At 48.8% G+C, this 123201-nt stretch overlaps 5 protein-coding genes and 3 long non-coding RNA genes across 12 annotated transcripts; 3 read left to right on the plus strand and 5 right to left on the minus strand.

Annotated features, from left to right (window-relative positions):
• Positions 1-4360: 4360 nt before the first annotated feature.
• On the minus strand, positions 4361-9123 carry LOC138424366 (cathelicidin-3-like). Its single transcript, XM_069561125.1, has 5 exons — positions 8986-9123; positions 6573-6821; positions 5837-5944; positions 5612-5683; positions 4361-5019 (listed from the first exon to the last, which is right to left on the minus strand). Exons 1-5 carry the CDS (start codon positions 9121-9123, stop codon positions 4597-4599), a joined length of 990 nt encoding a protein of 329 aa, XP_069417226.1. The 3' UTR covers positions 4361-4596.
• A 3848-nt stretch (positions 9124-12971) lies between these two features.
• LOC138424739 (cathelicidin-3) lies at positions 12972-15344 on the minus strand. The gene is made up of 4 exons (XM_069562104.1): positions 14962-15344; positions 14226-14333; positions 14000-14071; positions 12972-13408 (listed from the first exon to the last, which is right to left on the minus strand). Exons 1-4 carry the CDS (start codon positions 15157-15159, stop codon positions 13208-13210), a joined length of 579 nt encoding a protein of 192 aa, XP_069418205.1. The 5' UTR covers positions 15160-15344; the 3' UTR covers positions 12972-13207.
• Positions 15345-25773: 10429 nt separating this feature from the next.
• On the minus strand, positions 25774-30432 carry LOC138424844 (cathelicidin-2). The gene is made up of 4 exons (XM_069562280.1): positions 27046-30432; positions 26825-26932; positions 26611-26682; positions 25774-26024 (listed from the first exon to the last, which is right to left on the minus strand). The coding sequence occupies exons 1-4, from the start codon at positions 27256-27258 to the stop codon at positions 25872-25874; spliced, it is 546 nt and encodes a 181-aa protein (XP_069418381.1). The 5' UTR covers positions 27259-30432; the 3' UTR covers positions 25774-25871.
• Positions 30433-35967: 5535 nt separating this feature from the next.
• On the plus strand, positions 35968-37732 carry LOC138424899 (uncharacterized). The gene is made up of 3 exons (XR_011251002.1): positions 35968-36319; positions 36791-36967; positions 37468-37732. It is a non-coding gene; the product is annotated as an uncharacterized lncRNA (long non-coding RNA).
• On the minus strand, positions 37441-39988 carry LOC138424898 (uncharacterized). Of its 2 annotated transcripts, none has more exons than XR_011251001.1 (4): positions 39712-39988; positions 38702-38809; positions 38478-38548; positions 37441-37698 (listed from the first exon to the last, which is right to left on the minus strand). It is a non-coding gene; the product is annotated as an uncharacterized lncRNA (long non-coding RNA). The 2 variants fall into 2 exon arrangements; XR_011251000.1 differs by lacking the exon at positions 39712-39988 and adding an exon at positions 39325-39670.
• Positions 39989-45240: 5252 nt separating this feature from the next.
• LOC138424740 (cathelin-related peptide SC5) lies at positions 45241-47350 on the minus strand. Its single transcript, XM_069562106.1, has 4 exons — positions 46998-47350; positions 46261-46368; positions 46027-46098; positions 45241-45429 (listed from the first exon to the last, which is right to left on the minus strand). Exons 1-4 carry the CDS (start codon positions 47196-47198, stop codon positions 45328-45330), a joined length of 483 nt encoding a protein of 160 aa, XP_069418207.1. The 5' UTR covers positions 47199-47350; the 3' UTR covers positions 45241-45327.
• Positions 47351-69552: 22202 nt separating this feature from the next.
• Positions 69553-93067, plus strand: CDC25A (cell division cycle 25A). 4 transcript variants are annotated; one of them, XM_069562107.1, is made up of 15 exons: positions 69553-70212; positions 71202-71275; positions 73467-73509; positions 74131-74167; positions 74603-74704; positions 77162-77281; positions 79566-79697; positions 80557-80631; positions 82601-82777; positions 86634-86735; positions 88554-88616; positions 88712-88810; positions 89727-89857; positions 90786-90897; positions 91121-93067. In XM_069562107.1, the coding sequence occupies exons 1-15, from the start codon at positions 70043-70045 to the stop codon at positions 91259-91261; spliced, it is 1578 nt and encodes a 525-aa protein (XP_069418208.1). In that variant the 5' UTR covers positions 69553-70042; the 3' UTR covers positions 91262-93067. The 4 variants fall into 4 exon arrangements, with proteins under 4 accessions (XP_069418208.1, XP_069418209.1, XP_069418210.1 ...); XM_069562108.1 differs by having other exon boundaries at positions 69577-70212; positions 74606-74704; XM_069562109.1 differs by lacking the exon at positions 73467-73509 and having other exon boundaries at positions 69622-70212.
• Positions 93068-98743: 5676 nt separating this feature from the next.
• On the plus strand, positions 98744-101810 carry LOC138424742 (uncharacterized). The gene is made up of 2 exons (XR_011250955.1): positions 98744-99177; positions 99551-101810. It is a non-coding gene; the product is annotated as an uncharacterized lncRNA (long non-coding RNA).
• The last annotated feature ends 21391 nt before the right edge of the window (positions 101811-123201 follow it).

The raw sequence follows: 123201 nt of genomic DNA on the forward strand, positions 1-123201 counted from the left end.
CTCCTCCTTCCCACTGACCACTTCAGGTGAAGCAAGGAGATGCGGAGGCTAAGTCCTCCTGGAAACTCCTCAGCTAGCCTGGGGTTTCCCAGGCACGGGTTTGATGAATCAGATTAGCTTGCAGGAGGGCAGCACCAACCCACCCCCAGGTACTGAAGAGGGGGATATAAAACCAGCAGAGGCTGCACCACCCACACCGTAGCCAGAGTACTTGCAGGGCATCAGGGTGAATGCTCAGAGTCAACCTTGAGCCCAGTGACTCCAAGGGCCTCAGCTGAGCCAAGCTCAGGCTGCAAATCTCACCATCACCAAGCACAGCAAACATCCTACCAGCTCCTCTCCACAGGATCTGGGACTGTGTGACAAGGTGACCTCGGCCCGGGTGGGGGCTGAGCGGGAAGGTGCCTGAGCTTTGCAGAAGAGAACCAGGCTCAGGGCCAGCCCCAGGCAGTGAAAAGACCATGGGGCATGGGTACCACTTTTGTGAGTGGGTTTTTACTGGGGACATGGGTGTAGACAAGGCAGCTGGGGGCCCAGGCCAGACCTGTCAGCAGAGAGACTGAGGGGCTGTTCTCTCCCCAGACAGGACCCTGGATGCCTTGGGTGCATCAGGAAAGCAAATCCTCTTTCATTCTTCTACCAGCACAAAGACTGCAAACCCTCAGGACCTCAGGGTCAGCCTCCTGGAGTCCACGACCTTCAAGCAGGAAGTGAGCTGAGCCCATCCAGACAAAATGACCTTCTAGCAGGAAGTGAGCTGAGCCCATGCAGACATCAACTTCTGTGAGGATGGAGAAAGACAGGGCCCTTCACATGAAGCCCACACACTCCTACTCCTTTCCTGGGTGCCTCTGTGTTCCCTCCCAAATGACTGGCATGCCCTAGTGGAGGTCTTCCATCTGTCCATGGGTGCCCTGGGAAGGTAGAAACAGCCCTTCCAGGAACAAAAGATCTGTATATAGAAAACTATAAAACACTGGTGAAAAAAATCAAAGATGACACTAATAGGTGGAGAAATATACCATGTTCATGGATCAGAAGAATCAATATAGTGAAGATTAGTATACTACCCGAAGCAATCTATAGGTTCAATGGAATCCCTATCAAGATACCAGCGGTACTTTTCAGAGAACTAGAACAAATAATTTCACAATTTGTATGGAAATACAAAAAACCTTGAATAGCCAAAGCAATCTTGAGAAAGAAGAATGGAACTGGAGGAATCAACCGGCCTGACTTCAGGCTATACGACAAAGCTACAATCATCAAACAGTATAGTACTGGCACAAAGACAGAAACATAGATCAATGGAACAGAATAGAAAGCCCAGAGATAAATCCACGCACCTATGGATACCTTATCTTTGACAAAAGAGGCAAGAATATACAATGGGCAAAAGACAATCTCTTTAACAAGTGGTGCTGGGAAAACTGGTCAACCACATGTAAAAGAACGAAACTAGAACACTTTCTAACACCATAAACAAAAATAAACTCAAAATGGATTAAAGATATAAATGTAAGACCAGAAACTATAAAACTCCTAGAGGGAAACATAGGCAAAACACTCTCTGACATAAATCATTGCAGGATCCTCTATGACCCACATCTCAGAGTAATGGAAATAAAAGCAAAAATAAACAAATGGGACCTAGTTAAACTTAAATGCTTTTGCACAACGAAGGAAACTATAAGCAAGGTGAAAAGACAGCCTTCAGAATGGGATAAAATAATAGCAAATGGAGCAACTGACAAAGAATTAATCTCAAAAATATGCAAGCAACTCCTGCAGCTCAATTCCAGAAAAATATGTGACCCAAGCAAAAACTGGGCCAAAGAACTAAACAGATATTTCTCCAGAAAAGACATACAGATGACTAAAAAACACATGAAAAAAATGCTCAATATCACTCATTATCAGAGAAATGCAAATCAAAATCACAGTGAGGTACCATCTCACACCAGTCAGAATGGCTGCTATCAAAAAGTCTACAAACAGTAAATGCTGGAGAGGGTGCGGAGAAAAAGAAACCCTCTTACACTGCTGGTGGGAATGCAAACTAGGACAGCCACTATGGAGAATGATGTGGAGAGTCCTTAAAAAACTGGAAACAGAACTGCCACATAACCCAGCAGTCCCACTGCTGGGCATATACACCGAGGAAACCAGAATTGAAAGAGACACGTATACTCCAATGTTCATCGCAGCACTGTTTACAATAGCCAGGACATGGAAGCAACCTAGATGTCCATCGGCAGACGGATGGATAAGAAAGCTGTGGTACATATGCACAAAGGAATATCACTCAGCTATTAAAAAGAATGCATTTGAATCAGTTCTAATGAGGTGGATGAAACTGGAGCCTATTATACAGAACGAAGGAAGTCAGAAAGAAAAACACCAATACAGCATATTAAGGTATATGTATGGAATTTAGAAAGATGGTAATGATGACCCTATATAAGACACAGTGAAATCAGAGACACAGATGTAAAGAACAGACTTTTGGACTCTGTGGGAGAGGGAGAGGGTGGGTTGATTTGAGAGAATAGCATTGAAATATGTGTATTATCATATGTGAAAGAGACCACCAGTCCAGGTTCGATGCATGAGAAAGGGTGCTCGGGGCTGGTGCACTGGGATGACCCTGAGGGATGGGATGGGGAGCGAGGTGGGAGGGAGGTTCAGCATGGGGAACACCTGTATACCCATGGCTGATTCATGTGGATGTGTGGCAAAAACCACCACAATATTGTAAAGTAATTAGGCTCCAATAAAAATTAATAAATAAAAGGAAAGAAACAAACAAACAGCCCTTCCAGTGGCTCTTCCCAGGTTTTGACATCTAGTGTGCGCTTTGGAAAATAAAGACATTGCTACTCAGTTTCATCAACAACGGCGGACTCCAAGTTGTGTGTTCTGGTACCAACTCTCTTCCCTGCAGTTCTCATTGCCTCAGCAGCACGGACAGGACCGGGTGGCACGGAGCTTGGGAGGCATCAACACACTGGCAGGAACATCCGCCGTTTCAAAGCTACCAGGAGCTTAACAAGCAGCTAAAAAAAATCCTGACCATTTTACAGTTGGCTCGGGCAAGCCTGTATCACCGGCACAGACACAACAGAGCCCTGCGTTTCCCTTTAGGGTTTCCTCCCACAGTGAGAAGTGATGTCGAGTGAGACGCATGAACTTTCCTGATATCAGCCCCGCCTACTCACCTAGAGGAGACAAACCTGACAGGTAACAAAGCACACCCTCTGTGAGATCCTGCCCTCTGTACCTCTGAGACAAAGGAATCTGTGTCTTGACCTGGAAACAGACCTAAGACAAGTATTAGTGGAAGTAGTTTATTTGGGAGGCAATTCCAGAAAGATCCAGCAGGGATGTAGAGACGGGAGACAGGGCAGGACCTGAGTCAGAAGAGTACGTTCAATGAAGTGCACGGAACCTCAGACAGAGGTGTGATATGTCCGGGAGTGGGCTACTCCAAGGACCAAGGAAGAGGGGGTGTTTTTCTATCAAGTCCTCTCAATGGTTAGTTGAAGCTGCTCCCTGGATTCAGACTCCCCAGTGCTTCCAGTCTGCCCCAGAACAAAGGTCAGCTAGAGAAGGGGGAGTGGGCAGGACAGGAACAGTGTCTGAAACACCGGGGCAAACACATGTGACCTGTGTGTCATTCTGAGTCTCTCACCCTCATGCAGAGCTCTTCACCCCAATGAGCAGGATGCTTCTATTTAATGGTGCAAATTTTTATACCAAGTGATCCTTAAGCACAAACCCACCACTGAAATCTGGGACCAGGTAAGGAAACAGAGATGTGTCTCGATGCCACAGGAAAAGGCAAAAGGAGTGGGCTTTTCCAGAGTTAAATTTGTCAAGGGCAGGTGGGACATTCTGGACATTGAACTTTCCAGCTTAGCCCTGAGACTGAACTGTGACTCTGTGAGTGTTTAACAAGGTGAGAAGCCTGGCCCCTCGTGGACTGTCAGCTCCATGAGAGCTGGAGCAGCATTCCCACCAGCACTGCACACACAGCAGGTCTCCGTACATCCCACTGGGTGTTGGAGGAGGAGGGCAGGGGTGGGTGAAGGGCTCGGGGGGGACCTGAGAGTGTAGACACTGTCCTGGAGCTCCTGAGGCTGCTGCCTCCCCCGTGCCCTCCTGGAAGGAACAGGGGCCTCACGCTTCTCTGTGTTCACAGGAGTGATCTCACACACACACAGAGACATACATGTGCATAGATACACACCCATGCACAGGCACACACACACACACACTCAAAGGAGGCCTCTCAGACTTAAGGACTCGGTCTCAGTAAGTGTCAAGATGTGAGAAAATTGAAACTGAAGGTGGGGGAAAGTTGTCTTCACCAGAATTTATTCTTCACCATCCAGAAGTCTAGGCAAACAAGTCAAACCCTTAGGACCCTTCTGTGGACTCAGGATTCATCAAAATTCTTTAATGGTTGTGATGTCACCCAATCCTTCGCTGTTTTCCAGGAAACCTTGGAATGGGAGATGTCAGCAGGAATGGATGTGGGCTTGGCACTGGTCTTGGCCGCAGTGCTAACCTTGATGTTGGCCTTCCCAATGATTATCACAGTGGCCTTGAAATTGGACTTGGCTGTGGCTGTGGTAACGGCAATGGCCTTGGAATTGGCCTTGGCCGTGGCCGTGGTAATGGCAATGGCCTTGGAATTCGCCTTGGCCGTGGCCGTGGTAATGGCAATGGCCTTGGAATTGGCCTTGGCTGTGGATGAGGTAATGGCAATGGCCTTGGAATTGGCCTTGGCTGTGGCCGAGGTAATGGCAATGGCCTTGGAATTGGCCTTGGCTGTGGCCGAGGTATTGGCAATGGCCTTGGAATTGGCTTTGGCCAAGGTCGTGGTAATGGCAATGGCCTTGGAATTGGCCTTGGCTGTGGCCGTGGTAATGGCAATGACCTTGGCCTTGGCCTTGGCCTTGGCCTTGGCCTTGGCAAACGTGGGCGCCGGGGGCGAAGTCTCCTCACACTCTGAAGCTGTAAACCATGACAAAACAGATTTGTTGTGGGATTGTGCAAGGGTCAGGACAAGATCCCTCACTTCACACCTGAACAGCCCTCTAACAGGGACACCATGAGTGTTGGACCCTGTTCAACCTCTGGCTGTTATCTTTGAAGCATATGACTGAATCCCTATATACAGACACCTAGGGAGAAACAGGTCCACAGCCAACATAGGGCTTCCAAGGTTCACAAGCCCATCCTAGCAAAGCCGGATAAGAGCAGGGGATTAGAAATCATTACTGAGTCAATTCCTCTCCACTTCAGCCTAGTCAGAATTCCCTGCAGGCCTTGTGAAAACACAAATGGCTGGTCCCACCCCAGAGTCTGATTCAGGAGCTCTCAGACACGACAATCTGTCTCATGTCAGTTCTCGGGTGGGGACCGCATCAGAGAACCACTACTCTAAGGGATGTAGAGCCAGGGCTGGAGACCTGGGACCTAGGGGAGAGAGGGGTGCAGGTAGGAGGGCTTTTCTCCACCCTGGATGGGGCAGCGGGTCATCGGTCCAAAGCATGCTCCATACTCTACCCCCTAGAATCCTCCAAAACCAGAAGGGGCCACTCACCTCATTACAGTTTAGGTCAAACTGGTCATTGGATGGGTCCAGGCTGACTGTCCCCACACACTGTTTCACCAGCTGCAAGGGGAGCTCAAGGTCAAACTGGAACCCCCGGGCCATAACCTCCCAGGTTCACCTCATCCCATAGATGCTGGAAACCTTCCCGAAGTTCCCTGTTCAACTCGCTGAGAAGCACTGATCCCAGCCCTCACTCCCCGCCCCCAGGCTCACCCCATTCTCCTTGAAGTCACATTGTTCCGGGGGCTGCTGGGTCATCCTGGGGCACACAGTCTCCTTCACCCTGAAGCTTGCAGGCTTTCGAGCTCCCCAGTCCTCCACCTGGCCAACGATCAAAGTGGAGAGACTGGCCTCAGGCTCATGTTTCCTTCTCTCATCTGTCTCCCTGCCCCCAACCCGGACGGCAGCCACTCCAGCCCCCTGTGTGTCCGGCCCTGGGCTTGGTGCTAGAGGCACAGGGGAGGGCGCACAGCCCGTGCCCGGCCTCATGGGCACACAGAGAGCAGGAGCGGCCCTCACAGCAGCACTGCCGGCAGCGCCTCCCCTCAGAGGGGCCCAGGGAGGTCAGGGCCGCCTGCAGGGAGAGCTCCTTTCACTGGAGCCTCCAGGCTGACAGAGGCCCTCCTGGCAGGGAGACACTGAGGTGCAGGGGGACATTAGCAGGGAAGTCACCTCACAGAGCCTGTGACCCCTCCATCCCTGGAGCTCCCAGAAGTCCAGGGAGCCTGAGCCAGGTGTGCAGGGCACCTGATCCCACAGCAGAGAGGCTAAGGCAGGAAGCCTGGTGCTGGGAGGGGCCCCAGGTCTGGGAAGGTTTCCTGGAAGAGATGGGAGCCCACCTAGAGGGAAAAGTGCCTTCCTGACAGGAGGACCAGCCTGAGCGAGGGGGCAACAATGTGGCCAAGGCAGGCGGGAGAAGGGCCCGGTCCCAGCCCCCTCCCCAACTCACATCCTTGGGAGGCGGGTCTAGCTCCAGGAGGCGGTAGAGATTAACTTCTGAGGACTTCTCATTGAGCTGACCCACAGCACGAAGCACGGCCTCCCTGTAGCTGAGGGCCTGGGTGCTGGCCGAGGGCAGCAATAGTCCCAGCAGCAGGAGCCACAGGGAACACCATCCCAGCGAGAGATTGGCCATCTGGGTCTCCACGGTCCCCAGCCGGCCTCCTCCCGCCTGAGGGATGCTTCTTATATGCTCAACCTGGGCCTGATGCAAAGGTTCAGCCAGGAACCTTCCCCATCCCTACCCTCCTCCCAGGGTGTGAGCAGGTCTTGCCACAGTCCTTGCTGTTGCCTCATGGGTTTTCTGGGCAGTGGGCAGGGAGGCCCCTGTGCAAGGTGAGAAAATGGTTTCTCCATCTCTCTTAATACCTTGGCCTCTCTGGGGCACATGGGAAGTGTCACAGTAAGGCTTGCTCAGGTGGGTTGTGCCCTCCAAGAGGGAAGGAGTACACAGTGTCTACATCCCCTCTGACCTCCCTTCACTCCTGCCCAGCTCCTTCCCCGCCTCCTTTCATCTCAGTGAAGCTCAAGGCCCACAGTTTAACTTCTTTGTGTTCCAGGCTCTTCCCTAACTACTGTCCACCCTCCACCCCGTCATCTAGGGCTCCTGCCAGCCACTCATGTGGCCACCGACCAGCTGCCTTGAGGCAGGGGCACCATGGTCTGGATATTGATCCTCATCATTGTCCACAGCCCTGCCCTGAGGTTCTCAGGTGTCACGGTGCCCCATCCACCCCAACCACAAGCCACCTCAAGCCTCCTGCCCTCCTCCCATCTCTGCACCTGATACATCTGTTTGACCCATCTTCCAACTTGAGAAGCCTTCCCTGACCTGCAACCACACAAGGAAACTTCTCTTGGCTCACAGAGATTTCAGGACATCCCTTCTGATTTGACCTCAGTGACTCCCTGCTCAGTGCTCTGGTTGAACACTGGTGGGGACGGGGGAGCGGGGCCCACTGGGAGGACAAGAAAGAACAGCTGGGAAAAAGAATGTGCCCAAGGGACAGAGGAGTCCTGAGACCATGAAGCCCGTTCGAATCCATCACCTGCAGGGAAGGACCATGTGCCCCTGAGGCCCGGAGTGGCTTGTGGACTCAGTTGCCCTGGGGGACCCTTGGGGGCTTGGCCAGACTGCCTTGGAAGGTGGCAGCCTGGATACACAGTTTAGTTGCCCACTCAGTCTTGGAGAAGGAAAGAAAGCTGGGCTTTGTGAAACCTGGTTACACAGCCCAGATATTGCCCCAGAGGCACCTTGGTCAAGCTGTATCCTTCTCTCAAATCAAAGGAGGAAAGGGAGATGATTACAATAGAAACTAACTAGCAATACACGTGGTTACTGGGTGGCTGATAACCCTGACACCCACCCTATGCTTTCCTGCCTCTGAGCCTTTGCCTTTGCTCAGACTTCAGACTGAAGTCCCCTCGTCCATCCTCTCTGGATGCGGTGTCGTATCCTCTGCCAGGTTCAGGCTGTGCCTCCTATGATGCCAAGTGTGAGCCTTCCATGCCTCCAGGATCTTGCTTTAGTCTTCACAGCCTGTCAGAACAGAGCTCTTCTCAGGAAAGACACCACGCCCTTGTCCCTAGCCAGTTTCCCCCCAACTCCACATCTGGTCTTTGGGAAACCCACATACACTTTTCACCCCCAACAAACTCAGGTAGGAGCCTTGATCCTGCATCACCCCCTCCTTTCTCCTCCCAGCCACCCTTCTGGTCCCTGAGGATCTGGGGCAATCGGAATGGAAACCCAGTTCTAAACAGGGCCCCAGATCTCTGGGAACACACACCAGCTCTCTGTGTACATCAGTTTTCAAGGAAAATGAGACCCACAGGCATATCTTTCAATGAAGGACACCTCCCCCCTCACTAGGAAACGGCAGACCCAGTGGGGAACCCAATCCTTCCACTGACCCGGCATGCTATCCACCTCTCAGGGACCAGTGATGGGCAATTTGGCCATCCCTCCTGCCCTCTGCAGGAAACAGGGAAGGAAGGTTGAGCATCAGGACCCTCTCTCTGCTAACGTCTACTTCCTTCTTCCCACTGACCACTTCAGGTGAAGCGAGGAGATGGGGAGGCTAAGTCCTCCTGGAAACTCCTCAGCTAGCCTGGGCTTCCCAGGCACGGGGTTTGATGAAGCAGGTCAGCTTGCAGGAGGGCAGCACCATCCCACCCCCAGGTACTGGAGGGGGGGACATAAAACCAACAGAGGCTGCACCATCCACACTGTAGCCAGAGTACTTGCAGGGCATCGGGGTGACTGCTCAGAGTCAGCCTTGAGCCCAGTGATCCCAAGGGCCTCAGTTGAGCTAAGCTCAGGCTCCAAATCTCACCATCACCAAGCACAGCAAACATCCTACCAGCTCCTCTCCACAGGATCTGGGACTGTGTGACAAGGTGACCTCGGCCCGGGTGAGGGCTGAGCGGGAAGGTGCCTGAGCTTTGCAGAAGAGAACCAGGCTCAGGGCCAGCCCCAGGCAGTGAAGACCATGGGGCATGGGTACCACTTTTGTGAGTGGGTTTTTACTGGGGACATGGGTGTAGACAAGGCAGCTGGGGGCCCAGGCCAGACCTGTCAGCAGAGAGACTGAGGGGCTGTTCTCTCCCCAAACAGGACCATGGGTGCCTTGGGTACATCAGGAAAGCAAATCCTCTTTCATTCTTCTACCAGCACAAAGACTGCAAACCCTCAGGACCTCAGGGTCAGCCTCCTGGAGTCCACGACCTTCAAGCAGGAAGTGAGCTGAGCCCATGCAGACATCAACTTCTGTGAGGATGGAGAAAGACAGGGCCCTTCACATGAAGCCCACACACTCCTACTCCTTTCCTGGGTGCCTCTGTGTTCCCTCCCAAATGACTGGCATGCCCTAGTGGAGGTCTTCCATCTGTCCATGGGTGCCCTGGGAAGGTAGAAACAGCCCTTCCAGGAACAAAAGATCTGTATATAGAAAACTATAAAACACTGGTGAAAAAAATCAAAGATGACACTAATAGGTGGAGAAATATACCATGTTCATGGATCAGAAGAATCAATATAGTGAAGATTAGTATACTACCCGAAGCAATCTATAGGTTCAATGGAATCCCTATCAAGATACCAGCGGTACTTTTCAGAGAACTAGAACAAATAATTTCACAATTTGTATGGAAATACAAAAAACCTTGAATAGCCAAAGCAATCTTGAGAAAGAAGAATGGAACTGGAGGAATCAACCGGCCTGACTTCAGGCTATACGACAAAGCTACAATCATCAAACAGTATAGTACTGGCACAAAGACAGAAACATAGATCAATGGAACAGAATAGAAAGCCCAGAGATAAATCCACGCACCTATGGATACCTTATCTTTGACAAAAGAGGCAAGAATATACAATGGGCAAAAGACAATCTCTTTAACAAGTGGTGCTGGGAAAACTGGTCAACCACATGTAAAAGAACGAAACTAGAACACTTTCTAACACCATAAACAAAAATAAACTCAAAATGGATTAAAGATATAAATGTAAGACCAGAAACTATAAAACTCCTAGAGGGAAACATAGGCAAAACACTCTCTGACATAAATCATTGCAGGATCCTCTATGACCCACATCTCAGAGTAATGGAAATAAAAGCAAAAATAAACAAATGGGACCTAGTTAAACTTAAATGCTTTTGCACAACGAAGGAAACTATAAGCAAGGTGAAAAGACAGCCTTCAGAATGGGATAAAATAATAGCAAATGGAGCAACTGACAAAGAATTAATCTCAAAAATATGCAAGCAACTCCTGCAGCTCAATTCCAGAAAAATATGTGACCCAAGCAAAAACTGGGCCAAAGAACTAAACAGATATTTCTCCAGAAAAGACATACAGATGACTAAAAAACACATGAAAAAAATGCTCAATATCACTCATTATCAGAGAAATGCAAATCAAAATCACAGTGAGGTACCATCTCACACCAGTCAGAATGGCTGCTATCAAAAAGTCTACAAACAGTAAATGCTGGAGAGGGTGCGGAGAAAAAGAAACCCTCTTACACTGCTGGTGGGAATGCAAACTAGGACAGCCACTATGGAGAATGATGTGGAGAGTCCTTAAAAAACTGGAAACAGAACTGCCACATAACCCAGCAGTCCCACTGCTGGGCATATACACCGAGGAAACCAGAATTGAAAGAGACACGTATACTCCAATGTTCATCGCAGCACTGTTTACAATAGCCAGGACATGGAAGCAACCTAGATGTCCATCGGCAGACGGATGGATAAGAAAGCTGTGGTACATATGCACAAAGGAATATCACTCAGCTATTAAAAAGAATGCATTTGAATCAGTTCTAATGAGGTGGATGAAACTGGAGCCTATTATACAGAATGAAGGAAGTCAGAAAGAAAAACACCAATACAGCATATTAAGGTATATGTATGGAATTTAGAAAGATGGTAATGATGACCCTATATAAGACACAGTGAAATCAGAGACACAGATGTAAAGAACAGACTTTTGGACTCTGTGGGAGAGGGAGAGGGTGGGTTGATTTGAGAGAATAGCATTGAAATATGTGTATTATCATATGTGAAAGAGACCACCAGTCCAGGTTCGATGCATGAGAAAGGGTGCTCGGGGCTGGTGCACTGGGATGACCCTGAGGGATGGGATGGGGAGCGAGGTGGGAGGGAGGTTCAGCATGGGGAACACCTGTATACCCATGGCTGATTCATGTGGATGTGTGGCAAAAACCACCACAATATTGTAAAGTAATTAGGCTCCAATAAAAATTAATAAATAAAAGGAAAGAAACAAACAAACAGCCCTTCCAGTGGCTCTTCCCAGGTTTTGACATCTAGTGTGCGCTTTGGAAAATAAAGACATTGCTACTCAGTTTCATCAACAACGGCGGACTCCAAGTTGTGTGTTCTGGTACCAACTCTCTTCCCTGCAGTTCTCATTGCCTCAGCAGCACGGACAGGACCGGGTGGCACGGAGCTTGGGAGGCATCAACACACTGGCAGGAACATCCGCCGTTTCAAAGCTACCAGGAGCTTAACAAGCAGCTAAAAAAAATCCTGACCATTTTACAGTTGGCTCGGGCAAGCCTGTATCACCGGCACAGACACAACAGAGCCCTGCGTTTCCCTTTAGGGTTTCCTCCCACAGTGAGAAGTGATGTCGAGTGAGACGCATGAACTTTCCTGATATCAGCCCCGCCTACTCACCTAGAGGAGACAAACCTGACAGGTAACAAAGCACACCCTCTGTGAGATCCTGCCCTCTGTACCTCTGAGACAAAGGAATCTGTGTCTTGACCTGGAAACAGACCTAAGACAAGTATTAGTGGAAGTAGTTTATTTGGGAGGCAATTCCAGAAAGATCCAGCAGGGATGTAGAGACGGGAGACAGGGCAGGACCTGAGTCAGAAGAGTACGTTCAATGAAGTGCACGGAACCTCAGACAGAGGTGTGATATGTCCGGGAGTGGGCTACTCCAAGGACCAAGGAAGAGGGGGTGTTTTTCTATCAAGTCCTCTCAATGGTTAGTTGAAGCTGCTCCCTGGATTCAGACTCCCCAGTGCTTCCAGTCTGCCCCAGAACAAAGGTCAGCTAGAGAAGGGGGAGTGGGCAGGACAGGAACAGTGTCTGAAACACCGGGGCAAACACATGTGACCTGTGTGTCATTCTGAGTCTCTCACCCTCATGCAGAGCTCTTCACCCCAATGAGCAGGATGCTTCTATTTAATGGTGCAAATTTTTATACCAAGTGATCCTTAAGCACAAACCCACCACTGAAATCTGGGACCAGGTAAGGAAACAGAGATGTGTCTCGATGCCACAGGAAAAGGCAAAAGGAGTGGGCTTTTCCAGAGTTAAATTTGTCAAGGGCAGGTGGGACATTCTGGACATTGAACTTTCCAGCTTAGCCCTGAGACTGAACTGTGACTCTGTGAGTGTTTAACAAGGTGAGAAGCCTGGCCCCTCGTGGACTGTCAGCTCCATGAGAGCTGGAGCAGCATTCCCACCAGCACTGCACACACAGCAGGTCTCCGTACATCCCACTGGGTGTTGGAGGAGGAGGGCAGGGGTGGGTGAAGGGCTCGGGGGGGACCTGAGAGTGTAGACACTGTCCTGGAGCTCCTGAGGCTGCTGCCTCCCCCGTGCCCTCCTGGAAGGAACAGGGGCCTCACGCTTCTCTGTGTTCACAGGAGTGATCTCACACACACACAGAGACATACATGTGCATAGATACACACCCATGCACAGGCACACACACACACACACTCAAAGGAGGCCTCTCAGACTTAAGGACTTGGTCTCAGTAAGTGTTAAGAGGTGAGAAAATTGAAATTGAAGGTGGGGGAAAGTTGTCTTCACCAGAATTTATTTTTCACCGTCCAGAAGTCTAGGCAAACAAGTCAAACCCTTAGGACCCTTCTGTGGACTCAGGATTCATCAAAATTCTTTAATGGTTGTGATGTCACCCAATCCTTCGCTGTTTTCCAGGAAACCTTGGAATGGGAGATGTCAGCAGGAATGGATGTGGGCTCGGCGCTGGTCTTGGCCGCAGTGCTAACCTTGATGTTGGCCTTCCCAATGATTATCACAACCACCTTGGAATTGGCTGTGGCTGTGGCCTTGGAATTGGCCTTGGAGGTCGCCAAGGTAATAGTATTGGCCTTGGAATTCGCCTTGGCTGTGGCCGTGGTAATGGCAATGACCTTGGCCTTGGCCTTGGCCTTGGCCTTGGCCTTGGCCTTGGCAAACGTGGGCGCCGGGGGCGAAGTCTCCTCACACTCTGAAGCTGTAAGCCATGACAAAACAGATTTGTTGTGGGATTGTGCAAGGGTCAGGACAAGATCCCTCACTTCACACCTGAACAGCCCTCTAACTGGGAACCACGAGTGTTGGACCCTGTTCACCCTCTGGCTGTTATCTTTGAAGCGTATGATTGAATCCCTATATACAGACACCTAGGGAGAAACAGGTCCACAGCCAACATAGGGCTTCCAAGGGTCACAAGCCCATCCTAGCAAAGCCAGATTAGAGCAGGGGATTAGAGATCATTACTGAGTTTATTCCTCTCTACTTCAACCCAGTCAGAATCCCCTGCAGGCCTTGTGAAAATACGAATGGCTGGACCCCATCCCAGAGTCTGATTCAGGAGCTCTCAGACACGACAGTCTGTCTCATGTCAGTTCCCGGGTGGGGACTGCATCAGAGAACCACTACTCTAAGGGATGTAGAGCCAGGGCTGGAGACCTGGGACCTAGGGGAGAGAGGGGTGCAGGTAGGAGGGCTTTTCTCTACCATGGATGGGGCAGTGGGTCATCGGTCCAAAGCATGCTCCACACTCTACCCACTAGATCCTCCAAAACCAGAAGGGGCCACTCACCTCATTACAGTTTAGGTCAAACTCATCATTGGACGTGTCCAGGCTGACTGTCCCCACACACTGTTTCACCAGCTGCAAGGGGAGCTCAAGGTCAAACTGGAACCCCCCGGGCCGTAACCTCCCAGGCTCACCTTACCCCATAGATGCTGGAAACCTTCCCGAACTTCCCTGTTCAGCTCGCTGAGAAGCATTGATCCCAGCCCTCACTCCCCGCCCTCAGGCTCACCCCATTCTCCTTGAAGTCACACTGCTCCGGGGGCTGCTGGCTCGTCCTGGGGCACACAGTCTCCTTCACCCTGAAGCTCACAGGCTTTCGAGCTCCCTGGTCCTCCGCCTGGTCAAAGATCAAAGTGGGGAGACTGACCTCAGGCTCATGTTTCCTTCTCTGACCTGTGTCTCTGCCCCGGACCCGGACAGCAGCCTCTCCAGCCCTCTGTGTGTCCGGCTCTGGGCTTGGTGCTGGGAGCACAGGGCAGGGCACAGAGCCCTTGCCCAGCCTCACGGGCACACAGAGAGCAGGAGTGGCCCTCACAGCAGCGCTGCTGGCAGCGCCTCCCCTCAGAGGGGCCCAGGGAGGTCAGGGCCGCCTGCAGGGAGAGCTCCTTTCACTGGAGCCTCCAGGCTGACAGAGGCCCTCCTGGCAGGGAGACACTGAGGTGCAGGGGGACATTAGCAGGGAAGTCACCTCACAGAGCCTGTGACCCCTCCATCCCTGGAGCTCCCAGAAGTCCAGAGAGCCTGAGCCAGGTGTGCAGGGCACCTGATCCCACAGCAGAGAGGCTAAGGCAGGAAGCCTGGTGCTGGGAGGGGCCCCAGGTCTGGGAAGGTTTCCTGGAAGAGATGGGAGCCCACCTAGAGGGAAAAGTGCCTTCCTGACAGGAGGACCAGCCTGAGCGAGGGGGCAACAGTGTGGCCAAGGCAGGCGGGAGAAGGGCCCGTCCCCAGCCCCCTCCCCAACTCACATCCTTGGGAGGCGGGTCTAGCTCCAGGAGGCGGTAGAGATTAACTTCTGAGGACTTCTCATTGAGCTGACCCACAGCACGAAGCACGGCCTCCCTGTAGCTGAGGGTCTGGGCGCTGGCCGAGGGCAGCAATAGTCCCAGCAGCAGGAGCCACAGCGAACACCGTCCCAGCGAGGGGCTGGCCATCTGGGTCTCCATGGTCCCCGGTCAGCCTCCTCCCGCCTGAGGGATGCTTCTTATATGCTCAACCTGGGCCTGATGCAAAGGTTCAACCAGGAACCTTCCCCATCCCTACCCTCCTCCCAGGGTGTGAGCAGGTCTTGCCACAGTCCTTGCTGTTGCCTCATGGGTTTTCTGGGCAGTGGGCAGGGAGGCCCCTGTGCAAGGTGAAGAAATGGTTTCTCCATCTCTCTTAATACCTTGGCCTCTCTGGGGCACATGGGAAGTGTCACAGTAAGGCTTGCTCAGGTGGGTTGTGCCCTCCAAGAGGGAAGGAGTACATAGTGTCTACATCCCCTCTGACCTCCCTTCACTCCTGCCCAGCTCCTCCCCCTGTCTCCTTTCATGTCAGTGAAGCTCAAGGCCCACAGTTTAACTTCTTTGTGTTCCAGGCTCTTCCCTAACTACTGTCCACCCTCCACCCCGTCATCTAGGGCTCTTGCCAGCCACTCATGTGGCCACTGACCAGCTTCCTTGAGGCAGGGGCACCATGGTCTGGATATTGATCCTCATCATTGTCCACACCCCCGCCCTGAGGTTCTCAGGTGTCACGGTGCCCCATCCACCCCAACCACAAGCCACCTCAAGCCTCCTGCCCTCCTACCATCTTTGCACCTGATACCTCTGTTTGACCCGTCTTCCAACTTGAGAAGCCTTCCCTGACCTGCAACCACACAAGGAAACTTCTCTTGGCTCACAGAGATTTCAGGACATCCCTTCTGATTTGACCTCAGTGACTCCCTGCTCAGTGCTCTGGTTGAACACTGGTGGGGATGGGGGAGCGGGGCCCACTGGGAGGACAAGAAAGAACAGCTGGGAAAAAGAATGTGCCCAAGGGACAGAGGAGTCCTGAGACCATGAAGCCCGTTCGAATCCATCACCTGCAGGGAAGGACCATGTGCCCCTGAGGCCCGGAGTGGCTCGTGGACTCAGTTGCCCTGGGGGACCCTTGGGGGCTTGGCCAGACTGCCTTGGAAGGAGGCAGCCTGGATACACAGTTTAGTTGCCCACTCAGTCTTGGAGAAGGAAAGAAAGCTGGGCTTTGTGAAACCTAGTTACACAGCCCAGATATTGCCCCAGAGGCACCTTGGTCAAGCTGTATCCTTCTCTCAAATCAAAGGAGGAAAGGGAGATGATTACAATAGAAACTAACTAGCAATACACGTGGTTACTGGGTGGCTGATAACCCTGACACCCACCCTATGCTTTCCTGCCTCTGAGCCTTTGCCTTTGCTCAGACTTCAGACTGAAGTCCATCCTCTCTGGATGCGGTGTCGTGTCCTCTGCCAGGTTCAGGCTGTGCCTCCTATGATGCCAAGTGTGAGCCTTCCATGCCTCCAGGATCTTGCTTTAGTCTTCACAGCCTGTCAGAACAGAGCTCTTCTCAGGAAAGACACCACGCCCTTGTCCCCAGCCAGGTTCCCCCCAACTCCACATCCGGTCTTTGGGAAATCCACATACACTTTTCACCCCCAACAAACTCAGGTAGGAGCCTTGATCCTGCATCACCCCTTCCTTTCTCCTCCCAGCCACCCTTTTGGTCCCTGAGGATCTGCAGCAATCGGAATGGAAACCCAGTTCTAAACAGGGCCCCAGATCTCTGGGAACACACACCAGCTCTCTGTATAGATCAGTTGTCATGGAAAATGAGACCCACGGGCAAATCTTTCAATCAAGGACACCTCCCCCCTCACTAGGAAATGGCAGACCTAGTGGGGGACCCAATCCCTCCACTGACCCAGCATGCTATCCACCTCTCAGGGACCAGTGGAGGGCAATTTGGCCATCCCTCCTGCCCTCTGCAGGAAACAGGGAAGGAAGGTTGAGCATCAGGACCCTCTCTCTGCTAGCGTCTACTTCCTTCTTCCCACTGACCACTTCAGGTGAAGCGAGGAGATGGGGAGGCTAAGTCCTCCTGGAAACTCCTCAGCTAGCCTGGGCTTCCCAGGCACGGGGTTTGATGAAGCAGATCAGCTTGCAGGAGGGCAGCACCATCCCACCCCCAGGTACTGGAGGGGGGGACATAAAACCAACAGAGGCTGCACCACCCACACTGTAGCCAGAGTACTTGCAGGGCATCGGGGTGACTGCTCAGAGTCAGCCTTGAGCCCAGTGACTCCAAGGGCCTCAGCTGAGCCAAGCTTGGGCTCCAAATCTCACCACCACCAAGCACAGTAAACATCCTACCAGCTCCTCTCCACAGGATCTGGGACTGTGTGACAAGGTGACCTCGGCCCGGGTGGGGGCTGAGCAGGAAGGCGCCTGAGCTTTGCAGAAGAGAACCAGGCTCAGGGCCAGCCCCAGGCAGTGAACCGACTGTGGGGCATGGGTACCATTTTTGTGAGTGGGTTTTTACTGGGGACATGGGTGTAGACAGGGCAGCTGGGGGTCCAGGCCAGACCTGTCAGCAGAGAGACTGAGGGACTGTTCTCTCCCCAGACAGGACCCTGGATGCCTTGGGTGCATCAGGAAAGCAAATGCTCTTTCATTCTTCTACCAGGACAAAGACTGCAAACCCTCAGGACCTCAGGGTCAGCCTCCTGGAGACCACGAACTTCAAGCAGGAAGTGGGCTGAGCCCATGCAGACATCAACTTCTGGGAGGATGGAGGAAGACAAGGCCCTTCTCACGAAGCCCACACATTCTTCCCTGTGTGCCTCTGTGTTCCCTTCCCACTGACTGGCTTCTCCTAGTATATGTCTTTCATCTGTCCATGAGTGCCCTGGGGAGGTAGGAACACTCTTCCAGCAGCTCCTCTGAGGTTTTGCCATCTACTATGCACTTTGGAACTCCAGTACTTTGTCCACCTCATGTGAAGAGTTGACTCATTGGAAAAGACTCCGATGCTGGGAGGGATTAGGGGCAGGAGGAGAAGGGAACGACAGAGGATGCGATGGCTGGATGGCATCACCGACTCGATGGACATGAGTTTGAGTAAACTCCAGGAGTTGGTGATGGACAGGGAGGTCTGGCGTGCTGCGATCCATGGGTTCGGAAAGAGTCAGACACGACTGAGCAACTGAACTGAACTGATCCACTTTGGAAAGACAGAGGGACCAACTCCTGGGGAGAATGAGGGACTGGAAATCAGAATGTAATCTCCTCTGATTCTATTTCTCATGAATCCACCTCTCTCCTGATCCCCGGTTCAACCTCAATAGATCCGGGCGGCACTTGCTTTTCTGATTTCCAAAAAACAATTTGGAAGCCAGCAAAAATTAAACCAGAAAGAAAGAAAGAAAAAGAAAGGACTTCCCTAGTGATACAATGGTAAAGAATCCTTCCATCAAAGCAGGAGACACAGGTTCGATCCCTGGTCCAGGGAGATCCCACATGCCGTAGGACAACTAAGCCTGTGGGCCCCAACTCCTGATCCTGTGCTCTAGAGTCACAACCCACAGCTACTGAGCCCACGTGCTGCAACTAGTGAAGCCTGCATGCCTAGAGCCCATGCTCTGCGACAAGAGAAGCCACCGCACTGAGGAGTCTGCATACCACAACCAGAGTTCAGCCCCTGTTCGGTGCAACTGGACAAAGCTGTAGCCCTTCACTGCAAAGTAGTGAGAGACCTGGCACAGTCAAAATAAATAAACAGTCAAATTTTTTAAAAGGAAAGAAAAAGAAGAAACAGAACAAAGTAATTTGGAGATTTTAAAAGCGCTTTTCAGACTGCTCACCACAAGCAAAGAACCACTGTTCATGTCTCCAACAGCAAACTGCCTCCCGAGGGGGAAACTCTTTTCAGATACTGACCTTGATTAAAAACAACACACAACAGGCCAATATCACTGATGAACATAGATGCACAAATCCTCAACAAAATTCTAGCAATCAGAATCCAACAACACATTAAAAAGATCATACACCATGACCAAGTGGGCTTTATCCCAGGGATGCAAGGATTCTTCAATATCCGCAAATCAATCAATGTAATTCACCACATTAACAAATTGAAAAATAAAAACCATATGATTATCTCAATAGATGCAGAGAAGGCCTTTGACAAAATTCAACATCCATTTATGATAAAAACTCTCCAGAAAGCAGGAATAGAAGGAACATACCTCAACATAATAAAAGCTATCTATGACAAACCCACAGCAAACATTATCCTCAATGGTGAAAAATTGAAAGCATTTCCCCTAAAGTCAGGAACAAGACAAGGGTGTCCACTTTCACCGCTACTATTCAACATAGTTCTGGAAGTTTTGGCCACAGCAATCAAAGCAGAAAAAGAAATAAAAGGAATCCAAATTGGAAAAGAAGTAAAACTCTCACTGTTTGCAGATGACATGATCCTCTACATAGAAAACCCTAAAGACTCCACCAGAAAATTACTAGAGCTAATCAACGAATATAGTAAAGTTGCAGGATATAAAATCAACACACAGAAATCCCTTGCATTCCTATACACGAATAATGAGAAAGTAGAAAAAGAAATTAAGGAATCAATTCCATTCACCATTGCAACAAAAAGAATAAAATACTTAGGAATATATCTACCTAAAGAAACTAAAGACCTATATATAGAAAACTATAAAACACTGATGAAAGAAATCAAAGAGGACACTAATAGATGGAGAAATATACCATGTTCATGGATCGGAAGAATCAATATAGTGAAAATGAGTATACTACCCAAAGCAATTTACAAATTCAATGCAATCCCTATCAAGCTACCAGCCACATTTTTCACAGAACTAGAACAAATAATTTCAAGATTTGTATGGAAATACAAAAAACCTCGAATAGCCAAAGCAATCTTGAGAAAGAAGAATGGAACTGGAGGAATCAACTTGCCTGACTTCAGGCTCTACTACAAAGCCACAGTCATCAAGACAGTATGGTACTGGCACAAAGACAGACATATAGATCAATGGAACAAAACAGAAAGCCCAGAGATAAATCCACACACATATGGACACCTTATCTTTGACAAAGGAGGCAAGAATATACAATGGAGTAAAGACAATCTCTTTAACAAGTGGTGCTAGGAAAACTGGTCAACCACTTGTAAAAGAATGCAACTAGATCACTTTCTAACACCGCACACAAAAATAAACTCAAAATGGATTAAAGATCTAAATGTAAGATCAGAAACTATAAAACTCCTAGAGGAGAACATAGGCAAAACACTCTCAGACATAAATCACAGCAGGATCCTCTATGATCCACCTCCCAGAATGCTGGAAATAAAAGCAAAAATAAACAAATGGGATCTAATTAAAATTAAAAGCTTCTGCACAACAAAGGAAAATATAAGCAAGGTGAAAAGACAGCCTTCTGAATGGGAGAAAATAATAGCAAATGAAGCAACTGACAAACAACTAATCTCAAAAATATACAAGCAACTTATGCAGCTCAATTCCAGAAAAATAAATGACCCAATCAAAAAATGGGCCAAAGAACTAAATAGACATTTCTCGAAAGAAGACATACAGATGGCTAACAAACACATGAAAAGATGCTCAACATCACTCATTATTAGAGAAATGCAAATCAAAACCACAATGAGGTACCACTTCACACCAGTCAGAATGGCTGCGATCCAAAAATCTGCAAGCAATAAATGCTGGAGAGGGTGTGGAGAAAAGGGAACCCTCCTACACTGTTGGTGGGAATGCAAACTAGTACAGCCACTATGGAGAACAGTGTGGAGATTCCTTAAAAAATTGCAAATAGAACTACCTTATGACCCAGCAATCCCACTGCTGGGCATACACACCGAGGAAACCAGAATTGAAAGAGACACATGTACCCCAATGTTCATCGAAGCACTGTTTATAATAGCCAGGACATGGAAACAACCTAGATGTCCATCAGCAGATGAATGGATAAGAAAGCTGTGGTACATATACACAATGGAGTATTACTCAGCCGTAAAAAAGAATTCATTTGAATCAGTTCTGATGAGATGGATAAAACTGGAGCCGATTATACAGAGTGAAGTAAGCCAGAAAGAAAAACACCAATACAGTATACTAACACATATATATGGAATTTAGGAAGATGGCAATGACGACCCTGTATGCAAGACAGGGAAAGAGACACAGATGTGTATAACGGACTTTTGGACTCAGAGGGAGAGGGAGAGGGTGGGATGATTTGGGAGAATGACATTCTAACATGTATACTATCATGTAAGAATTGAATCACCAGTCTATGTCTGATGCAGGATGCAGCATGCTTGGGGCTGGTGCATGGGGATGACCCAGAGAGATGTTATGGGGAGGGAGGTGGGAGGGGGGTTCATGTTTGGGAACGCATGTAAGAATTAAAGATATTAAAATTTAAAAAATAAAAAAATTAAAAATTAAAAAAAAATAAAAATTAAAACAACACACAAGGGAGGAGCTGGGCAGGAGGGATTGTGGGTTGGATGGGGATGGAGACTGGGAGGACTGATGAGTGGCAGGGACGGGGTGGGCTAGAACTGTGTTTTGTGAAAGCCATGCTGTGCTGGTGTGAAACCCAAGCTCTGCAGTGGGCACAGAGCAGGTCCCCCCGACTGCCCCTGAAGCTGCTGAAGCTGGGGGCTCCCTCCACGGCTCCTTGCCACCATGGCCACCTGTTTGCCCATGGGTGAGCTCATTGAAGTGAGTTTTCCTCCAGTGGCGCCAGTTTCCTTCCAGTGAGTGAGGTGCCTGCGGTCCATCCAGTGCAATAACCCGAACATGAATCTCTGGGATGGTCATGATGAAAACTCTGTGAGGGGAGAGTGGGGCCCCTTGTGTCCTGCCCTCCAACTAGTCTCCCACAGCCATGTCATCTATGGAACCTGGAGACCTGAGTCCAAGAAAGGGACCTCTGTGTGTGGTCCTTCAGGATACAAAGGGCTCCTGTGAATCCACCTCCTCTAAGCTGACAGCACTCTTTTGTAAAATATATAATACTGCTGTGTGTGATATACGGGCTTTCCAGGTGGCTCAGTAGTAAAGAATCCACCTGACAAGCAGAAGATTCGGGTTTGATCCCTGGGTCAGGAAGATCCCCTGGAGGAGGAAGTGGCAACCAACTCCAGTATCCCTACCTGGAGAATCCCATGGACAGAGGAACCTAGGGGACTACAGTCCATGGGGTCCTGAAAGAGTCGGACATGACATAGCGACTAAACAGCAGCAGCGCTGGCTACCTAAGAGTTTTTTTAATTTTTTTTCGGGTCTTCATTGCTGAGCACGGGCTTTCTCTAGTTGTGGCGAGTGGGGGCCACTCTCTAGTTGCGGTGTGCAGGCTTCGGATCTCAGCGGCTTTTCCTGTGGCAGACCACAGGCTTTAGGGCAGGCGGCTCAGTGGTTGTGGTACACGGACTTCGCTGCCCTGCGGCACGTGGAATCTTCCCGGACCAGAAATCGAACCAGTGTCCCCTGCATTGGCAAGCACATTATTAACCACTGGACCACCAGGGAAATCCTCACAGCACTCATGTCAGGAGGCAGGGCAGGGCTTACCACCATCAGACCAGGGAGGAAATGGAGGCCCTGGGTGGGGTGGCGGTGTGGCCTCGGGAGGGAGGTCTAGGCCGGTGCTGATGGCAGCACTCGGCTCCGGCTCTTGAGTAAACTTTTCCCGGTCCGATATGAGGCCTCCTACTTCTGTCTCAGATGACCCCCCAGGCCGCCTCTGCCTGGCCCCCATCACCACCCTGGTCAGCCCTGCATCGCTCCTGCAGCCCACTGCTTCAAGCGGCCTGGAGATTCAGCTTTTTGACTTGCAGCACAATGAGCATTGACAGGCTGCTCTGGGGGTCCCTTTCTGTGCTGTGCCAACTCCCACTCTCTTTCTTCCCTTCCTGAGCTGTCCCCTGTCCTCTGGTGCTCAAGACTATGGGTGAAGACAGCACATGAAAGCTGGGTAAGTATGTGCTGTGGCCAGCACAGCGGGTAGGGATCAAAAGTGGGTCAACATACAGTTTGGAAAAAAGAAACTACAGACAGAATTACAGTTTTAAAGATGGGACTGGGAGACTCAAGATCTCGAGGATCAAGAATCCCGCTGACAAATTCGATATCGCTTTTATTGAGCTCTTGGTATGCAGAAAGTGTCTGGGTTTTTTAGATAACATAAGTTTCCCATGTTCCCAGTCACGTCCCCAGCGAATGATTTTCTTTGGAACTTCTATGTTATTTTCTGTACAAAGGGCTCCAGATGACTGGAAGCAAAGATCCCCGCAGGAACATCAGAGAACCCATCAGTGCGTTCGCAAGCAGCGTTCTAACTTGTGGTGACCCGATATTCCTGAGTCCTCACCTTTCACTTTCCCACTGCTCATGCAGGACTCACTGACCTCAGCTAATCAGCCCGGGTACTCTGGTTATTTTTAACTATATTTCTTGTTGTGTTCTCAAGGCTTCAAAAAGACATCTGGATGTTTTCCCCACAAGGATGGAGTGAAATCAGTTGCTCTGAGAATGACTTCCAGGGTCTCCTTTAAGTGATGTGGGAAGTGTGGAGACACCACTGGCCAGGGCCAGCTACATAACTTGTAAGATGAAAATACATGTCCCTTGAATCAAAAATTATTAGGAAATTCAAGCTCTCAGAAGTCAGAGAGATTAGGAGAAAAGGGAAGGCCTCCACTGGCCATTGCTGCCTTTGAAGATGGAGATGAGCAAAGGCCTGGTTACAGCCTCTAGGAACTGAGACCAACCCCAGCCAGCAGCACGCAAGAGAGTCACTATCTCGATCCTACAAGCACAAAGGACCAAATTCTGCCATCAACCTGAACGAGCTTGAAAGCAGTTCTCCCCTAGAGGTTATTGAAAGGCATTCAGCCGAATCAGCATCATGACTGGCCCTGTGAACAGAAAGCAGAGACACCCATCATAGCTCCTAGCATCTGACCTACAGAGCTGAGCCACCAGGGTGAAATTTATCTTCACATGCCTAAAAGGAAATGCATGTTGGCTCAAGGAAACTTCTCAGAGCAATGATGGCATCATAGAATGGAGTGAGGTCGGGAAGAGGAGCAGTCACCAAACTCAGCCATAAAGACAGCGGGGAAGGACTGCTCCTGTCGCAGGCTGCTGCTCAGTTTCGTTGGCAACAGCGGACTCCAGCCGTGTGTTCTAGTACCACTTGTCTTCCCTGCAGTCTTCACTGCCTCAGCGGCACAGGCAGGAGTGGGGTGGCCCGGAGCTTGGGAGGCATCAACCTGTCAGCAGGAACAGCCACCAACTTCAAGCTACCCAGAGTTTAACAACTAGCTCAAGAAAAGAAATCCTGACCATTTAACCTGTAGCTCTGGAAAGCCTGAATCCTCAGGCACAGACACAACACAGCCCCGCGTCTCCCTGTGGCATTCATCCCCGAATGCTGGATGAAGTAGAGCAATGTAGAGTGAGAAGCATGAGGTTCCTCTAACCTGCCTGAAATCAGCCCCACCTGCTCACCAAGAGGAGCCAAGCCTGACAGGTAGCAGAGTAAATGCTCCGTGAGTTCCTACCCTCTGGCCCTCTCAGAGAAGGGAACCTGTGTCTTGGTTCAGGTCGGCTCCGAGGCAGACCTGAGACAAGCGTTTCGTGGAAGTATTGTGTTGGCCAAAAAGTTGTTCAGGATTTCGGGTAAGATATTACTTTTTGGCTAATTCAGTGTTTTATTTGGGAGATGATTCCAGAAAGCACCAGCAGGAGTGTAGAAAGGGGAGACAGGGCAGGACCTGAGTCAAACAGGATGTGTTTCAATGAAGAGGTTACAAAAATGGGAGACAGGGGCTCAACCCAGCTGTGGACATCAGGGAGCGGTGTGACATGTCTGAAAACGGGCCACCCAAGGCTTGAGGAAGAGGAGGTGTTTTTCCACCAAGTCTCTGCAATGGTTGAATGAAGTTGCTTCCTGGATCAAACAGCCCTCCAGCCCAAAACCAGTGCTTCCAGTCTGCCCCAGAGCAAAGACTGGCTAGAGGATAAGGAGTGGGTGGGGCGTGGACAGTGTCTGAAACACCCAGGCAAACAGTGATGTGACCTGTGTGTCACTCTCTGTGTGTCTCTCACCCTCATGCAGAACTCTTCACCCCAAAGAGCAGGATGCTTGTATTTAATGGCGCAAATTTTTGTGTCATGTGATCCCTAAACACAAGCCCACTGCTTCAATCTGGGACCCAGCTGAAGAAATGGTAGTGTGTCTCAAAACCACAGGAAAAGCCAGGAGGGGCAGGCTATTCCAGAATTAAGATTGTCCAGGGCAAGAGGAACATTTTGGGCATTGTACTCGCATGCTCAACCCTGAGACCGAACTGTGACTCTGTGAGTGTTTAACAAGGTGAGAAGCCTGGCCCCTCGTGGAGTGTCAGCTCCACGTGAGCAGGAGCAGCGTTCCCACCAGCACTGCACACACAGCAGGTCTCCGTACGTCCTACTGGGTGTTGGAGGAGGAGGGCAGGGGCAGGTGAAGGGCTCGGGAGGGATCCGGGGGTGGGGACGCTGTCCTGGAGCTCCTGGGGCTGCTGCCTCTCCCCGTGCCCTCCTGGAAGGAACAGGGGCCTCACGCTTCTCTGTGTTCACAGGAGTGATCACAGACACACACATACAAAGACACTCCTAACGGTCATGGTAATTTGGAAGAGGGGAGACAGTTGAAATTGAAAGCTGGAGGAAGTTGTTTCCACAAGATTTTATTTTTTGGATGCTGACTCAGGCCAAATGAGATCCCAAGAGGTCTTCCCTGGGCTTATCAGGGAGTTATCTGCCTATTGTTCACCGTCTACCAGGAAATGGTCCTATGGGTGGACGGAAAGGTGGCCTGAATGGTGGCCGGATCGGTGGCCGGACCGGTGGGCGGAACGGTGGACGGAATGGCGGACGGATTGGTGGACGAAGGATTGGTGGACGAAATCTGACACTCTGAAGCTGTGAACCAATAAAAACAGGTTTCTTGTGAGACCCGGGGGAAGGTCAAGACAAGATGCAACCCTTCACGTCTGCCAGCCCATTCCTAGTAGACTCCAGGAACCTTGTACACCCAGATCACCCTCTGGCTGTGACCCTTGGAGCATATGGTTAAATCTCCACACCACAGACAGAGATGAAACTGAGGCCCACAGATGATAAGGGACTTCCCAGGGTCACAAAGCCATCCCAAGAAAGCAGGGCACGAAAGATCATTACTGAGTCAGTGCCTCTCAAGCTTCTGCACAGTCAGAATCCCCCGCAGGCCTTGTGAAAATACAAACGGCTGGACCTCACCCCAGAGTCGGATTCAGTTGGTTTGAGTGGTGCTGAGAATCTGCCTTCCTGTCCCCGGGTGGGGACCCCATTAGAGAACCACTGCTTTAAGGGATGCACAGCCAGGGCTGGAGACCTGGGGCTCAGGGAAGCTGGGCCTGGTGGGAGGGTCTTTCTCTGCCCTCGATGGGGCAGTGGGGTCATTGGTCCAAAGGATCGTTCACATACTTACCCCGCCCAGTACCCCCTCAGTCCAGAAGGGGCCACTCACCTCATTACAGTTTATGTCAAACTGGTCATTGGATAGATCCAAGGTGACTGTCCCCACACACTGTTTCACCAGCTGCAAGGGGAGGCTCAAGGTCAAAGGAACCCCCTGGGCCATAACCTCCCGGCCTCCTCCCAGGAGTTGGAAATCATTCCCAAGCCCGCTGTCCAACCCCGGGGAAGCATCTGACATTCCCTTCCCCCCACCCCAGCCTCACCCCATTCTCCTTGAAGTCACACTCCTCCGGGGGCTGCTGGGTGGTCCTGGGGCACACGGTCTCTTTCACCGTGAAGCTCACGGGCTTTCTGGTGCCTGGGTCGACCTCCTGGTCATGGGTCAAAGTAGGGGAAACCGGGTTTGGGCTCTTTCTTCTTCCTCTGATCTGTCTCCCTGCCCCCCAACTAGCTGGCCCCCTCCCCAGATCCCTTCGTAACTCACATCATTGGGTGCAGGGTCTAGCTCCAAGAGGCGGTAGAGATTAGCTTCTGAGGACCGCTCGTTGAGCTGACCCACGGCACGAAGCACGGCCTCCCTGTAGCTGAGGGCCTGGGCGCTGGCCGAGGGCAGCACTAGTCCCAGCAGCAGGAGCCACAGTGACCAGCGCCCCAGCGAGAGGCTGGCTCCCTGGGTCTCCATGGTCCCGGTCCTCATCCTCCCAGCCTGAGGAACCCTCCTTTTATGCTCAGCCTGGGCCTGGTGCAATCGATCAACCAGGAGTCTTCCTCACCCGCCCCATCCCTGCCCTCCTCCCAGCATGTGAGAAGGACTTGCCTCAGTCCCTGCTGTGGCCTCACAGGACTGCTGGGCAGTGGGCAGGGAGGACCCTATGCAAGGTGAAGAAATGGTTTCTCCATCTCCTGAGTGTTTTGGCCTGTCCATAGGAAGTGTCACAGGCAGGCTTGCTCAAGAGGGTTGTGTCCTCCAGGAGAGGAGGTGCCAGGCACTGTCCACATCCCCTCTGACTCTACACCATGGGCCCCTCAGGATCCAGAGTAAAGGAGTGTATTCACGTCTCAATCGCCAGCTCTTGGCCCTGTCTGGCACCTAATAGGCACTCAGTTACCATTTGAAGATGGTAAGACCATCAACTCCTGCTATAGACTTACATTTCCAGCCCATCCCTAGGCAGACATCAATCCTACACCATCCTGTCCTCTGGGCTGAGACCTCAGCCAGTCAGGGCTTGGCTCCCTTGGTGCCCTCTCCTAGATTCATCTCCACTATTTTCTCACTGAAAAAGTTCTCCTTCACAGCAACCCTCCCCCTGTCCCTGCAAGACATGGCTCATTCCATTGATCCCTCTTGAACCAAGCATGGGAAGGGTCATCTGCACTGTGACCCCAATTCAGTGCCCTCTCTACACTCAAGGCCACTGCAGGCTGCCCAGTTCTCACTGGATCCATATTCACATTTAAGCCATGTCTTCATCTCCATAGACTCCAGGGACCCTCTGTCCTCCTGAACTTGCCCCTGACCAATTCTCCCCATCCCTGCATTTCTGGGGCCCCTCCTCCTCCCTGGGGGCTCCTGCTGACTCTCCTCCAAGGAGTCTCCTCTTAGGAGGCAGGGCTGGCTCAGGAGCATCCGGGCTGCTTCTCCTCCCTATCCTCACACGTTCCTGGGGACGGCCCTTCTCAAGACACCAGTTCTCCTGAACATGCATCACTGATCTGTCTCTGGGTGCAAGACTCTCATGAAGGCCCTGGTGGTCCGCACTGGGCTGTTGGCTGGGTGCTGCCGCAGGAGCCCGGAGCTGGAAGCCTGGGAGCCTCCTTCTCCTTCTTCCTCCTGAGGACACTCCCCTGACCTCCCTCCACCCCTGCCCTGGGCCTACCCCCGTCTTCTCTCCTCTCAGTGCAGCCACAACCTCCACACTCCACCTCCCCTGATTTCCTGGCTCTCCTCTGACCACTGTCCACTCTCCACACCATTTTCTGGAAGTCCCAACACACCACCAGTTTGACCTTTTCAAGTCCTGTCTTCAGCCGCCCACACTCCCCGCACCAGGCATCAGGGCCAAGGCTGCTATTTTCCGTTTTCCTCACTCCCAGCCCTGCGGGCCTCAGGTGTCAGGCTGCCGCTTACATCTCAACCACCCAGGCCCCTCTGAGCCTCCTGCTCTCCTCCCATCTCTGCCTCTGATCTCTCTGTGTGCCCTCACCTCCACCTTGGGAAGCCTTCCCTGACCTCCAGCTAGACTCATCATCTCCTCCTCTTCACCCACACAGCCTGCAGGACTTCCCTTCTGTTTGGACCTCAGTATCTCCCTGTCCAGTGCTCTGGCTGAGAAAGCAGCCTGAGGAGGCCAGTGCTGGGAGAGCACAGCTGGGAAAGATAATGAACCAAAATGATGAAGATGTCTGAAAGTGATGAAGCAAATTTTCCTCCATCTTCCCTTTCACCTGGTCCTGTGACTTGAGGCCTGTAATATTTCTTGGATTCAGTTGCCTTATGGGACTCTTGGGGACTGGGCCAAAGCCCCTCAGCTGGGTCTTATGGTGCTGGTTACACGTCAGCCTTGGAGAAGGAAGGAGAGGTGGGCCTCTGTGCAACCTGGTTTCACAGTCCAGGTATTGCCCCAGCGACCTCTTGGTCAAACTGTATCCTTTTTCCAACTCAACCGAGGAAAAGGAATGTCCACAGTGGAAACAACTGGTAGTACACATGGTTGCTGGCCATTAGGTAAGCCTGAAACCCGCCCTGTGCTTATCTGCCTCTGGGTTTGGGCATTTGCTCAAACGTTAAACTGAAGTTCCCTCCCCCATCCTCCCTGGATCCCTTGGAGGCTCCGCGTCTGGTCCTCAGGCTGCCCCTCCTGTGTTGGTGGTGAACCTTCCCTTCCTCCAGCAACCAGCTTTCCTGTTTAGTGCTCACAGCCTGTCAGAGCTGAGGTCTTCTCAGGAAAGACACCACATCCTCGTCCCCAGGCACGTGGTCCCTGACTCCATATCTGGTCCTTGAGAAACCCACATGCACCCTTCCCCCCAGCTCACTCAGGAATGAGCCGGAATCCTGCACGGCCCCCTCCTTTGCTCCTTTCACCCTTCCTTCCTGTCCAGACCCTCCACGGGAAAGAGAACTGAACCCCAGGCTGCCATGCCCCCGACTGTGAGGACACCCACCAGCTCTCTGACCAGCTGAAGAGTCAATGAGACCCACATGTGGTATCATTCCAAGAAGGACCCCCATGTGCTGCAAACAGGAGGCAGGTCAAGCCATCTGGAGCCCAACTGCCAGGAGGATGGAGTAAGAGAGGGCACTTCACACAGGCACACACACCCTTCCACTTCCAGGTCCCTGGTACTTGGGTGATCCTGTCCTACATCCTGGATTTTCCTTGTTCAATCCATTTGCACAGAGATGTCCTGGGAAGGCAGAAACTGCCCCTTCAGATGCTCTAGTCAGGTCCACTTTGTAAAGTGACCAGAGCAGGCACCAACCCCTGAGCAGAAGGACAGATTGCTGATCAGAACACACTTTCCCCAGCCCTACCACTCACGTAAGCCCAACAGACTCGGGTGGCGATGTCTACATCACCAGGGAAGACCTACGTTTCTTATTTCCAAAAAGAATTTAGTAGATTTTAAAGACACCTTTCTGGCCTCTGATTACCAGCTGAGAACCACTGATCATGTCTCCAGCAAAAAAACTGCCTCTCTAGGTGTTTCTTCCCTATCTGAAATGACCTTCTCGATCAAAGTGAAGTGAAAGTAACTAAGCCGTGTGCAACTCTTTGCGATCCCATGGACTGTAGCCCACCAGGCTCCTCTGTCCATGGAATTCTCCAGGCAAGAATACTGGAGTGGTTTGCCATTCCCTTCTCCAGGGGATCTTCCCAACCCACAGATCAAACCCAGGTCTCCCACATTTCAGGCAGATTCTTTACCATCTAAGCCACCAGGGAAGCCCCATCTTGTTTAAACCAACAGACAAAAGAAAAGCCTAGGAAGCTAGGATTAAAGGTAGGTGATCGGGGTGGAGACTGGGAGGGCTGATGGGTGGCGGAATCCATAGCGGGTGGAGCTGAGCCGGTGGGAGCCATGCTGTGATGGTGTGAAACCCAAGCTATGAGGACATCAGTGAGATCCCCCTGGCTACCCCTGAAACAGGTGACCCTCTCCATTCTCCTGGGAGATCCTGCCCTGAAGGTCACCTGTGCACCCTTGGGGAACCTCGTTGAAAGAGTTTTCTTCCAAGTAATTTGCCAGTGGCAGCAGCAGTGACTGAGGACCCCAGGTCCATCCTGTCACCAAAGCAACAACCCTAACACTAATCCTTAGGATGGTCATGGTGACAACGCTGGAGCCTGGGGCCTCTTGTGTCCTGCCCCCACCTCACAGCCTCTCATGGCTGTGTTGTCTACGGAGTCTGGAGACATAAGTCCAAGGATGTGACCTGGGTGTATGGTCCTTCAGGGTACAACGGTCTCCCACGCATCCACCCACTCTGAGCTCACAGCACTCTTGTCAGGAGGCAGGGCATGACACCACCAGTCTCACAAGACCAGAGAGGAAATTGAGGCCCAGGGTCGGGTGGGGTGTGGCCTTGGGAGGGAGCTCTTGGCCAAGTCAGGGTGGCACCCAGAGCTCTGGTTCCTGTGTGAGTTTCCTGGGGCCCACTGGGGCCTCCCTGTCTCTCAGACTAGCTCCCTGGTTCCCTGTACGACCCCAGCAACCATCATCCTGACCTGCCCTGCCTCTCTCCTGCAGCCCAGTGCTTTTGAAGACAGTTCAAAAGCTGAGCATCAGTTCAAAAGCACTCTGTGCAGGGAAGGGCTGGTGGGGGTCCCCTTCTGACTCGTGTTGCCACTCTCTTCCTTCCCTTCCTGGGCTCTCCCCTGCCCTCTGACTGCTCAAGGCTGGGGGCAAGGACTCGGGGATTTTCTGGGCAAGTTCACAGGGAAATAAGTTTTCTCAGAACGACTTCCATAGACTCCTTCATGTGTTGTGGGAGGTGTGGAGTCACCACTGCCCAGAACCAGCTATACCACTAGCAAATTGAAATTGCAGCCTCCCAGCTCCAAAAGGTATATAGAATTTCAAGACCTCAGGGATATATAGAGCATTAAACCAGGTACCCAGCTCTCCTGAGCACAGGGGCCTGTGTGACCTCCCTGGTGACACACCCATGATGCTGGCCCTGTCCCCAACCCCCAAAACACAGTGATGGCAAGAAGGACACCAAGTACCTGCTTCTGGAGTTCCTCGGATAGTAGAGGTTTTAATTCCCTGGGAAATACAACAGGCACGTGTCGTTTAGATTTACTGGTTCTCTAAAGTCTTCTCTAAGAAGTAAAGAAGGGGACGTTCCCCGGAGCCAGCTAGTTAGGAATCTGCTTGCCAGTGCAGGAGACACAAGTTCAGTGCCTGGTCAGGGAAGATCCCAAATGCCGAGACGCAACTAAGCCCATGCGACGCAACTACTGCAGCCCCGGTGCCCTGGAGCCTGTGATCCGCAGCAAGAGAAACGACGCCACGCACTGCAACTAGACCATAGCCCCCAGTCGCCGCACCTAGACAGAGCCAGCACACAGCAACTAAGACCCAGTGCAGCCAAAAGCGAAAAGAAAAACCTCTTCCTGTGTAAAGAACATAAAGTGATTTCTGTTTAAAAAAAAAAAAAGACAGAGAGAGAGGGAGTGAGAAAGAAAAAAAGTAGGGCTCTGAACACACCAATACAGAAGCACAGTGCCTTTGCAGCTCCCATTGTCCAGAAGGGCAACCAGGCCCCAGGAGAGCAAGAGAGAGGGGAGCTTAGCAAGGCCAGGGGGTGGCCGTGGCAAGCCTAGGGCTGGACTTCCAGGTCAGTGCTCTTTCCACTCCCCTCAGCATCTCCAGCCGTCCACCCCTGGGGGCATCTGGAGCTCGTAACTAGGCCCCTGTCTTCCTGTCCAGCCCAGCACCCTCCACCCCACCTGCCTGCACAAGCCCAGGAGGTCCCGCATCGCAAGCTGCTTCCTGGGCTGGGACAGCCTCCCCTCCTGCCCAGCGGCACAGCCCACACATCCACATTTAACTTAGCTGATCCATCCATGAAGGGCTAGGCATTTTCAGGACGGTGGTGGACCAAACCACCCCCACCCCCACCCCGGGAGCGCTGACACAGACCCCACGTCTGAGAGAGCTGCTTCTAGAATGTGACCAGCCACCTTTTCCTCTAGATGTTTCCCTCCAAATGCCCCATTTTCCTGTTTTCGGGGAAAGGACCGTTTTGTTGAGATTTTCATTTTTCACCCTTCCCGTGATAGGCGTGTTGCTCTTTGAGGCTCTGAACATCCACTGATGCCCAGTAACAAGCCAGTGACGCCTCTTGAATGGGCTGCAGCGTCAGGCTTGTGCTGTGTCCGTGTCTGCAGGAGGACCGTCGCCTGCTATCGGCTTCCTTCTGCCCCGGGCCCCAGGCTGTGTGGTTCTCAGTCCCCCCACACGTGTCACTGGAAAGGCTCCTAGGGCAGATCGGCCTGAGTGGGCGGCAGTCTGCGCAACCCGCGAGCTGCTTTCTTGAAGCTCTTCTGCATCCCCAGCTCTCCCGCTGATGTGAGTGCCTTCCTAAACGTCCACTCTTGTCTCCTAAACTGCTTTACTGCCACCCTGTGGCCGAGCGGGGGAAGATCCCCCGGAGAAGGAAATGGCAACCCACTCCGGTATTCTGGCCTGGAGAAACCCGTGGACAGAGGAGCCTGGCGGGCTACAGTCCATGGGGTCGCAAAGAGGCGGACACGACTGAAGCAACCTGACACGCGTGTGGCCAAGCCGAGCAGGAGAGCCTGGAGGGCTCCCACTGGGCATTTGTACCAATGTCACTGTCCTAACTGGGTTTTCCCCAATGTCAGCACCCCTCACAGTAAGGGTTATACAATATATTCACTGGAGGATAATTGCTTTACAATATTGTGATGGTTTTTGCTATACATCAATATGAAGCAGCCATAGGTATACATGGGTTCCCTCTATCTGAACCTCCCCTCCCACCTCCATTCCCACCCTATCCCTCCAGGTTGTCACAGAGCACTGACTTTGGGCGCCCTGCATCATACATTTTATTAATTGCATTCTAGTTGGATTCAGTCACTATTTCCTTTTTTTTGGCCACACGGAATGGCTACGGAGCTTCCCCAACCTAGGATCAAACCAGTGCCCACTGCATTCGAAGGGCAGAGTGTTAATCATTGTACCATCCGGGAAATCCTGAAAGGGAACATTTGTGACCTAAAAAAGACATCCTATAGTACCATCTCAGCCTAAAGAGGAGTCGTCAGGGATGTCATCAGGACCACGTGGGGCCGCAGCCCCAGGGAGTGTGGCTTTGTTTACTACGAAGAGAAAAAGGGACCAGCTTTTAAAAGGGCATTTCATGTTCAGCACAGAGGAAGTCCTAGTACCAGGAGCATCAAGGTCTTTACTTCATCAGTTCAGTTCAGTCACTCAGTTGCATCTGACTCTTTGCAACCCCATGGACTGCAGCAGACCAGGCTTCCCTGTCCATCACCGATTTCCGGAGCCTGCTCAAACTCATATCCATCAAGTAGGTGATGCCATCCAACCATCTCATCCTCTGTCGCCCCCTTTTCCTTCTGCCTTCAATCCCCTTCTCCTCCTGCCTTTACTTTATAAAAGGGAGCAATTTCACATTGATGCTTGATGGATTCCGTTTTGTGGAATGCACTCATGGTTTCAAGAAACTTCACTCAGCGAAAAAGCCTCTGAGTATTGCTGTTATTGTTCAGTCACGCCTGCACTATTGATAACACAGAAGGCAGAGCAATTAGATGGAAACTTTTGGCTTCCCAAACAACAAGCATCATCTACACATTAAATCACTAGACAATGTTGTCAGTATATTGTGGCAAGTCCCTTCCACTGTATGTTGATATATTATTGAATACAGATGCGTTGATGACAGATGAATTCTGTCTGTAAACCCTACCACAATCACATAAAAGTATTTTAAACAGAAGTAAAAATAGTCAGCCGAAAGTGGACATATAACAGAATCATAAAAAAAAAAAATTCAAAGGGGAACTCTGTGGCCGACCAGTGGTTAGGACTTGGTGCTCTCAATGCCAGAGTCTCGGGTTCAATCCTTGTTTGGAGAACTAACATCTTGCAAGCTAGGATCCTAAAACAAGATCTAAAGAAGGCAGAAAAGTAAGAGAGAATAAGGTACTATCTGAAGGAAGAAAAGAATTTTCAGATATGAGATTAAACTCCAAATGCATCAATGAGTATGTAATACAAGTGGTCCTGTGTTACCCAGCGGTTCTAGTTTCTGTATCTGATGTTTTCACATCTCACTGCTCCATCCAGGGTTAGTAGATGCCTGGAGACCACACACTCTCTCCCTCAGTCCGCCTGTCACATGCAAACTGACCAGCACCCCCATCCCACCCTTTCTATTGCTGAGACTCTAAATCTCTGTCCTAGTAACCCCAGGGCCAGGTACCAACAAATTGGGGAGCCCCACACCCACACCAGCCCACTGAAATTACTCAAGCTAATCCATCCTCAACCTGGTCTCACCCTCCCGCCTTGCCCATTCCTTCCCCGAGAACATCACACGGGCTGTGACTGTCCTCTCCTACAGGCCAGCACGACCTGCTCCTCCTCCCCCGGGGACTGTGAGTAACAGACTCACTCTGCACCAGCGATGGGCTCCCCACCTAGTGACTGGACCACAGGTGAATAAAGCCAAACTCTGGGGACATAGAAAACGCTGGGAGACAGAGACACAGGGAGAGTGGGAGAGAGGAGGGAAAGAGAAAGAGAGAAACACTTTAGGCAAAATGTAGGTGATCCTAGAAATAGAGAATTTGAGAGTTCATGCACTATTTTTGCATGCCTGCCTTGAGCACTGAACTGAGTGTTACTTCTAATCCTACCACTCCAGTCACTGAGCTTTTTCCTAAGTAATTTTCTCCCCAGAACGCCTTCTTTCCCTCCTGCTGGGCTTAGGCCCCGTCCATTGCAGGAGAACTGACGACTCAAGCTTGTCACGGAGAGATGCTCTGTGCCATTCATGAAATAATCTGTCACTTGTCTTCTCAGGGGTAAGAGGTCAAAAGGTCAAGCAGCAGACTCTCTCCCCAATCACTGTAGAAGGCATTGACAAGGCCTGCACGCCTCCCTGCCTGGGAGCAGTTCTGTCTCCTTCTCAAGGGCTGAGACGGACACACTGTTGGCATCATTTCCTGTCTGCTATCAGAGGTCACATATGCAGGCTGAGTGCTTCCTCCATGCCAAGGGACATCTGGTCAACACTGATATAAAACATGAAAGGGCAAGATAGGCCTGAGGCTACAGGTGGGTTGCCATGGAAGCAGGATGGGCAATCATGGGAAGGAGTTGAAAACATGTGACCTGCACAGACGCCGTGTCATCCTGATGAGTGGTCCCCCTCTCCGTTTGGGCGGGAACATGCCAACTGTGACAGGCCTGATATGGAGTGTTTGCCAATTTCCATGATGTAAATATTCCTACCAAGGCTGATTTCAAGCTACCAAGAATATAACGACCAGCTCAAAAATACCCAGACCATTTAGCAGTTGGCTCTGGCAAGTCTGTATCTTCGGGCACAGGCCCACCAAAGCCCCCTCGGTTTCCTCTGTAGAGTTTCTTCCCTCAGCTTGGGGTGATGTAGAGTGAGAAGCATGAGGTTCCTCTAAACTGCCTGAAACCAGCCCCTCCAGCTCACCAAGAGAAGACAAGCCCAACAGGTAACAAAGTAAATGCTCTGTGAGATCCTGCCCTCTGTCCTTCTCAGGAACAAGTTGGCCAGAAGCAGACCTAAGAAAAGCATTGAGTAGAAGTCGTTTGTTTGGGAGGCGATTCCAGAAAGCACCGGCTGGAATGTAGAGAGGGGAGACAGGGCAGGACCTGAATCAGAAAAGGAGGTGTTGATGAACACATCAGTGAGGAAGCAGACATGGGCTCAACCCAGCTGGGGACCTCAGGCAGAGGGGTGAAACGTCTGCAAGCGGGCCACCCAAGGAGGAAGAAGAGGTGTTTTTCCATCAAGTCCCCTCAGTGGTTAGTTGAAGCTGCTCCCTGGATTCAAACTCCCCAGTGCTTCCAGTCTGCCGCAGAGCAAAGGTCAGCTAGAGAATGGGGAGTGGGCAGGACATGGGCAGTGTCTGAAACACACAGGCAAATTGACATGTGATTCTGTGCCTCTCACCCTCATGCAGAGCTCTTCACCCTGATGGACAAGATGCTTGTATTTAATGGTGCAAATTTTGTACCATGTGATCCCTAAACACAAGCCCACCACTTCAGTCTGGGACCCAGCTGAAGAAACAGTGCTGTGTCACAATGCCACAGGAAAAACCAGGCGGGGCAGGCAATTTCAGAATTAAAGGCCAGAGGTACGTTCTGGGCATTGCACCTGCAGGCTCAGCCCTGAGACTGAACTGCGTCTCTGTGAGTGTTTTACAAGGTGAGAAGCCTGGCCCCTCGTGGACTGTCAGCTCCACGTGAGCAGGAGCAGCATTCCCACCAGCACTGCACACACAGCAGGTCTCCGTACGTCCTACTGGGTGTTGGAGGAGGAGGGCAGGGGCGAGTGAAGGGCTCGGGAGGGACCCGGGGGTGGGGACACTGTCCTGGAGCTCCTGGGGCTACTGCCTCCTCCATGCCCTCCTGGAAGGAACAGGGGCCTCACGCTTCTCTGTGTTCACAGGAGTGATCTCACACACAGACATAGATACACACATGCACATAGACACACACCCATACACAGACACACACACACGCACACGCACACACACATACACACACCCCTAACAGGTCCCGGTAAGTTAGAAGAGGGGAGACAATTGAAACTGAAGGCTGAAGGAAGTTGTTTTCACAAGATTTTATTTTTCAGATGCTGACACAGGGCAAAACTGATCCCAAGAGGTCTTCCCTGAGCTTCTGATTCACCAAAAACCCCTGTGAGGGAGTCATCTTCATATCGTTCAACTGTGGCCTGGGGAATGGAGATGGAGGTACTGTTTCTGGAGCCAACCATGGAGCACGGAGGTGGGTGGAGGGAACCACTGCCAGGGGCTCTCGTGGGGTTGAACGGCGATGAGCCAAATTTCCTGAAACTCTTAAGCTGTGCACCAATAAAAACAGGTTTCTGGTAAAAACTGGGTGACAGTCAAGACATGGCCCATCCCTTCCCATCTGACATTCCATTTGTGGTGGACTCCAGGAATCTTGGGGTCCCAGTTCACCTCTGGCTGTGACCCTTGGCACGTGCAATTGAATCCCTACACCCATAAAGAGATGAGGAAACTGAGGCCCACAGGAAGCCTGGGCCTTTCCAGTGTCCAAGCCCATCCCAGCAAAGCTGGATGGAACAGAGGCTGAAAGCCCATGAGTCCAGTCGGTGCCTGGCATATTCACAACCCCCTGGAGGCTTTGTGAAAATCCAAATGCCTGGTCTCCACCCCAGAGTCTGATTCAGGAGGTTGGAAAAGACTGTGATGCTGGGAGGGATTGGGGGCAGGAGGAGAAGGGGACGTCCGAGGATGAGATGGCTAGATGGCATCACGGACTCGATGGATGTGAGTCTGAGTGAACTCTGGGAGACAGTGATGAACAGGGAGGCCTGGCGTGCTGTGATTCATGGGGTCGTAAAGAGTCGGACACAACTGAGCAACTGAACTGAACTGAACTGAGTGGAGCCAAGAACCTGCCTCTCTGTTTGTTTCTTCTTGGGGGCCCCATCAGACCATACTGCTCTAAGGTATGCAGAGCCAGGACTGGAGACCTAGGGCTCGGGAAGGCAGGGGCAAGGTCTGCCCTGGATTGAGGTGGGAGTAATTGATCCAAAGCATGTTCCAAACACCACAGCATTGTCAGCTGCACACCACAGAAGCAGCCACTCACCTCATAACGGCTTATGCGAATACATCGTCCCAGTGGTCCCCGGTGACTGTCAACCCATATTCTTTCACCGCCTGGAGAAGGAGGCTTGACGTCAAACTGGAACTCCTGGGCTATAACCTGCCAGCCACACCCCACCTCACCGCAGGGACGAGAAAGTGTCCCCTGAAGTCCCTGGATTAGCTCCTTGGAAAGCATCCTCCTTCACTGCCCGCCCCCAGGCTCACCCCATTCTCCTTGAAGTCACACTGCTCCGAGGGCTGCAGGCTCGGCCTGGGGCACACAGTCTCCTTCACCATGAAGCTCACAGGCTTTCGAGCTCCCCGGTCCTCCGCCTGGTCAACGATCAAAGTGGGGAGACTGGGCTTGGCTCATGTTTCCTTCTCTGATCTGTCTCCCTGCCCCCGACCCGGACAGCAGCCTCTCCAGCCGACTGTGTCCGGCCCTGGGCTTGGTGCTAGGAGCACAGGGGAGGGCACAGAGCCCGTGCCCGGCCTCACGGGCACACAGAGAGCAGGAGCAGCCCTCACAGCAGCGCTGCTGGCAGCGCCTCCCCTCAGAGGGGCCCAGGGAGGTCAGGGCCGCCTGCAGGGAGAGCCCTTGTCACTGGAGCCTCCAGGCTGACAGAGGCCCTCCTGGCAGGGAGACACCGAGGTTCAAGGGGACATTAGCAGGGAAGTCACCTCACAGAGCCTGTGACCCCTCCATCCCTGGAGCTCCCAGAAGTCCAGGGAGCCTGAGCCAGGTGTGCAGGGCACCTGATCCCACAGCAGAGATGCTAAGGCAGGAAGCGCGCTGCTGGGAGGGGCCCCAGGTCTGGGAAGGTTTCCTGGAAGAGATGGGAACCCACCTAGAGAGAAAGTGCCTTCCTGACAGGAGGACCAGCCTGAGCGAAGGGAGTGACAGTGTGGCCAAGGCTGGGGGGAGATGGCTCCAGGAGGCGGTAGAGATTAGCTTCTGAGGACCGCTCACTGAGCTGATTGACAGCACGAAGCACGGCCTCCCTGTAGCTGAGGGCCTGGGCGCTGGCCGAGGGCAGCACTAGTCCCAGCAGCAGGAGCCCCAGTGACCAGGGAGAGGCTGGCCCTGTGGGTCTCCATGGCCCCCAGTCTGCCTCCTCCCAGCCCGAGGGACCCTCCTTTTCTGCTCAGTCTGAGCCCTGATGCAAAGGCTCTACCAAGAGTCTTCCTGACCCCCCCAATCCCTGCCCTCCTCCCAGGGTGTGGGCTGGTCTTACCTCAAGCCTTCCTGTTGCCTCATGGGATTTCTGGGCAGTGGGCAGGGAGGCCCGTTTGCAAGGTGAAGAAATGGTTTCTGCATCTCCTGACAACTTCTTGGCCTCTCTTGGATCCCATGGGGAGTGTCACCAGTGGGCTTGCTCAAAAGGGTTGTGTCCTCCAGGAGAGGGAGGGACCAGTCACTGTCTGCATGCCCTCTGCCTCCACACCATGAGCTCCTCAGGATTCAGGGCAAAGGAGTGTATTCAGCACTCAACCCCCAGCTCTAGGCACTGCCTGGCACACAGTATGCACTCATTTAACATTTGATGAGTGGATGACAGGACCAACCCCTTCTGAGCCTTACCCACCCAGCCTGTCCCTAGGCAGCCATCAACCCCACACCATCCTGTCTTTGGGGCCAGCCCTCAGCCTGTCAGGAGCTTGGCTCCATCTGTCCCCTCTCCTAGATTCATCTCCACTGTTTCTCAGTTAGGAAGTTCGCCTCCAGGTTGGAAGAGAATGGATACATATATACAGAGGGCTGAGTCCCTTTGCTGTTCACCTGAAGCTATCATAACATGTTTGTTAATCAGCTATGCGTGCATGCGTGCCTGCTCAGTTGCTTCAGTCATGTCTGACTCTTTGAGACTCTTTGAGACCCTATGGACTGTGGCCTGCCAGGCTCCACTATCCATGGGATTCTCCAGGCAAGAATACTGGAGTGGGTTGCTTTGTTCTCCTCTAGCTTAATCAGCTATACTACAATACAAAATAAAAATGGTAAAAAGTACAGTCCTCCTTCACAGATACCCCCCCAACAGGCATTGCCTATTCAACTGACCCCTCCCCAGTCAAGCATGGGAAAGGTCATCTGCACTGTGACCCCAATTCAGTGCCCTCTCTACACTCAAGGCTGCCCAGTCCTCACTGGATCCGCATGCACATTCATCTCTACAGACTCCGGGGACCCCCTGTCCTCCTGAACTTGCGCCTGACCAATTCTCCCCATCCCTGCTCTCCTGGGGCCCCGCCTCCTCCCTGGGGGCTCCTGCTGAGTGTCCTCCAAGGAGTCTCCTCTTAGGAGGCAGGGCTGGCTCAGGAGCATCGAGGCTGCTTCTCCTCCCCGTCCTCACACGTTCCTGGGGACGGCCCTTCTCAAGACACCAGTTCTCCTGAACACGCATCACTGCTCCGTCTCTGGGTTCAAGACTCCCATGAACGCTGGTGGTCCGCACTGCGCTGTTGGCTGGGTGCTGCCGCAGGAGCCCGGAGCTGGAAGCCTGGGAGCCTCCTTCTCCTTCTCCCTCCTGAGGACACTCCCCTGACCTCCCTCAACCCTTGCCCTGGGCCTACCCTGTCTTCTCTCCTCTCAGTGAAGCCACAACCTCCAGACTTCACCTTCCCTGATTTTCAGTTCTCCCACAGCACAATCCTCCCTGAATACCAATTTCTAGGTGCTAAGACAAAACGCTGAATGACCATTGTATCCCCTGATTTCAGAATACACAGATCCCTGCTTGGCAGTCGGGTCTGAATCTTGACACTCCCACTGTACACAGTGGGGACATCCCTCCAGTTCTCAGGTGTCAGGGTGCCCTGTCCACCCCAACTGCAAGACACTTTGGAGCCTCCTGCTCTCCTCCCATCTCTACACCTGATGTCTCTGCTTGACCTGCCCTTCCACCTTGAGACACCTTCCCTGACCTTAACCACACAAAGAAACTTCTCTTGGCTCGCAGAGACTTTAGAACATCCCTTCTGATTTGACCTCAGTGACCCCCTGCCCAGTGCTCTGGTTGGACACCAAGGGGGAAGTGGGGGCCACTGGGAGGACAAGAAAGAACAGCTGGGAAAAAGAATGTGCCCAAGGGACAGAGGAGTCCTGAGACCACGGAGCCCTTTCGAATCCATCACCAGCAGGGAAGCACCATGTGTCCAGGGGCCCGGGGTGGCTCGTGGACTCAGCTGCCCTGGGGGACCCTTGGGGGCTTGGCCAGGCCTCCTTGGAAAGTGACACCCTGGATGGATGGTGCTGGTTGCCCACTCAGTCTTGGAGAAGGAAAGAAAGTTGGGCTTTGTGAAACCCGGTTACACAGCCCAGATATTGCCCCAGAGGCACCTTGGTCAAGCTGTATCTTTTCCCAAGTCAAAGGAGGAAAGGGAGATGATTACAATAGAAACTAACTAGCAATACACATGGTTAGTGAAATTCCAACTCCACGGGCCTCTTGACCTCCTGTACCTGTACCACTCTGACCACTTTGTGAAACCCTCAATGCCCCCTTGGCTTATTGCACTTCCCCAACCCCACCCCACTCTGCTCCACCACCCTGGACTGCTGAGGCCCTTCTCTCTTATCTGCACATCGAGCCCCACACCTGACCCACCTGAGATGAGCGGACGGACTCTGCACCGCCCCACCGTCATCACAGCCCGTGTTCTCGAGAAGCAGGACCTCGGCAGGAAAGTAAGGGGCATGTGAACTTTGAGGGGGGTGGTCATAAGGAGGGAGCGCAAAGGGAGGAGAGGGCAGAGGAAGGAGCTGAGCAGAGAGGTGCTCACCCCGAGACGAGCCTCAGCGTCACCCACAAAAACGCTGGAGTTGGAAGTGCACCCCTGCTTTGGGCGGGGCTTTTTCATCCGCTCACAGTCAGTCACATCCACAGGCCAAGTGCACAGGACACGAGCCAAGCATGCCTCGAACTGACGCTCAGTGGCATTCATGAAATAGTCTGTTACCTGTTTTCGCAGGGGTGAGAGGTCAAAACATCAAGCAGCAGACTCTCCCCAATCTCTGAAGAAGGCATTGACAAGGCCTGCACGCCTCTCTGTCCGGGACCAGTTCTGTCTCCTTCTCACGGGTCGAGATGGAAAAATTGTTGGCATTATTTCCTTCTGCTATCAGTGGTCACGTATACATGTTGAGGGCCTGGTCCATAGCAAGGGACATATGGTCAACACTGAGGTAAAACTGAATGGACAGGACAGGCCTGAGGCTGGGGACCTCAGGCAGAGGTGGGACACTTCTGGGAGTGGGCCACCCAAGGAATAAGAAAGAGGAGGTCTTTTTCCATCATGTCCCCCTGGTGGTTGGTTGAAGCTACTCCTTTGGTGCAAACTCCCCAGTGCTTCCAGCCTGCCCCAGAGCAAAGGTCAACTAGAGAACTCGGAGTGGGCAGGACATGGGCAGTGTCTGAAACACACAGGCAAGTAGACATGTGATCTGTGTGTTACTGTGTCTCTCACAGCCTCATGCAGAGCTCTTCACCCTGATGGACAAGATGCTTGTATTTAATGGTGCAAATTTTGTACCATTCATGACCCAGATAATGATGATGGTGTGATCACTCACACTCACCTAGAGCCAGACATCCTGGAATGTGAAGTCTAGTGGGCCTTAGAAAGCATCACTATGAACAAAGCAAGTGGAGGTGATGGAATTCCATGGAGCTATTTCAAATCCTGAAAGATGATGCTGTGAAAGTGCTGCACTCAATATGTCAGCACATTTGGAAAACTCAGCAGTGGCCACAGGACTGGAAAAGGCCAGTTTTCATTCCAATTCCAAAGAAAGGCAATGCCAAAGAATGCTCAAACTACCACACAATTGCACTCATCTCACATGCTAGTAAAGTAATGCTCAAAATTCTCCAAGCCAGGCTTCAGCAATACGTGAACCGTGAACTCCCTGATGTTCAAGCTGGTTTTAGAAAAGGCAGAGGAACCAAAGATCAAATTGCCAACATCCACTGGATCATCAAAAAAGCAAGAGAGTTCCAGAAAAGCATCTATTTCTGCTTTATTGACTATGCCAAAGCCTTTGACTGTGTGGATCACAATAAACTGTGGAAAATTCTGAAGGAGATGGGAATACCAGACCACTTGACCTGCCTCTTGAGAAATCTGTATGCAGGTCAAGAAGCAACAGTTAGAACTGGACATGGAACAACAGACTAGTTCCAAATAGGAAAAGGAGTGCGTCAAGGCTGTATATTGTCACCCTGCTTATTTAACTTCTATGCAGAGTATATCATGAGAAATGCTGGGCTGGATGAAGCACAAGCTGGAATCAAGATTGCCGGGAGAAATATCAATAACCTCAAATATGCAGATGACACCACCCTTATGTAAGAAAGTGGAGAAGAACTAAAGAGCCTCTTGATGAAAGTGAAAGGGGAGAGTGAAAAAGTTGGCCTAAAGCTCAACATTCAGAAAACGAAGACCGTGGCATCCGGTCTCATCACTTCATGGCAAATAGATGAGGAAACAGTGGAAACAGTGGCTGACTTTATTTTGGGGGGCTCCAAAATCACTGCAGATGGTGACTGCAGCCATGCAATTAAAAGACGCTTACTCCTTGGAAGGAAAGTTATGACCAACCTAGACAGCATATTCAAAAGCAGAGATATTACTTTGCCAACAAAGGTCCATCTAGTCAAGGGTGTGGTTTTTCCAGTGGTCATGTATGGATGTGAGAGTTGGACTATAAAGAAAGCTGAGTACAGAAGAATTGATGTTTTTGAATTGCAGTGTTGGAGAAGATTCTTGAGAGTCCCTTGGGCTACAAGGAGATCCAACCAGTCCATCCTAAGGGAGATCAATCCTGGGTGTTCATTGGAAGGACTGATGTTGAAGCTGAAACTCCAATACCTTGGCCACCTGATGTGAGGAACTGACTCATTGGAAAAGACCCTGATGCTGGGAAAGATTGAGGGCAGGAGGAGAAGTGGACGACAGAGGATGAGATGGTTGGATGGCATCAACGATTCAATGGACATGGGTTTGGGTGAACTCCAGGAGTTGGTGATGGACAGGGAGGCCTGGAGTGCTGCGGTTCATGGGATCATAAAGAGTCTAACATGACTGAGCAACTGAACCAAACTGAACTGATCCCTAAACACAAGCCCACTGCTTCAGTCTGGGACCCAGCTGAAAAAACGATGATGTGTCTCAATGCCACAGGAAAAGCCAGGAGGGATGGGCTATTTCAAAGTTAAGATTGTCGAGGGCAAGAGGTACGTCCTGGGCGTTGCACCTGCAGGCTCAGCCCTGAGACTGAACTGTGACTCTGTGAATGTTTAACAAGGTGAGAAGCCTGGCCGCTCGTGGACTGTCAGCTCCACATGAGCAGGAGCAGCGTTCCCACCAGCACTGCACACACAGCAGGTCTCCTTACGTCCTACTGGGTGTTGGAGGAGGAGGCCAGGGGCAGCTGAAGGGCTCGGGAGGGAGTGGAGACACTCTCCAAGAGTGGAGACACTGTCCTGGAGCTCCTGGGCCTGCTGCCTCCCCCGTGCCCTCCTGGAAGGAACAGGAGCCTCACACTTCTCTGTGTTCACAGGAGTGAGTTCACACACACACATACACACATACATACACACAGGAGAGATCACACACATACACATACAGGAGTGATCACACAAACACATACACACACTTGGACACACACACATACACACACCCGACACTGAGGGCCTCCCAGAGTAAACACCTCAGTCATGATAAGTGGGAGAAGGGGAGACAATTGAAACTGAGGCTTGGAGGAATTTGTTCTCACAAGAATTTATTTCTCAGAGTCCAGAAGTCTTCACCAGGGCTGGCAGACCCTTAGGACTCTTTCCTGGGCCCACAATTCACCCAGCTATTCTGATTATTCGGAGAACAGTTGGGCCATACTTCTTCACACCACGTACTATCTTCCTACCCAGTCTTCCAAGTCCCCTGACACTCTGGGGCTGTGCAACGAGAAGAAACACGTTACTGTGGAGGGAGGGACCCAGGGTAAGAGCAAAACCCTCCCCACTTGGGCATCCCCACTAACTGGGCGATTTCAGGAAGTTTTAGGGCCCAGGCACCCTCTGGCTGCAAACGTTGGAGCCTCTGGTTGAATCTCCACACCACAGACATATGAGGAAACTGAGGCCCACAGATGACATAGGGTTTCCTGGGGTCACAAGTCCATCCCAGCAAAGCTGGATGACAGCAGGGGCTGAAAGCTCACGACTTGAGTCAGTGCCGCTCAAACTTCAGCACAGTCAGAATCTCCTGGAGGCCTTGTGAAAATACAAATGGCTGGACCCCACCCCAGAGTTGGATTCAGGAGATCTCAGTGGGGCTGAGAATCTGCCTCTCAGTTCCCGGGTGGGGACCCCAATAGAGAACCCCTGCTCTAAGGGATGCAGAGCCAGGGCTAGAGACCTGGGGCTCAGGGGAAGGAGAGGCCCGGGTGGGAGGGCCTTTCTCTGCCCTGGATAGGGCAGCAGGTCATTGGTCCAAAGGATGTTTGACACACTATCCCCCAGAAGCCTCGCAACCCAGGAGGGGTCACTCACCGCAGCACAGGTGATGTCGAAGTTATTCCCGACCTGGTCCAAGGTGACTGTCCCCACACACTCTTTCAGCAGCTGGAAAGGGAAGCTCCAGGTCAACCTGGAAACCCTGGGTCATAACCTCCCAGCCTCACCTTACCTCACCCGCCAGGGGCTGGAAACCTTCCCTGAAATTCCCAGTTCAGCTTGCGCTGAGAAGCACTGATCCCAGCCCTCACTCCCAGCCCCCAGGCTCACCCCATTCTCCTTGAAGTCACACTGCTCCGCGGGCTGCTGGCTCGTCCTGGGGCACACGGTCTCCTTCACCCTGAAGCTCACAGGCTTCGGGATGTTTGAGTTCTCGTCCTGATCCAGGAATAAAATGGGGAGACTCAGCTAGGGCTCATGTTTCCTTCTCTGACCTGTCTCCCTGCCCCCCACCCAGACAGCAGCCTCTCCAGCCCCCTGTGTGTCCTGCCCTGGGCTTGGTGCTGGGAGCACAGGGGAGGGCACAGAGTCCGTGCCCAGCCTCATGGGCACACAGAGAGCAGGAGTGGCCCTCACAGCAGCGCTGCTGGCAGCGCCTCCCCTCAGAGGGGCCCAGGGAGGTCAGGGCCGCCTGCAGGGAGAGCCCTTGTCACTGGAGCCTCCAGGCTGACAGAGGCCCTCCTGGCAGGGAGACACCGAGGTGCAGGGGGACATTAGCAGGGAAGTCACCTCACAGAGCCTGTGACCCCTCCATCCCTGGAGCTCCCAGAAGTCTAGGGAGCCTGAGCCAGGTGTGCAGGGCACCTGCTCCCACAGCAGAGCTGCTAAGGCAGGAAGCCTGGTGCTGGGAGGGGCCCCAGGTCTGGGAAGGTTTCCTGGAAGAGATGGGAGCCCACCTAGAGAGAAAAGTGCCTTCCTGACAGGAGGACCAGCCTGAGTGAAGGGGCGACAGTGTGGCCGAGGATGTCAGAAGACAGATCCCCTTCCCAGCCCCCTCCCCAACTCACATCCTGCTTGGGAGGCGGGTCTAGCTCCAGGAGGCGGTAGAGATTAGCTTCTGAGGACTTCTCATTGAGCTGATCCACAGCACGAAGCACAGCCTCCCTGTAGCTGAGGGCCTGGGCCCTGGCCGAGGGCAGCACTAGTCCCAGCAGCAGGAGCCACAGCGAACGCCGTCCCAGGGAAAGGCTGGCCCTTTGGGTCTCCATGGTCCCCAGTCTGCCTCCTCCCAACCTGAGGGACCCTCCTTTACGCCCAGTCTGGGCTCTGATGCAAAAGTTTAACCGGAAGCCTTCCTGACCCGCCCCATTCCTGCCCTCCTCGCAGGGTGTGAGCTGGACTTGCCTCGGCCCCTGCTATTGCCTCACAGGACTGCAGGGCAGCAACTGAATTTTGTCTTCTGCGCAAGGTGAAGAAATGGTTTCTCCATCTCCTACAATACCTTGAGCTCCCCTGGACCCCATGGGAAATGTCACAGGCAGGCTTGCTCAAGAGGGTTGAGTCCCCAGGAGACATGGGGACCAGGCAGTGTCTACAACCCCTCTGCCTCCACACTCTGGTCTCCTCAGGATTCAGGGTAGAGGAGTGTATTCACCTTTCCACCTCCAGCTCTAGGCACTGCCTGGCACCCAGTAGACAATCACTTAACAGTTGAAGAATGGATAACAGTACCGACCCCTTCTAGAAGTACCCCTTCTACTTACATTTCTAGCCTGTTCCTAGGCAGACATCCATCCCATACTATTCAGTCCTCTGGAACCAACCCTCAGCCAGTCAGGGGTTTGGCTCCATTTGTCCCCTCTCCTGGGTTGTTCTCCACCTCCTTTGTCACTCTAAAAAATGTCCCATCCCAAGTCCTTAGCAGATAAGGCCTGTGTCCCTGATACCTCCCATCCCAGTATGAAGAAAAGTCATGTAGGTCACTGACTACACTTTTCTGCCCTCTCTCATGCTCAAGACCCCCGCAGCCTTGCTTGTCCTTCCTTACTGGATCCAAAAGTCACACTCAAGCTTTGTCTTTATCTATACAGACTCAGCATCGCTCTGTCCTCCTGAAATTCCCCCTTAGCCGATTCTCCCCAGTGTTGTTCTCCTGGGTCCCCTCCTCCTCCCTGGGGCTCCTGCTGAGTCTCCTCCAAGGACTGTCCTCTTAGGAGGCGGGGCTGGCTCAGGTGCATGCCAGCTGCTTCTCCCCACCCCGTCCGTCCTCACACGTTCCTGGGGCGGCCCTTCTGAAGACACCAGTTCTCCTGGATCCGCATCACTGCTCTGTATCTCTGGGTTCAAGACACCTATGAACACCCCCAGTTGTCCACATGGGACAGTTTGGTTGTACCTCAGAAAGTGGTGACCCAGATGGATGGCATTGGCTGTGGAGCTTTTGTCTTTGATCTTTCCGTGCATCAGTTTCTTTCCCAATGAGGCTTGCCGCCCTACCGTGTCTTTTAGCTATGGAAAACTTTAGGCAAAGGATAAATTTAATCTGAGAAGTGAGAAATCCTGAAACAAAGGAAAAACAGTCAAAGGAGACTAAATAATGTAGTCATTAAGCATAGTCAAGGACCTTAGTTCTTTCCCAAGAGCTATAGATAATATTCTGAGTGTATCCTGGGAGCTGTCTTACAGATGCCAAAACCCCAGGTGGAGAAGTTAACTACATGCTGAGCCGACTGTTCCCAGGACATGAGCTGCCACAGTTCCAAGAACTGACTGCAAAGAAATGGGAACAAACGGACTCTGGAACTGAAGACTAACTGTACCTAAAACAATCAGGATGATGCTGGTCAGACCACTGATGACCAATTTGAAGATGACTGTTAAAGATGACTGTGCTGTTTCTGCATGTAGCCCCCGACCCCTGACTCTGTTAATGCTCTCACTGTCCCCCCCCCCAACCCCCTGCTTGTCTGGGCAGGTGGAGGGGGCGGATTCTACCTTTGGACAGATGTCTGCCACCCTCCCCCCACAGTTGCCGGCACCTGAAATAAACCAAACTTTCCTTTCCACCAACCTGGCCTGTTTATTGGCTTTTGAGCAGTGAGCAGCTGGAACCCACACACACATTCCTTTCAGTAACAGCTGCATATCAGCCTTGGGAAAAGAAGGAGAGAAATCACCATAACAACTCGTGTATGAACAATCTTCATGTCTGCGGTTACTTTGTGAACCACTCAGAAAGATCACCAGAGATATTCAAACTGCAATCCAAGAAAACCTATTAGATTGCCACTGTCTGCTCTCACTCCACTGGAAGAGACTTTAAGCCCAACACCTACAAATCCGGAATTATAATCAGCTCCAATCGCTGCTGTTGTCCAGTCGCTAAATTGTGTCTGACCCTTTGCAACTCTATGGACTGCAGTATACCAGGCTCCTTTGTCCTCCACTATCTCCCGGAGTTTGCTTGAATTCATGTCCATTGAGTAGGTGATGCTATCTAGTCATCTCATCCTCTGCCTTCTCCTTTTGTCTTTAATCTTTTTTTCCCTGCGTCAAGTTCTTTCCCAATGAATCAGCTCTTCACTGATCCAACTGCTGACCTTTGCTTTTTTTTAATTTTTTTTGTTTTGATAGTTTCCATAGAAATGCTTCTAGCTGAATACCTGATTGCTTGCACTCTTTAGGCCTATTTGGTGAAGCCACTCGCATCACTGCGTCCTAAAATGAGACACAACCTTTTGCCTAAACTGGTCTTTTCTCCAGACTAAGAGACTGGTTCAGTGAGATGTGGAGGAATTTACCCTCTCTGGACAGACTCAAACCTGTTTCACAGGATGGCCCCAAATATAGATCAGTGATCTTGAAGGCCCCGGGAATTTTTTCAAGGATTTACATAATATCATGGAATATTTTCCTATTTTCATGGTTGAAACCTCCAAGTCCGGGACAACAGCTACAGAGTGGACTTCAGACTATTGCCTAATAATTATTATAAGATTCATCTCTATAATCCTCTGTAGATATGTGTTTCTGGGTTTTAACCCCTGCTCTTTACCATATCAACTATCCACCTAGTTAAGGTTCTCACCATCGGCTCTGAAGCCTGGGCATCACTTGGTGGATTTAGTGTAAACCCTGACTGTTGATCTTTTTTTTTTCCTTTCTTTCTTTTCTTTTTTGTAATGCAAATGCCTACCTTAAGCTCTAACTGCCAGGCATCCACTTCAAAGTTTATCTTCAATAAACACTCTGTCAGCCAAGGAGGAGAATAAAAAAGCCAGGCCACCTCCCACTACGGAGGCTCCTTTGTGTCTGATTTCTTTAACTGACCCTTTGGGCCACTTGTTTTTTCTCTTGCTGCACTTTAAATGCCTGCACTTGTATTATACATTTACAATAAAAAGTGAGCCCTTAGGACATGAGTTTGAGTAAGCTCTGGGAGTTGGTGATGGACAGGGAGGCCTGGCGTGCTACAGTCCATGGGGTCACAAAGAGTCGGACACGACTAAACTAAGAAACCCTAAGTCACCAGCCTCAACCCAAAAAAACGCAGGACCGCTGGCGCATACTCTCTTTGTCTCTCTAACCTTGATCTCTGTGTGTGGCCCTAGTCATGCCAAATAATTTCCAAGGCCCACAGTAATGAACCTTTTATATTTTTCCCCAAAGTTCTCTGATGGAGATTGCTGAAGGGCTTCTTGCAGTCATAATCAGAACCCCAAGGGCTAGTCCTGTCCCAACACTGGCTGTTGATAGGCTGAGACCTGCACACAACTCTTGAGACCCTTGAGAGTCCTGGGGAGAGTTGCCTTCCTGCAGAGACAGCCAGGCTCAGGCAGGAAAAGGTCACAGGTCCCCCTTCAGGGGCCTTGGCCAAGGAGGTGCTTTCACTATGCGCAGCTCAGTCCCAGACCCACTTCAGTTCTCCTTGAATGTCTGACCCTCCCAGAAGGCCCACTGCTCGACCCAAATGGAGCTCCCACATCTTCCCACTAGCAAACCTGTCCCCTCCCACAACTGCTCCAGCCAGCCCCTTCCTTTTCCATCCTTCCTCCCTCCACAGCCCCTCCGAGAGCCACAGCTGCATCTTGCCCCTCTGCCTCTGCAAGGCCCTCACTGCGTCCAGCTGTCCAGCTCAGGGGCCATCCCGCCAGCCAACCGCAGGGTCCCTGTGCAGCCGGCTCTCACCATGAGCTCTGGCCACTGGATCTGCTGAAGTCTGTAAGCCAGTCGACCGCCATGGGGCCTGCCTCAGTCTACTAGAGATGTCGTAACAATACTGACAGCATATTAAAAAGCAGAGACATCACTTTGCCAACAAACGTCCATCTCTAGTCATGTATATATGTGAGAGTTGGACCATAAAAAAGGCTGAGCCCCAAAGAATTGATGCTTTTGAACTGTGGTGTTGGAGAAGACTCTGAAGAGTCCCTTGGACTGCAAGGAGATCCAACCAGTCCATCCTGAATATTCATTGGAAGACCTGATGCTGAAGCTGAAACTCTAAAACTTTGGCTACCTGATGCGAAGAACTGAGTCATTGGAAAACACCCTGATGCTGGGAAACATAGAGGGCAGGAGGAGAAGGGGATGACAGAGGATGAGATGGTTGGATGGCATCACTGACTCAATGGACATGAGTTTGAGCAAACTCCAGGCAATAGTGAAGGACAGGGAAGTCTGGCGTGCTGCAGTCCATGGGGTCACAAAGAGTCAGACACGACTTAGTCACTAAACGGCAACAACACAATAACACTGACCTTCCCAAAGGGAAGGGTTCAGGGTCTCAACCAGAACTTTCTGTGATGAAGGAAATATTCTACATCCATGCTATCCAGTATGGCAGCCATTAAACACGTGTGACTATTGAGCACTTGAAATGTATCTTGTGTAACTGAGAAACTGACTTCCTAGTTTAATTTTCATTCCTCTCAATTTAAGTAGCCATCTGGGTATAGGACAGTGGTAAAGATCCTTTTTCCCTTGGTCTTCTTACAAAATTTTTCTCCTCCTTTATAGCTCCATATTCCAAGGTGTTTATGGCAAAAGCATGGCCTTTGACAACCCCAAACTTTGTCTGGCCTTGCCCACTTAGCTCAGGACAAAAGGAACCTCTCAAGATTTGCAGAAATTGGCTGCTCTCCAGTCCACATGGACCAGAACAAAGCAACTTGCTCAAGACACCAAACTACCCACAGACAGCTGTCAAGCTGAGGTTCCAGCCTCTCCCAGCTTCAATTCACCCTCTCATCCCCATCTTCTCCTGCAGATCACGGAAGGACAATCAGGAGCCATTTTGAAAAGGGCAAGCTATGACACTTATGGGGCTTCCCAGGTGGCTCACTGGTAAAGAATCCATCTGTCAATGCAAGAGATGCAGGTTCGATCCCTGGGTCGGGAAGATCCTCTGGAGGAGGAAATGGCAACCCACTCCAGGATTCTTGCCTGGAAAATCCCATGGACAGACGAGCCTGGCAGACTACAGCCCATGGGGTTGCAAAGGGTCGGACACGACTGAGCACACACACTCTGACACTAATGTATATCCCAGAGATTTGGCATCTAGGTATTTACCATCAAGAAGTGAAACCATTCTTGCATACAAAAACTTGTGCAAGAATGTTGATGATAGTCAAAACCCAGGAACAGCCTAGACGTCCTTCAGCAAGTTCATCAACAGTGGACATTCACACGATGAAATAGCTACCTGCCAGTAAAAAAGAATGAACTGTTGATATACGCATCGCGAATGAACCTCATAAACATTATGCTCGATATTGTCATAAATGAAAGAAGCCAGATGCAAAACACCTCATATTGCACGATTCTATTTCTATGAAACCTCCAGAAAAGGCAGAAGGGTAGTGCAAAAAGTAGGACATAGATCAGTGGCTGCCAGGGCCACGGGTTAGCAAAACGATATTGATGGCAAAGGGAATGTGTGGGGTGATGAAAACGTTCTACCTCTTGATTTGGTGGTGGCTCAGATTTACATGGTGGCTCAGACAGTCGAGAGTCTGCCTGCAATGTGGGAGACCAGGGTTCGATCCCTGGGTTGGGAAGATCCCCTGGAGAAGAATATGGCAACCCATTCTAGTATTCTTGCCTGGAAAATCCCATGGATGGAGGAGCCTGGGGGCTACAGTCCATGGGGTCGCAAAGAGTTGGACATGACTGAGCGACTAACACACACACACACACACACACACACACACACACACACACGATTGTATGTATTTGCTACAAGCTAAATAAGTACACATAAAATTGTGCATTTTATAAATGCTGTGCTTAGTCTTTCAGTCATATCTGATCTTTGCTTTCCCACGGACTGTAGCCCACCAGCTTTTTCTGTCCATGGGGATTCTCCAGGCAAGCATACTGGAGTGGATTGTCATACCCTCCTCCAGAATTTATAAATAGGTAATTTATATCTCTAAGCGCTGGCGATGGGGTGGGCACTGATCTCTCTCCTCAGCTCTCCATGACCGCAGAGCCCAAATTCACAAGAGCTGGCCCTTGAGTCACTGGAAAGGGGTGAGGGTGAGGAAGAGCGGTGGCGCTGCAGCAGCCCCCTCCCTGCCCACTCAGGAAGGCTCTGGGTGCACCCAGGGAAGGGAGGCCCCGGCCACCCTCAGACCACTAACTTGGGGCTGGGGCAAGCACCTACCCTGCTGTATTTCCATTATCTCTGTGAAAGCAATTTGGGGCCTGCATTGGATTAAGTGGGTACTTCTCAGAGTATGTTCCATGGACCAGGGGTCAAGCAAGATTCCCAAGAAAAGGATCTTACATTCAAATAAGTTTGTGAAATCTCCCTTGCTGTTTCTTGAAAGTATTGGTCACTCAGTTGTGTTCGAGTGACCAATTTGAGCTTATTAAAGGCACTAAGGAGTCCTGAACAAAAGGAACTTGTTTCACTCTGATTGATCCCTTTTCCTCGAATGTAGCCCTTTTTCCAGAGAACACATAAACATCCCACAAGGCCCAGGGCACGCCTTGGAGTCTGGATTTTAGTCTCAAAAGATTGGAACTAGTCCAGCCCCATCTCCCTCTAGGGTAGGTTTTGCTCAGGGCTGGAAAGGGCAAAGTCCTGGAAACTGTCAATGAAAAGAATCAATAAACAGTCATTAAAAAAAAAGAAAAAAAATCTATAAGAGGAGTAGAAAAGAGTTTTATTTGAGAACCAAGGACTACAGCGTGGAAGTCAGCTTCCCAGATTACTCTGAGAAACTGCCCCTGAGAAGCTTGGTTCTCAACAGTTTTATATCTTTTCAGAAAAAAAAGACCATTAAATAAGTCAGGAATATATTCCATCAAGGTTTAAGAAAAAAAAAAAAAACAGACCAAGTAAGAAACAAATAAAGCCAACTTTTTATAAAAAGCAGACTAGCACTTGCACAGCAAGTCAGTATGGCCTTGGCAGGTGGAAGGGGCCTTATCATCAAAGGAGGAGTAAATGCACTGGTGTCCCAGGAAGCGAAGCATTTAAGGTTTTGTGTTTTGTTTTGTTTTCTTTTTTACCAGTTGGCTTTGTGATCTCAGTTATCCCAGCTGCGGCAGTGAAAGCTCAGAGTCCTAACCACTAGGCCACCAGGGAACTCCCCTAAGCTGTTTCAAATCCTGAAAGATGATGCTGTGAAAGTGCTGCACTCAATATGTCAGCACATTTGGAAAACTCAGCAGTGGCCACAGGACTGGAAAAGGTCAGTTTTCATTCCAATTCCAAAGAAAGGCAATGCCAAAGAATGCTCAAACTACCGCACAATTGCACTCATCTCACACACTAGTAAAGTAAAGCTCAAAACTCTCCAAGCCAGGCTTCAGCAATACGTGAACCGTGAACTTCTTGATGTTCTCTGAACCAGAGATCAAATTGCCAACATCCACTGGATCATGGAAAAAGCAAGAGAGTTCCAGAAAAACATCCATTTCTGCTTTATTGACTATGCCAAAGCCTTTGACTGTGTGGATCACAAGAAACTGTGGAAAATTCTGAAAGAGATGGGAATACCAGACCACCTGACCTGCCTCTTGAGAAATCTGTATGCAGGTCAGGAAGCAACAGTTAGAACTGGACATGGAACAACAGACTGGTTCCAGATAGGAAAAGGAGTACGTCAAGGCTGTATATTGTCACCTTGCTTATTTAACTTCTATGCAGAGTACATCATGAGAAACGCTGGACTGGAAGAAGCACAAGCTGGAATCAAGATTGCCGGGAGAAATATCAATAACCTCCGATATGCAGATGACACCACCCTTCTGGCAGAAAGTGAAGAGGAGCTAAAAAGCCTCTTGATGAAAGAGAAAGAGGAGAGTGGAAAAGTTGGCCTAAAGCTCAACATTCAAAAAACGAAGATCATGGCATCCGGTCCCATCACTTCATGGCAAATAGATGGGGAAACAGTGGAAACAGTGTCAGACTTTATTTTTTTGGGCTCCAAAATCACTGCAGATGGTGATTGCAGCCGTGAAATTAAAAGATGCTTACTCCTTGGAAGAAAAGTTATGACCAACCTAGATAGCATATTCAAAAGCAGAGATATTACTTTGCCGACTAAGGTCCGTCTAGTCAAGGCTATGGTTTTTCCTGTGGTCATGTATGGATGTGAGAGTTGGACTGTGAAGAAGGCTGAGCGCCAATTGATGCTTTTGAACTGTGTTGTTGGAGAAGACTCTTGAGAGTCCCTTGGACTGCAAGGAGATCCAACCAGTCCACTTTGAAGGAGATCAGTCCTGGGATTTCTTTGGAAGGAATGATGCTAAAGCTGAAATTCCAGTACTTTGGCCATCTCATGCGAAGAGTTGACTCATTGGAAAAAATTCTGATGCTGGGAGGGATTGGGGGCAGGAGGAGAAGGGGACGACCGAGGATGAGATGGCTGGATGGCATCACGGGCTCGATGGACGTGAGTCTGAGTGAACTCCAGGAGATGGTGATGAACAGGGAGGCCTGGCGTGTTGTGATTCATGGGGTCGCAAAGAGTCGGACACGACTGAGCGACTGAACTGAACTTAATGTGCCTTTTTCTTCAATAATTAAAACAGATATACAATATATGTTTGAGAGTCCACAAGCAGGCTGCTTTTCAAGTTAATTCATGTATAAGCCAGAATGGCTTCCCCATACCTCAATATGTGAAAATTTATTTTATCAAAACCTTGAGCTTGGTGGTCTGGTAGTCCAGTGGCTAAGACTCCACCCTCCCAATGCAGGGCTCACGGGTCCGATTCCTGGTCAGGGAACTAGATCCCATGTGCTGCAACTAAGATGTAGTACAGCCAAATAAATAAGATTAATAATAATAATAAACAACCATGAGCTCTTCCTCCATCTGCCACCCCTCCCCAACAAGGCACCTTGCCTAATGGGGGCATTTGTCAACCAGTCAGCAGCAGGATGGCACAAGAGGCCCTAACTCAACCAGGACAGAGGGAGCCCCAGGGACAATTTCACCTCCCAGAGGCCCAGGGATTAAGAAAGAGTGGGACAAGGCAATGTTACCACAGGCCGAGGTTTCTGGTTTCCAGCCTCTTCCAGCCTCAACACAAAGTGTTTCCTCTCCTCCCGGAACATTCTGTTAGGGGGATGGGGTGGGGAAAACGGGTTAGGGGGCGGGGGTTGGTCATAGCACCCAGGTGCAAACTGTAAGGAGGTCCCAGCTGCTATTCAGGATCTCTAACTTCCAGAGGGCGGGCCCCAGGAAATCTCACAAGGGAACTCTGCAATTGAAATGAAGTCACACACCCTTACTCCAGAACATACTATGGCTCCCAACTGCCCTGGGGTCCTCCATTACCTAGCAGCTGCCTCGGACCTAACTTTGGCCTCCCCACCTTTACCTGCCAGGGGTTGCCTCTCTCAAAATATCCAGTGCTGGACACTCACGCAGTAGGACACGTAAGTGTAAGGTCACACACCCAACAGAACTACATTAACCAGGGACAGGCTGGGACGATGAGGGTCAGCAATCCCGTTTATTTCCAACTTCTGAAAAGTGTTTTCTTGCTTTATTCTCTCTTGCTAATGCCACCTGTGTGGTACACTGCTCAGGAGTCATTCCTCCAATTTCCTTGAGGTGGTGCCACTGAGACCAAGAGTGATCAAGAGGCTGACTCATAAGACACAGGGCCAGCTGAGACTTGCAACGGAGGTTTGGGGCTCCTACCCCTGAGCACGTCCCACCATGAAAAGGGTTCTAGAAACAGATCCCCAGAGACTGGGGTGCCTTCAGTTTTTCACACATGACAAGTCCCTCTAGCTGCTTTTTCTGCCAACACTCATTAATTCTATTCCTAAGAATATTCTTCTGGGAAACAAGCATCCTCCAGTGGCCTCCTTGAGTACTACACCAATGCTCAATGGCCGAAAAAGTCAACCTTTTCTGAAGAGAAAAGGGACCTCATCACCCTGGGCCATAGGTTCAGTTTACTTTCTTTGCGGGGAGAGAAGAGGGGAGGAATAATGGTGTCTCAGAGGCCCTTTCTAACCACACTGCCTTCAGGATAACATTCACATTCTTAGTTTTCATTTACTCCACAAACATCTCCCCTTCTTTCTTTGGCAAGGCTTTAAGCTGCTGCTCCTGCTGGGACAAGAGGCTGCCATGTCTGTGAAGAACTCCAAGTCTTCAAAGCTTCAAGGCTCCCTGTGCCTGCTTCCCACTCCTGATGGGCCAAATGACTTACTGCATCGTGACCTCTCTAAAGCATTTAAAAAAATTTTTATCAGAGTACTGCCGATTTACAATGTTGTTAAAGCATCGTTTTTTGTTTTTTGAGCAACTAGAGAGGTGGAAAATCTGGAGCAGTGTGTCCTGAAATCCAAGAGCAGCAAATATTTCTTGATGGGAGTAGTCAGTTGTATCCCAGGCTCTAACAGGTGACTGCCAGGCAGAGTAAGACAGGCATGCAAGTTGGTGCTGGGTTCAGCAAAGGAAGGTCCCTGGAGAACTTGTCAGACCCCATGTCCATGAAATTGGGAGGGTGACTGTCTGGTTGGAGCGGGTTCGGGAAAAAATGAGAGGAGAGAGATTAGAGACAGCTTTTTTGCATTTTACTGTGAAGGGGAGGAATGCAGCTGGAGGGGAAAAGTGGAGTCAAGGAAAAGTTGTTTTATTACTAACAAGAAACATTTCATTCAAATATACTATTCGTGAAGAAAAGTGAACAGATCTGGAGGAAAATTTTCACAGGGTGAGCACCTTCATGTACAAAGTCTTCCTCATGGTCTTTTCCAGGCCCCATCACTCCCTAAAATCACCAGGACCCTAACTTCTATCACTAAGGATTATAAAGCAAGAATTTCTTTTTCTTTTAAACTTTGTGCCACAGAGCCAAAGAGTATGTTCTCTTCCATATCTGGCTTATGTTCATTGCCAATGGTAAGACTTCATTGCTGTATGAAAGAACCTCTAGTTGCCCACTCCATGGCTGACAGGCGCTTAGGTTGCTGTCTGCTGGGGCTAAAATCAATAATGTAGCTTTGAATATTTGTGAACTGTACCATGCCTTCTGTGCCAACTGTTGCCTTCCCAAAGCCTTCCTGTGGCTGCTTCCTCACTTCCCTCCTCCACCACTCACTCAGCACGGTGAAGCTCTCCATGTGGCCCCGTTCAGTGACTCCCTGCAGATACAAGGACTGAACCACGGACTGGCCACTCCTGCCTTGAGTGGCTTCTCCAGCCCCAGCTTCCTGGGCTTCTCCTTCTGCATCCAAGCCGCAGGGTTGATGCTTCATAGAACCAGTCTCCTAACACACTCCTCTCACACCCTCTGTGGACTTTACCATCCTTAGGCTAATGAACCCCAAATCTCTCTCCCCAGTACCAACCCCAGACAGTAGGTAAGCCCCAAACTGAGCTCATCAAATTCCACCAAGAACTGGGCCTCCTATTGTTGAAATAATGCTCCCACCCCGTCCAGGTGCTTAAGTCCTTACCTAAAAGTCTTTCTAGACTCCTCCCGTTCCCTCCCCCATCTCAAGGATTCTGTTATCAAAACCCAATGAGCTTCATCTCCTTCTCCAGCTCCCAAGGTCACTCGCTCCCCTCCCGCTATTGCAGAACCCCTTACCCTGATTCTGCCTGAATTTAGGATCTTGCCACTCCTCACTGGCTTCACCTCTCCCCCACTGATCCACCCTGCAGCAATTCTGGTCCACCCTCCACACTCTCTGCTGTCCAGAGGAAGAGGCCTCTTTCCTCTCCTTAAAATCACCCCACCTCATCCAACTCCAACTCCCCCCTTTTTCAACAACCTACACCCTCAAGTTTCAGTAGCTTTAATCTCCTTTGGAAAGTCCCTCCACACTCTCCCCTCCAGCCTTCCTCTGAACTTCACCCCCTCAGCCAGCATCCTTTATCATGTTAATGATTTCAAGGAATCCTCTGTGAGACTGCATTGGGCCAAGGTAAGCCTCCTGAGGGTAGTTCAGTTCAGTTCAGTTCAGTCGTTCAGTCACGTCCGACTCTTTGCGACCCCACGAATCGCAGCACGCCAGGCTCCCTGTCCATCACCAACTCCCGGAGTTCACTCAGATTCACGCCCATTGAGTCAGTGATGCCATCCAGCCATCTCATCTTCGGTCAACCCTTTCTCCTCCTACCCCCAATCCCTCCCAGCATCAGAGTCTTTTCCAATGAGTCAACTCTTTGCATGAGGTGGCCAAAGTACTGGAGTCTCAGCTTTAGCATCATTCCTTCCAAAGAAATCCCAGGGTTGATCTCCTTCAGAATGGACTGGTTGGATCTCCTTGCAGTCCAAGGGACTCTCTAGAGTCTTCTCCAACACCACAGTTCAAAAGCATCAATTCTTCAGCACTCAGCCTTCTTCACAGTCCAACTCTCACATCCATACATGACCACAGGAAAAACCATAGCCTTGACTAGACAGACCTTAGTCGGCAAAGTAATGTAGGGATTGTGGCATTTTATTTCCAGCAAAAGGTTTGTCCCAGTAAGGAATGAATAAATGTTTGTTGAATGAATGAATGTGAGAATAGGGATGTTGAGTCAAGTAGCGACACAAAACAAGAGAAGCAAGGAATTTTTCAGAGATTTAAGGTGGAAAATATTTGAAATAGTGAACTGGTTAGGGTAGCTCTGTGAGTGGAGTGCCTATGAAGGCAAAAGGAGATGTAGCCTCTTTTTTTTTTGACTGTGCTGTGGGCAGTTTTGTGAAATCTTAGTTCCCTGACCTGGGGTTAAATCCAGGCCAAGGCAGTGAAAGCTCAAACTCCTAACTGGACTGCCAGGGAATTCTGTTTTTGTTTTTTTTTTCCCTTACTGCTTTTGAGATGAAAGTCACCATTATCAGCTTGCTGAGCCTGTCAGCCACTGCCTTTCAAACTGCAGGTCGCAGGCCATCATAACACATTAACTTTAGGGGTTTATCACTAGGATTTAAAAATTTTTTTCATAGCTAAGATTCTTAAGTGACACAAAATAAAAGAGAAAACAGTGTATTACAGGTACTATTGAGTACACGATACATTGAAAATTTTTTGATATGTGTATTCTAGGTCCTGGGTCCAAAATGTATGGCGGCCCCTGCTTAAGGCAATGGTGTGGGTAGGACAGCTTCAAAGTGGTGGTGAAATGAGGAGATCATATTTGCATTTAGACAGAGCAGTTCGGGGTCGAGGGTTTGGGAGTCTAGCCAGATCTGGCCAGCAGCAGGGGATAGGTGAACAGGCAGGGGAAGGAGCCAGGGCTGTTTCCTGCCAGGGGCACTAGGGAAGGCCACAAGTTCAGTTAGGAAGGAAAGAGAGAAGTAAATGGACTTGAGGCAGGTCCAGCGTAAGTTGCCGGTGGGCCATTCTAGGTTAATTCAGATGAGAGGCAGGAATTCAGGAGGGATATGCCTATCAGTAACAGGAATTTGGTAGTTCTCTGCGATAAGTCAGGAGGCTGAAGAAGTACAGGAGGTGGGTGAAACTGTTCAGAAAACACCCATGAACGAATGGGGGCAGGGCATACTTTCAGCTAGGAAATCTGTCAACCCAGAGCAAACATTTAACCAAGAGGTAGGACTCTGCCTGTGCTCACAAAACCATCCTGTAGGACTTGTTACCCAGCACACCGCAGGATGAGCACAAATTATGTGTTAGAACAATGTGTGTGATCTCTGGAATTCAGTGGCCTTAGAAGTCATTTTGGAGAAGGAAATGGCAACCCACTCCAGTATTCTTGCCTGGAAAATCCTGTGGATGGAGGAGCCTGGTGGACTACAGTCCATGGGGTCGCAAAGATTTGGACACGACTGAGTGACTAAACTTACACTTTTAGAAGTCATTTAGCTAAGTGGTTCCCAAACTTGCTTGTATTTCACAACAATTCATAGAGCTTCTTAATTATATATATTCCAGGAAGGGTTCCACAGCAAGCCTGCTGCTGCTGCTAAGTCGCTTCAGTCGTGTCCGACTCTGTGTGACCCCAGAGACGGCAGCCCACCAGGCTCCCCCGTCCTTGGGATTCTCCAGGCAAGAACATTGGAGTGGGTTGCCCCAATGCGTGAAAGTGAAAATTGAAAGTGAAGACGCTCAGTTGTGTCCGACTCTTTGCGACCCCATGAACTGCAGCACACCAGGCCTCCCTGTCCATCACCAACTCCCGGAGTTGACCCAAACTCTTGTCCATCGAGTCAGTGATGCCATCCAGTCATCTCATCCTCGGTCGTCCCCTTCTCCTCCTGTCCCCAATCCCTCCCAGCATCAGAGTCTTTTCCAGTGAGTCAACTCTTCGCATGAGATGGCCAAAGTACTGGAGTTTCAGCTTTAGCATCATTCTTTCCAAAGAACACGCAGGGCTGATCTCCTTTAGGATGGACTGGTTGGATCTCCTTGCAATCCAAGGAACTCTCAAGAGTCTTCTCCAACAACACAGTTCAAAAGCATCAATTCTTCGGTGCTCAGCTTTCTTCACAGTCCAACTCTCACATCCATACATGACCACTGGAAAAACCATAGCCTTGACTAGACGGACCTTTGTTGGCAAAGTAATATCTCTGCTTTTGAATATGCTATCTAGGTTGCTCATAACTTTTCTTCCAAGGAGTAAGTGTCTTTTAATTTCATGGCTGCAATCACCATCTGCAGTGATTTTGGAGCCCAAAAAAATAAAGTCTGACATTGTTTCCACTGTCTCCCCATCTATTTCCCATGAAGTGATGGGACCAGATGCCATAATCTTCGTTTTCTGAATGTTGAGCTTTAAGCCAACTTTTTCACTCTCCTCTTTCACTTTCATCAAGAGGCTTTTTAGCTCCTCTTCACTTTCTGCCATAAGGGTGGTGTCATCTGCATATCGGAGGTTATTGATATTTCTCCCGGCAATCTTGATTCCAGCTTGTGCTTCTTCCAGTCCAGCGTTTCTCATGATGTACTCTGCATAGAAGTTAAATAAGCAAGGTGACAATATACAGCCTTGACGTACTCCTTTTCCTATTTGGAACCAGTCTGTTGTTCCATGTCCAGTTCTAACTGTTGCTTCCTGACCTGCATACAGATTTCTCAAGAGGCAGGTCAGGTGGTCTGGTATTCCCATCTCTTTCAGAATTTTCCACAGTTTCTTGTGATCCACACAGTCAAAGGCTTTGGCATAGTCAATAAAGCAGAAATCGATGTTTTTCTGGAACTCTCTTGCTTTTTCCATGATCCAGCAGATGTTGGCAATTTAATCTCTGGTTCCTCTGCTTTTTCTAAAACCAGCTTGAACATCTGGAAGTTCACAGTTCATGTATTGCTGAAGCCTGGCTTGGAGAATTTTGAGCATTACTTTACTAGCATGTGAGATGAGTGCTATTGTGCAGTAGTTAGAGCTCTCTTTGGCATTGCCTTTCTTTTTTTTTAATTTAAATTTATTTATTTTAATTGGAGGCTAATTACTTTACAATATTATATTGGTTTTGCCATATATCAAGATGAATCCGCCAAGGGTGTACACGTGTTCCCAATCCTGAACCCCCCTCCCGCCTCCCTCCCCTTAGGGTCATCCCAGTGCACCAGCCCCAAGCATCCGGTATCCTGCATCGAACCTGGACTGGCGATTCGTTTCTTAGATGATATTATACATGTTTCAATGGCATTGCCTGTCTTTGGGATTGGAATGAAAACTGGCCTTTTCCAGCCCTGTGGCCACTGCTGAGTTTTCCAAATTTGCTGGCATATTGAGTGCAGCACTTTCACAGCATCATCTTTCAGGATTTGAAATAGCTCCATGGAATTCCATCACCTCCACTTGCTTTGTTCATAGTGATGCTTTCTAAGGCCCACTTGACTTCACATTCCAGGATGTCTGGCTCTAGGTGAGTGATCACGCCACCGTGAATATCTTGGTTGTGAAGATCTGTTTTGTACAGTTCTTCTGTGTATTCTTGCTACCTCTTCTTATTACCTTCTGCTTCTGTTAGGTCCATACCATTTCTGTCCTTTATCGAGCCCATCTTTGCATGAAATGCTCCCTTGGTATCTCTAATTTTCTTGAAGAGATCTCTGGTCTTTCCCATTCTGTTGTTTTCCTCTATTTCTTTGCATTGATCGCTGAGGAAGGCTTTCTTATCTCTTCTTGCTATTCTTTGGAATTCTGAATTCAGATGCTTATATCTTTCCTTTTCTCCTTTGCTTCTTGCTGGTCCAGGAAAATCCCACATCTTCCTCAGAGCAACTAAGCCTGTACTCCACAACAAGAGAAACCACCGCAATGAGAAGCCCAAGCACCACAATTAGAGAATAGCCCTCTCTCAAAAAGCCTACACAGCAACAAAGACCTAGTGCAGTCAAAATAAATAAACAAATACAAATTTTACTGATATATTCAAGGGAGACCAGAGAATCTGTATTTTTCAAACAAGCTCCTCAACTGGTAACCATTTTAAAAAAAAAAAAAAAAGAGGAACTTCATCTGTTAATATTGAACCAACTCCAACATACATGGAAGTGGAAAAAAGTGAGATTCAGGATAATGTTTATAACATGTTGTTGCCATCTGTGAAAACTGAAAAGTATATGTGAGAGAATACGTACAAGCATGTGTTAGCACAGACACAGGTTCTAGGAGACCCACACAAAAATCTAGCCACAGTGATGACCAACAGGGAGGAAAACAGGGTACCTGGGACAGGGGATGGGAGGGAGGTTTGGTCTAGGCCTTTTTTGGTATCATTTGAATTTATACCATGGAAATGGATTGCCAACTCAGTAAGTAAATAAATAAATGTCAAAGCTCCCCGGATAATTGTAATGTAGACCTAGGATTTGGGAATCCTTGATTCTAGGTACTCCTGGTCTCTACACAGCATCTAAGACACTGCTTATACAGTTTCTTGTGGACTGCTCATTCCATCTTGGAAAACTGTTAGTTCTGATTTTCCTTTTTAGTGTTAAGCTGAAACCTTGTAGCCTCCAGGGAGGCTCACTGCTGCCTCAGGTAACCATGCAGAATAAATCCAATCTGGCTAACCCCACAGTTGGGTGAAAGGAGAATGGGCACATGTAAAACATTAAATCAGCTCGGATTATCTTTTTCAAATAAAATGTAAACCTTTCAGTGATTTCCCATTGCCCTTGAGATAAAAGTTGCAGAATGTGGTGAGCCCCTGCAGAGTCTGGGCCCTCGCCATCCTCCCCTCCCACTCCTTCTCTGCCACACACAGGGAGGGGACTTCTTCCAGCTTCAGAGCCTTTGCTTAGGGTCTGCCCCTGCCTTGAGGGCTTCCCTAGTAGCTCAGATGGTAAAGCATCTGCCTGCAATGCAGAAGACTGGGTTCAATCCCTGGTCAGGAAGGTCCCTGGTAGGGAAGGTCCCCTGGAGATGGAAATGGCAACCCACTCCAGTATTCTTGCCTGGAGAATTCCACGGACAGAGGAGCCTGGTGGGCTACAGTCCATGGGGTCATGAAGAGTCGGACACGACTGAGTGACTAACACACACACTCTGCCTTGAATACACTCTCTTCCCCTCCTAAAGGCTTATCTTCCTGGACACTTTCTCAAGGACTCCCTGATGGTACTAGACCAGATCAAATTCCCTTCTTAAACACTCTCAAAGCAGTCATACTTTTTCTCCACAGCCAGTATTCAACCTACAGGTACTGAAGGGTTCCCAGAATCAAGCACAATAGTAAAGGAAATAGGGGAGGGGTCCCTACCCTTTAGAGTTTATACTCCTTTAAGGAAAGGAGGAATGCACCCTGGTTAAATTATCACAGAAACAAATGTAAACACTAGGTGCCTGGAGGGTGGATGGTTAACAGGGGAATGTATCAGTGAGGGTATCTGAGGGTGGAGCTTTCCTGAAAGGGTGAGTACTAGCTGGGTGAAGAAGGGTATTCCAGGGAAGTCTCCAAGGAAGAATTAATCCTGTCTGTTTGGATCTGGAAGATTGGCAGGCTGTCAGTAGAGATTCAGTGAGTAAGCAAATATCGACTTTCCTCAGAGGAGAGCTGGATCAGAAATCAGACCTCTCAATTCATAGCAAGGTGTTCTTCCTGTCCCCCAGTGCTGCTCCAGGACTTTGGAGAGCATGCCTGAGAGAATGGGGAAAAGGATGTGGTTCAATTATTTTCCTTTTGTTTTCTTTCACAATCCATGGACCCAAACATAATAAAATCACCCTCAACACTTCATCAGTCTTTTAAAAAGGAAAAAAAAAGAAAATGAATAGTTCTTTAACATTTCTGACACTGTTTTCATTCCAATATTCAGATTTGATCCCATTCAGGAAACGTCTGTCTGCTCAGCTGTCTTTCCATTCCTTTACCCATGAAACAAATATTGATTATAGAATAATAGTGCATACCTATACAAAAAGTTCAAAATGTTGACCACTGTTTCTTTGAAGCTGGTAGAATTACAGATGATTTTTTGAAGTATAACTATTTGTATTTTCTAAGGCTGTAATTATTTTATAGTATTTGCATAATACAAACCTTTGACACACAAAGCTTTTTGTTTTTTTAGTTGAAGTATAGTAGATTTACAATGCTGGATCATGGAAAAAGCAAGAGAGTTCCAGAAAAACATCAATTTCTGCTTTGTTGACTATGCCAAAGCCTTTGTGTGGATCACAATAAACTGGAAAATTCTGAAAGAGATGGGAATACCAGACCACCTGACCTGCCTCTTGAGAAATCTGTATGCAGGTCAGGAAGCAACAGTTAGAACTGGACATGGAACAACAGACTGGTTCCAAATAGGAAAAGGAGTGTGTCAAGGCTGTATATTGTCACCCTGCTTATTTAACTTCTATGCAGAGTACATCATGAGAAACACTGGACTGGAAGAAACACAAGCTGGAATCAAGATTGCCGGGAGAAATATCAATAACCTCCGATATGCAGATGACACCACCCTTATGGCAGAAAGTGAAGAGGAACTGGAAAGCCTCTTGATGAAAGTGAAAGAGGAGAGTGAAAAAGTTGGCTTAAAGCTCAATATTCAGAAAACGAAGATCATGGCATCTGGTCCCATCACTTCATGGGAAATAGATGGGGAAACAGTGGAAACAGTGTCAGACTTTATTTTGGGGGGCTCCAAAATCACTGCAGATGGTGACTGCTGCCATGAAATTAAGACACTTACTCCTTGGAAGAAAAGTTATGACCAACCTAGATAGTATATTCAAAAGCAGAGACATTACTTTGCCAACTAAGGTCCATCTAGTCAAGGCTATGGTTTTTCCTGTGGTCATGTATGGATGTGAGAGTTGGACTGTGAAGAAGGCTGAGTGCCGAAGAATTGATGCTTTTGAACTGTGGTGTTGGAGAAGACTCTAGAGAGTCCCTTGGACTGCAAGGAGATCCAACCAGTCCATTCTGAAGGACATCAACCCTGGGATTTCTTTGGAAGGAATGATGCTAAAGCTGAAACTCCAGTACTTGGCCACCTCATGGGAAGAGTTGACTCATTGGAAAAGACTCTGATGCTGGGAGGGATTGGGGGCAGGAGGAGAAGGGGATGACAGAGGATGAGATGGCTGGATGGCATCACTGACTCGATGGACTTGAGTCTGAGTGAACTCCGGGAGTTGGTGATGGACAGGGAGGCCTGGCGTCCTGCGATTCATGGGGTCGCAAAGAGTCGGACACGACTGAGTGACTGAACTGAACTGAATAGTAGATTTACAATGCTATGTTAGTTTCAGGTGTATAGCACAGTGATTCAGCTATTATATGTGTGTGTGTGTGTGTGTGTGTGTTATATCCTTTTTCAGGTTATTACAAAACATTGAGTATAGTTCCCTGTGCTATACAGTAGGTCCTTGTTGGTAATCTATTTTATATATAGTAGTGTGTGTATATGTTAATCCTATCACCCTAATTTATCCCATGCCCCAAGGAAAAGCTTTTTAAAAAAATATTTGAGCTTATGGTAGGCGAAAAACAGAGGTAGTGGTCATCAGTTCAGTTTAGTTCAGTCGCTCAGTCGTGTCCGACTCTTTGCGACCCCATGAATTGCAGCACACCAGGCCTCTGTCCATGACCAGCTCCCGGAGACCACCCAAACCCATGTCCATCGATTCAGAGATGCCATCCAACCATCTCATCCTCTGTTGTCCCCTTCTCCTCCTGCCCTCAATCTTCCCCAGCATCAGGGTCTTTTCCGATGAGTCAGCTCTTTGCATCAGGTTGCAAAGTATTGGAGTTTCAGCCTCAACATCAGTCCTTCCAATGAACACCCAGGACTGATCTCCTTTAGGATGGACTGGTTGGATCTCCTTGCAGTCCAAAGGATTCTCAAGAGTCTTCTCCAAAAACACAGTTTGAAAGCATCAATTCTTCAGCGCTCAGCTTTCTTTGTAGTCCAACTCTCACATCCATATATGACCACTGGAAAAACCATAGCCTTGACTAGATGGACCTTTGCTGACAAAGTAATGTCTCCGCTTTTTAATATGCTGTCTAGGTTGGTCATAACTTTCCTTCCAAGGAGTAAGCATCTTTTAATTTCATGGCTGCAATCACCATCAGCAGTGATTTTGGAGCCCCCCAAAATAAAGTCTGACACTGTTTCCACTGTTTCTCCATCTATTTGCCATGAAGTGATGGGACTGGATGCCATGATCTTCGTTTTCTGAATGTTGAGCTTTAAGCCAACTTTTTCACTATCCTCTTTCACTTTCATCAAGAGGCTTTTTAGCTCCTCTTCACTTTCTGCCAGAAGGGTGGTGTCATCTGCATATCGGAGGTTATTGATATTTCTCCCGGCAATCTTGATTCTAGCTTGTGCTTCCTCCAGCCCAGCATTTCTCATGATGTACTCTGCATAGAAGTTAAATAAGCAGGGTGACAATATACAGCCTTGACGCACTCCTTTTCCTATTTGGAACCAGTCTGTTGTTCCATGTCCAGTTCTAACTGTTGCTTCCTGACCTGCATACAGATTTCTCAAGAGGCAGGTCAGGTGGTCTGGTATGCCCATCTCTTTCAGAATGGTCATATTCTTAACCAAACACCCAAAATGTTTAAATACACAAGCTAAAGACAAGTCATTTTCAGGACTGACAGCTGTACCTCTGCCTCTGTCATAAAATCATTCATTCTAGGAATCATCACTGGTCCAAGGGATATTACAACAGATCTGGTCACCTATAAAGTGGAGATAATTTCTCTTTCATAGAATTGTTGTAAGAATTAAACGAATCATTAGAAAAAAAAGAATTAAATGAATCATAAAGGCCTTCAAACAGTGCGACATAAGCACTAGATAAGTGTTTACTATTATTATATTTGTTGCTATTTAGACACAAAGTGAAGTGAAGTATTAGTCACTCAGTCCTATCTGACTCTTTGCGACCCCATGGATTGTAGCCCGCCAGGCTCCTCTGCCTCCTCCTGCCAGGCAAGAATACTGGAGTGGGTTGCCATTTTCTTCTCCAGGGGATCTTCTGGACCCAGACGTAGAACCCAAGCCTCCAGCATTGGCAACCAGATTCTTTACCACTGAACCACCAGGTGTTGCTTATCCAGGCACTCCGAATGAAGCAAGAAAGGGTGCGAGAGAAGGAAATGGTTCTGAGAAAATATACCAAAGCTAAAATAGAGGTGAGCAAACAATGCCGAGGCCCACAACGCAGGCCATAGGTTAAGTCTTGTAATCAGCAGCTCAAGGCCAGGACAGCCGGCTGGACAGGAGCCTCAGTGCTCCAGAATTGGGCCCTGTGTTTGTGAGGCAAGGCCCGGTCCTTGGGTCATCCAGTTCTCTCTCTCTCGTGATAAAACTGGGGCCTGGAGGCCCGGAGCGGAAGAGGGGACCGCACAGCTTTTTCTACCCTCCACATTTCCTCAGCGTGTGGAACATAGAATAGCTTTGACCTAACGCGGTAAGAGCCGACTACAAGCCGGCGCGCTGTGGGAACTACGCTTCCCACCATGCAACGCGTCAGAGAGGCCTTCCGGTCTCTCCCGGCATCTCGCAGGGTCAGCTGGGAATTTTCATTGACCTCTGAGCTCCTCGGGTTCGGAGGGCCCTCTAGGCCCCGCCCCTTTCTGAGAGGGGGGCCGACCTCACAGTGTCCCGAGAGCTGCTTCCTTCTTCCCCTCTCATTGGTTCAGCCTAGCTGCCATTCCTGTGCGAGGAGGAGAAGTTGGTTACTGATTGGTGAATTCTGTTTGGCGCCAACTAGGAAAGGGAGGCGGGGGAGAGGCGGGCCCCAGTGAGCAGCTATTACCGCGAAAGGCCACCTTGGTAGCGACGGCCCGGGAGGGAGGTGAATGTCGGCCTGGTTGTCTGCACTCCCGGGCAACAGAGTGAAAGAAAAGTGAAGAGAGTGTGAGCCCTGGTCGTTGCCTTGCAGCTCTAGCCGCTCTCCCTCCCCGACGCGCTCCGCTTGTTTGGATTTAATCTTAAGGTTGCCGGCGCCCCCCGCCCGCCAGCCTCGCGGAGTGAGGGGACGCACCCGCGCCTGTGGCTGGCGCCTGCCGAGTCTGGACACCCGCCTGTCCGCGCCTCTTGCCCGCGGCAGCCGCATCCCTGAACCGCGGGGTCGTGTTTGTGTTTGACCCGCGGGCGCCGGCTGCGGGGCGCGCGGCCGAGGCCAGTGCCAGCGGGGCGGGGCGGGCGCGGCGGAGGCGGAGGAAGAAGGAGCGGGATCCTAGGAGGCCCGGCGCCGCCATGGAACTGGGCCCGGAGCCCCCGCACCGCCGCCGCCTGCTCTTCGCCTGCAGCCCCCCGCCCGCACCGCAGCCTGTCGTGAAGGCGCTGTTCGGCACGCCAGCCGCCGGGGGCCTGTCGCCTGTCACCAACCTGACGGTCACCATGGACCAGCTGCAGGGACTGGGCAGGTGAGGAGGGAGCGAGGAGCGGTGCCTCAGGCGTTTGGCCTCCGAGACGGCTCTCGGGTAGATCAGGCCAGAAAACCGGCCGCGAGGGTAGCGCTTGCCTCTCTGCCGCTCTGGGGCGGCCCCACCGATCGGGGCCCGCCATGTGCACCCTCCCCCCAGGCCGAATGTTGGGCGGGAGAGGCCGTTCGGACCCTCCGGGGCCGCCCTCAGCCCCGAGACCGGCCGAGTAGGGGTTGGGGTACGCCTGGGCTCCCCACCTTCGCCACCCCTTTTTAGATTGCCCTGTGCTCTTCTGTCCTTACCTCACGAAGCTCTTTGAAATCTACCTCCACGGAGAAAAACAGGCCCTCCTAGTCGCTCACTTCTATCCTTTGCAGAACCACCTCGTAGTTATCTTTGCTTTTTGTGAGTTCTGTTTCCTTCTCAGCCAAGGGACGTGGCATTTTCTTTCCTTGCGTTTGCAAAAATCGTCGCAATCCCTCTTCCCGGGCATATTCCTGCTGTGTGACACCCCACACACACCCAGCCCCATGCTTTCCTAAGACCAGGTCTTTTAACTCAGCTTTCCACTCGTAAAATTTTCCTGCACTTTTTCCTTATTAAAAAAATGCATCCCACCTTTGTTTTGTTTTGTTTTTGGTAAAGCTGCTTTCTCATCAGTCTTGGACGTCCCATTTTCTAAAGAAGCGCATGTCTTTTCCAATCTCCGAAAAGCAGGAACTTGTCCTGTTCATCCCCGCTCCTAGCTCAGTACCTAGAACACATGCTCTCATTTCAGGAAATAGTCCAATAGTCATTGTCCTCCTATCTACAGTGTGACCAATGCCAACCTACTCTTTTCTCATATCCTTTTATATGTAAGTGCTAACTGGGTGTTCTGGGTGGCCAAGTGTTTTGTGGTGTGGCCTAGAAGTAATGATAGTTTATGGCAGTATGGCAACTTGCCATGTCATGGGCTATCTCCTGTGAGTTACTTTTCTTGGTTTCAGTGAGTATGAACAACCCATGGAGGTGAAAAACAGCAGTCTGCAAAGAATGGGCTCCTCCGAATCAACTGATTCAGGTATTCTTTTAGTCTTTTATCATGTGTCTGCCTTGTGGGGAGCAGTGCTTGGAATTTGCTGGAACATGGGCTTTCACCTAGAAACTCAGTTTGGTGAGTTAAGGTAGCAAACAGAAGTCTGACACTGAGTGACAGACACCTGTTAGAACAGTACAAAGGAGCCCCTGTGGCAGTTGATGAAGAGAGGAAACTGTCAAGGGGCCGCAAGGAGGTGGTTAATGCTTGGTCTTGAAGATGAGTAGTAGTACGACATTAACCATACCTCTCTTTAAGTGGCATTCAGGAAATCTTATTGGTTAAAATTCTGCATCAAGTTATTGGAAATATAGTGAGATTATTTCAGTGAGCCTGCTCTGGAGAAACTGCCAGTACATCTAATTCTAACCATAAGTTCATGTTAGCTTCCCTGGTGGCTCAGTGTTAAAAAGAATTCGCCTGCTAGCGCAGGAGATGTGGGTTCAATCCCTGGGTTGGGAAGATTCCCCTGGAGAAGAAAATGGCAACCCATTCCAATATTCTTGCCTGGAAAATTCCATGGGCAGAGGACCCTGGTGGGCTGTAGTTCATGGGGTTGCAAAAGAGTCAGACACGACTTAACCACCAAACAATAACAAAGTGCATGTTGGGGCAAGGTTTATTTGCACAGATGCTTTAGAGTAAAGAACTACAAGAGCAAAAGTCTTAAGATGTAAGCTTCTTAAGAACCAGGGATAGGATTGTTATTGTGGCAGTGTGGCAAGGAAGAGTGTCCTGCCAGGAGCAGTAACACCTAACTTCTTGTATGATTATTTAGACATCGTGGAGGAAAGATGTGTGCTAGGCAGGCCCTGATGGCTCTGGACCATGCTAAGCAGCATCTCCTTTATTCTTTTGCCTTTGAGTTGAGTACCTCACTTGGTGTTATCTTGTTGAAGGCAATCAATGCTTGCTTGTCAAAGGACATAATAATATTTTCCAACCCCCTGAATTATGTACATGATCTGACAGGATATAAGATATTTGAAATAAAAAACTATTCCAGAAAACAAATACTTCTCCTTTCTATGGTTGGAACGCACAGAAAGTTAGCCTGGGTAACCTCTAACTGAATTAATAATCAGGATTTAAGACTCTTTTTTTGAAGTGTAGTTGATTTACAGTGTTGTGTTAGATTTTGGTGTACAGCAAAGTGATTTAGTTATACATATATAGTTCTTTTTTATTGTAGGTTATTCCAAGATATAGAATATAGTAGTATTATACCCCGCACTGTCCCCTTTACCCTTTGGTAACCGTAAGTTTGTTTTCTAGTCTGTGAGTCTGCTTCTGTTTTTTAAATAAGTCATGAGGTTTGGTTTAATTCTGTCTCCTCATATCCTATTATCCAAGATGGTGTTTGCAAGGAGGAAAGCATGAGTAGACATACTATGAAAATGCTTAGACTTGTGCAGATATGGAGTTTTGGCAATCATGGAGGTTAAGCTTCAATTCCGGCAAAAGTCCAAGCCATGAGCCTTAGTTGGCTCCCTAAAGAAATAGTACTAGCAGTTTTACGTACTTATTTTAACGAATGAGTGGTGTCACAGTTACAGTTCAGTCCCTCAGTCATGTCCAACTCTTTGTGACCCCATGGGCTGCAGCACGCCAGGCCTCCCTGTCCATCACCAACTCCGGGAGTTTACTCAAACCCATGTCCATTGAGTCAGTGATGCCATCCAACCATCTCATCCTCTGTCCCGCCTTTCCCCTGCCTTCAGTCTTTGCCAGCATCAGGGTCTTTTCCAGTGAGGCAGCTCTTTGCATCAGGTGGCCAAAGTATTGGAGTTTCAGCTTCAGCATCAGTCCTTCCAGTGAATATTCAGGACTGATTTTCTTTAGGATGGACTGGTTAGAACTCCTTGCAGTCCAAGGGACTCTTAAGAATCTTCTCCAACACCACACTTCAAAAGCATCAGTTCTTTGGCACTCAGTTTTCTTTATAGTCCAACTCTCACACCTATACATGACTACTGGAAAAAGCATAGATGACTAGATGGACCTTTGTTGGCAAAGTAATGTCTCTGCTTTTGAATATACTGTCTAGGTTGGTCGTAACTTTTCATCCAAGGAGCAAGAATCTTTTAATTTCATGGCTGCAGTCACCGTCTCCAGTGATTTTGGAGCCCAAAACCATAAAGTCTGAGGTGATTTTTTTTTTTTCCCCCACACACAGGCTTCTGTCTGGATTCTCCTGGGCCCTTGGATAGTAAAGAAAAGTATGTATTCACTGCCTTTAAATGTTTGTGCTTAGAAAAATAATTTTTTGAATGAAATCCTTCATGCTCTGGACTGAAGCTCTGGATGTAGTGATCCCGATTAAGGCTCCCGGATCCTATAAAGTCTGGTATCTTTTGAGATGAGTAGTTTGTGTCAGCAGTTTTTCAGAACTTCCCTCCCTTTATTTTAGCCGTAATTTTGGGGTTCTGTTCTAATATCACTCAAACCCTTACTCTGTCTCCTGACATCATTGTCCTAAGAGAACTTAGGTTTGTTTTTTATTTTGTTTTGCCTCCCTTGTAGGATCTCAGTTTCCCAACCAGGGATTGAACCCAACCCATGGCAGTAAAAGCCTGGAATACTAACCCCTAGAAAACCAGGGAACTCCCTAGAAGGTGTATATTTTAAGAAAAGATCCATGCTTTTTCACTAGAAGCCCAGTTATGGGGCTGCTTGTGAAAACAGAACAGCTTCAGAAATCTATTCTTCCATCTTGCCTAAAACGGGAATATGTTTGATGCTCCCCTCACCCCATCAAACAGTAGTTTAGACACTATGTCTAATATGAATACCACTTTCCTTCCTCAATTCTCATGATTTACTTTCTGATCTCATTGCAGCCTTGAAAATCCCATGAGGAGAATAAATTCCCTACCTGTAAGTTCGTTCCCTTGTTTCTTTTGAGCTAATAACTGTTATCTGCCCCTTAGCTACCAGTAACCTTGATCATAAACCTTAATTTAGACAGTAATTTTGCTTACTTTGTCTCATAAACATTCAAAACATTCTATCTAAAGCAGCTTCAATAATGGTTGCCTCTTGGGGGCTTTTCCAATCAGGAAGGGGGTTCTTTTTATGCAAATGATGTTATTTGGGGGTTGATTTGGTACCTGACTCCTTGCGGAGAGGGCTGTAGACCTTGTGAAGTTAGGTGTAAAGCCATAGAGTCCTAGTCACGTTGACTGGTCACCCACTGCACTGTGAGGAGCTAAGCCTCCCTAACCTGCCACCACCATTTTTTTTTCCCTTTTACAACTGAGTTTCCATTCCATTTTCATTGATGTACCCTAATTCCTTTTTTCACTTTGACAGCAGAAGCTCTTGGGGTGTAGCCCAGCTCTGAAGAGGAGCCATTCTGATTCTCTTGACCATGATGTCTTTCAGCTGATTGACCAGGATGAGAACAAGGAAAATGTGAGTGTAGCATTAACCTACTCACCTAGGGGCAGAGCTCACACCCACAAGTGGCTTATGGAGAGGAGACTAAACCTTTATCAAAGTCATGATGGTATTTGGAGTCAGAGAAACCTGGATTGGAATCCTACTGCTTGGTAGTTGTGACCTTAGCTGCTTTTTTAGGCTTCTGTGTTTTTTGTGAAATAGGAGTAGCACTCCCTTGTAGGACTGTTGTTGGAATTAAATGAGATAATGTAGATAAAGCATTTAAAATGGTTCCTGGCAAGTAGGAGTTGCTCAAAAAGTGGCTCTTCGGGGGAATTACATCCAAGAACACTTTATGTGGAAGGGTCTGGGCAGGCCTTCCTTGCCTCTTTGTGTTGACCGTGGGATGAGTGAAAAGTTTGGGAAAAGGCTTCTTGACAGTGTTTTCAAGAACAAAGCCAACAAATCCCAGGGAATCTCGGGGTAAATGAAATGGTAGCTTAGAGGGTGAGTTGCAGTTATGCAGCCGAAAGCCCAAGAACACCCTCGCCTGGGTTCTTTCAAACCTGCTGGGTGCTGTTCAGTGAATCAGCTCAGCTTTCCCTGTCTTCTTTCTCAGTGTATTTCCGTGTCTGTTTTCTCCCCTTCTTCATCCTCCACTACAATGCTACAATGCATATTTAGAATCTTCTGGACTTATTACTTACAGAACCTGCTGCCTCCTTGAACTTTCCTAATGATTCCTTTGGCAATAGGATGCCCTGAGGGAGGTAAAGAAAGAACAATTGAGTTCCTGTCTTGAGTGCTTGGAACACTAAGTCTGCCTCTGTGTAGTGCTTTTAACCAAACAGTCCAAAGCTATTATTACACTGTTGCCTGGTCTCTTTCCCACATTCCCCATCCCCTTACCCCCAGCTTGGCTTCTCCCAGGCTTGCCTGCTTATAGCTTCATTCTGAAGGGGAAATAGCATAGGTTAAAGAGCTCTTGCTCTGGAGTTGTCCTATCTGGGAAGCCAGACCTTAGGCACATCACTTAACCTACAGGCCTAGTTGCCTCATCTGTAAAATGCGGATGATTGGATGGATAAATGAGCTCATGCACTGAAAATACTTAGTGCTGTGTGGGCAAGTAAATACTCTGATATTAGCTGTGCTTGACACGTTCTTAAGTGGATATTTTAGGGAAGGGGAATTATGAGTGTTTTCTAAACTTTTAAGTAAAATGAAATCATACAGTATGTGTTCTGTTACTTCTGGCTTTCACTCATCATTATGTGAGATTCATCCATGTTGTTGAATAAACTAAAAGGATCTTTTTTTCCCAGTTTTATTAAGAAATAATTGACATATCACTATAGATTTAAGGCATACAGCATGATGGTTTGATTCACATATATTGTGAAATGATTTCAGTAGGTTCAGCTAACATCCATCTTCTCATATATTGATAGATACGATAGAAGAAAAAGGAAAAAGGGGAAATTGTCTCCTTGTGATGAGAACTCTTAGGATTTACTATCTTATCGTATAGCAGTGTTAGCTACAGTTATGATGCCATTAGTTTTTTTCTTCATTGCTTTTATTATGGAAAACAATAACATTAAATGTTTTCCACTTCATTGTCTCCTATTGGTAGGAAGAAGATGGAAAATATAAAGTCCTCAAATACAAGTCTGGACTGAAAAGTTTCAATTCCTGTTCAATTATATTGAAATGAAATTGCTTTAGACTTCAGAAAAAAAATTTTTTAATTGAAGTATAATTGATAGAAAGCTGTTGATTTAGTTTGTTGTTGCTGTTGATTTAGTTTTAACTCTGTCTTGTGTACCTGGCAAATACTCATGTGTTTGTTAGGAAATAAAGTGTTTGTGATAAGAGAAAAAAGTTCTGTTATCAGAAGTTATTTTTTGTCTATGGCCATACTACCCTGAACGTGCTGTGCTTGATCTCATCTGGTCTCAGAAGCTAAGCAAGGTCAGACCTCATTAGTACTTAGATTGGAGAAGTTAGCTTTTGACAGAATCTTTAAAATACTTGTTTTGGTTTTTTTTGTTGTTCTGCTGGGCCTTCGTTGCTGCATGCAGGCTTTCTAGTTGCAGCAGGTGGGGGCTTCTCATTGGGGCGGCTTCTCCTGTTGTGGAGCACACGGGCTCTAGGCTAGTGGGCTTCAGTAGTTGCAGCTTGTGGGCTGTAGAGCTCAGGCTCAGTAGATGTGGCACACGGCACAACTCTGTGGCTCCGTGGTATGTGGAATCTTCCCAGACTGGAGGACCCGTGTCCCCTGCATTGGCAGTCCGGATTCTTATCCACTGCAACACCAAAGAAGTCCTGAAATTCTTAATTACACAGATCCAGTGAATTAGATGAGACATGGGTTTGGAAACAGGTGATCAGTACCCACTCTCTTGCCTGCCTTCCAGAGCTATAGCTGAGACCCTAGAGCTGGTTTTCACAGACAGTGGATGATGTCTCATCTATACTGTCTTGCAGGAAGTCTTTGAGTTTAAGAAGCCAATAAGACCTGCATCTCGAGGCTGCCTACATGTTCACGGACTGGAGGAGGGTAAAGATCTCTTCACACAGAGGCAGAACTCCGCCCCGGCTCGGATGGTATGTGCTTTCATACTCCTGGGAGTTCCTGATGGGAAGATGAAAGCCTCCGCAATCTTGAGTTAAAGACCCTGCAGCAGCTCTAGCTGTCTTTACCTTGACTTTGTCTTTTGAAACTCACATGTTTTGAGACTCGCATGTTCGGTGTTTCTGCTGTGTCTGGAGAGCAGAGAGGCAGAAGCAGGGTGAGAGGTGGTGTGTTTGAAATACTGGACTCGAGCAAAGCATATTTGACGTTGTCAATCCTGGGTCATTCTTCTGAATGTGTGTATGGTGGGATTATCTGTCCTACTGAAAACTTGCTGTCTAAGTGCTGAGAGGTGCTTCCCAGAGTGATTTTGTTTGGAGCAAGCACATGATTTCTACCAAACTTGGTTTAATAAGAACTATTAGGTATTCCGGTGAACCCATTGCCTACAAGGCTGTTTGACTGTATTTGGGGCCATTTGTCCCAGGATTGTTTGTTTGTCAGAGATGGTCTTTACTTCCAGATTTCCTACTGGTGATCTGATGGACAGACAGCTGTGGACTAGAGAGGCCCAACTTGAGCAAAATGACCATGTTCGGTTTCCACGTTTTCCCAGGAACTTGTATCTGAAAATATACCTTTCCAGTCTGGCTTAGGGCCTGAGGTTCGGGTTCAGCCAGTAAAGAGGCTACTCAATAAACTTGAAGGTCACTTGAGGATTAATGCATTCATACCCCCCCCCCGCCCCGCCCCAAAGAGATTTACTGTTACGGAAGAGGAAAAAAATCTATCTCTGGACTTTTTTACTATCTTTGAAAAGTACCTAGAAAAGAATTCATTATTAACAGTGTTTATCTCTAGATGGTAGATTTTTGAATGGAATTTATAAATTTTCTGTATGAAATATTTTTCTAAGATTTTTATAATTTCCTGTATTTATTTTTGACTGTGCTGGGTATTTGCTGCTGGCCAGGCTTATCTCTAGTTTCGGAGAGCAGGGGCTGTTCTTCATGGCAGTGTGCGGGCTTGTCATTGCGGTGGCGTCTCTTCTTGTAGACAGAGAAGATTGTATCTGTCAGTCACACGGGCTTCAGTGATTGGCATGTGAGCTCAGTAGTCGCAGTTCCCAGGCTCTAAAGCACAGGCTCACTAGCTGTGGCACATGGGCTGAGTTGCTCCCAGGCATGTGGGATCTTCCCGGATCAGGGATCGAACCTGTGTCTCCTGCATTGGCAGGTGAATTCTTTACCACTGAAACACCAGGGAGGCCCTGTAACTCATTTTATAATGGGAGTTTTACTGAAAAAACAAGATGGGCTTGCCTAATGAGATATACTCTTATTTTGACTCCAGGAATGGTTTCTCCTAGGGAGAGTATAATGGGCAGAAAAGCTTGGACTTTGCCGTCAAACAAGTGAGCGGTGTAATCTTGGTAACCTTTCTTAAGGATTGGTTTCCTGATTTGTTAAATAAAAATGGAAAATAGAGGATTAACTACCTTTAGTGTGTTGTGAGGCTTAAATGGGATTATACATAAAAGGTTATATCCCAGTCTGAAAACAGGGCTTCCTTCATAGCTTAGTCAGTAAAGAGTCTGCCTGCAATGCAGGAGACCTGGGTTCAATTCCTGGGTCAGGAAGATCCCCTGGAGAAGGAAATGGCAACTCACTCCAGTATTCTTGCCTGGAGAATCCCATGGACAAAGGAGCCTGGCAGGCTACAGTCTATGGGGTCGCGAGAGTCGGACACGACTTAGCAAATAAGTACACACCAGCACACCCAGTGTCTGGCCCAAGTAATTCCTCAGTTAGAACTGAGCAACTGTCATTTAAATTGCGAATCTAAAGAACAAGGATGGATTTTCTAGAACTTCTAGACTTTATATCCCTCTGTCAGAACTGGAGTTACAGAAACATTTCTCTAGTCTGTTTTGTGGTCTCCATAGGGACTTGGTATCTTCTCACCCTTCCTCATTTTAGCAGATTATCACCTGTCACTACCCTCATGCGATCCCTGTTCACCATTAATAATCCTCAGAAAAAACAAGCCTTGCCCTTCATTGGAGGCTAGCCCCAGATCCCACTATAAGGTGAATTGCTCCTGGGGAGAGTTCTTTATGAAGGCTACTTGGCCTGACTCGAATCAGAACTCTGTGTGGATATCAGTTCGTTTATAATCTTAGGTCTTATTTTTCCTTTGATTTGTAGCTGCTAAAACTTCTTAAAACGAATATGGTATATTTTCTTCATAAAAACTAGTAACCCATTCAGAGAAATCAAAGCTGATTATTAACAAGCCATGAATTCTGTCTTCTAGCTTTCCTCAAATGAAAGAGATGGCAATGAACCAGGGAATTCCATTCCTTTTATGCCCCAGTCACCTGTGACTCCCACTTTGTCTGATGAGGATGATGGCTTCATGGATCTTCTTGATGGAGACAGTTTGAAGGTATGGTGTGGGTATGTGCTTTCCAATCCATTTTTGTTAACTTTCCCTGGAGAGCCGTCATCTGAAAAAGAGCAGTGATCCCCCAACTGGCTGATAACTTTTTAAGGTTTTGTTTACTTACTTAATTCATTTTTTGGCTATATTTGCTCTTCGTTGCTGTACCTGGGCTTTCTCTAGTTGCAGAGAGCTGGGACTACTCTTCCGTGGCGGTGCACGGGTTTCTCACGGTGGTGGCTTCTCTTGTTGTGGAGCACAGGCTCTAGTGCACGGACTTCAGCAGTTGCAGCTTGTGGGCTCCAGGGCACCGGCTCTGTAGTTGTGGTCCACAGGCTCAGCTGCTCCGCAGCATGTGGAACCTTCCCGGGCCAGGGGTGGAACCTGTGTCCCTTGCATTGCAAGGAGGATTCTTAACCACTGGACCACCAGGGGAAGCCCTGGCTGATGCTTTTATTCATCTGTTGGGAATTTATTGACTCTGCTTCTAGTCTGCTTAAATTCTATGGAGGTGTTCCAAAGAAAACACTGATGTGATCCTTCTTCCCCTGCAGGAGCTGACAATCTTTTTTTTTTCTTGGAAGGACGTGAATCAGGGACTGAAAGAATAGCTGCCATGTGATGTAAAGCTGAGGAGACCAGTGGCTCCTCGTGGCCCCTCAGGGGCATTCCCTTAGCTATGTTCAGATAGCATCACTCTTACTCTCTTGACCTTAAAGTGTTGTGGAGAGGGGAGGCATTGACCCTTAGAAGACTTCCTGTTCACGTCTTTCTGGTATTCTGCAAGAAGAAATCTAACGCACTTAAACTAATGTTGTTTCTACTGGACCTTTGGACCTTTATGACACAGTTTTTCTTTGTTTAGAATGATGAAGAGACCCCGTCCTGCATGGCCAGCCTCTGGACAGCTCCCCTTGTCATGAGAAGAACTAGCAACCTAGTAAGTTCCAGTGTGTCTGGAGGGAGTGACAGGAATCCAAATTATTTCTTTTGAGATTCTGCATTTGAGCCTATGGGCCTGTTTGGCTGGCCACTAGTGTTTCCTGGTGTTAATGTATGCTGTTTTTTCAAGGGTGTTTTGTTTTGTTTAATACCCACCTACTTGTGTAGACTAGAGACATCTGTTTCCATCAGGGACACTTTCAAAAGCTGTGCCTGTAGAGGGACACATCCTCATGTATGTAAACATCCAGGGAAAGTGAGCTCTTATCATAGTATACATACAGCTACACACTCTTAGGTATATGTATAGACGCTGAATACATCTTTAATCCATGCCCCTGAACTATACATATGGAACAAATGAACCAGTCTAGTCTTGAAGCCACTTACACATTATAGTAGACCAATGTGCAAAGCTTTGAGAGATTAGACCACCCCAATAAAATGGTATGACCAGATTTACTAAGTCCTTTTGAAAGAAAACATTATTAATATATACAGTGTGAGAATGCTTGGAAAATGGCTATCAGTTTTATAAGTTGGATGGAAAAACCATGAAACAGTATGTGTAGGCCCTTCACAGTGGTAGAGTTTCACAAACACAGTAGACTCGTCATAAGGGCCAGGGGCTGAGTCAGAACTGGGGTTTCTGCCCTTGAAGAGCTTACAGGTCCTCTGAGACCTTACTGAAAGCTGTAGACCCTCTTTCCAAAAATGCTTCCAGCTCTTCTAGGTTAAAAACAAACATATGAAAAATAACCCCCATGATCTTGCTTCTCTGAGCAACATCCTATTAAAAGGAGCTTCAGAAAAATAAGCGGAAAACCCTTGGTCTCTGGGAGAGGCAATGGGGGTGACACACTTGCTGCAAACTATTAGGAACTTTTCCAAAGAAGAGGCGACACTGAAATGTTAGTATCAGCTTGAAAGGGAGTGCTTTACAGAGGAGAGGGGTGCGGGGTGTGTGTGAAAGGATACCGAGTTCAGAAGGAAAAGCCCAGCCAGAGAGCACTGAGTTGTGAACGAGGTGAGATGAGTTTAGGTTGCTGAAGTCAGACTGTCTCTACCACTAGTCAGGTTGGCTGCTCTCAAACCCCGAGAAAGTAGTCCTTAGGAGTACTATAGCACATCTTCCTGTATTTCCTTTGGCTTTGTAAGTCTTGAATTTAAAATGCTCTGCTACAGTCCAGAAAGAAAAACAGCCAAGCAGAGAGCATGGCTTCTAAACAGTTTTGAAGGCACCCCTGCCCACTGCAAACTCAAACTCAACTCTGTTTTATCTGCTTAACTGGCTCTAATATATAGTATAATCCAGATGCCTCATACCTTCTGGATTTAGGGGGGCTGTTAAAACCTCTTCAAGCTGCTCGAGCAAGGTGCAAATAATAAAGTAGAGGGGAAGAGGAAGCCAGAATTGTGGCCCTGGCTGGAAGGTAACACTTGCTGGGAAGTATATCAGGCACCCTTTGACTCTTAGGACCCTGTGCAGAATGTAGGCTTTTCAGGGCCTGGGTAGTCTTCCTCATTTGTATGCAGTCAGGTTTTGAACATGTTCAGTGAACACCAGGGCCTCAGTGTCTACTGTGTGCCAAGGACTGGATAAACGGACAGTGTCTGTTTCTTAATTTAGGATCTGTGCTAAGTCCCTTTGGTCGTGTCCAACTCTGCGACCCTGTGGACTGTAGGCTACCAGGTTCCGCTGTCCATGAGATTCTCCAGGCAAGAATACTGGATGGAGTGTGTTGCCATGCTCTCCCCCAGAGATCTTCCTGACCCAGAGATCGAACCCCAGTTTCTGTTGTCTCCTGCACTGGCAGGCAGGTTCTTTACCACTAGCACCACCTGGGAAGCCCACTTTGGAATGGCTTGATCTTAAACCATCCCAGGAAGTCCTTGGTCTGTCCTCTTTACCATTCGAATCAGTGTATTTTAATGAAACATGAGTCTCTTTTTTTTTTTCCCCAAAGGGCAATCGCTGCAAGCTGTTTGACTCCCCTTCGGAGTCCTGCAGCTCTACCATCCGGTCAATGTTGAAAAGACCAGACCGATCACTGGAGGAGTCCCCAGGTGGAAGCAGGAAGCGGAGGAAAAGCGTGGCTGGGGCCAGTCCGGAAGAGGCAGCTAGTCCACAGAAGCCCCAAGAGGTTAGTTCTGCAGCTTCTTTTTCGCTCAAGGATGTTGTATCTGTCAGTTCTAAAATGCATGTTTGTTTGTTTTTCTTTGCTGAGACTGGCTGTTTTTATTTTTCGTTTGTTTCAGTCTTGTTCAGAATTGCCTGTTGAAGCATTTTTATGATGGCTACTTTAAAATCCTAGTCAGGTAGTTCCAGCATCTGCGTCTCGTGTGGCTTTCTGTTGATTGTCTTTTCCTATTCAGGTTGAGATTTTTCCTGGTTCTTCATATGAGAAGAGATTTTTTTTCAGTTGTATCTGTGTACTTTGGATGTTATGAGGCTATGTAACTGCTGTTTTAGTAGTATTCCGATACTGCAGGGAAAGGGGGACGGAAGTTCAGTCTACCTTAATGTGCTACTTAGGTAGGTCAGACCTCATGGCTGCTGGGCAGGAGTGGGAAAGGAAGTTCAAGCTCCCTTCTAGACCTCCACCAACACCATCCCAGTGAGGTTGAGATTGGGGCACTTAATTACAGCTGGGCAAGGGTGGAAGTCTAAGCTCCCCACTTGCTGTTGGGTCCTGGCGTAGGGCCATAACTTTTTTCCCTTGGTTGGGTTTTTTGTTTTGTTTGTTTGTTTTCATTTTTCTTGTGTCCTGACCTATTTAGGACTACTTTAGGTTTGTGTCCTGACCTATTTAGGCTACTTTAGGTTTGTCTCACAACTTCGATTATAGTGTTTTTCGTTGTCACTTAGTATTTTATTTCTTTTTATTTCTCTGTGATGAGAACTCAAGATTTATTCTCAACTACTTTCATATACACCATACATCCGACCTAACTATAGTCATCATGTTGTACATTACATCCCTGGTACTTGTCTCATCACTGGAAGTTGTACATTTTGATCACGTTCATCTGGCCCCCCTTCTCCATTGCTTACCTCTGGTAACCCCACAAATCTGATCTCCTTTTCTGTGAGTTTGGTTTTTGTTTTGGTGGTTGTGGTAGTGGTTAGCACTGTGTGTTTTCAGTTTTTTCATTCCCCGTACAAGTGATGTCATATACTTATTTGTCTTTCTCGGTCCGACTTACTTCAATTTCACTTAGCATAATGCCCTCAAGGTCCATCCATGTTACTGCAAATAGCAGGATTTCCTTCTTTTTGTATGGCTAAATAATAATCCATTGTGTGAATGTGTATTCCAGCTTCCTCATCCATTCATCTGTCAGTGAACACTTTTTTCCATGTTGTGGCTATTATAAATAATGCTGCTGTAATGTGAGTGCAGATATTTCTTGACATAGTGTTTTCGTTTTCTTAGAATATGTTTCCAGAAGTGGTATTGCTAGATCATATGTTTTGGGTTCAACTTTTTAAGGTACGTCCATACTGTTTTCCATAGCAGCCATCCCACTCTACAGCCCCACCAGTACTGTACAGGTGTTCCCTTGTCTTCACATCCTTATCAACACTTGTTTCTTGTCTTTTGTTTTTTTTGGCCACTCCATGGGCTTGGGGGATCTTAGTTTCCTTGCCAGGGATTGAACTCAGGCCCTCAGCAGTAAAAGTGTGGAATCCTAACAGTGGGCCACCAGGGAATTGCTCTTGTCTTTTTTTTTTTTAAGTGATTCATTTTATAATTTTTTTTTTTTTTTTCCTTGTTTGGCCGTGCTGGGTCTTCGGTGCTGCTCAGACTTTTCTAGTTGCGGTGAGCAGGGGCTATTCTACAGTTGTGGTGCGTGGACTTCTCATTGTAGTGGCTTCTCGTTGCAGAGAACGGGCTCCAGGGCACTCGGGCTTCAACAGGTGCAGCATGTGGGCTCAGTAGTTGCAGCTCCCAGGCTCTAGAGCACAGGCTCAGTAGTTGCGGCACACAGACTTAGTTGCTCCAAGGCACGTGAGATCTTCCCGGATTGGGGATCGCACCCATGTCTCCTGCATTGACAGGCGGATTCTTACCACTGAGCCTCCAGAGAAGCCCCATCTTGTCTTTTTGAAGATAGTCTTTCTTATAGGCCTGAGGTGATATTTCACTGTAGTCTGGATATTGATCATCTTTTTGTGTCCCTGTTGGCCATTTCTGTACCTTTGGGAAAATGTCTATTCAGATCCTTTTCTGTTTGTAAAACTGGTTTATTTAGGAGGTGGTTTTTTTTTTGTTTTTTTGTTTTTTTTGGTGGAGGGTTTCATTAAGTTGTATGGATTCCTGACATTTTGGATATTAACCCCTTATCAGATAATGTGGTTTGCAGATATTTTTTCCAATTCCGGATGTAGGTTGTCTTTTCATTTTGTTGATCATTTCTTTTAATGGGTAGAAGCTTTTCAGTTTGATTTGCTGCTTAGGTATGTTAGGTGTCAGATCCAAAAAATTGCCCAGACCCACATCAAGGAACTTTTTTCCTGTGTTTTCTTCTAGGAGTTTAACAGTTTCCTGTCTCAAATTTAAGTCTTTACTCCATCTTGAGTTATTTATTGTGAATAATGGAATATAGGGGCCTAATTTTCATTCTTTCATATGTGAATATTCCATTTGCCCGGCACCATTTATCGAAGACTTATCTTCTCTTCATCAAGCATTCTAGTTGATGGTATCTGTGCTGTTTCTCTTCTAAACATGCACTTTCATTTTTCCTGTGGACTCTCTGTGTCCTAGGCTAGGCATGTGTTTCGCTTCAGTAGACACTGCCATATAACTTTCCAAAATGTTGGTCCAGTCAAACCTCTGTATCTGGGGTCTCCACATCCATGGATTCAACTAACTTTGGAACCCATGGCTACCAAGCACCACTGAGCACCGACGTACTATGTGCCATAAGCATCCTGGGGCATCCTCAAACCAATTTCAGGGACACCAAGGGCCAGCTGTACTCACAACTCACAACAACAATGTGAGTTCAGCTCCTCCACATCCTTACCAGTATCTGGTGGTGTTCATCCCTTTACTTTTACCCTTTCTGGGGAGTGGGTAGCACAGGCATGTGCATGCTCAGGTTGTGTCCAACTCGTATTGACCCTGTTGACTGTAACCCGCCAGCTCCATTGGATTTTCCAGGCCAGGGTCCTGGAGTGGGTTGGCATTTCCTCCTCCAAGGGATCTTCTTAACCCAGGGATTGAACCTGCGTCTCCTGTGTCTCCTGCGTTGCAGGCAGATTCTTTACCACTTGAGCCATCAAAGGGAACCCTGTGTAGTATCTTATTTTGCATTTCTGTTAGTCATTTTTCTAGATTTTCCTATTACCCAACTGCCTTTCTAGCCTATATTTCTGTTGGGTTATCTCTTACTTGTGAGAGCTTTATATATTAAGAGATGGATCTTTTATTGAGATGAATTATTTATCTGCCCCCTCTGGCTTGCCTGTTCTTACCTCATCTTGTTGTTTGGATTAACAGAATTTCTTGATTTCTTTAAAACATGTTTTAATTTACCAGTCTTTTTATGTTTAGTGCTTTTTGTGTACTGTTTAAGATATCTCGACTTCCCCCACGATTAGCCCTTTTGACATGCTCTTTGAAATATGAGCACTTCCTTGTTACTAATGACAAGGTGTTCCAGGTTTATCTTGTACATTTCTTGTCCCAGCCTGGATTCAGTCAGAAAGCTCTGGTTTCAATAAATACATGTTATGGTTCTGCATGATCTGTAGTTGGTTGAACTGGAGATGCGGAATGGTGACCCTAACCTCTGTGTTCAGGGGTCAACTGTAGTATTTAGGGAACACGTTGACAAATGGGTACGTACTGCACCCCTGGAGCGTCTCAGTGGGTAGAGCTGAGAAGTACTTTTTGTAGACTTAAAACTAATTTTAATCTTCCATTTTTAAAAAGGAGAAAGCCTTTATTCTAAAGCCTGGTCTCATTCTCAACCTTTGGTTTGTTACAGATTCTACATCATCAGTCTTTATCCTTAGCATATTCCCCAAAAGGGACCATTGAGAACATTTTGGATAATGACCCAAGGGACCTTATAGGAGACTTCTCCAAGGTAACTGCAAGCAGAACTACATTGTGGTGCAGAATGGGGGAGGCACCTAACACCCCCTCCAGCCTTCCTCCCCTGAAGTGGCTCCTGGGTTATGTAGCCTCCCCTCCAACTCCCACCGAGGGGACACAGTTTGAAATTTAAAAAAAATAAGGAAACACATAATCTGGTATACCTCCATTTCTTGGGGACTGTAGACCTTACTGGTGCTGATCGGAGGTTTCAAGTAGGGAGTCAGCTGCCTGGACACCAACCCAAAAACCAGTCTCTCTGGGAACTGTGTGATTGTAATAGCAGTGCTACAGAAGAGTGTAGAGAAGCAGAAATGAAGCTCTAGCTTTACTGTATATAAGTCTGTATGTCAAAAGGTCATCTTAGGGGACTTCCCTGGTGGTTCAGCAGCTGAGACTCTATGCTCCCAATGCAGGGGCCCTGGGTCCAATCCCTGGTCAGGGAACTAGATCCCACACACCACAACAACAAAATTCTGCATGCCAAAGATTGAAGATTCTATGTGCCCAAACTAAGAGTCAGTGCAGCTAAATTAATTAATTAATTAATTTTTAAAAAAGAAGGTCATCTTAGAATGTCCCAGATGGAGACTAAATTTCTCCCTTGTCCAGAGGAGCACGGTCCTTGTGGGAAAATGCCCCCAGGGAGGTCCAGACGAAGGTCTGCTGATGACCTGGTACAGATTATCTACCTTTGTGCTGTGGTGAAATGTGACGCCTTGCTGCGTCAGTAGTAACTTGTTTAGCCGTGTGTAACTTCCAGACCAGTCTTTTACATATTAACGTAGCTAACATCTACTGAAACACTTACTATGTGTAAGGCAAAGATTCCAAAACAAGACACAGTTCCTTCCCTCAAGACACTTAACGTGTGGTAAGACATCATGCCACGTGGACATGTACTACCTGGCAACTGAGGTAAACATCAGTGCAGTGTAAGCATTAGACTAAGCAATAAAAGAGTTATGTCAGGTAGGCAGTTGGGGAAGCTCTGGGTCTGTGCTAGACGTTTCAGCCAGGTAGGAGAGATAAGTGGGTTAAAAATAGAAGACAGGACTTCCCTAGGGGTCCAGCAGTTAAGACTCTGCATTTCCAACACTAGGGACACGGGTTCAGTCCCTGGTCTGAGAGCTAAGGTCCCACATGCCAGCATGGCCAAAAAGAATAGAAGACAGTTTTCTAGTCTGAAAGGAAGAGCAGGCCAAGACCTGGGTGTGGTACGTCCTCGCTGGTAAAAGCTTGTGTCTGAATTGAAGCTATTGGTTGGTTGTCAAAATGACCCCGCACGTGACCACAGGGTTGGGTGAGCACTCGACTCTGCCAGTCACTCTCGTGATTGCTTGTGTGCCCATCTTCCCCCCTCAAGGCTGGGTGGGTCTCATTTGTTCCACCTCCAGTGTCTCCTCCAGCACCTGCTGCAAAAGTCAGGTGCTCAGTAAACAGTGAAGTCATTCCTCGCTGTGTCCTTTTTAAGTGCTGAGCACAGTCTGGCTGCTGACATGAGGGGTTCCTGACAAAAGCAGGCGATAAAGGAATTCACCTGAGGTTTCTGAATTCAGGTCTGGCTTGCTTGCTGGCTGACTTTGGACAAGGGACCTAGTTTTGACATCTGCAGATGGGGATGATGTGCCTCAAGGGCCATACGAATATTCAGTCTCAGGATATTAATGAAGTACTTACACAAATAACCAGTATGTTCCATTAGATTCGTGTTTGTTTGTTTAAGCTGACTTTTACCAGGAAGGCAAGTAATATAAATGTTGCCTTTATAAGCTTTCAGATTTGCTAAGTGTTTCTTTCTTTTATTAAGGGTTACCTCTTTCATACCGTTGCTGGAAAGCATCAGGATTTAAAATACATCTCTCCAGAAATTGTAAGTTATCCTTTGGGGACCCGCCACCCATGCGATACTGGGATCCAGTCATTTCTGGCAGCCAGAGTTGACTCTCCTTGGCTCTTTCTCTACAGATTACATCTGTTTTGAATGGCAAGTTTGCCAACCTCATTAAAGAGTTTGTCATCATCGACTGCCGATACCCATATGAATATGAGGGAGGCCACATCAAGGTATAGATTCCTGGGGCTTGTAGATTCCTGGGGCTTGTGGGTGAGCTCTGCTACTGTGGGAGGCATAGCAGGAGCCCTATAGACAGTATCTGTGATTTATTTTTATTTTTAAAGGAGGGGGTGATACCTGGCTGCTTGTTATAATGCTCACATGCTGCTTATGAGAATTGTAAAAAGAGGCAGTGGTTGTAAAAGGCATTTGGTTCCTGGTGCACTGAAAGAATGCTCCCTGGTGTGCACTGATCATACAGCAAACTGCTCCCTGTTTTGTCCCCCACGCCATCACCGTCAGGGGCATTTCGAGGTGGTACCCACTGACTTCTAAGCCATGCCTGGACATGGAGCTGTGAGGAGAAGCCAGTCTCTGGCAACATAGGCCAGGCCCAGTGATGCCTCTTAGGTTTATAGTTGAGTTAAGCTGTCTGATGGAGTGGGTGTTGGAACAGTTCATGTGTAACTTGCCCAGGAAGAAAGCCATTGGGTTGAAATACATTATGTATGTGTGTTAAGTTGCTTCACTGTGTCCGACTCTGTGACCTCTGCAAGAGGGGAGCCTAACCCGCCAGGCTCCTCTGTCCATGGGATTCTCCAGGCAAGAATACTGGAGTGGGTTGCCATGCCCTCCTCCAGGGGACTTTCCCAACCCAGGGATTGAACCCATGTTTCTTATGTCTCCTGCATTGGCAGGCAGGTTCTTTACTACTGATGCCACCTGGGAAGCCTGTTGAAATACACAAAAGATAATTTAAAGACAGTGTTTGAGTCTGCCACTCTCTTAAGGCCATGAAAGTCCCTACATTGACAAATACCGCTCACACAGCGCAGTCATAACAGAATCTTGAGGTACCCATGTGAAGACCAGTCTCCAAGGATCATTAGCACCAGCGTGAGACCTAAGCCTCTGGTATCTTCCCAGGGTGCAGTGAACTTGCACATGGAAGAGGAGGTTGAAGAGTTCTTACTGAAGAAGCCTATCGTACCTACGGATGGCAAGCGTGTTATCGTGGTGTTCCACTGCGAGTTTTCTTCTGAGCGAGGCCCTCGCATGTGAGTGGGCTAAGTATCGTTCATGTGTAACAGATGTTCTCTTAAATCCTTACCTGTTGGGCAGTCAGTTGATTTCATGCACTGCTTCCTGGAGTGTAGTTTTAGGCTTGACCTAATGGTTTCACCATAGCTGTTGTTAAGGGCTTGGAAGGGCTCTGTGGCCTCCCCAGTCCAGCCTATTACACTAGTGTCCCCTCTGCAGCATGCCCCAGGGATCCGGCATCTGCTTCATCACCCCCACTCCTGGGTGAGTCCTGGCCACTGCTGGGCTTGGCCCATCGTTCAGCCTGCCTTTCTGTTGAGTTAAACTCTGGCTCTTTGGGTTCCCCCACTGCCCCTAGTCCTGCTGGTGGGGCTGCTGCTCTCGGGTGTCATCCTTCAGGGACAGTGTGGTGACTCCTTATGCAAATGCCAGGAAAGTGTAATGTCCTCTCGGCAAAACCTAACATGACGCCTTCAAACACTTGTCAAATCCATGTTCGCAAAGAATGGGGTTATGTTACTTCCAGGTTATTGCCACACTAGAGGTGAAAAGAACTACGCCGTCTGCCCCCCATACACAAGCTTTTATGACTAAGGCCCTATTATAGTTTACTACAGAGATAAATTTTATACCAAAATAAGTGGAAGTATAGCTACAATAAAGCATCACTTCAGATTTAAAATAATCGGTGGTGGTGGTGGCAGAGAAGACGCTGGGTGGGAACCAAGACGCTGTTTAACTTGGAAAGTGGGGAGGAGACCGTCCGCCTTCCAAGACAAGGCCGTGGAGCTGGCTGTGCGCAGGGTCCCTGAGGGTCGCGGCAGCGGCGGAAATCACATCTGGCACTGTCTCCAGGAGTGCAGGGCCAAGCTGGGGAGATGTGTAAGAGGTACTGCTTTCCCCGTGCAGAGCGAATCAGACTCTGGCTCTCCTTGCCCTTTACAGGTGCCGATATGTGAGAGAGAGGGATCGGCTCGGTAATGAGTACCCCAAACTCCACTACCCAGAGCTGTATGTCCTGAAGGGCGGATACAAGGAGTTCTTCCTGAAATGCCAGGTGAGATGGACTCTCTGGAGGGCACAGGCCACCCCTCACCACCCCCTAGTTGGTGGTCATGGCTGTTTCCTACCCAGGGTCTGGGGGTTTGCCCTGAGCAAAGAAGGAGCCTAGAACCGCCCCCCACCCCACCCCAGCAGAGCCTTGTGGCCCCCGGCAGGGAGGGAGCAGGAGTGTGCATGGGAGGCCAGTGTGCCCAGATCTTGGCCTGTCTTCCCTCCAGTCTCACTGCGAGCCCCCCAGCTACCGGCCCATGCACCACGAGGACTTTAAAGAAGACCTGAAGAAATTCCGCACCAAGAGCCGGACCTGGGCTGGGGAGAAGAGCAAGAGGGAGATGTACAGCCGCCTGAAGAAGCTCTAAGGGTCTCGCAGCCAGGCGGCAGCAGCCTCCCAGCCCTCCCCACTCCCCTCTTTGCTGCAGAGAAACTTGAGCAGAGGGGTCAGCAGCACGACACTTGGAGAGAAGGGCGGAGGCCTCCACGTCTTAAACCTACCTCGCACCCTCCCGAGGTTGGAGCCCGGAGCCTCCCGCCGCCTCTCAGTCCCTGGAAGACGTCCTTCTTCAGCAGGGCGCTCAGCCAAGGCGGTCACGTGCCGCAGCAGGGTTCCGAGCAGCAAGTCAAGGCGTTCTGCCTCCTCCCCCATGGTTGGATGGGCCCCCTGCGGCCTCGCTGGGCACTGGCCTTGTCTCCTGAGGGGAGAGACGGAGAGAAGACTGCCAGACGCTGCTGTCCAGACACCAAAGACGGCCCGGGAAGCACAGGTCTTTGTGGGCTAGCCCACATCATTAATTTATTCAACTTCACCAATCACTTTTTTTTCTTTCTTTTTTTTTTAAAAAATCAACTCCTGGAGACTTTTATTTAATTGCTTCTTTCAATTAGAATACTGCCATCCTAGGTAGGATTTTATCATCCCGGGGACTACCTCTGCCTTTCATTTTTAAAGAAAAAAAGAATAAAGGAGGGGGAAGAAGAGGGACATGAGTTGTGGGACAGAGAACAAGGGGCTCTGTCTGTCTCCCCCGGGAGGCGCTGCAGTGCTGGGGCCGCTGCTATTTACAGCCAAGGACTGAGACACTGGTGGGAGCAGGCGCCGGACTCAGACTTGGCTTCAGGACATAAGCTAAATCTCCCAGACCTACCTCGAAAGGCCCCTGAGACCTACTATGGGGGAGTGACCCTGCTTTTCCTCACCCCAGCTCCCTGTGATGTCACTGGGCAAGAGTCACGATCAGGAAAGCACTAGAGGCAGCTTCCGTGGGGCCACTCCCAAGTCATTGTTGGAACGTATAGAATAGGTATCCCAGTGTTGGGGGGCAGGGATCGGGGGGCTCTGTGGGATAAGGGAAGGGAGTATACTTTTGAGTGTCTTCCTTCATCATTCCGATACTCTTTGACAGCTTCTGTTTTTTTTTTAAAAAAAAAAATAGCCCTTTTATGAGTCAAGGAGTATGGAATTCATGTTGCCCGGGCCCCCCAAGTATGGGGAGGGGCTGGAAGCCCCTGGCATTAGAAAGGAGTGGGTGCTGGCAGAGATGACTACAGCGTGTGTTTTCGGGAGGCAGCAGCGTGGTGGGTTTTGAAGGTAAAACTTTGAGTTTATCATGTTTTAATTTGAGGGACAGGGAGAGATGGGTTATCACCAGTTCCCCCTCATCTCACCCCACAGAAGTGGGGATCTCAAAGGAACACCTCCCAAGGAGCTGGGGCTGAGTGGATTGATTCCAGACAGGGCTGTTTGGTGCCTGTTCATCCCTACCCTTAGGCGCTGGCTTCCTCACCATCTCTGCTCCACTGGGGTGTTGCCAAGTTTTTCTTATATTCAAGAGTCAGTCTCCCCTCTTGCCTCAGCTTCCTGTTCTGGGGGTGGGGAGGAAATCAGTGATACTGGAGATGACTGGTTGCTATGTTATGGGTTTGAGTTGCTTTTGACTATAAAACAATCTTGTTAGAAAAAGTATATGGGGAGGAGGGGAACAGGAGAAGGCCTCTACCCCCACACACACACTGAGACCCATCTGAATTGGTCTCCAATCTTGTTTGTAGGGATTCTGTTGGTTGAATGCCTGAAAAGGGAGGTGGGATGGCCTTCAGATCATACCAGCTCAGCTAGCATTGCTAACCAACTGTTGCAGGCTCTGAAAATAAAAACAATCTTGAACCCATGCTCTCTGCCTGCCTCATGATGGATTTAAAGGGAACTGTGAGTCTCTAAAGACCTGGGACCACACCTGGCTAAAAGCACTGGCTAGAGGCAGTGACATTTTCTCAAGATGCCAAAGAGCTGTCATGTGGCCTGACATCAGGCTTGGCCAGATGACCTTCAGTTACTCCCCTGAGTCCAAAAGCAAGCTTGTGATTCAGATTGATTGACAAGATGAAATGGGGATAGGAAAAGCCTGCCTGGACTTCTTGACATTCCCTGACAAGATGTATTAATTCATAGGATTGAGCAACAGGCCAGAGGAGGGACCAGTGTAAAGGAGATAGGCGTTTCAGTTGTGTTCTGAAGGAGCCAGAGAGGACACTGCAGAAGGAAGTCAGGCACATGGTGAGTCATGGGCCCACACGCAACCAGAGAAACTTGGATGTGCGATGCTGGGGGCTGCTGCCAGAGTGGATAACAGCTGGAGCGAAGGTCTATTACAAAATAGAGTGGAGCCTGGATAGCAGTGCATTCGTACTCCTTTACATTCCACCCATTGTCCCACCTCAAGCCACACCTTTTTTGGGATCTTAGTTGCCCAATCAGCAGAGAAAGTGTGGAGTCCTAAACAATGGACCATTCCCTCAGTCTTCAGACACAATTCCCTTCTGGTTTGCCTCTTTAGTAGAGGCCTGATCCCAGCCTTTAAAAAAAAGATTATAAGATGATTTGTTAAGGAAGGCAATTTGTGATACCAAAGTCCATTGGGTATTACTGTTACTGTGCTCAAAGATTTGGAAGGGAGAGCACATCCCCAGAGTGAGCACTAGTCTCCCCACTGCCTCTTCCAGATGGTTTATTAACCCAGGCTTCCCTGGTGGCTCAGAGGATAAAGCATCTGCCTGCAATGCAGGAGACCAGGGTTCGATCCCTGGGTTGGGAAGATCCCCTGGAGAAGGAAATGGCAACCCACTCCAGTATTCTTGCCTGGGGAATCCCACGGACAGAGGAGCCTGGTGGGCTACAGTCCATGGGGTCACAAAGAATCCGACACGACCAAGCGACCGACTCTTGGTGACCCTATGGACTAACCGACAGGCTCCTCTGTCCATGGGATTCTCCAGGCAAGAATACTGGGGTGGGCTGCCATATCCTCATATGTATGTATGTATATATACACATACATTTAAAGAGAGTTTTATATATATATATAGGCAGGTGATTTTCAACCACATGTAAAATCACATGGCTGTAGTCAGTTTAACCCATCCCATACTGCAGTTCCTTCCCAAAGACCCCATATTCCTAATGAGAAGATTTGAACATTCTGATTAGTTAGACCACAGACTAAGTTGCATGGCGAAAATAGTTCAATATCCACAATATCTACAACTATATTATTTGTACACATTTAAAAGCATATAAAATGCCCCAAAATATTGCAGCCTTGTTAATCTGCTATTCCCCAATACAAAGTAGAAAGTTACCCCCCCCAAAAAAAAAACTGGGAAAAAAATGAAAGCATATTAAATGTTATTTAGATATGCTTTTTCTCAGTCTTTCACAATGAAATGTTATTAGAACTCTTCAACATCTATTTCTGTATCATTTGCTAGTTTCCTTGGACCTATCTTTTACCCAGTTTATATGAAGTGACAGCACTTTATTCATTTATGAAAAACTGCGCCAAGACAAAGTATCCATTCTGGTAATTAGGGTTTTCTTACTTGTCATGTCAGTGTATGTTAATGATTTCTATAAGATGCCTACCTTTTTTAATGAGAAATTTCAGACATATAAATGTACACTAAGTAGACTTCTCTGCCAGTCACACAGCTTCAATATCAACTCAGCCAGTCTTTCCTCCTCACCTCATACCACACATTGCTTTTTAAATTTACTTTGAGAGAGTTCTTTGGCAGTCCAGTGGTTAGGACTGCACATTTCTACTGCAGGGGGCACAGGTTCAATCCCTGGTCAAGGAACTAAGATCCTGCATGCTATGTGGAACAACCAAAAATAAGTGAGCAGGTAGTACTTCTGGATTATTGCAAAAGCCAGCTGGTCTCCTATCAGGCCTGTTGTCACAGTCACCTTGCTAAAGTGAAGAATTAGTTCAAACTATTCTTCCTTGAGAATTTAATTGCCTATAAAATGAAATCTGAACTGTAGCCCATGTGCTAAGATATAACCGCAGCCTTATCTACATTCATCTTAAGCTTCCATCACAGGGTGGGATTCTGTTTTCACCCTGCCCTCTGAACTTAGCTTGTTAGAGCTGGAAGCACTCCATGGAGAAAGTTTACATGTAGTAAACAGTGGGCACCCACAAGTTTGAGGGCTGGTTAACTGAAAACCTTGGGCAAAACAACACATTAAAAAAAAAAAAAAGAGGGCACCTGTGTGCCAGGCCTGATGCTTTGGTTCAGGTAAGAATTTTCAGAGGACATAAGGATGTATAAAAAATAGTTCAACACTCATATTCCACACACAGCTTAAGAATAAACACCATGGCTGAAGTCCCCTGCCTATCCCAGCCTTGTTATAAACCCTCTAGTCTTCCCCCATCCTTCTTGAGCTAACCATTATCCTTCACTGGCATGACTTATTTCCTAAGCAAGAGGTACATAATGGTTTTTCATGTTTAAAACTTCACCTAAGTCTCTCCATCCTGTGTGCATTTATCTGTAACTCTGGTTTTGACTACTCTGCCGCTCACACAACCACGTAAGGGCACTTGTCCAGGAAGGTCATGAGTTAGTAGTGACTCACCAGATCAACCTCTCCAGAAAGGAACCTGGAAGTAAGCCGCTTCTCTCCGGGGCCTGATCTCAGGGATCACAAAGGGCCATTGAGGTGCCCTGTGGCCACCTCTGTCCCAACATTTGGATACCCTGATACCCACTTCAGGTCTACTGGGAAGGAGGACTTATACGTGGAAGAAGAGCTGGGTTGTGTTGTTTTGTTTTTTACTGCACTGGGTACTTCTTGCTGTTTGAGGGCGGCAGATAGGGGCTTCTCATCACAGTGGCCTCTTGTTGCGGAGCATGGGCTCTAGGGCACTTAGGCTGAACAGCTGCGATGCGTGGGCTTAGTTACCTAGAAACGTGGGGTCTTCCTGGGCCCGGGATCAAACCCGCGTGCCCTGCATTGTCAAAGCGGATTCTAAGCCACTGGGCCACCAGGGAAACCCACAAAGAGCTGTTTCTATTATGTGCTCATTCAACAGACATTCGAATTGTGCCAGGCCCTGGAGATAAGGAGGTGGATACGATGCAGGTTCGCCTTCAGAAAGCTCACTGACTAATGAATGGAATAGTCACTTAAAGATCAGGAGCCTTTGGGAGTAACACTTGGGTATAACAGAAGCTACAATAAAAGACAGGTTCAGAGGAAATGGCACCCAAGAGGAGTGATAGGAAGCGTACAAGAGGTGACCTTTAAGCCTCATCTTGAAGTCTCAGGAGAGGGCATCCCAGGAATAACTAAATGCCACAAAGGTGACAGCATGCATTCATTGAACGTAGGGAGGCAAGAATGAGGTCTAGGGGTCAGGGGCAGTGAAGAGGGACATTCCTTCAATGTGGAGCTGGGGGCTCTGCTTCAGGGATGTCAGAGCAGGACTTCTCAAAGAAACGCAAGAGGAACAGGTTAAAAGGATTCTGACTCCGTAGGGCTGGGGCCTAAAGTCTGCATTTCTAACAAGCGCTCCTGATGCTGCAGGACAACACTTTAAACAACCAGCTTGTGAGAAGCAGTCCAGTCGCTGAGGGCAGAGCAGAGGCTGGCTGGCTGGTGAGGAGAGATAAGGGCACTGGAGAGAAGGGCAGTAGGCGTGAGGATCTGGTGAGGCTGGCGGGGGAGGGGGGGCCCTCACTCCTAAACTGAGGAACTGGGTAGACCCTTGGCATGTGTGCGACTCCGCAACCCTATGCACTGTAGCCCGCCAGGCTCCTCTGTCCATGGGATTTCCCAGGCAAGAATCCTGGAGTGGGTTGCCACGCCCTCCTCCAGGGGGCCTTCCCAACCCAGGGATCAAACCCGTGTCTCAGGTCTGCCTGCACTGGCAGGTGGGTTCTTTACCACTAGCATCACCTTGGGCCTCCCTGGTGGCTCAGCTGGTAAAGAATCCGCCTGCAATGCAAGAGACCCCGGTTCAATTCCTGGGTCAGGAAGATCCCCTGGAGAAGGAAACAGCTACCCACTCCAGTATTCTGACCTGGAGAATTCCATGGACTATTCCATGGGGTAAGAGACCGACTGAGTGCCTTTCACAAAGGTCACTGGGAAGACCTTTGGCACTTAGAGCAAAAAATACAGGAGGAAAGGAAGTATGTGCACTGAGGAACTTTATAAAATTACTGACCTGTATCCCTCATAAATATCAGTGTCACACACAATAGAGGCTAACTTTTCAGATTAAGGAGACTCAAGACATGACAAGTAAATGAAATATGTGAACCTGAATTGAGTCTGGGACAAAACAGAAACAAAAAGTGCTAGACAGGACATTTTGGGGACAATTATCCAAGCTGAAATACACAGTATTAATTAGGTTAAAATATTGTCTCAATGTTACATTTTCTGAATTTTATAATTATATAAGGATATCCTTATTTTTAGGAAATGACACTGAAGGTTAAGGACTATGATGTAACCTACTTCCAGATGGTTTAATAAACTCTAACTAAGAGTGTGTGTGTGTGATGGAAACAAAGGATAAGAAAGCAAATGGGGCAAATGTTAAAAATAAATAACTCTCAGTAAGGAGGGTAGGGCTTCTCCTGCAGCTCAGTGGTACCTCCACAGTCGGTAAAGAATCTGCCTGCAATGCAGGAATCCGCCTGCAATGCAGGAGACCCGGGTTCGATTCCTGGGTCCGGAATATCCCCTGGCGAAGGAAATGTCAACACATTTCAGCATTCTTGCCTGGAAAATCCCAAGGACAGAGGAGCCTGATGGGCTACAGTCCATGGGGTCCCAAGAGTCGGACATGACTTAGAGACTTAATCACCACCAAAGCGGGTAAGGGACTTCTTTGTACTATTTTTGCGACTTTTCTCGAAGTATGATGTTATTTCGAAAGAAAACGTACGAGGAAACAGCAGTGCTGAGCACCGCCTACGTGGACAGGGCGGGTTAAGACAGTGGATTGTACAGATTCTGGGTGGTCAGGGGGTGAACGCGAGGGGATTGCCCCGGAGAAGTATCCACACTGGGGACAGCAACTTGTCCCAGATGTGCAAACGGCAGTTGAAAGGACTGGTGTAGGACAGAGGTCTCTGTGGCGGCGGAGACCCGAGAGAAGGGGAGCAGGAGGCGGGAGGGAGGTCAGCTCCAGCGGGGAGAGGGAGGGAGAAGGCGTGGGTCCGAAGGCCCAGTGCCCCCAAGGGAGGGCCACAGAGATGTAAACTCCGCCGCCTGGGGCCGGAATGTCGCTGAGACCTTGGTGAACAAAGGCTGCCCACATTGGGCGGGGGCGGAGGCGGAGGCGGGAACAGCTACTGGAGCTGGGTGATCTCGGGCAGTTCTCAGACCCTGTGACAGTGACCTAGCGGCAGGGATGGGGGGTGGGGATTACCTTGGTGATTCTAAGACCTCAAGACTGTGGTCTTTCTAATTTCCATGTGATGACGCCTGGAAGTCGTGTAAGGCCCAGGGCTCCCTGTTTGCACACTCTGAGAACCAAGAGATCAGCTCTTCGGAGGCTAGCACCTTCCAGGGATGGACAAGGGGGTTCAGCAATTCTTGCGGCAAAGTCAAATCCCCCAGCCTGGCGCCTCCGCCCACATTTCCTTTGTTCTCTCCTTTCTCTGGGCTTGTAGGCGCGATCGCGGCAATAACCAGGCTACGCCACCAGGTGGCGACGGTGCCCCAAAGTTAACCTCCTCAAGCATCTGCCTTCCAGCCGCTCTTCCCGGAATCAGCGACTGGGAGGAGCTGCGTGTCTCCAGGAGCCCCCCACCGCTCCCTGGCTTCCAGCTGCATTCAAGACCGTCCTCTCTGCTCCAGTGCAGGCAAAGCTGTGGCTCCCTTTTCAGCCTGCAATTCCTAGTAGCCTAGTTTGAAAGTATGCTTCGTGTACCACAAAGCAGGGACACCAAAAGGGGAAACAAAAAGAGGATTCAGGTGGGTTATCAGTGTATACTTTTTCAATAAATACGTCAAAGTAGTCATGGAAGAACAACTGATCTTTGTTGGGTCTCTCTATACTTCATTGTAGTTTATTTTGGATGACACGGACCAGAATCCATCTCAGTCTTCAGTATCTAATCCCTTCCCTCTTGGGTGGTCCTGACCAAATGCTAGGCCCTAACCAAGAAATAAGAAGATCTATGTTTCAATCCTGGCTCTGCCCCTAACTAGCTGTGTGCCTTTCTGGACTTCAGAGGTCTATTTCCTTTCATTTGACCTAGACCTGCTAGGTCTAGAAAGATCTAGAAAGAACCAGACAGCTTGTGATTTCTCTCCTGAGACAGTGATCTCTCTCTTCTGTCTCTAGAAAGGGACCTGCTCTGGCTGCAGAAGAAGCATCTCCATCTTGGAGATGTGCATGGAGATGAAGGACTCCTCCCGTAATCATCTGGAGGGCAACAACCCCAAGAAGGAGGTGGGCCATGATTTCTGCTTCTCTTTTCACCATTTGAGAGCTCCGCTCTTCCTTGGCAGCCACAGTGTTCTGTCTAGCTCTCAGACAGCATCATCTGCACCTCCAGGATCTTCAAATTCAACAAAAGCCAAGCCAAGAGGGTCACACTTTGCAGTGGTCTATAATTACCCAAAGTGAAAGTCACTCAGTCGTGTCTGACTCTTTGTGACCCCCATGGACTGTACAGTCCATGGAATTTTCCAGGCCAGAATACTGGAGCGGGTAGCCTTTCTTTCCCTTCTCCAGGGGATCTTCCCAACCCAGGGGTCAAAGCCAGGTCTTCCACATTGCAGGCGGATTCTTTACCAGCTGAGCCACAAGGGAAGCCCCTAAGAGCCAGAAGCTTGTTCCAGTTCTGTCTTGTTACCACTGTTTCCAAGATTACCTGCATTAACTTGACAGTCCAATGGACCAGAATCGCGAAGTCTTTTGAGACCTTGGGTTAAAAATGGGGAGGTTCAAATCCACACACCCTAGGCTGGGTCTTCCTGGTCCCCTCCCGCCTGGCACCCCTGGATGCTCTCACACACTAGGCATCCATGAAATTGGCAGCAGGTCTTATCTAATAAAGAATGGGCTTGGACAGCACCCCCACCCCTCTGACCCAGGACTCCTCTCCCTTTCTTGTGACCCTGTTCTCACCTCTGCTGACATCCCTGAGGAATGCCCCTCTTTTCCAGAGAATTCATTTAGCCTTGTAAAAATGAACAATATAATTATTGAAATTTAAAACTCAATTGATGAGTTAAATTACAGATTAGACCCAGCTGAAGAGACAATGCACTGGAGAAATATTCCAGAAAATTCTTTAGAATGTAACAGTAAGACAGATGGTTATCGTGCTTATACTGATGAGGAGAGTAGGAAAGAGGTAGAAAGAGAGAAGAAACAGAATATAATGAAAAGGTCTCACTACAGCAAATTTGAGTCCCCAAAGGAAAGAACAGAGAAAATGGAAGAAAGTTACTTTTTAAAGGAAGAGTGCCTGATGAAAAACTTGAATCCACAAAATCAAGAAAACCCATGAATCCTAAACAGAGTAAATGAGAAGAAAGCCACAGCTGGGCACATAATGTGGGCAGAATACCAACGATGGAGGATCTTGGGCTCATTCTGGATTGAAAGCCAGAGCATTTAACACAGGGACAATTTAACAGCTGTTCACCAGCAACAATGGGAGACTTGAGACCAGAGGAGGCTGTCCACAAACGGTAGATGGTCAAGTTAGAATGTGTAACTGGAGAAACCGCCTTGCAAGAATGAGAGTGAAAGGAAGAGAATTACAGATAAACAAGAACAGCGAGTTCCCCACCAAGAAAACCAAACTAGATGAACTTCCAAAGGATACGCTTCAAAAGCATGGGAAAGAATCCCAGGAGGTCAGTGATGCCGCAGGACCTGGGGACCAAGCACAGTGGTCAATACACAGATGTGAGTGTGGGAACAGGGTAGGTGGGCACTGCTGGCTCACACGCCCCCTCTAGGCTGTGTGCTCCGGAGACCAGGGACCATGGACGCATAGCAGACAGACAGACTCTGAGAGTGCCCCACAGCCTCACAAGACTTCCACTCAGAATCTGCGCCATCCTGTTCCCTGGAGACTGTTAGGAGCGTTATTTTCAGAGAGAAGTCTGGTTAGGTTAATGAAGGTAGTTCTGACATCTTCTTTCAATATAATTCTTGTAAGTGGTGTGTTACACATTATTGCAATCTTTGGTATTTTTCAAATACAAACCAAAAAAAGTGATTTTTATATTGAAACCAAAAGCAATGAATCTTGGGATCCAATAGTCATTTGATGCTTATATTCATAACAAACACCCGTGGCTTCAGGTTAGAAAAAAACAAAGGCTTTGCGCTGGCTGCCAAAGCAAAGCCATCCTCCTCAGTCTAGTTTTAGCAGGTTTTTTTTTTAAGACATCTTGGGACTTGCCTGGTGGTCCAGTGTTTAAGATTCCGTTCTTCCAGTGCAGGGGGCCCAGATTCGATCCTTCGTTGGGAAACTAAGATCCTCCATGCTGCATGACTTGGCCAAAAAAAAAAAAAAGACAATTTCATTACTGTTGAAATTGTTTCACTGTGAAAAATAAAAACAGGATGGTAATGCTGTTAAGTGTCATGGTCCTTCTCACCCTTCTTCCTAATCACACATGTGGCTCCGAAGAGAGAGCCTCTGTTAAGTTTGTCATATCCTTTTCTGGATACTTCTCTATGTACTTATAGTATTGATATCAGGAGAAGGCAATGGCACCCCACTCCAGTACTCTTGCCTGGAAAATCCCATGGATGGAGGAGCCTGGTAGGCTGCAGTCCATGGGGTCGTGAAGAGTCGGACACGACTGAGTGACTTCCCTTTCACTTTTCACTTTCATGCATTGGAGAAGGAAGTGGCAACCCACTCCAATGTTCTTGCCTGGAGAGTCCCAGGGATGGGGGAGCCTGGTGGGCTGCTGTCTATGGGGTCACACAGAGTCGGACACGACTAAAGTGACTTAGCACTTAGTACATATGAATATGGGTGTGTGTCATTTGTATTTGTATTCATACACACACATATATCTTTGTATAAGTAGGTTGTATATATGTGTCTACCTATATAGTATATGTATATATACATACTACACTAATAAATATATGCATAATACATGCATCATATCTGTATGTCTACATTTATCTCTCTATATATACTATATATATAACATAAAATAACAAAATTTTTATAATTACATTTTATTTATTATTAATTGAAGGATCATTGCTTTACAATATTGTGTTGGTTTCTGCCAAGCATCAACATGAATTAAATTTTTTCTGATATGGCAATTTCACTTCCAGAAATTTATTCCTCTGTAAATACTTACATGAGGTATATATACAAGAATGTTCACTGAAGTGTTACTTGAATATAAAAAATCAGACATATATATTATATGTGTGTGTGCGTGTGTGTGTATATATATATATAGAGAGAGAGAGACAGGAGAGAAAGTTCTTGTTATGCGGAAGTGCACATCTGGGAAGTCTTGCCCATTGGAGTGCACAGCCCCGCTGTATCCATGGTAACGGTCCAGGCTGCCACATGCATGACTGCCGTAAGCATAGACCGTCATCGCTCAAATGCTCCCCTAGGGCTGGATATCTCGATTGTTCACTTTTTTCTCCCCCTTTTAGTATTTACACGTGATGCTTCAGTGAAGATTCTTGTACATACAGTTCAGTGCAAGCAGTGAGGCAGGATAAGCTCCTGCAGAGGATTTGTTCCTGGAGATCAAGCGGCGGAGACTGACATTTTAATCGGCCTGGCCCACCTGCCTTCAGCGCAGCCGTGTTCATGTCCACTTCCACCCCCCAATGTAGGAGCGTGTTGAAGGCCCACCCGGTTTCCAGGCTGCTGCCACCCTTCTCTTAGTCTACTCCTCTCCCCCACGAAAGTGGACAACTTGCCCTTTTCCAAACGCCACGGCCACCTGATGTTCGCATACAGGACACTGAGAGCGCCACCCCCACAGAATGCTTCCTTCCTGGGCCAAGTTGGGGAAGCCCAGTGTTAACTTCCACATACTTTCCTTATTACAGGGCTTCTCCAAATCCTTCACCTGTGGGACACATTTCCAGAGAGGAGAGAGTGTTTTCCAAACCTATTTGCTCATAGCCCTTTTCCCGTGGAGCTGGGCTGCTGAGGACTGGTTTTCTGGTCACTGGTGTCTCCTCTGTGGTCACCCTTGCTTGATTCTCACGCGGTGGGGTTGCTCCCATCTCAGGGATGAGGACACTCATGCTCATCGATAGGTGAGTCACTTTTGCTTACTTGGCCACCAACAGCAGAGGTGGGAGTTGATGTTTGTGCTTCAGTTTCCTTACTTAGTCCTCCCACATCCAAGCTGCCTTCCTGACTCTCAGTTCTGGATTTGGGCTTCAGCTCCCTGAGCCCAGAAGCCACTTCTAGGTGACTGAAATACCACTCGATTCCCGTGAGACTTCACTTTCTAATTTATCTGGGGAAATTCTCCCTTGCCTTCTCTTCCTTGGGCTCATGCTGGGTTCTGAACAACTGGTTCAGAATAAGGGGAGAAGTTGGGAACACTAAAGTTCAGAGAGGGAAGTAAATTGTGCCCGCACCTGGGCAGAGGACACCTCCTGGCCACTCATGTTCCAGGGATGCTGGGTCTCTCCCCTGACACGCATAGGTGTTTGTTTTCCTGAGCCCCAGTCCTGGGCTTTCCTGGTGGCTCAGATGGTAAAGAATTTGCCTGCAATGCGGTAGACCCGGGATCAATCCCTCAGTTGGGAAGATCCCTGGGAGAAGGGAATGCAGCCACTCTAGTATTCTTGCCTGGAGAATCCCAAGGACAGAGAAACCTGGTGGGCCACAGTCCATGGGGTCACAAAGAGTCGGACATGACTGAGCGACTGACACACACAGTTCTGGGTGAGTTAATTCACTCAGATGTACTGTGATTCAGCTACAGTTCGTCTCAGCAATTCCCAGCCTGGGAGACACCCTGTCTCTCCCCTACTCCCTGCCCCACGCCTACCCTGCACCTTGAGGGCAAGGGCAGCTGGGCCGGTGGAAGCCGGGGCTGCTCACCAGCCTGGCATTTGCCGGCACCCAAACAACTGGGTTGTGGAGGGGGGAAGCTTGACAAGCCTTGGCAGCCGCCAAGCTAGCCAGGCGAGTAGGGAAAGCAGCCAGGCGGGGCCGAAAGAGGGTGCGACGACAGGTCTGGGAGCTGCGAGGCCTGCCCAGACATCTGGCTGGCTCGGGAAGCCAGGTGTGCTGACGAGTGTGGGCTGACCCAGAGCCCAGGCCACCGGGCATCTGATGAGCAGTGCTGGGTGAGGGAATGGGTGGATGGAAAGCTCACATTCATTATCTGCAAAACACAGCTAATAGCAGGGTGGTGTGAGAACGAAATGACAGTACACGTAAGGAACTTAAGACAGTTCCAGGAAGTGCTCAAAAATGCCAGATCTGACTATTGTGAATCCAGCACAGAGGGTCCAGTGGGTTCATCTCTCAACCTCCACAGAACTCGGAAACAACAGAGAAAATCCAAAGAGCAGCAAAAATCACCTTCCGCGGAGTCCTCAGGAAACCCCATTATTGAGCCCATTTTGCAGATGGGTAAACAGGCCTGGGGGCTTCCCAGGTGGTTCAGGGGTAAAGAATCCGCCTGCCAATGCAGGAGAGGTGGGTTCAACCCCTGGGTTGGAAAGATCTCCTGGAGGAGGAAATGGCAACCCACTCTAGTATTCTCGCCTTGGCAACCCACTCTAGTATTCTCGCCTCGGAAATCCAACGGACAGAAGAGCCTGGTGGGCTACAGTCCATGGGGTTGGGAAAGAGTTGGACACAACTTAGCCACTAAACAGCAACAACAAACAGGCCTGGAGGGGCTGGAAGTTACCACAAGTAACAGCTGAGGCTGGCATGTAGCTCCAGAGGGCCTGATCCATACCCCGGCTCAGGGAGAGCTGGTTCCTTTGCTCCCTCCACCTTCCCTCAACACCCACCACCTTGGGCAAGCCTGCTGAGGCAGCAGAAGCACAGGGGGAAACACAGCCTGAGAGGTGGGGCCACCTCCTCCAGGGCCCTCCCGCCCCGCCCTCTCCAGGCAGCCCCCGCCAGACCCCTCCTCCCTCCCAAGCCCCACCCCTCCCCCACCCCACCCCACCCCCGCCTTGTGGGGAAACCTAGGCTGTTGGCTCTCCTACTCCAGGAAGCCTTCCCCCACCCTGACTCAGCTGCCTGGGGGCTCCAGCAGCACTCTCACCCCTGGGTGGCACCATGGAAGTAGAGGGGGGCCCCACCTTCTCCCTGTGACTTTGGTGAACCAGAGAGACAGGGAGTTACTTCCTGAGGTGTTGGCTGCGCCCAGGAGACAGCTGGAAGAATTCTTTGCAGAAAGCTTCATCTAACAGTTGTCACTGAGCGCCGGGCACTAGGCACATGGGTGCTGCCGCTGAGAAGCCTGTCTGGGGGATCCTTGGCGGGTGGCCCATTCAAGGTGTTGGGTTCAGTGACCTTGGATGGCGCTACAGTGGCGCAGAGCAGGGACCCAGGTTTCAGATCTTCAGATCAGAAGAGCAAACTCTTCATATATTTATGGATTGATTTGGCTACGCCAGGTCTTTGTTGTAGCACGTGGGATCTAGTTCCCTGAGCAGGGATTGAATCTGGGCCCCCCGCCCTGGGTTCTTGAGTCTTGGCCACTGGACCACGAGGGAAGTCCCGAACTCTTTAAAAAGCTTCCTTCCATGTAAGGGAGTCCTCACCCTCAAGGAACTTCTATGGTTCTGTGGGGGTTCCTTCTGCCCTGTTGCCCTTCCGACAGGGCTAGTACCGTAGAAAAACCGTGGCTCTGTGTCATGTCCACACCTGTAAAGCGTGCACGTTGTATGGTGTGGAGGAAAAGCTTGTAAACCACTGGGCACAGAGTGGGCATTACATACACAGCTTTATTTCTCAGCCTAGATGTTCATTTTCCTTTCAAATGCAAGACGCCTCAACTTCCCAGGCAGCTTGGTCTCTGTCTGAAGGTCGCGGCAAGGTCTCATGTTCCGGTTTGCCCTACTGGCCTTTCCTGCCTGCTTCCTGCCTCCTGTCCGTCCCCAGCTTGCCTCAATGATTTGCCTGTTTACAGCCCACTGTTCCCTCCTGTGAAACACCTTTCTTCCCCTGCTTTGCATAGCAAACTTCTGCCAGTCCTTCTCACCTGGCCCAGTCCTCCTCCCCAGCATTTTCAGGCCCCGGGGCAGCATTCATCACCTCTCCTCTGTTCTCTCATGGGTTTGGCCGTGAGACTGTGTGCTCAGCCGTGTCCAGCTCTTTGTGACCCCATGGACTGTAGCCCACCAAGCTCTTCTCTCCATGGGATTTTTCAGGCAAGAATACTGGAGTGGGTTGCCATTCCCTTCTCCAGGGGATCTTCCCAACCCAGGGATCAAACCTAAAACTCTTGCATTGCAGGCAGATTCTTTACCTGCTAAGCCATCAGAGAAACCCTGGCCATGTGACTATATCATGTTTATCTTGGCTACCATTTCTCTTACTTCTTATCTTCATGTTTCTCTGGCTCTCCGTATTCTCAACAGTGTTGCAGAAACTGAGCTGGGTAGAGGAGTTGTGCACTTTTTAGGGTGGGGAACAGGATCACCCCCAGAACCTGCAGCTTAGCTGGGCGATGTTCGTGGCTTGCTCAATGTCACACTCGACGACTCCTCCCAACGCTGGTGTCCAGGCAGGAGCTGCACGGGCCTCTAGGTACTGAGGCTCCCACCTCGCCTGGGAGTGGCCAGATGGCAGTGAGTCCTGCCCCTGCACGTAGGTGGGGCAGGGCCAGGAGCCCATGTGTCTCCATGACTGTGAAGAGTAAGGCCTTCTGTCCAAGACCAGCTCAAAGGCCTCCTTGGCCAGGACTCCATCTGAACACAGAAGTCTTGGATCCTGGCCCTGAGCCCCCATAGAGGCACTGAGGCACTGCAGAAAGTAGAATTACCCTTTAATTAGGATAAATGTTCATAGGTCTCCCCAGCCAGGCAGAATCAAATTCAGGCCAGGACATAGCACCCACGGCATGCTCTCTGGCTTCCCAGAACCTCTGAACACTCCCCACTCTGAGTCCCACTCCTCCAGGTAGAAGCCAGACCTAAGCTTTCTCAGCCTCTTTATAGCTGGGGCACCGCCTGGGCCCTGGGCCCTGGGCCCTGCTCCCTGCTCCGTCATTGGCAGCTGAGAACCCAGCTGGACACGGGCATCATGCAGAGGCTGCACTGTGTTTTGGGCAGGTGCCTCCTGCCCAAACTTCTGTGTTCAGATGGAGTCCTGGCCAAGGAGATGAATCAGAACCAGCAACTCCAGTAGGGCCGTGGGGAAAAGACTACAATGAGGGGAGGCGTCCTGCGTCCCAGGAGCACAGACTGTGGAGACTGGTGGGGAGAGGCCCAGTCTTACTCATTTATTAATGACCCTGTCCTTCCAGCAGTGAAGCGTCCCGTAAAGTAAAATGGATTGTATGTCTGAAAACATTCATTGGAGGCTGTTGTGCCACCGTTTAGTTGGGATCTTGGATAAATCACCACATCCTCAGAGCCTCCGTTCTCCTATCATCAGACTGAAAGTAGGAGGAAGGTAAAACAAGGCAATGCATGGAAAAGAGCTTTAAAAATGGTCAAGCACTGTACTAGGTTTTAAAGTTTACTTATGTATTTTTTGATTGCACTGCGTCTTCTCTGCCGCGCGTGGGCTTTCTCTAGTTTCGGCAAGCGGGTGCTACCTCTCCTCGCCGTGTGCAGGCTTCTCATTGCGGTGGCTTCTCTTGTTGCAGAGCACGGGCTCTAGGGAGTGTGGGCTTCAGTAGTTGTGGCCCAAGGGTTTAGTTGCTCCTTGGCATGTGGAATCTTCGCCCAGGGACTGAAGCCCTGTCCCCTGCCTTTGCAGGTGGCCTCCTATGTACTGCGCCACCAGAGAAGTCCCAGCACTGTACCGTTTTCATTTCTAGTGCGTTTCATAGATTCTGGCACACTGTTGACACTTGAGGGTTTCTAGTGACTAGATGAACAAGTAAATGAATGAACAAACCAATGGATGAGCGAATGGATAGCAGGAACTCAGGAATTGCTTTTTTTTTTTTCAAAATACTTCATTTATAATAATTTCCCCCATTATTTGTTTTTCCTGTCATTTATTTGGCTGTGCTGGGTTTTAGTTGTGACATGTGGGATCTAGTTTCCCTGACCAGGGATTAAACCTGGGTTCCCTGCTTTGGGAGTATGGAGTCGTAGCTACTGGACTACCAGGGAAGTCCCAGTAAATGCTTTATTAAAAATAAAGTATAAATAAGAAAAGTGCCACTTTTGACACGTTTACTGTCAGCCAATAGGCTTTCCTGATAGCTCAGTTGGTAAAGAATCTGCCTGCAATGCAGGAGACCATGGTTCAATCCCTGGGTCAGGAGGGAGGATAGGCTACCCACTCCAGTATTCTTGCCTGGAGAATCCCATGGAGAGAGGAGCCTGGCGGGCTACAGTCTATGGGGTCGCAAGAGTCGGACACGACTGAGAGACTAAGCACACAGCACAGAGTGAGCTGAGAGTTTCACAAACCTTCTCTCACTTAATTTTCACTGTAACCTCGTGCGATGATTGTTTCCACTGTAAGGATGAGAAAACTGAGACCCAGAGATGTTAAGTAGTTTGCCTAAGGTCACATACCTAGTGGGTGGCAGGGCTAGGATTCACGCTCCTGGCTTTATTCTCAGCTACTTGTTATAATCCATTCTGCACTATTGCTGTTTCTGTTGTTCACCCCACGGACTGTAGAACACCAGGCTTCTCTGTCCTCCACTATCTCCCGGAGTCTCCTCAAACTCATGTCCATTGAATTGGTGATGCCGTCCAATCATTTCATCCTCTGTCGTCCCCTTCTCCTTCTGCCTTCAGTCTTTCCCAGCATCAGGGTCTTTTCCAATGAGTCATCTCTTCACATCAGGTGGCCAAAGTATTGGAGCTTCAGTTTCAGCATCTGTACTATATGCACAGGCACTTTCCAACCTGTCACCCAGCCTCTTATTACTACATGAAAACACAACTCTAATCCACCATTCTGATGCATCTCTATAACTCCTGGCAGGGCCACCGTTTGACTTGACAAATCCAGAGAGCGAGTCAAGAATGGCAGTTTCCTGAGAGGCCGTTTCCCCAAAAGGGTCCTTGTTTCTACCCACAATGGTGCCAGAAGTGAAGTCTTTACCTCTCTCTGAATCTCTTTGACCTGGGACCTACGTATCCTCCACGGGTTGCCAGAGCAGCTGCACCCAACCAATCTCTTCCTCTTATCTCATCTGCCCCCAGAGGTCAGCGGGATGAAAAACATCACCTTCATCATAGGAAAGAGCCCAAGGTCGCTGCTGCCACAAGTCCGCACAGGAATGCAAGCCCTGATATTTGAACTCTGAGGCCAGAACCTCCTCTCCTGAATGCTTAAGATATGAGCCAGAAACTACCTGGACACAGGAGAGGTTTCCTGGAATGGGAGAAGGGGAACTGGCTCAGGGCAAAGGGCCTTAGCCAATCAGCCTTTGCTCCACTGATTCCTTTGGGGCCCTTGCAAGGGACAGTGTATGTGTCCAGGATAACAGCTTTGGTGTCCCTCTTGTGTGGCAGATGTAAGGATTCGGGAGTGGAGAGGAAAAATACTTTCCTGTACAGCAGCTGGGATGCCCCTGAGAGACAGGAAGAATCTTGCTGTGTCAGATATGAAGTCAGCCAAACCAGGGAAGCTGAATAGCAGCAAAAATCAGGGGGTGTCGGGATTAGAAGGCCAGTGTTTGGGTCCTTGGTTTGCTCTGACCGCTGTGCACGTACACAGGATGCTCCTTTTGGACCAGATTGTGCTGCATCCATGGGGACACCTAGGCTCGGTGATGCTCAGGAGGCATGAGACACTCCAGGACTATCAAGAAATCTGGGTCAATCCTGTTTTCATTCTCTTCCCTGCTGGCTGCTTTGAGCAGTTTAATTTAACTGAAAGGCAAAATCCTTTAATCACCAGTTCTAAATCAAGGCATGACATTTGGGGTAATAGTGGGGGAGAGCGATGACCAGTGGGTAAGGTGAGGCTGCAGGGAGACAAACCCTGAGGAGGAGTCCAAGTTTGGTCTTAGCTGCTGGCAGGAGAGCCTGGCCCTCCCTTTTGCTCTTAGTTGCTAACAGTATTGGTGGCAGACACCCTGAGGACTCGGGAGGAGAGACTTAGTAAATTATGGTTTACCTCTAAGGACAGCCTTTGGGAGCACATGTCCACACAAAGGGCTTGTATGGGAAAGTTCATAATAGCATTATTCACAATACCAAAAACTGGAAACACTTCAGGTGTCCATCATTGCACTCAGTCACTCAGTCGTGTCTGACTCTTTGTGACCCTGTGAACTGTAGCCCTCCGGACTCCTCTGTTCATGGAATTTTCTCGGCAAAAATACTGCAGTGGGTTGCCATTTCCTACTCCAGGGGATCTTCCCGACCCAGAGATCGAACCTGTGTCTCCTGCCTTGCCCGCAGATTCTTTACCACTGTGCCGCCTGGGAAGCAAGATAATAAACCAACTGTGTTGCCCCCACACAGTGGACTAGTACTGGGCAATAAAGAGGAATGGACTCCTGACACATGCTACAGCAGGGATGACCTGCAAAAACATTATGCTGACCGGAAGAAGCTGGACACAAAAGACCACAAATTGTTGAGTCTGTGTATATGAGATTTCTAGAAAAAGCAATACTTAGAGACAGAAAGCAGATTAGTGGTGGCCTGGGCTTGGAATGGACACAGATTGACCACAGATGGCCCTGGGGGAATTTTTTGGAGTGGTGGAAATGTTTTAAAACTGGATTGTGGAGATGGTTGCACAATTCTACAAATTCACTAAAGCTTATCAATGTGCACACTTCAAACGGGTGGATTTTTTGATATGCCAATTATACATAATAAAAAGTCCATCCTGGAGCTCCCCTGTATGCCAGGCTTGGAGTAGAGACCTTCCACCTCCTCCCCACAGAGGAGAAGAAGGCTTGTGTACAGTGGTTCTCAAAGACTACCCTCTGGAATACCGGAGCAGCAGCCCCTGAGGGGTTGTTAGAAATGCAGATCTCACAACCGCTGAATCAGAAATCTGAATGGGAGAATCAGAACTGATGCTCTGGTGGTGGGGCCCAGCAATGGGAACTTGGACCACCCTCCAGGGGAGTGAGAACCATGGTCTGATGAAAGGGGGAGAGAGCAGGAAAGTCGTGGATGTTGCGCACCCACCGTGTGCAGCCTCTGGCCCGGCCCTGAGTGACTCATCCTCACAGCATCCATCTGATGTCAGTATTATTGGCCCCATTTTGCAGACCAAGAAACTAAGGTTCAGAGAGGCTGAGAGACTTGCCAGTTAATGAGAGGGCGGAGCTGGGATCCAACAAGTTTTGGACTTGACACACTTGCTGCACTCGTGTGAACCCTGGAAAATGTGAGCACCATGTCCAGGGCCTGGAAGTCCCGGGGAGGGCAGAGGAGATGGCGATAAACACAGCCCCTCAGGTTCTGTCTTGGCAGAAAGCGTGGGTAGGAAGAAATAAACAGTCAGCAGAGCGCTGAATCCAGCCCAGTATTTTCCTCAGGGCTGAGGCAGCGGTCTTTGTTTAAAGTTATATTGTTTACTCCCAAGAGACGTGGGGGTGGGGGAATATAGAAGGAGCTGCTTGGACGGAAGCCCAGGAGGTCCAGGCTGAGTTCCTTGGAAGCCTGGAATGTGAAGGGTTGGGGAGAGAAAGAGAGAGAGAGCGTGAGCGGAACTCGGGGATCCTGGCCAGAGAGCCTGAGAGCCACTGGGGACCCAGGAGGGCGGGTCTGTGGTTTCCAGATGCACAGATGACATCATGTCTGCCTGGCCTGCAGACTCCAGGCCCGTTCCGAGTGGCCCTTCCATGCCGCCGTGCCAGCTTTGTCCTGGAGCTGCTCAGGAAACTGAGGCTGAGCTGAGGCCTCCCTGCTTAAACCCAGCACCACCAGAAGCTTGGCTCAGTGCCCTACCTCAGGCTGCCCCACATGAGGGCTCTTCCTGAGGCCTTTCAGCTCTGGTAGCTGCTGTCCGTTTGCCGTGCGTGGCCTCCCACACAGGGTTCACAAGCCCTGCCTTTCCCACCGTGATCCCATTGAGCATCAGGCTGGATCAAACAGAGAAACTGTTCTAGCCCAACTGTTTAAATAGGCAGAGAGGAAAATAAATAAATAAATAAATAAATAAATAGGCAGAGAGGGAAGGGACTTAACTCTAGGTAAAGGGGAAGAGAATACCAGAATCCAGACCCTCTGGCCAAGGAGTTATTTGGTGCTTTGTTTTAGCCAGGCAGCACTCGAGATCTTCCCCAATGAGGGATTGAACCCATGCCCTATGCATACGGAGCCCAGAGTCTTAATTCACTGGACCACCAAGGAAGACCACTGGAGCTATTTGATAATTATAACACCTATCTCTTGGCTCAGACAGTAAAGAATCTGCCTGCAATGTAGGAGACCCAGGTTTGATCCCTGGGTCAGGAAGATCCCCTGAAGAAGGGAATGGCTACCTACTCCAGTATTGTTGCCTGGAGAATTCCACAGACAGAGGAGCCTGGCGGGCTACAGTCCATGGGGTCACAAAGAGTCAGACACAACTAAACAACTAACACTTTCACTTTATTTTTTCACAATACCTGTCATTCATGTAGAGTTTGGTCACTGACAATGTGCCTTCATGTGTTATCTCCTTTGACCGTCTCACTAACCCTTTGCTTGATTTATAGATGAGCAGCTTGGGGGTTATAGAGGTTAACCGACTTGCTCAAGGTCACTGCCTGCTAACGGACCAAGCCAGTGCTCACGGTCAGGTGCTTTAGCCCTCACGTACAGTGTTTCATTCCTGATGATGTGAGTAACATCCCCGGCACCCAGGGAGGAGCCAGAGGAATCATACGAAGCACAGCCCCCTTTTTGGTTCTACCTTGGAACAAAGTATGGGTCTTTTCCTTGCCCATAGGCTGAGCAGGGTCTTCTTCAGTGACTTTCCAGACTGAACTGGGCAGGCAAGTCCCCAGTTTGAGCAAGTGACCTGGACAAGAGCTGCTTCTGACTGCTGAGAATGGGACAGGACTGGTGAGTGTGTGACCTGCCCCCAGGCCCACAGCAGCCAGGGAAACAGCTCTCTGCTCCTGCCCGCTAGGTTCCTTTCCATTGGTCTTCTCCATTTTTTGGTGTATTATGAAAGACAAAATCCACAACCTCTCCTGGTCAACCTGCTCTCCCTTCCAACAAGGCTGAAACATGATGATGCTGGTGACGAGCCTTGATTCTACTTCCCAAGGGCATGTTGAGTTCTGGTGGTGTGATACTTCATCCAAAGACCTCACAGCTCATCATGAAGGAGCTTGGACTGGAGCCCAGCTACAAAGCGATGCTGGTGTGTACAGCATCATATTCTCTCCCACACTTTTAAGGAAGGCTGCTGAGCCCACCCGTGGGTCTCAGGTCTGGGACAGGCTGGTACAGAGCATGGGTGCCTGCTGTATCCCTTCATGGGATCTCAGACACGTTGTCTGGAGCAGGGGCTTCCTCCCATACATTTACTGTTAACCAAGCCTCTGGGCAGTGTTTGTTCCACCTGGGTGCCCGGAAGAGCCAGACCAGACCACCACGTTCCTCTCTGCAGGTGGGGTCTTGGACCTGAGTGCCGATAGCCTGGGATTCCCCGCTGACGTCATTGCTGATCTCTGGCTGGGTTCTGGGGTGATATGTGCCAGGAGAAATGCCTTGAAGTGGTTTTCAGCCAACCTGCTTGAACGGGGAGGGATGTGGCCTGTCCGGACGCCAGTGTCACATGTGTGTTCCTAGCTATGGCTGCAGACTCCCTGAGTTCATCTCCTTAAACTCTGCCCCCACCTTTTATTTTTCTTATTACAATTTTTTTAGTTGAAAGAAAAAATGAAAAAAAAAAAAGGAAAGAAATTTTTTTAGTTGAGTAAATTTTATGTATAACATTATGTAAGTTTAAAGTATATAAGGTGTTACTTGGCTACATCTATATATTGCAATGTGATTGCTTTTACAGCAACATTTATCACATTTATAATGATAGTACAATATTGCCGTTTATCATACTGTGCTTACCCCTTATGATGGGCTTTCCAGGCCAAGAAAAGGTGCTGCTCAAAGTTATATCCCTTCTCTGTCCAGAGAACTCACAATCCTCCCACTCCTGCATAAGGAGAGAGGGAGTCAGGGCCTAAAACTTCAAGGAAGGCAAAAGCCACAGTCATAGCCATAAGGAAGACCCAAGTGAGCCCTTTCATTGTAGAGAGAAACTGAGGCACTGGCAGAGGTAGAAGGATTCGGCATGTCAACGCTGAAGCATCAAGAAATATTCACTATGCTTAAGGTAAGGATGATAATAAAAGAATCATTTTTATCAAAAAGCATTTGGAAAAAAAAAAACAACAGCATTTGGTATTTCCCTAGTGATCCAGTGGTTAGGACACCATACTTCCACTGCTGAGGGCCTGGGATTTATCCCTAATGGGAGAACTAAGATCTCCTTGCGGGGGGAAAAAAAATTATTAAATGCAATGGAATATTATTATTTAGCCTTAAAAATGAATGCAGTTCTAATGCATGCTACAACAGGTTGTAGCCAATGTGGAGATGAACGTTGAAGACATATGCCAAGTGAAATAAGCCAGTTAGGCACAAAAAAATACAGTATGATTCTGCTTCTGTTTGATACCCAGAGTCGTCAAAATCACACATAGAAGGTAGAACAACGGTTACCAGGGGGGGTGGGGCAGAGGGACTGGAGGGTTATTGTCCAGTCGGTACAGAATTTCAGTATGGGATGGTGAAAAAGTTCTGGAGAGGGATGGTGCTGTGGGTTGCAGAAGAATGTGGAGGTGCTTAATGGCACTGAACTGTAGACTTTAAACATGATTAAAATGGTTCGTTTTATTCTATATGTGTTATACAACTTACAAAAAAAATAATAAGAACGCTTAATGCTTGAGTCCGAACTCTACCACCGAGAAAGTTCAGGAAGATAAGCTATAACTTCAGTAAGTCTGGCAAGTAAAATCCTGCTCTAGACTTGTTTGAAATCCCACCTCCCAGTGAAACTCTTCACTGTACTATTGTGATTTATAGTAAATGTATATTTGGTCTTCGTCTCCATTCCTGGCACAGAGTTCCTAGATCCCTTGGAATTTCCTAAGCGGAAAGCTCAATAAAGATATCTTGATATTCATAACAAACTCTGGTCAACCACACCCGAGTTTATGTTAACTAAGTGACTTTTGGAAAGTACCTAAGGATGGAGGTCGGTTACCAGGGAAACTAACCAGGTGATTAGACGTTGGAACTTTCATTCTGCCCCCTTGAACTCTGGGGAGGGGAGAGGGGCTGGAGGTTGAACCAATTGCCAGAGATTTAATAGATTCCATCTGTGTAAAGCAGTCTCCATAAAAATTCAGAAGGAGGGGTTCAGAGAGATTCTGAGTTGGTGAATTCATGGAGGTCCTGAAAGAGTGGTGCTCTAAGAGAAGGTATGGAAGCTTAAGCCCCTTCCCCAGTACTCTGACCTGAGTATCTCTTGCATCTGGCTGTTCCTAAGTTATATTCCTTTATAATAAACCAGTCATTTAGGAAGTGAAAAGTTTCTCAGGGGACTTCCCTGGTGTCCAGTGGCTAAGACTCCATGCCCCCAACACAGGGGACCTGGGTTCGATCCCTAGTCAGGGAACTAGATCGCATATGCGACAACTAAGAGTTCACGTGCCACCAGTAAGGATCTCGCATGCTGACATTAAGACTCAGATGCAGCCAAATAAATATTTTTTAAAAAATTCTTCTAAGTTTCTCAGAGTTCTATGAGCTGCTCTAGCAAGTTAATCAAGCCCCAAGAGGGAATCCTTGGAACCTCTGCTCTGTAGCTGGTGGGTCAGAAGCACAGGTGACAAGCTGGGCTTTGGGTCAGTGTCTGGAGAGGCTGGGGGCAGTCTTGTAGGACTGAGCCTTTAACCTGTGTGATCTGACGTTATCCTGCTCTCTCCGGTCGGTTCGTGTCAGAAATGAGTTGGACTATAGGACACCCAGCTGCTGCTAAGTCGCCTCAAGTCGTGTCTGACTCTGTGCGACCCCATAGACGGCAGCCCACTAGTGTCAGAGAGTCGGTTGATGATGTGTGGGGGAAAAATACATCAGATTTGATGTCAGAATCAAAGCACTAAAGCAGGTCGAGGTGTGCCGGTTGATGGGACTTGATTATTACTCAGCATGTGTGTGCTATAGGTCTCCTTATGACAGGACCGCGCTGAGCACAGGGTTGTTACTAAGACTTTGTTTTGTTTGATTAAGGTATAATTTACATACAGTAAAATACAATGTGGTTACAGCCCAATTAATTTTACCTACATATACATCCATTTAACCACTACCCAGATCAAGAGAGTTTAGCAGCCCGGAAAATTCCCTCACACTCCTCCACCCTTGGCGATACCCTCCCCCAGAGGGAATCATTAATTCTGCCTGTTTTGCATGGTGTATAAATGGGATCACTTATTATTACATGCATGAACTCATTTGTGTTCAGCTTTTCATTCCATAGAATATTTTTGAGATTTTATGTTATTGCATGTGGTAGTTCTTCTTTTATTTTATTTTTTTAAATTTTTTTACTGCTGTGTAGGATTCCACCTGTGACTGTGCCACAGTTCATTCACCCAGTCCTTTCTGGATTTTTAGGTTGGTTGTATCTTTTGCTTTTTACAAATAAAGACGCTCTGAACATTTTTGTGTAAGTGTACTTTTGGACACGAGCATCCATTTCTGTTAAGGACCTATCTGGAGAAGAATTGCTGGATTGTAGAGGTGTTGTCTGATTAATATTATTAGAATTACTCAATTATTAGTACAAGGAAGATGTTAAGTGGGCAAGCTAAGGTTGAGATAAAGCTTTACAGGAGTTCAGAATTGAGAAAGCTCATTTCCAGTGGCGCAATCAGAAAAGTCTTCATGGAAGAGGCATTTGGGTTCAGGGCTGGAGGAGAAAGGTCAATTCAAAAATGTTCAGGATAAAGCTATAAGGGGTAGGTTGCAGCAAACTTTCTAGACGAGGGCAAAATGTGGGCCAAAGCAGAATCTGTAAATGTTTGGGGTGGTGACCTCTTAAGCTCCTAAGGACAGTGGCCACGCTGGTCTAGCCAGGTCACTGCCCTGTCTGCAGCGTCTGGGCTGGCACACAGGATACTCAGCAGAAATGTACTGCTTTGAACACTGAGTGTTTCAATATGGCTGGAGCAGAGGGAGCTTGTTGAGAAGCAGTGGGGAGAAGCATAATGTCTTAGTTATCCTCTGCTATGCAACAAATTATCCAAAATTCAGTGACTTAATTTGATAAGAAACATTCATCATCTCTAGCAGTTTCTGCAGATCAGGAATTTGAGGATGGCTTGGCTGGCCAGGCCTGGCTTGAAGTCTCAAGTGCTGTGGTCACACATGGGCTGGAGCCACAGTCATCTGAAGGCTTCACTAAGCCTGGGGCATCCCCTTCCACAGGGCTCACTCACCTGGCAAGCTGGTGCTGGCTTTGGTGGTGAGAGATGTCCCTTTCTCCTCTTGCGAGTTCCTCTATGGGACTGCTTAAGTATCCTAAAAACATGGTAACCAACATCCCCCAGAGTGAGCGGTCCGAGAAGGAGCCAGGAGGAAGCTATAAGCTCTTTATATGTTGGCCTCCAAAATCCGAGCGTCACTTCTGCCACATTCTAAACAGCAGAAGTAAGTCATTAAATCTGGCCCACATTCAGTGGGATGGGAATGAGGGTCCACCTTTGAAAGAGAAGTAACCAAGAATTATTGGAAATATATATTTTTATATATTAAAATTTAAAAAAAATCTCTGAATCTTTTCTTTCTGTCTTTATTATTCTACTGGGTCTTCATTGGTTTGTATGGGCTTTCTCTAGTTGTGGCAAGGACAGAGTACTCTTCATTGCAGCGAACCAGCTTCTATTGCAGTGGCTTCCCGAGATAGGGAGCACAGGCTTTAGGAGCAAAGGTTTCAGTAGTTGGGTGCATGGGCTCAGTTGCTCCACGGCCTGTGGAATCTTCCTGGGCCAGGAATTGAACTCATGTCCCCTGCATTGCCAGGCAAATTCTTTTCCACTGAGCCACCAGGAAAGTCCTGGATGTATTTTGTGCAGGCATGCTAAGTTGTTTCAGTATTGTCCCAACTCTTTGTGACCCCATGGACTGTAGCCCACCAGACTCCTCTGTCCATGGGATCTTCCAGGCAAGAATACTGGAGTGGGTTGCCGTGCCCTCCTCTAGGGGATCTTCCTGACCCAGGGATTGAACCCTCTTATGTCTCCTGCATTGGCAGGTGGGTTCTTAACCACTAGTGCCACCTGGGGAGCCCAGACATAGTTTATGTAACCACAGGTAACGAGGGTGGGAAGGCTTGTCTGCTCAGAGCTCATAGACTCTCAGAGGTGAGCAGGCTTCCAAGTGCCCAGCCTCTCTTGGGGATCCAGCTATCCTGTCCCCATGTCATCTATCCAGGGGATCGTGAGCCCTGGCAGCACTTGAGGCAGTGAAGTGTACAACTCAGTGAAGACACAGCGCTGCATGCTGTGGATGGAGGAATCAGGAGTGGCTTGGACCAGGGCAGGAGGTGCTCATCTGGTGAACGTGTAGCCCGAGGACATGAACCTCGTCCCCCGCAGGAGAGTCAGGGAACATCTGTCGAGGTGGCGTCTGAGCTGCATTCTTCCAACACTCTTATTGAGCCCACAGGTGCGGTGCTGGCAATACCCATGGAAGGTTGACGGCACACTGTTTGCCTGCACAGAGAATGTGGAAGCTGCTCCTGGGAGCCGTGGCCTAGAGGGAACCCCACCCACCAAAGAGAGTCTTTTCTCCTCTCTGCTGCCACTTCTCTGAGCATGCTGTATGCCAGGCCACTGCTCAGCTTCCTAACTGCATCTTTGAGAGACCCTGGAAGGCCCTGTCTCTCTCTCACCAGTGGACTCTCAGGTGAAGTTTCAGGATTTGCTCACTGAATGGCCGAGTTTGAGGAACTCCTACTGCCCCTCAGGTCGTTTTAGTTCAGTTGCTCAGTCATGTCCGACTCTTTGGGACCCCGTGAATCACAGCACGCCAGGCCTCCCTGTCCATCACCAGCTCCCAGAGTTCACTCAGACTCACGTCCATCGAGTCCGTGATGCCATCCAGCCATCTCATCCTCTGTCGTCCCCTTCTCCTCCTGCCCCCAATCCCTCCCAGCATCAGAGTATTTTCCAATGAGTCAACTCTTCACATGAGATGGCCAAAGTACTGGAGTTTCAGCTTTAGCATCAGTCCTTCCAAAGAACACCCAGGACTGATCTCCTTTAGGATGGACTGGTCGGATCTCCTTGCAGTCCAAGGGACTCTCAAGAGTCTTCTCCAACACCACAGTTCAAAAGCATCAATTCTTTGGCGCTCAGCTTTCTTCACAGTCCAAGTTTCACATCCATACATGACCACTGGAAAAACCACAGCCTTGACTAGACGGACCTTTGTTGGCAAAGTAATGTCTCTGCTTTTGAATATGCTATCTAGTTTGGTCATAACTTTCCTCCCAAGGAGTAAGCTTCCTTTAATTTCATGGCTGCGATCACAATCTGCAGGGATTTTGGAGCCCCTAGAAATAAAGTCTGAAACTGTTTCCACTGTTTCCCATCTATTTCCCATGAAGTGATGGGACCAGATGCCATGATCTTCGTTTTCTGAATGTTGAGCTTTAAGCCAACTTTTCTGCTCTCCTCTTTCACTTTCATCAAGAGGGTTTTTAGTTCCTCTTCACTTTCTACCATAAGGATGGTGTCATCTGCATGCTGCTGCTGCTAAGTCACTTCAGTCGTATCCGACTCTGTGCGACCCCATAGACAGCAGCCCACCAGGCTCCCCCGTCCCTGGGATTCTCCAGGCAAGAACACTGGAGTGGGTTGCCATTTCCTTCTCCAATGCATGAAAGTGGAAAGTGAAAAGTGAAAGTGAAGTCGCTCAGTTGTGTCCAACTCTTCGCGACCCCATGGACTGCAGCCCACCAGGCTCCTCTGTCCATGGGATTCTCCAGGCAAGAGTACTGGAGTGGGGTGCCATTGTCATCTGCATATGTAAGGTTATTGATATTTCTCCCGGCAATCTTGATTCCAGCTTGTGCTTCACCCAGCCCAGCGTTTCTCATGATGTACTCTGCATAGAAATTAAATAAACAGGGTGACAATATACAGCCTTGACGTACTCCTTTTCCTATTTAGAACCAGACTGTTGTTCCATGTCCAGTTCTAACTGTTGCTTCCTGACCTGCATATAGGTTTCTTAAGAGGCAGGTCAGATGGTCTGGTATTCCCATCTCTTTCAGAATTTTCCATAGTCTGTTGTGATCCACACAGTCAAAGGCTTTGGCATAGTCAATAAAGCAGATCAATATTTTTCTGTAACTCTTTTGCTTTTTTGATGATCCAGTGGATGTTGGCAATTTGATCTCTGGTTCCTCTGCCTTTTCTAAAACCAGCCTGAACATCAGGGAGTTCACGGTTCATGTATTGCTGAAGCCTGGCTTGCAGAATTTTGAGCATTACTTTACTAGCATGTGAGATGAGTGCAATTGTGCAGTCGTTTGAGCATTCTTTGGCATTGCCTTTCTTTGGGATTGGAATGAAAACTGACCTTTTCCAGTCCTGTGGCCACTGCTGAGTTTTCCAAATTTGCTTGCATATTGAGTGCAGCACTTTCACAGCGTCATCTTTCAGGATTTGAAATAGCTCAACTGGAATTCCATCACTTCCACTAGCTTTGTTCATAATGATGCTTTCTAAGGCCCACTTGACTTCACATTCTGTAAGAAACGCCGCGGGAAGAAAGAGCCACCTCTATGGACCGTTGGTGAAGGCCTTTATTGGGGCGGTCGCTCTCGGGCAGAACTCCCGGGGGTGGGTGAGCAAGGAGACAAAGGGAGTCTGCGAGGTAGGAGGGGTGAGGAAAGGCTTTATAGCTAGGGCCGGGTTCCCATAGAAGGAAGAAAGCGCGGGTTTCAGCGGTGTCTAAGGGCTCCGTGTCGGCTTCCTGATTGGATGGCTTGGTTGTCGGCCCGCCTCCTGGGCTTGTCTGCGACTCTCTGCCGGGACATGTCCCGACATGTCCGACCTTGCCCTTACCTTTCACATTCCAGGATGTCTGGCTCTAGGTGAGTGATCGCTCCATCGTGATTATCTTGGTCATGAAGATCTTTTTTGTACAGTTTTTCTGTGTATTCTTGCCACCTCTTCTTAATATCTTCTGCTTCTGTTAGGTCCCTACCATTTCTGTCCTTTATCGAGTCCATCTTTGCATGAAATGTTCCCTTGGGGTCTCTAATTTTCTTGAAGAGATCTCTAGTCTTTCCCATTCTGTTGTTTTCCTCTATTTCTCTGCATTGATTGCTGAGGAAGGCTTTCTTATCTCTTCTTGCTATTCTTTGGAACTCTGCATTCAGATGCTTATATCTTTCCTTTTCTCCTTTGCTTTTTGCTTCTCTTCTTTTCACAGCTATTTGTAAGGCCTCCTCAGACAGCCATTTTGCTTTTTTGCATTTCTTTTCCATGGGGATGGTCTGGAGATATGCTGCTGGAAATCAGTGGAGAAATAACTCCAGAAAGAATGAAGGGATGGAGCCAAAGCAAAAACAATACCTAGTTGTGGATGTGACTGGTGATAGAAACAAGGTCCGATGCTGTAAAGAGCAATATTGTGTAGGAACCTGGAATGTTAGGTCCATGAATCAAGGCAAATTGGAAGTGGTCAAACAGGAGATGGCAAGAGTGCACGTCGACATTCTAGGAATCAGCGAACTAAAATGGACTGGAATGGGTGAATTTAACTCAGATGACCATTATATCTACTACTGCGGGCAGGAATCCCTTAGAAGAAATGGAGTAGCCATCATGGTCAACAAGAGAGTCCAAGTGCAGTACTTGGATGCAATCTCAAAAACGACAGAATGATCTCTGTTCATTTCCAAGGCAAACCATTCAATATCACAGTAATCCAAGTCTATACCCCAACCAGTAATGCTGAAGAAGCTGAAGTTGAATGGTTTTATGAAGACATACAAGACCTTTTAGAACTAACACCCAAAAAAGATGTCCGTTTCGTTATAGGGGACTAGAATGCAAAAGCAGAAAGTCAAGAAACACCTGGAGTAACAGGCAAATTTGGCCTTGGAATACGGAATGAAGCAGGGCAAAGGCTAATAGAGTTTTTCCAAGAGAACGCACTGGTCATAGCAAATACCACTTCCAACAACACAAGAGAAGACTCTACACATGGATATCACCAGCTGATCAACACTGAAATCAGATTGATTATATTCTTTGCAGCCAAAGATGGAGAAGCTCTATACAGTCAGCAAATACAAGATCCGGAGCTGACTGTGGCTCAGATCATGAACTTCTTATTGCCAAATTCAGACTTAAATTGAAGAAAGTAGGGAAAACCACTAGACCATTCAGGTATGACCTAAATCAAATCCCTTACGATTATGGAAGTGGAAGTGGGAGTGAGAAATAGATTTACTGCCCGTCAGGAAGCAGCAAATGCCACCTGTAGGCCTTTTCCTTTCTCCAGCCAAGACTAATGAGCAGCCCTTCCCACCCCCATCTTCCCATGTGTGCACCCGGCCCCTGGGGCAGGCTCCTCAGGGCCTGCATGGACTCTAGCTCTGGGGATTATAGTATATATTTGTAGAAGTCAGTGCTGGCATATAGAACACTGAGTAACTATTCCTTTTGATACTTTGTGAATTTCTGGCATTTGGCTGTGTGACCTTGGGTAAGTTATGTAGCCTCTCTGAGCCTTCAGTTCCTTAACTGTTACAAGGGAAACATTGAAGCCTCACGGTGGGAGTTAAAGATGAAGTGTGTGAA

Source organism: Ovis canadensis, chromosome 19, assembly GCF_042477335.2.
Source record: "Ovis canadensis isolate MfBH-ARS-UI-01 breed Bighorn chromosome 19, ARS-UI_OviCan_v2, whole genome shotgun sequence".
Lineage (NCBI taxonomy): Eukaryota > Metazoa > Chordata > Mammalia > Artiodactyla > Bovidae > Ovis > Ovis canadensis.

Coding starts and splice junctions, on each gene's coding strand:
- LOC138424366 (XM_069561125.1), bottom strand. CDS start 9,123: ATGCCCCATGGTCTTCACTGCCTGGGGCTGGCCCTGAGCCTGGTTCTC. Junction 5,684..5,836: donor GTGACTTCAAGGAGAATGGG/GTGAGCCTGGGG, acceptor CTCCCCTTGCAG/CTGGTGAAACAGTGTGTGGG. Junction 5,020..5,611: donor TTGACCTAAACTGTAATGAG/GTGAGTGGCCCC, acceptor CATGGTTTACAG/CTTCAGAGTGTGAGGAGACT.
- LOC138424739 (XM_069562104.1), bottom strand. CDS start 15,159: ATGGAGACCCAGATGGCCAGCCCCTCGCTGGGACGGTGTTCGCTGTGG. Junction 14,072..14,225: donor GTGACTTCAAGGAGAATGGG/GTGAGCCTGAGG, acceptor CTCCCCTTGCAG/CTGGTGAAACAGTGTGTGGG. Junction 13,409..13,999: donor TTGACCTAAACTGTAATGAG/GTGAGTGGCCCC, acceptor CATGGCTTACAG/CTTCAGAGTGTGAGGAGACT.
- LOC138424844 (XM_069562280.1), bottom strand. CDS start 27,258: ATGAGGACCGGGACCATGGAGACCCAGGGAGCCAGCCTCTCGCTGGGG. Junction 26,933..27,045: donor TAGACCCTGCACCCAATGAT/GTGAGTTACGAA, acceptor ACCCATGACCAG/GAGGTCGACCCAGGCACCAG. Junction 26,683..26,824: donor GTGACTTCAAGGAGAATGGG/GTGAGGCTGGGG, acceptor CTCCCCTTGCAG/CTGGTGAAACAGTGTGTGGG.
- LOC138424740 (XM_069562106.1), bottom strand. CDS start 47,198: ATGGAGACCCAAAGGGCCAGCCTTTCCCTGGGACGGCGTTCGCTGTGG. Junction 46,369..46,997: donor ACCCGCCTCCCAAGCAGGAT/GTGAGTTGGGGA, acceptor TTCCTGGATCAG/GACGAGAACTCAAACATCCC. Junction 46,099..46,260: donor GTGACTTCAAGGAGAATGGG/GTGAGCCTGGGG, acceptor TTCCCTTTCCAG/CTGCTGAAAGAGTGTGTGGG.
- CDC25A (XM_069562107.1), top strand. CDS start 70,043: ATGGAACTGGGCCCGGAGCCCCCGCACCGCCGCCGCCTGCTCTTCGCC. Junction 74,168..74,602: donor GGAGAATAAATTCCCTACCT/GTAAGTTCGTTC, acceptor TCACTTTGACAG/CAGAAGCTCTTGGGGTGTAG. Junction 88,811..89,726: donor ATGAGGGAGGCCACATCAAG/GTATAGATTCCT, acceptor GTATCTTCCCAG/GGTGCAGTGAACTTGCACAT.